Source organism: Ipomoea triloba, chromosome 13 (genome assembly GCF_003576645.1).
Source record: "Ipomoea triloba cultivar NCNSP0323 chromosome 13, ASM357664v1".
Classification (NCBI taxonomy): Eukaryota; Viridiplantae; Streptophyta; class Magnoliopsida; order Solanales; family Convolvulaceae; genus Ipomoea; species Ipomoea triloba.
Genome location: NC_044928.1, coordinates 25,085,145 through 25,214,836, shown reverse-complemented (window position 1 = coordinate 25,214,836; position 129,692 = coordinate 25,085,145). Strand labels below are relative to the sequence as shown.

The 129,692-nt window shown below is 33.1% G+C and overlaps 14 protein-coding genes, 1 long non-coding RNA gene, 1 other non-coding gene and 1 pseudogene across 17 annotated transcripts; 11 read left to right on the top strand and 6 right to left on the bottom strand.

Moving 5' to 3' along the window:
• The window catches only part of LOC116001405, a 9,900-nt pseudogene extending 3,430 nt beyond the window's left edge, over window positions 1–6,470 (top strand).
• Window positions 6,471–8,743: 2,273 nt separating this feature from the next.
• LOC116003025 (1-aminocyclopropane-1-carboxylate oxidase homolog 11-like) lies at window positions 8,744–17,596 on the top strand. The gene is made up of 7 exons (XM_031243208.1): window positions 8,744–9,336; window positions 9,533–9,854; window positions 10,094–10,344; window positions 12,110–12,116; window positions 13,713–14,089; window positions 14,596–14,917; window positions 17,138–17,596. Exons 1-7 carry the CDS (start codon window positions 8,795–8,797, stop codon window positions 17,384–17,386), a joined length of 2,070 nt encoding a protein of 689 aa, XP_031099068.1. The 5' UTR covers window positions 8,744–8,794; the 3' UTR covers window positions 17,387–17,596.
• A 1,026-nt stretch (window positions 17,597–18,622) lies between these two features.
• LOC116001404 (RING-H2 finger protein ATL16-like) lies at window positions 18,623–19,780 on the bottom strand. The gene has a single exon (XM_031241284.1). The coding sequence runs from the start codon at window positions 19,778–19,780 to the stop codon at window positions 18,827–18,829; it is 954 nt and encodes a 317-aa protein (XP_031097144.1). The 3' UTR covers window positions 18,623–18,826.
• Window positions 19,781–22,742: 2,962 nt separating this feature from the next.
• LOC116001835 (RING-H2 finger protein ATL1-like) lies at window positions 22,743–24,228 on the bottom strand. Its single transcript, XM_031241785.1, has one exon. It carries the CDS (start codon window positions 24,099–24,101, stop codon window positions 23,106–23,108), a length of 996 nt encoding a protein of 331 aa, XP_031097645.1. The 5' UTR covers window positions 24,102–24,228; the 3' UTR covers window positions 22,743–23,105.
• A 21,708-nt stretch (window positions 24,229–45,936) lies between these two features.
• Window positions 45,937–46,818, top strand: LOC116002136 (ethylene-response factor C3-like). The gene has a single exon (XM_031242176.1). It carries the CDS (start codon window positions 45,986–45,988, stop codon window positions 46,637–46,639), a length of 654 nt encoding a protein of 217 aa, XP_031098036.1. The 5' UTR covers window positions 45,937–45,985; the 3' UTR covers window positions 46,640–46,818.
• A 9,612-nt stretch (window positions 46,819–56,430) lies between these two features.
• Window positions 56,431–61,108, top strand: LOC116002135 (FHA domain-containing protein DDL). Its single transcript, XM_031242175.1, has 11 exons — window positions 56,431–56,761; window positions 57,389–58,134; window positions 58,673–58,701; window positions 59,042–59,108; window positions 59,303–59,366; window positions 59,551–59,643; window positions 60,083–60,197; window positions 60,277–60,324; window positions 60,424–60,469; window positions 60,579–60,649; window positions 60,753–61,108. The coding sequence occupies exons 2-11, from the start codon at window positions 57,424–57,426 to the stop codon at window positions 60,790–60,792; spliced, it is 1,284 nt and encodes a 427-aa protein (XP_031098035.1). The 5' UTR covers window positions 56,431–56,761; window positions 57,389–57,423; the 3' UTR covers window positions 60,793–61,108.
• A 5,163-nt stretch (window positions 61,109–66,271) lies between these two features.
• Window positions 66,272–67,188, bottom strand: LOC116002578. Its single transcript, XR_004094511.1, has 2 exons — window positions 66,765–67,188; window positions 66,272–66,626 (listed from the first exon to the last, which is right to left on the bottom strand). It is a non-coding gene; the product is annotated as an uncharacterized LOC116002578 (long non-coding RNA).
• A 6,716-nt stretch (window positions 67,189–73,904) lies between these two features.
• On the top strand, window positions 73,905–83,974 carry LOC116001402 (probable inorganic phosphate transporter 1-7). The gene is made up of 3 exons (XM_031241283.1): window positions 73,905–75,468; window positions 83,762–83,847; window positions 83,951–83,974. Exons 1-3 carry the CDS (start codon window positions 73,905–73,907, stop codon window positions 83,972–83,974), a joined length of 1,674 nt encoding a protein of 557 aa, XP_031097143.1.
• Window positions 78,674–79,262, bottom strand: LOC116001652 (protein BUD31 homolog 2-like). The gene is made up of 2 exons (XM_031241552.1): window positions 78,981–79,262; window positions 78,674–78,837 (listed from the first exon to the last, which is right to left on the bottom strand). Exons 1-2 carry the CDS (start codon window positions 79,260–79,262, stop codon window positions 78,682–78,684), a joined length of 438 nt encoding a protein of 145 aa, XP_031097412.1. The 3' UTR covers window positions 78,674–78,681.
• LOC116001651 lies at window positions 80,996–82,077 on the bottom strand. The gene has a single exon (XM_031241551.1). It carries the CDS (start codon window positions 81,918–81,920, stop codon window positions 81,369–81,371), a length of 552 nt encoding a protein of 183 aa, XP_031097411.1. The 5' UTR covers window positions 81,921–82,077; the 3' UTR covers window positions 80,996–81,368.
• Window positions 83,975–86,476: 2,502 nt separating the features above from the next.
• LOC116003067 (60S acidic ribosomal protein P1-like) lies at window positions 86,477–87,299 on the top strand. The gene is made up of 3 exons (XM_031243247.1): window positions 86,477–86,631; window positions 86,720–86,932; window positions 87,048–87,299. The coding sequence occupies exons 1-3, from the start codon at window positions 86,563–86,565 to the stop codon at window positions 87,099–87,101; spliced, it is 336 nt and encodes a 111-aa protein (XP_031099107.1). The 5' UTR covers window positions 86,477–86,562; the 3' UTR covers window positions 87,102–87,299.
• Window positions 87,300–88,763: 1,464 nt separating this feature from the next.
• LOC116003065 (60S acidic ribosomal protein P1-like) lies at window positions 88,764–89,591 on the top strand. The gene is made up of 3 exons (XM_031243246.1): window positions 88,764–88,925; window positions 89,014–89,226; window positions 89,324–89,591. The coding sequence occupies exons 1-3, from the start codon at window positions 88,857–88,859 to the stop codon at window positions 89,375–89,377; spliced, it is 336 nt and encodes a 111-aa protein (XP_031099106.1). The 5' UTR covers window positions 88,764–88,856; the 3' UTR covers window positions 89,378–89,591.
• A 1,778-nt stretch (window positions 89,592–91,369) lies between these two features.
• LOC116002822 (PH, RCC1 and FYVE domains-containing protein 1) lies at window positions 91,370–96,814 on the top strand. Its single transcript, XM_031242988.1, has 9 exons — window positions 91,370–91,696; window positions 92,040–92,126; window positions 92,764–92,853; window positions 93,009–93,095; window positions 93,189–93,293; window positions 93,638–95,689; window positions 95,769–95,915; window positions 96,042–96,412; window positions 96,492–96,814. Exons 1-9 carry the CDS (start codon window positions 91,661–91,663, stop codon window positions 96,646–96,648), a joined length of 3,132 nt encoding a protein of 1,043 aa, XP_031098848.1. The 5' UTR covers window positions 91,370–91,660; the 3' UTR covers window positions 96,649–96,814.
• Window positions 96,815–99,019: 2,205 nt separating this feature from the next.
• Window positions 99,020–104,702, top strand: LOC116002495 (putative E3 ubiquitin-protein ligase XBAT35). Of its 2 annotated transcripts, XM_031242641.1 has the most exons (11): window positions 99,020–99,375; window positions 99,880–99,994; window positions 100,894–100,974; window positions 101,098–101,186; window positions 101,299–101,390; window positions 101,763–101,844; window positions 102,437–102,539; window positions 102,632–102,706; window positions 103,316–103,401; window positions 103,593–104,297; window positions 104,442–104,702. In XM_031242641.1, the coding sequence occupies exons 1-10, from the start codon at window positions 99,274–99,276 to the stop codon at window positions 104,259–104,261; spliced, it is 1,494 nt and encodes a 497-aa protein (XP_031098501.1). In that variant the 5' UTR covers window positions 99,020–99,273; the 3' UTR covers window positions 104,262–104,297; window positions 104,442–104,702. The 2 variants fall into 2 exon arrangements, with proteins under 2 accessions (XP_031098501.1, XP_031098502.1); XM_031242642.1 differs by lacking the exon at window positions 102,632–102,706 and having other exon boundaries at window positions 99,021–99,375.
• Window positions 104,703–107,911: 3,209 nt separating this feature from the next.
• LOC116001760 (AMSH-like ubiquitin thioesterase 3) lies at window positions 107,912–110,022 on the top strand. Its single transcript, XM_031241697.1, has 5 exons — window positions 107,912–108,140; window positions 108,385–108,449; window positions 108,931–109,006; window positions 109,283–109,405; window positions 109,485–110,022. The coding sequence occupies exons 1-5, from the start codon at window positions 108,027–108,029 to the stop codon at window positions 109,845–109,847; spliced, it is 741 nt and encodes a 246-aa protein (XP_031097557.1). The 5' UTR covers window positions 107,912–108,026; the 3' UTR covers window positions 109,848–110,022.
• Window positions 110,023–119,116: 9,094 nt separating this feature from the next.
• Window positions 119,117–119,188, bottom strand: TRNAT-CGU. The gene has a single exon. It is a non-coding gene; the product is annotated as a tRNA-Thr (tRNA).
• A 3,419-nt stretch (window positions 119,189–122,607) lies between these two features.
• On the top strand, window positions 122,608–123,644 carry LOC116001695 (protein LIGHT-DEPENDENT SHORT HYPOCOTYLS 4-like). Its single transcript, XM_031241599.1, has one exon. The coding sequence runs from the start codon at window positions 122,818–122,820 to the stop codon at window positions 123,415–123,417; it is 600 nt and encodes a 199-aa protein (XP_031097459.1). The 5' UTR covers window positions 122,608–122,817; the 3' UTR covers window positions 123,418–123,644.
• The last annotated feature ends 6,048 nt before the right edge of the window (window positions 123,645–129,692 follow it).

Sequence of the window (129,692 nt, the reverse complement as noted above, 5' to 3'; positions counted from 1 at the left end):
TATATATATATATATATATATATATATATATATATATATATATATATATATATATATATATATATATATATATATATGGCCTTGCCCGTGAGCTAACCTACACGAGTTATGAGCCTTAGCGAGTCAGGCTCGTTAGGCTTGCTCTTTCGCGAGCCAATTTTTTTTTTAGCTCTAACCCGCCCCATTGCGAGGCAACCGGGTGCGGGCTAGTCCACGGGCTTCGGCCTACTCTGACAGCCCTACTCTTTCGTGTGACAGTGAGGACGCATCTGAAATGTTTGATGAGTCCAGAACAAAGCGATAAATCAATTTTTTAATGTATATTTTTGTGATATACTAATAAGTGTTGGTTTGTGGTGCACTCCGGACTGGTCTACACCGTGGTGCATTAAGTGTTGGTTCATAGTGCACACGGGAATGCTTGATGGTACACTGGACTTAAAAGCACCATCTAGCATATCTAAATGCACCACAACCCAAGCATATCTGAATGCACCAACATAACATATTACTAAAATGCCATCTAATTTTTTTCACTTTTTTTTATTGATTTCCTACCGTTGATCTAAGCTCATTCAAAGGATAGCCACTATATATATAATTTGTTGGACTTTCAGGGACATCATGATCAAATATGCAGAACATGTGATGGATTTAGGTTATACTATGTTTGAACTGTTATCAGAAGCTCTTGGGCTTGATCCAGATCACTTGAAAGGAATGGGCTGTTCAGAGGGGCTTTACATGATTGGCCATTATTATCCTCCATGCCCTCAACCGGATTTAACTTTAGGCTTTAGCAGCCACACTGATAGTGCCTTCCTCGGTATTGTTTTACAAGATCAACTTGGTGGCCTCCAAGTCCTTCATCAAAATGTGTGGGTTGATGTTCCTTTCTTGCCTGGATCATTCATAGTAAACATTGGAGATATGTTACAGGCAAGGAAAAAGACACAACAACTAAATTAATTCCTATATATTAGTACGTACAAATCACATCATTATTATTTTTATTTTTTTTTGTAAATCCTATTGGAGCATGCAGCAGCACGTGAGGAAGAAGGATAGCTATCTGTTTGTTGTAACCGCTGTTTGCTATTTGTTGTAACCACCCCTTCCCGCCTTTGCTTCCATATATAAACCTCATCTCCTTCTCTATAAACATTCAAGACAGAAATAATATTTCTCACTTCATTCTCTCTCTCTCTATCTGCGTATTCTCTCGCTTATTATGATATCAGAGCCTCGTAGGGGCTCTTATCCCGCCGCCGTCGACGGTGTTGGAGAATCTAGCCAAGGAGCACGCGCCGGATCACCAGCTAGTCGATCGCCGGCACGTACCTCCTCTACGACAGTTCCGCAGAGGAACTCATCTGCACAGCAGTAGAGAAATTACAACACTGAGGAGCTGGAAGATCCTCTGTTCCTCAATTCCACTGACAATCCGAATGCCGTTTTAGTTAATCCTCCGCTTGCAGGAAATTCGAACTACGATTCATGGGCATAGCCTTGGAGATAAAAAAACAAATGGAGTTTTGTCGATGGCAGTACGTCGGCACCAAATCATAATGATACACACTTTGCTGCTTGGAGAAGATGTCACTTGATGATCTGCTCCTGGATCTTCAAGTCAGTTCAACCTGGAATCGCTCAAAGCATTATGCACCTCGACAAGGCCAACGAGGTATGGGAAGATTTACACAGAAGGTTTTCTCAACTTGATGCTCAACGCATCTCAATTCTTCAGAGTCAAATCTATGATCTCAAGCAAGGAGAGTTGAGTGTAAATGATTATTACACAAAGGCTCGGACTATGTGGGAACAGATGAACAGACTCAGACCATTTCCAGTATGTAAATGTGATCCACGCTGTTCGTGTGACGTGATCGATCAAATCAGGAAGGAACGCGACGTCGATAAGGTAATCCGATTCCTTCAAGGCCTAAATGATGATTATAACAACTTGAAATCCAATGTGCTTGTGCTTGATCCATTACCGGAGGTCTATAAAGTGTTCGTAATGGCTGAAAAACTGGAAAGACAGATCAACTTGAACAATCTAAACCTAGGCAATCTGGATTTTAGCCATGCTAATGCAGTTCAAAATGTTAATCATGATGAAAACTTGAATACTGCTGCTGTGAGTGCCTATAATGGCAGATGAGGTAACTATAAGGGAGCGAGATGCACCTACTGTGGAATGAATGGCCACACCATAGACAAATGCTATAAGAAACACGGCTACCCTCCGGGATGGGTGCCGGGCTATAAAGCCAAAGGGAAACAGCAGACCACAGCAGCAGTCATGAACAGTGCAAGCGATCTGGAATATCTTATGAACAGCTGCGTAAGATAATTTCAGTCCTTCAGCCACAATCGGGACAGATTTCTGCTCATAATACCTCTGCTCTCAACACCACAACAGCTGCAGTATCTCTAAGTCCTAGCTTCAATCCAGTTGAGGAAGGCAAGTGCTCCATCCCTCACATTAATTCTATTTCTCTCTGTTCAAATACCTGGATTGTTGACTCAGGAGCTACTAATCACATAGCTTGTTCTTTGGAACTCTTTAATGAATATCGAGTGGCTAAAGACACTGATGTGAATCTCCCTAATGGCCAATGTGTTCCTGTTAGGCACATAGGAGATATTAAGCTTGAAAATGGTATTTGGTTAAGAGAAGTACTGCACATTCCTCTCTTCAAATTCAATATCATATCAGTGAGCAAGTTGTTACAAGAAACCTCTTATAAGCTTCTCTTTATGTCTGATCAGTGTGTGATACAGGAAGCCCATGGACAGACGATTGGTTTAGCTAAGCAAAACCAGGGGTTATACATGCTGTTGGAGTCATCATCTGGGGTGGAGAACAGAAAATATGCTATGCAATGTGTCAATTCTAAGATTTGGCATCAAAGACTAGGCCATTTTCCAATTAGCAAATTTCATTTTTTAAATGACATTGATGTTTCAGCAAATAAAACTTTGGCTTGTGATGTATGCCATTTTGCAAAACAAAAGAGAAATCCATTCCCTTTGAGTACATCTGTGACAAATTCTTGTTTTGATTTGATCCATGTAGATATTTGGGGGCCATTCCCGGTTGGTTCATTAAAGGGGGAACATTACTTCTTAACAATAGTAGATGATCATTCAAGATTTACTTGGCTACACTTAATGAGGAATAAATCTGAGACAAGACAACACCTCAAGAATTTTTATGTTTATGTGTCCACACAGTTTAATACAAAGATTAAGGTCATTCGGAGTGACAATGGATCCGAATTTCTTATGAATGATTTCTACACTGACAGAGGAATAATACATCAGAAATCATGCGTGTACACTCCCCAGCAGAACGCTATTGTAGAACGGAAACATCAACACATATTGAATGTGGCACGAGCTCTCAGATTTCAAGCTCATCTTCCTCTAGAATTTTGGGGGCAGTGCGTTCTACATGCTGTCTACATTATAAACAGACTGCCCTCACCCGTTATTGATTGCTCAAGTCCATATCAGAGGCTGTTTGGTAAATCTCCTAACCTCAATGATCTAAGGGTTTTTGGTTGTTTGTGTTATGCAACCACGCTACCGAGTACTAGGCATAAGATGGCTCCTAGGGGCAGAAAGTGTATATTTCTTGGCATGCCAGCAAACATGAAAGGGTATTTGTTGTATGATTTGATCGATCACAGCACATTTGTATCACCGAATGTTGTCTTCTATGAAAAGCAGTTCCCGCTCTCTCAAACAGAAGAGGTACAATCACCGGAACCAGTATTTTCTAATCCTCCTCTTCCTAATATACCTATTTCTACATCAATACCTTTTGCAGAAGTTGAAAGGCACAATAATTATGAGAGCCCCCTCCCTTCCAGTCACACACAACCAGATGACAGCACACAAACTTCTGATTCCTCTTCCGCTGGTCATGATAGTCAGCAGAATCTTGATCATAATGATAGTGAGGAATTGGAAACCACTGGTCCAGTTAATGGCTCTCCACCTCGACGGTCGAATAGAAGTCGTCGAGTCCCAGTAAACTCCAGGATTATTATTGTGATGCAGCCGTGGGAAAGGCTTCATCTCCACACCCTCTGTCTACTGTTATCTCCTACAGTCATCTTAATATGCCTCAAAGAGTTTTTTCTATGGCAGTGACATCCACTGAAGAGCCAAAATCATACAATGAAGCAATAAAGCACGCCTGTTGGAGGGAGGCAATGGATGCCGAAATCAAAGCATTACAAGAGAATGCCACATGGGAATTAGTTGATCTGCCTCCCGGGAAGTCCCCTATTGGTTGCAAGTGGGTTTACAAAGTCAAGCTCAAAGCGGATGGATCAATTGAAAGATATAAGGCGAGGCTTGTAGCCAAAGGCTACACACAACAACTCGGGATCGATTATATTGAGACGTTCTCGCCCGTGGCTCGGATTACCACTATCCGAACATTCTTGGCAGTGGCAGCTTCTCGAGCTTGGCATATTCATCAATTAGATATCAATAATGCCTTTCTTCATGGTGACCTTGATGAAGAAGTGTACATGGTACTACCTCCCGGTTTCAAAGGACAAAATCCGAAGCAAGTCTGTAAACTCCTACGATCCCTCTACGGTTTGAAGCAGGCTAGTAGGCAGTGGAATGCCAAATTATGCACTGCTCTCTTGCATATGAATTTCAACCAATCCAAGGCAGACCCCTCATTGTTCACTAAGAGAAATGGCTCAGATTTCATAGCTTTACTTGTTTACGTTGATGACATAATTGTCACTAGTCCTGATATGGCTTTGATTCAAGAACTGAAGGCATACCTTGACAATGCTTTCAAAATCAAGGACTTGGGCACGCTGGGTTATTTTTTAGGCATTGAGGCGCACATGAGCAGTTCGGGCCTGAACCTCTGCCAGCGAAAATTCGCGCTGGACATTTTGAATGAGTCGGGCTTCCTTGATTCTAAACCAGTAAGCTCTCCTATGGTTCCAGGACATCAATTTGATAAAGGTGATGGGAAGGTTCTCGATGATGTTGGCAGATATAGGAGACTGATAGGTCGCCTGCTTTACCTTACGGCAACTCGACCTGAAATCTCCTACGCTGTGCAGCAGCTAAGTCAGTTTGTTGGCTCTCCCACCGCTGATCACATGTCTGCTGCTCACAGAGTGCTACGTTATATTAAAGCCGCCCCCGGAAAAGGCATCTTGTATCCAAAAGATGGCCAAATGTAGCTAAACGTTTTTTCTGATTCAGATTGGGCAACTTGTCCAACGACTCGTAGGTCAATAACAAGATTTTGTGTGTTCTTTGGTTCGGCTCTCATCTCTTGGAGATCAAAGAAACAGGCCACTATTTCCCGATCATCGTCCGAGGCGGAATATCGCGCTCTGGCTGCGACAGTATGTGAGGTGCAATGGCTAAATTATCTCCTCAGTGATCTGCAAGTTATGTTAGACAGGCCAGCTGCAGTGTTCTGCAATAATAAATCTGCAGTGGCTATGGCTGAAAATTTTGTGTTTCATGAAAGAACCAAGCATATCGAGATCGATTGCCACATCGTTCGCGAGAAGGTTAATCAAGGATTGATCAAGCTTTTATCAGTACCGTCATCAAGTCAGGTGGCGGATGGTTTCACGAAAGCTCTGTCTGCAACTCCCTTTCACCACTTTGTTTCTAAGCTGGGCGTGCAAGACTTACACACTCCAGCTTACCGGGGGGTATTGGAGCATGCAGCAGCACGTGAGGAAGAAGGGTAGCTATCTGTTTGTTGTAACCGTTGTTTGCTATTTGTTGTAACCACCCCTTCCCGCCTTTGCTTCCATATATAAACCTCATCTCCTTCTCTGTAAACATTCAAGACAGAAATAATATTTCTCACTTCATTCTCTCTCTCTCTATCTGCGTATTCTCTCGCTTATTAAATCCACGGAGTCTTTCTCCCTCCGTTTAATGGTCCGGATCCATCCGTGTTTGCTCCCAGAGGCATGGTAGCTGGCTCTACAGTCTGACCCGACAGAGCATCTGAAAGATATAACTTTTACTTATTGGGCATAAAGAGCCTCTCACTTTGAGAGAGACTTGATCCATGATCTTTCTTTCCAAACTTCACCTTTGTGACTAACTACCCTGCCATGCGGGCCATTATTATTATATTATTGTTTCTATATATTATGGCTATATATATTGGTTTACTTGTTGTTTTGGCAGCTTCTCACAAACGATAAGTTCAAAAGTGTTCATCACAGAGTAGTTGCAAAGCAGATAGGTCCCAGAATCTCGGTGGGAAGTTTTTTCAGAATGCATTTTCATGAAGGCAGCGACTCAAAAACTTATGGTCCAATAAAGGAGTTGTTATCAGAAGAAAAGCCAGCAATCTACCGGGAGACCAACATGACTGAGGTTTTAATGATTCGTACAACAAAGGGCTTCATCAAAGTACTATGCTATCCCATTTCAAGTTGCAAAACTAATGGAATATTTATACTCGATCTGTATGGTTATCTTAAAAGGAGAATAATAATATTTAATCAAATAATCACCCTAGTTTTCACCAGTCAGCATTTTATTTTCATTTGAAAAAGTGTTTATTGTTTGAAAAAACGAAATGTGAAAAAAAAAAAAAAACATTTGTAATATGGGAAAAATTTATTAATTCCTTACTAACTAGGTCCTAAAGTTCTTTTTTTTTTTCTTTTTTTTTTTTGCAACCAAAAAGATTTGAGAGGAAAAAAAATGAAAACTGATGTCCTGCTAATTAATCACAATGATTTTGCATTTTTTATTGACTGTAAAATAATTTAATTTTAGTATTTTATGTAAATTACATTAAAACATGTTTTCAAATGATTTCAAATAATAAAGTTCATATTGATTACGGAGTATTAATTTACTATCGATATTAAAATAATAATATATAATTAATGGAGGAATTGGGTTTGGGTACAAGGTTGATTGGGCTCCAGTAGCAGAGGATTCAAGTGTTAATTGGGTTGAAAGATGATTAGATCGAGGTCATGGACGAGGTTGGTTCGGGAAAATTTATGTCGTGGACCAGGGTGCATAACGCATTGTGCACCCCGTATCTAAACGATGTTGTTTTGATCATTTTAATTAATAGTTTATGTTTTTTGGAAATCATGTATCCCGTTTAGATCGGTTTGTGTACTTGTATTAATATTCTGTGTATTCTTTGAAGACATTTTGTGTATTGTAGACTACGATTTTGTGTATTCATGTTAGGGGTACTTAAACGTAGGTTGTGGCGAGTTTTGTGTATTTGAATGTTAGGAGGATGATTTATGTGTATTTATATCAATATTCTGTGTATTTCCTCAAGTCACTAGACAAGGATTCTGTGTATTCATATATGTTAGTGGTACGTAAATACATGGGTGATGTGTTTGTGTAATTGGTGTTTTCATATTCTTTGTACTGTAGATTACGATTCTGTGTATTCATGTTAGGGGAACATTGGTTGTGACGTGTTTTGTGTATTCGAATGTTAGGAAGATGATTTCTATGTAGCTGTGTCAATATTATGTGTATTCACTTAAATCATTCTGTGTATTCTAGACAAGGATTTTGTGTATTCTAGACAATGAATTACATGAAGTCATTCGCATCGGCGTCCACTAATATCGAAACGACGTCGTTTCGGACCAGGTTGCTATTTCGATTGTTATGTCATGGACCCAGGTCCATATTGCAAGGTGAATACAGATCCATATTTACAATTTTTGAATTCAATGTTTACAAATTTTGAATTCTATATTCATAATTTTTAAACTCTATGTTCACAATTTCAGAACTCTATATTCATATTTTCATAACTCTATATTCAATAGTATAACACAATTTTTGAATCTATATAACAAAATTGTGAATATAGAGTTCAAAAATTGTAACTATTGAGTAATGTAATTTTGTATGTTGAGATTTAAAATTGTGAATATAAAATTCTAAAATTGTGAACATAGAGTTCTAAAATTGTGAATATAGAATTTTTAAATTGTGAATATAGATTTGCCTGGACCCGGGTCCGTAGCATAATTTGCCGGGCTATTTAGATAGGGATGGAAGAAACTTTTGAGGCACAAATTAATAAGGGTAGCAAGAAATATATACTTTTATTTTAAAATTTTAGAAATCACTACTTTTTGTTTTAGAAGGGTAGCGGTTTGTTGTTCATTTATTTACAATTATATCTCCGTTCTTTTTCTTTTTTAACAATACACTACTCTTGTTTGAAGGGTAACCTAAAGCCATATTTATTTATTTCTTTTTTGTACTAGTAAGAAACTGTTAATTGTAAGTACAAAATATGTTACTTGAAAATACATAATTTTTGTATCAGTATTCATAATATGAATCATAGTTCATGGTATAACAATTGCCAGGAACAAATGTGAAAGAAATTGAATAACCATACACCAAAATTGAAAATTGTATTAATCAAGGACCTAATTTAAAAGAGGTACCATATATAGTCAACTAGTCAAGAGACCAAAAAAAAAAAAAAAAGAACAACACTAATTCTATCAGCCACATAATATAAAATCATTTATAATTTGTTGTCATTTATGTCGGTTGGTAACTTGTTTCATTTATGTGATTGATTAGGATATGCATATGCAACCAATTCAAGAAAGAAACTGCCAAAAGTGTTAGTTTCTACACATGTATTAATTGGAGCTTCAATTCAATTCAGAGCTTTGTTTTAGTTTCAATTAATTTTTGTCTCAGCTTTACCCTCTTTTTTCTACAGAGACCACTGTTTCAGTCTTCACATAAGAAAATGGTGTCCACAAGCAATGGAAACCTTGAGGAAGATAGCAAGCAGCAGCCTGAATATGATAGGAGAAGTGAAGTTGAAGCTTTTGAAGATTCAAAAGCCGGTGTAAAGGGCCTCTTTGATGCTGGCCTCACAAAGATTCCACGGATTTTTCATAACAAAAAGGCCATCCTCGAAAACAACTCAGCTGCTGATGCTGCTAACATGATTATTCCAGTCATAGACTTTGAAGGCTTGGGGGGCAGTAGAAGAGTTGAAATTGTTAACATGATTAGGGATGCCTGTGGAAGCTGGGGTTTTTTCCAGGTGATTAACCATGGTATTCCGCAGGATATGATGGACAAAATGCTTCAAAATATACGCCATTTTCATGAGCAAGACTTTGAGGCGAAGAAACCATTCCATTCACGTGATGTGAAGAAGAAGGTCACATACAATAGCAATTTTGATTTGCTGGTGGCACCAACAGCTAATTGGAGGTACAGCCTTTACTGTGTCATGGCTCCCAATCCCCCTCAACCTGAAGAATTCCCTTATATCTGCAGGTTAATTGCCTTCTTCTGCTCTGTTCTTCGGATAGATCCGTGAAACGGGTCAGGTCAAAAGAATTTGAAATATAGTTCAATAATATTATTTTCTCCAAACTATTTATTACAGTTTTGCTATAAGTATTTATTATATCTACAATCATGTCTCACAAGAGTCCATCCCAAAAATTTATTATATTTGTTGGACTTTCAGGGACATCATGATCAAATATGGAGAACATGTGATGAGTTTGGGTTGTACTCTGTTTGAATTGTTATCAGAAGCTCTTGGGCTTGATCCAGATCACTTGAAAGGAATGGGTTGTTCAGAGGGGCTTTACATGATTGGCCATTATTATCCTCCCTGCCCTGAACCGGATTTAACTTTAGGGTTTAGCAGCCACACTGATAGTGGCTTCCTGGGTGTTGTTTTACAAGATCAAATGGGTGGCCTCCAAGTCCTTCATCAAGATGTGTGGGTTGATGTTCCTCTCTTGCCTGGATCACTGATAGTAAACATTGGAGATACGTTACAGGCAAGTAAAGCGACACAGATATTTTTTTTTTTAATACTACTTACTATATTACAATGTAGTATTTGTTCATAACTACTTTTTTTTAACCTATTGAAGCACAAAAAGTCAAATATAAGAGAACAACTTGGTGTTACTGGACCACAAGCGATAGAAATAAATTAATTCATAGTACAAATCATATAATATCATATATCATTGTTTCTATTGTAGTTATATTATTGGTTTACATGTTTCTGCAGCTTCTCACAAATGATAAGTTCAAAAGTGTTCATCACAGAGTGGTAGCAAAGCAGATAGGTCCCAGAATCTCGGTGGCAAGTTTTTTCAGAATGCATTTTCAGGAAGGCAGCGACTCAAAATCACTTGGTCCAATGAAAGAGTTGTTATCGGAAGAAAAGCCGGCAATCTACCGAGAGACCAACATGGATGAGGTTTTAATGGTTCGGTACAACAAAGGGCTTGATGGAAGTTCTTTGCTATCGCATTTCAAGTTGTAAAACTAGTGGATAAATAAAATCCCCAGTAGAATAAGTAGGAAACCTTTCTTGATCTAAGTTTGTGTGCTCGAAGGTTAAATGTTGTAGCATAAATTTTTGATCACTATCTTACTATCGGACCGTAAAGCTAACTGTTACGCAATTATAAGAAAATAAATTAAAATTACATCTTCGCTACTATTTATAAGTTGTGGTGTAGTGATAAACACATTTGATTCTACGGGACTGTTGACATATTTGTGTGAATTTGACAAGAATGAGACAAAAATGTGTAAAATTTAAAAAGTGGACTAAAATATGTAAACTATTGATTACTTTTTTCTCATCAAGACTTTTGAGAGTAAGGTAATCAGGCTAGCTTCTTTAACAAAAAAGAGAAAGTACAAGCAGGGAAAAGACAGAAGAAGGTACTCTAGAGAGAAGCCTTCTCTCCCTCAAATAATTCACTCCTGAATGCCTTATGCTCACATGGGAAAAAGGGAAGAGGTTGTTCCAACTACCTCTTCTCTCTTTATTCACCCCAAATTACCCTCCTTCAAGCATAAATACATGGGGAAGAAGATGAAAAATCTCCCTCCTCCATCATATTATCACTTCTCCCTTGTAGTTCACATCGAAAGCAACCGATAATTGCAGCTACTACCATTGCCAAGATAATCGAGGTACGTACTTCATACGCCTTTGTTTATAATTTTTCGCAATTAATAATAATAATAATACTATTATTATTATTATTATTATTATTATACGTTATTAATATCATGCAATCCATCATATTACAAATGACAATTTAAATTTAAAATTTTAAAATCTTTGTTAATGTGATTATTTTTTTTGAAAATTTTATGTTGTTAATTAATATTTAATAAAATAAAAATTTTAAAAAACAAATTCAAAGTAATAAAAATTGCAAGGGTTGTGTTCTAGTTAAATATAGAATTACAAAAGATGCTTATCAAACTATATCAATTCTTTAATTGCTTTGAAGATCTTACAATCAATCACATATATTAAACAAATTAATGGTGTTTGTATCTCTAATTAATCAATATATAAAGTAGTAAAAAAAGGCAATACTATTTGATTGGGTGGATTCAATCTTTTTGTATGATTTAGCATGTGTTTACTCATACTTTTGTCCGTATAAAAGACCTTGCTTTCAGCAACTAGCATTTATTTTCATTTTAAAAATTGAAAACTGAAAAAAAAAAAAACATTTGGAAAATGGGAAACACTAAATAGGTCCTAAGGGTTTTTGCAACCAAGAAGATTGGAAGAGGAAATCATAATAAATTTCATGAAAATTTTGAAAATAATACTATACATATTGATATTAAAATAATAATATATGATGGAGGCATTAAGTATAGGTTCAAAGTCAATTTGACTTGGGAAGTAGAGGAATAGGTGTTAATTGGATTTAGGGACTGATAAGATTTCATGGGTAAGGTTTAAGTTGGGGGTCTAGAATTGAATGGAAGAAAGTTTGGGGTGTAAATTAGACTGAGAAGTAAAGTTAAGAGGGGTTGGAATACAAAGACTAAACGAATGTGATAAAAAGTGCAAAGGGGCAAGGAATTTAAGGTTTGAAAGGCATAAGAGCACATAATTTCAGGTCACAACGTACAAAGGTGAGGAAGGGGTAGAGAGGATGGCGGGGCAATTTGGCACCATCATTGTATATACATGGGTTTATTCAGGTGAAAATAGTGTCCCGAGTAAAAAGTGAGGATTAATCTAATTCAATCATTTGTGTAGATTAACGGTTGATGGGTTGTTGAAATATAAAAAGAAGATCGAAAAAATGGGGTTAATTTTATAAATATTGTAAACTTAAAATTTTGTAAGAATTATAAAATTGACCTCGTGTTTATTTTACTAAAACATTCAACCATTGGTGAATCTTAATGGATGGCCAAAATCAGTTTTTACATTTAATGATATAATTTTTATATATTAATTTTTTTTGTAAAAAAAAAGAAAAAAATAAATTTAAGCTTATTTTTTGAATATTATTGACTCTGTTACAATGTAGTAACTGTGACCTCTCATTTAGGATGGCCACAGCTATGCCGCTTGACCAGAAGACATTTGGCAAAATAAATTTAAGTTAAAAAATTAGAATTCACTTGCAATGTGTATCGAGGATCATGGTAATGATGGTTTAATAATCCACCTTCACATTGCATTAGGAAACCCATCACGGAATAACTCATTATAAAGTGATATCAACCTTACATAATAAGTACGTCATCCTAATAATCTTAGTATCTTACTTGTCTTAGTAAAATACGATTCTATATACAATGCAGCATTCTAAAGTGAATAACATTTGTGTGACAAAGGAAGAGCGCAATCACTATTTAAAAGTGTGTATTGGATAAATTTTGTCTTATGATTTTAACTAACAACAAAGATTAAAAGAATGTAAACTAATTGTACATAACTAGTGAACTCAAAACAAAAAGGCATGTAAGTCGCTCTCGCTAAGAGTCGAACATGTAATTTTGTTGATGAGACTTGAGCCAACTTGGAAGGATGGCTAGCGTTGTTAGGCGGATGCTTGAAGAGCAAAGTCTAATATTCTATTATCAAATATAATAGTCCTGTTTGATAAATGACTTTTAACTTAATAGAGGTTAGATGATTGGGTTAGAAAGTATGATTAGTTGATAACATTAGCTGATTGTAGAAAGGTCTTTGATAAATTAGCTATTAGCTAATAGCTGCTTGATATAATTTTTTTTCCCAAAAAACTAATTAAAAAAGTTGTTTTGAGTAGCCTTTTGAATTTTAGTATTTTGGATTTACAAAAATCTTATTAACCAAACATTTATATGTTGATTTTTTTAACCATGTCAAATAATTAATAGTGATTAAATAAGTCAAAATTGGTTGATAGGCTAATTATTTACCAAACAAGTTCAATGAGTTTTGGTAACGTGGAAACAATGTAACGTAACCACCTGTCATATCTTTATCATCAAACCCCAATTTGTCAAAGTTTTTGGTCCTTACGGCATCTTAAAAAATTATATATTCATAAAGTCACGTTGTATATTATATTGTCAAGTACATTATCTCTTTCAGATCTATTTTGATTATATTGTCCTATAGTCAAACTTCTAAATTAAAGTTTTCAGATAAGATTTCCAGACAGTGGATTTGGCTCAACTGAACAACAAGAATTGGAACACTTCCAACAATGGAACTGTCCGAATACACAGAATCTCCCGATTACGATCGAGCAAAAGAGTTAGAAGCTTTCGACGATTCAAAAACCGGCGTCAAAGGCCTAATCGACGCCGGAATCCAAAAAATCCCAAAAATATTCGTCCGGCCGGCGGACGAGCTTGTCGAGGAGCTGACCCTGCACTGTCCTTCCGACGATCTCCGACCACCGGTCATAGATCTCGCCGGCGTCGGAGTCGAGGACCAGCGCGTGAAGATCGTCGATCAAGTGAGGGAGGCGTCGCGAGAGTGGGGCATTTTCCTGGTCACGAATCATGGGATCCCGTCCGGCGTCCTGGACGGAATGATCGACGGGATTCGCAGGTTTCACGAACAGGACGGTGAGATTAAGAAAACGTTTTACTCTCGCGAGCAGACCAGACGGGTGAAATACTCGAGCAACATTGACCTGTTTCAGTCACGCGCTGCGAATTGGAGAGACACGTTGACCATTTCCTTGTCGGTTTCACAACATCTTGAACCGGAGGAATTACCGGAAATTTGCAGGTTATGATTAGTTTTTATATAACAATTTTGAGTAGACAAAATTTTGTTTAATTTATTCATGAAAAATTTGCCTTAAATGACTTTCAAAGGGTTCATCTTGTAGTATAATTTTTTTGTAGGACCAATATCAATATGAGTCAAAGTCCTGTTTGGTAAATGGTTGTTAGCTGATAATTGTTAACTGATTGTGTTAGAAGGTATAATTAGTTGATAATATGGACTGATCGTAGAAATGTGTTTGGTAAATTAACTGTTAGCTGATTGTTGGTTGATATAATTTCTTTTCTAAAAAATTAATTTAAAAAGTTATTTTGGACAACTTTTTAAATTTTAGCATTTTAGAGTTACAAAAAACTAAGTAACTAAAACACTTATATTGATTTTTTAATCAAGTTAAACAGTTAATAGTGGTCAAATTAGTTAAAATTGACTGATAAGCTAACTACTTTACCAAATATGGCCAAAGTAAAAGTAGATTTGAAATTTTGTGATTGTAAAATTTTCAGAAATGTATCAATGGAGTACATAACTCAAGTTACAAGGGTAGGAGAAATAGTATTTGAGTTGCTATCGGAAGCTTTGGGCCTGAAACCGAGTTACTTGAACGAGTTGGAGTGTGCGAGAGGGCGCACGTTTGTGTGCCACTACTATCCGCCGTGCCCGCAGCCGGAGCTAACTTTGGGCGCCACCAAGCACACCGACCCTGCTTTTCTAACTATTTTACTACAAGACCAAATCCAGGCTCTCCAGGTCTTGCACGACAACCTTTGGATCAACGTGCAACCCGTTCCAGGAGCCCTCATCATAAACATCGGAGACCTTCTCCAGGTTTGCTTAATTAATGATGTTTTTAGGGAAAAGTAAGATTTTAGTGTGTGTTTGGAAAGCATGAAAATAACTTTCAGAAAATGGTTTGATTTTTAGTTTAAGGTTGAATTTTTAGCACTTTTAGTCCCACGACTATCGTGGTACTTGCAGAATTGGTCCACGACTTTCAAACTTTGTAATTTTGGTCTACGACTATTGTTTTTGTTGCAAAAATGGTCCCTTTTCCCGCCGGAAAATAAATCCGACGGTTTTTCCGGCAATTTTTTGCCAGAAAAAAATATCGGCATATTTTTTGTCAAAAAAAAATTTCCTTTTCAAGTAGAATTAAAATGAGCATTTACATTGTTGGAAAAAATCCCCTTTCAAGCCGGAAAACATTAGTTGTCATGTTTAACACATCATCTATTGCAAAAAAAAAAAAATTAATTCATTTCTGAAATGCATGAGATTGTGTCATTATGGACTCCAAAATTATTTTGATTTTGGTAAACTTAAAGTTAAAACTAATTCATTTCTTAAAAAATATGTAGGCAATTTAATCTTAGTAAAATTAAGTACAAATATAATTCAAAATAATTTTTACTTTTTAGTTTAAATTTAATCTTACCTTTTTAGAATTAACTTTAATTAGTTTACCAAAATCAAAATAATTTTGGAGTCCAGATTGACGCGATCACATGTTTTTTAAAAATGAATTACTTTTTTTCAGTAATAGATGACGTGTTAAATATGACAATCGATGTTTTCCTGCTTGAAATGGAAATTGTTTTCAACAATGTAAATTTTCATTTTAATCCTACTTGAAAGGGGAATTTTTTTAGACGAAAAATTGACAAAAAATATGCCGATATTTTTTTCCCGGTGAAAAGTTACCGGAAAAACCGCCGGATTTATTTTCCGGGGAAAAATGACCATTTTTGCAACAAAAACAATAGTCGTGGACCAAAATTGCAAAGTTTAAAAGTCGTGAACCAATCCTGCAAGTACCATGATAGTCGTGGGACTAAAAGTGCTAAAAATTCTTTTAGGTTGCATTCTGAAAAATTGTCTTTTGTGTGTTTGGTTCATTTTCCGAAAAATGAGTATAAATGTATAATTATATATTTTTATTATTTTATTTAAAATATAAAAATATATAAATTAATAATATTTATTATAAAAAAAAAACTCTGTTGCCCTCTGGTTTCCGCGGAAACCAAAGCAACAGTTTGCTCTGCGCAGATTTGCTTTGGTTTCAGCCGGAAACCAGAGTCGGCGGACTGAGAATCGATGCCATTTTCTGAAAAAATTCATTAATTTTCCGTGGTCAACGGAAAATGTTTTTCGTTGACCACATTTTTTGGAGGTTGTCAAACACCCAAAATCTGAAAAATGATTTCCGGAAATCATTTTTAGGGTTACCAATCACACCCTTATTTTAATCAAATAACTATTAATTAATCTATTAAGGGTGAGTAGATGTTAAGGTTGTAATTTTGATTGTTTTGCTACAAGTTTGACAAAACATTGTTATGGTTGAGAAAACATCACAGTCACAAATTAAAACGGAGAGTTAAACATTAGATACTTTTCCCAAGCCAAGTACCTTGTGGTTTGATGGCATCACTGTTACCATTCCAAATGAAAGGTCTTAGATTCAAGTTCCATCCCAATCAAAGATGTTGGCATTATCATGTTGTTTGAGCAGATACTATGTATAGGTTAGATTGTAGTACTCAAAAAAAGAAGAAGATACTTTTCCCAAGTTTGCTACATCATAGCATTAATGATGTTTTTGTATAGTAAAGTTTGATTTATTTTATTTTTTTTTTTTGAAAAGAAAAAAGTCAAGTTTGCTACATCATAGCATTAATGATGTTTTTGTATAGTAAAGTTTGATTTTTTTTTTTTGAAAAGAAAAAAGTTATTTTAGATAAACCAGGTTAATTGTTATTCATTTTAGTCCATGACTATTATGGATAAATACAACACTTATGTGAATTGTCAGGATTTAAAAAACATGTGCACCACAAGATAAAATAATATTGAACCCATTCTTTCTCAATATAATATAGATGAAATTTCATTTCTTCAAACTAATTAGTAGGAAGTTCATAATAATCAGGAACTAAAACGACTAAATCCTAATAATTGAAGGGTTAAATTTATACTTTTCTCATGTTTTTGTATAAATTATAAGATATTTTGTACTAATGCTATGAAATTTGGTTTGGATTTTAGATTTTATCCAACGACGAGTTTGTGAGTCCTATGCATAGAGTGATTGCTAACAAGGAGGCACCAAGAACTTCAGTGGCATCCTTCTTCACTGGTGCTGTTGAGCCTCCGACAACCTACGGTCCCATCAAAGAGCTCACCTCGGAAGGAGGAACTCCGGCGTTGTACAAGGAATTTACTGTGCGGGAATACTTGAATAAGTTCTTTGGAAGGGCTATTAATGAATCTGGTCTTCAACTTTTTAGGCTGTGACCAAAATCCCATCATGGGTTTGTACCAAGTAACATGAAATTGATGCATCGTTACCGTTGCCTAAACTCAAACTTTAATTAGTATGTGTTAATATTCTTAGAGAACTACACATTTAACCGGCGTGGAGATTCCTATAACATCTAGACTCTCTTGTGTCAAAAGTTGTTAATGTTAAGGCAATACACTTTCACCACTCCATATTTTTACTCATCCAATATTATCATTGTCTCGTGTCGCTTATCAAGGTTGTCACTACATCAGTTCAACACACCCAACTATTCTACAAATTGAATTATAGGAAGCAACGTATAGTAACAATTTTCTTTATAAAATTAAAATAATCTGAATATAATTATCACATATATAACTAATAATCCCTTCCGGAAGCTACATTTATAGCTATTTAAGAAGTAATTTAATTTCATGATCACATCTTATCTATATCCTATCTTCGTAAATCATAAATGCAATATCCTCTTTCTATCCTATCTTTAATTTTTCAGAAAAAAAAAATACTTACAACCCGTTTGGTTCGCTGTAAAATATTTGAAGGAAATGGAATTCAAATTCCATGGAAAACAAATTACCAGGAAAACAGATTCCACTGTTTGGTTACAGCCCGTTTGGTTCGCTGGAAAATATTTGAAGGAAATGGAATTCAAATTCCATGGAAAACAAATTACCAGGAAAACAGATTCCACTGTTTGGTTGGTGGAAAAGAAATTACTGGGAATATGAATTCCATTGATTGGTTGAATTTAGAATGGTAAGGAATTATGAATATAAAGACCAAAATGCCCTTAGTAATAATAGTGATAATATATATACATATGTAATTAATAACTTTTGTTGAGGGTAAAATAGTTCAAGCCTTAATATTTTCTTCCACCTTTCATGGAAAACAAAATACCTACTCTTACCAAAGAATTTATTTTCCTTAACTTTTTGGAAGTGAAATTCCATGGAAACCATTTTCCATCCAACCAAATAAAAGAATAACCTATTTTCCTCAACGTTTTAGAAAACTTTTTCCATGGAATTAGTTTTCCATCCAACCAAACATGTCATTAAGTGATGGAGCTTCATTGGACTAATCATTGGACTAATCATATGTGTGCAGCACTCCATCATATATTAATATCCCTAAAATCATTGCAGAGTTAAATTTTTAATTATTTGAAAGGGAATTCAATTTTTTAATTATTTGGATGGATTCACAAAGAGAGAAGATAGGAATTGAAGATTGTGATATCTTATCCATGTACTGAGACACAGAAAGAAGATTCACGTTCAATGCACAGTGTCAGTGTCCCGTGCGTGTCTTCATGTTTTTTTTCCATTTTGGGAATTGCCAGGAATTATATAATTTGAGTTTCAGAAAACGCAAACGTCAGATCAGAGTACAGAACATAAATGATAATCACTGAAAACTCAAATAAATTATGACGTCAAGGTTCCAAATGAACCTGCACTTTGAACTGAATTTTTGGATCCTCGTCCATACCCGAAAGAAAAAAACGATTTCTTGTTAATTCTGCTACTGCTACTACTTTCGTCGGAGCTTATAATCTCATCCCGGCGTTTATGCTGCTGAACCGCCTTCTGAACCGTCAAATAAACCCGCCGGTCCGCCGCCGAGTCCATCGAGAAAGATCTCCTCATCGGTTGAACCGCAAACCGCTCATCCTTTTCCCTAATGTCAATGCACTCATCTCCAACGCTGAAAACTCGCCTCGATTTTCTCGGATTTTTTCTTGCCGTAGGAGACGGGCTGATCGAGAGACGATATTGATTCGTAACCGTACGATCCTCATCAAGCTCAATAACAACGCAATCGTCTTCATTACTCCCGGCCGTGAAATAGCCAGAACCGCCGGGGTTTGAGAAAATCGCCGACGAGGAAATGCAGTTCCGGCAGAGGGGACAATTGGCGTTGTTAATAAGCCAAACATCAATGCAATCGATGTGGAAGCCATGGCCGCAGTGCGGAATAACTCTCAGCTTCTCCCCTTCCTGAAATTCGTTCAAGCACACAGCGCACTCGCACTCGCACGAAGAATTCCTCTCTCCTGCTCTCTTAAATTCATAAGTCGGAATCGATTCGATCAGCGATCGGTCCAGTCCTCCTCCGTTCACAATTTCCGGCGAGCTGACCACAAAAACCTCATCGGCGCCGCCGCTCCTTCTGGAAAACCGCCGTAAACGGCTGATTCTCTGGCAATTTGTGTAGCACTTGATCACGTAGAGGCTGATTAGAAGCATAGACGTCGCCAGAACTACCACGGTGGCCGTGATAAGGAAGGTGGCGCGGGCGGATTGCGGCGGCGAGATAGAGAATGAAGGAGGAGTTGGGATTGGAGAAAAAAGTTTCCGGCCATGGCTACTGAGATCCATTAGAGGAGCTTATATTATCAACTTTGGCTATACAGTGATATATATAAAAAAAAAAGGAGCATAGGATTGTCCATTAAAATATGTTATTCCCATTATATATAAAGTATACACCGTCGTCTATAATACTAAATACAATCATGTATATCTTAATTAAGTAGTTGTGTTAGTAAGATCAATTAAAAATCTAATGTCTAAAAAAATGATCATTTATAATTTCCGATATCGTTAGATTTACCATTCATTTACTTTGGACAAGAAAATAATTATGTATAATTTAGTCACTCTTTTAAATATTCTTTTCTAAATTTGTGTTTGGTTAAAAAATATTACTTTTCTGGATGGGAGAATTTGACTTTAGAGGAATTTAATTGGTTGATAAAATACACTAATAATGTTAGTCGATCTTTTTAGATCTCCGTTGGCATATACAGAGTATTTGGTATTTACGTCATTAAGGCTTTCTTAATTGGGCTCTGATAAAGCATTTAACTCCGTATATCAATTGATAGGAAAACAATATTTGCATTAAGTTATTTAAATCAAATATTATATCCAATAATGTTACAATTAATATGCACTATTGTTTTTTTTAGGTGTTGTATATTTCTTTTGGATTAATAAGAAATGTAGAAACCCTTCATAGAATTACAACAAAGATAATATTATAGCAAACTACACTATATACAGAGATCATCCAAAAGAATGCGCTGCAGGGAATTGTGGGGTGGATTGCGGGAGGGAGGGGTCGGGGGTGATGACCGCTTTTAAACCTTATTATATAAAGCCGCGTTAAATACTTAAATGGTAAAAGTTTTGGTTAAAGTTTTGTGGGTGATGTAGCGTGCGTTGGCAATTTATATAAGTTTGCTATTTTAGTCACTTAATTTATGATGGATCATCCAATTTATAAGTGCATGATTAATACAATATTTGTGATTTATTGAACATTTGTCATATCCTATGCGTATATGCGTAGCTTGTGAAAATTGCAAAATCTATGACATGATTTTTTGTTTTGTTTATTTTACGTCAAAAATACAAAAGTGGAAAAGAAATACTAACAATTATCTAAAGAGATCAACAAGGTACGTAACTATCTCATTTTATGTTATTCAACTTCAGAAGTAACCAAGCTAAAAGCAAGTGACAAATACTATTCATTTTAAAGACGATCAAAATTCACCAACCACCAACTTATCAATAGTTGCTACCATGGACACATTTATTGTCTTTCGTAAGTGTGTTAAAATCCTTCAAATCGGATCCAATTTTATACGATCTACCAACTACTTCTAATAATACATTAAAAAGAGACCATGAACCGAGACATTTTCCCTGTGAGTTAATTCCAATTTTGGTCCTAGATTTATAGGTGACAATCCACTTTGAGTCCTTTTTTATTAGAACATCCTCATTTGGTCATAGTATTATTGCGGCATGACCATTTTTAGTCCTTCATCAACAAAATCTTTGAAATATCGTCAAATACAAAGACATTTTAATCTTTTTTTTATTTATACAAAGTATGTTGAACCGCAGTATTTTTTATGTTTATTTTTTTGAAAACATCCATAATTGAAAAGCGAAATGCCTTTGTATTTAACGATATTTGAACTGTTTTGTTGATAAAGGACCAAAAATGGTCATGTCACAATAATACTATGACAAAAAATGGATGTTCTAATAAAAATGGACTAAAAGTGGATTGACATCTATAAATCTAGGACAAAAAATGGAATTAACTCTTTCTCTGTTACAGACTGTAGTATCTATTCATAACTCTACTGAGGCTCGAATCCACTCCCATCATCTATGTGGGAGTGCAAACCGGGATACCGGGTGCGGCTAGACTACAAGATCTTTGGCGAGACATCTCCTTATTCCTTATTCAAATAATAAATAAGGATTAAATGTGTACATGTCAATTAATTAGAGGCTAAAATAGCTTTTATGGCATAACTAAAAGACTAAAAAAAGTAAAAAAAAGTAAATATTATTTCCTCTTAAAATTAATAACTACTATTGAAGATTTAAGCATAAAATGAGTGATAAAATAATTGGATTAAATAATAAAAAGCATTTTAAAAAAGTCAAAGAATTTTATTGTGCAATCGTTATATCGTGGACCACGGTGCACATAGCACTGTGCACCCTGGTCTGAAACGACGTCGTTTCGATATTAGTAGACGCGGACGAGAATGACTCCAGGAAATTCATTATCTATAATGCACATAATCATTATCTATAATAAACACGTTTGCCTAAAATACACAGAATGTTTGCCCAAAATACACAGAATATTGACACAAAATACACATAACTCATCCTCCTAACATTCGAATGCACAAACACATCACAACCTGTGTTAATAACATGAATACACAGAATATTGACGCAAAATACACAGAACTCATCCCCCTAAACATTCGAATGCACAAACACATCACAACATGTGTTACTAACATGAATACACAGAACTGTTGTCTAGAGTACACAGAATGATTGCTTGGAATACACAGAATGATTACCTAAAATACACAGAATATTAACATAAATACAGAGACCGGCCGAAACGGAAAATGTGATTTCCAAAAAAAAGGAACGATTAGTTTACAATGCTCAAAACGAAGTCATTTACGTACACATTGCTATTTGCACCGTGGTGCACGGTATAATTGCCTTTATTTGAGTATGGGCCGTAATCATGGGAGGAGTAAACAAGTCTAATTGGATCTCCTTCAAAAAAAAAAAAAGAAGTCTAATTGGATCTGCGGTCCTGCCCCATACACAAATAATCCAAAAACAATGATCACCTATGAACTAAAATAAAATTTTAAATAAATAAATAAATAGATTTTATGCCTTCCATGTACCTTAAAAAATGATTGCCCATTTCTCTTGTCATCTAAAAACAAAGAAAAAGACTATAATATACTATAAATGGGTTTAAAATCTTAATATCTACATAGAAAATTTAACAAAAAAATTAACTATATGCATCAAATAAGAAATTTGAACTCGTAACAATGTTTTTAGGAAGGTAAAAACTTGTATGAGAGACCATCTCAGATGTCTCATCCGTTAGAAATGTGAGATCTTTGATTAATGAGTCAAAGATCTGACTCATTAATCAAAGATTCGATATGTCTCACAGATTGAAACTCGTGAAATCGTCGCACACAAATGTTGCCCTTTTAAAAAAAAACTTATGAGCTCAAATGAGACCAGATCCAAACTCTATTGGATTAGTCTCATCGGGTAGAATAGACCCACTATATAAAAAAATACATATATATTAATTACACTAAAAAGGCAATATAATCCATCAAGGCTCCAAGTGAACTGGTATAACAGAGCTTCTTGATCCCCTTCTATGTCCAAACGAGAAACACAACTTTTTAGGTCTGCCACTGCTACCTTCACTACAACTAACCTCAGGCCGGTTGAGCCTTTGCCGCTGAACGGTTTCTTGGCTCGCTAGCTGCCGGCGGTCCACGGCCGAGCTCATTGACAGAGATCTCCTAATGGGCTCAACTGCAAACCGCTCGTCCTTTTCTCTGCACATATCAATGCACTCATCCCCAAAGCTTTGGCCGTGTAATTTCAACGCTTTTTCTTGAAATTTCGGTATGGGAGAAGGGCTAATAGATAAAGTCGGTGATAGCTCAGCTGGATTACCATTATCCTGGCAAATTTCAATGACAACATAATCCTCATCCCTGCCTGTGAAACGCTCTGAAAAAACTGAATCTTGATGATGATTAAGAAGCTTTGGTGAGGGGGCAGAAATTGGGTTTCTGCAAAGTGGGCAATTTGGGTTGTTTTGAAGCCAAATGTCAATGCAATCAATGTGGAAAGGATGGCCACAGTTTGGTAAAACTCTCACTTTTTCCCCTTCTTCAAACTCATTCAAACAAACGCAGCATTCCCTGTTTTCTGACCCTCCATCTTCTTCGCCTTTCTTGTACTGCAAAACCGGGATCGATCGGATCGTGGATTCGTCGAGCCCTCGCCGGATTTCGCCGGCCAGGGAGTACACCGACGACAAAGGGTCGTCGACTCGCCGCCTTCTGGAATTAATGGAAAATCGCCTCAGAAGGTCGATTCTATGCCAGTTGAGACAGCACTTGATCACGAAGATGTAGTAGCTGAGTAGCAAGAAGCCGGTGGCTATAATTCCGATGATGGCGACGGCCGTGATGGGGAAACTGGCGGCGTGAGAATGCCTTGGAACGCCGGAGAATGGAGTGGGAGGAGGAGGAGGAGGAGGAGGAGGAGTCGCCGGTGAAATGAGTTGTGGTTGTTGGGTAAGATCACCCATGAGATGAACTGAGCCGAGCTTCTATTATTGGGGAGTTATTACAATTGTGCGCAACATTCATTGCAATTTTAAGCAACGTTCAATGATCATTGTTGCGTGGAGTTCATATATACGTGTATGTGATGGGGTTTTAAGTGCGGCTTGAGTGTAAAAGGAAGGAAAGTTTTTATTACATATTTAAGAAATTAAATGGCATTGTACATATCAATGATCTTGTGGTCTAATAGCACCAAGTATCTCTTCAAATGAGAGGTCATGAGTTCGAACAAGAGTTAAAAACATGATTTCTTGACACATATGTAGAACCAAGATTATCAAAGTACAACATCGGGGCTTTACTAAGTGGAACATAGAGCTCACAAAGTAGATTTTGAACACAAATAATTTTGTTGCATTCGCTATCGCTTCCGTGAAAAAAAAAATGGCAAATAGTCCCATGGTGAAGCGATCCTTTCAAGTAACGAAGTAAGCGCTTCACGTACTGCAACCCAATGAGAAGCCTTAGGTGCATGCATGAATTGTGACATCCGATTCACCACAAATGCAATGTCCGACCTAGTCACACCCAAATACTATAGTAAGCCCATTAACTTTCAGTAACATGTGGCATCCTCCACTATAGCAAAACCATTAGCCGTCAAAGGAACAGAGGCCGACATAGGTGTGGTAACATATTTTGCTACATCCACACGAAAACTAGACAAAATATTAGTGATGTACGGACTCTGAGATAGGAGAAATTCACCAGAAACAGAGACAACTTCAACCCCAACAAAATTATGAATCGAACCAAGATCTTTTAATGCAAAACAACGAGACAAAAAATCAACAAATCTATCCAAAAAAACACCACATTATTTCCAGTAAGAACAATGTCATTGACATACACAAGAAAGTAAGCTACTACACGATGCAAGCTGTACACAAATAGAGATGCATCAGAAACTGATTTTTTAATCCAAAATTAATCAAAAAGGAAGACAACACCAAATTAAATACCACGCATGAGGCGCCTGCTTCAACCCATACAACGCTTTTTTTTAATCCAAAATTAACCAAGAAGGAAGACAACTCCAAATAAATCTGGCACCATAACCTAAAGTTATACGTAAATAATGATACTCGACTACTATACAAAAGTACCTACAAGTGCAGGCAATTCAACCCAATTTATAGCTAATTAGTTTGGTAACTATAAGGTTCCAAGTTTAATTTGACTCTCCATGCGGACCTTTCTATTAGTCTTTCTTGATTTGAGTTTGTCAGTTATAGATAACCTTTATTAGTTTACCTCATTGTGGTCCTTTATCGATTAGGACTGATAAGTGAGCTTCATCCATAGCGCACTTTTGAATAATCGACTGCGGACTGAGTGGTTTCTCATAAATTAAATAACATAAAAGTCATGGTATTGTTAAAAAGTTGTGCATACGTGCAAGGATGGGAGATCTGTCGAACAATGGTTTCTTGAATGATTTGTCTGTGTATGTTGGTGACCTAAAAGAATTAAAAGCACCTAACTAAACAAGTGGTTAAATCATAAATGATTTAAATGAGATTGAATTAGGTAGGACTGCAGTGAATTAATTAATTATATATATATATATATATATAATGTGGAATGACACAGTACAACCTGCATGCGGCCACCGAATAACCCAGGAAGCTTCTCTTCCACTCAAGGAAAACAAGAAAATCAAGAAAACGGTTCTTTGGCTTCATCCTAAAGTTTTGCATATCTTTTTTCCTCTCAGCCTAACTTACTACATTATATCCAGTAATAATTTGGCATTGACCTTGGAACAGTGATACCATGAAGCCAAGGACGACTAAGGAATTTAGGATGTACTTTACTGGTGATTTATAATCCCTTTTAAGTAGGAGACTTGGGCTTAAATTCAAAAGAGGTTGTGTCTTTTGTCTTTATCCTCACAAAAACTATTAAAATGTTGGTATTAAAAAAAATCAATAAAACTGTTTAAAGACCAAAAAAGTGAAGGATTAGAAACACAACCCAGTTTTGAAACATGAGAATCATACATATGTATGTAGAACAATCAAGAAGTACAAAAATCAAGAGTGTTGATTTTCAAAAGACAGATTAGGTATATTACAAGAGCTTAGGTGGTTACTCGTTATTAATTATATTGTGAGTCATTAAGTTTTGACAAACTAATCTAATGTATATGATAAGATAAGAATGCTTACGTTTAATTTAGACAACTTAACGTTGTTATTCTATCACAAAGAATCAATATAACTCCACTGAGACTTGAACCGACAACCTCCCATATAAATGAGTAACATAATGTCACTCGACCACAAGGTCCTTACTCCAATTTTATTTATTAAAACTTTAAAAATAGAGTATTTTTTAGTTTTGAACCTACCATAGCATATATTAGGGGTGTAAACAAATCAAATAATTTTGATTCGATTTGTGATTCGAATTCGAATAGTTGAATATTTCGAATACGAATCCGAATTCGAATACACATTTTGATTCGAATGTTATTCAAATCCAAATACAAATCAGGATAGATTCGATTCGAATAGTATTCGAATATATATATATATATATATATATATATATATATATATATATATATATATATATATATATATACTAAACTAGTAAATGCATAAACCCTAAGCTAAAATAAAAGTGAGAGGAGCCGCTTCAGTGCTTCACCCTTCAGTCTTCCCAGTTCGGCAGCCGCAGTTCCCAACTTCGCCTCTTCCACCAACTGCTTCGCCCTCTTCTTGTACGTCCTCCCCTTTCATGGCAGACTACCGTCGTGGCAAGGAAGCACGCCAACAAGGAGAGCAACTCAGCAAGGCAGGGCAGTAACTCTTCACGACCACTATTGTTCGGCGAAGGCAACAATCTTCGCGGCCGCAGCAATTTTTGTTATATTTTAACTTAATTTATTGAAAATTTTAGAAAAAAAATTAAGATAGTCATTTCGAATTCGAATATTCAAATCGAATCGAATATATTTGAATAAATTGGTCGAATCGAATACGAATCAGAATTTAGGATTCGAACACTAAACGAATTCGAATTCGAATACTCATCAAAATAATCGAATTCGAATTGAATACTGAAGTATTTGACTCGATTCGATTCGTTTACACCCCTAGCATATATTAGTGTGCGAGGGGCCAAATGAAATGATTAAGAAATTGAAATCCACACGAAATAGGCAAAGCAGTTTGGGGAGAAATTCAATTGGTAGCCAAACCTAGATATCGCGCGCGCGGCGCATCAAGGTCAGATACGAAACCTACATATCCAATCAATTCAGAATCTCAGTATCATAAATCCAACCTAACTTTTTCAATATACATAGCATTGACAATTTCACAACGTAGAGTGGCAATGAATCTTCTCAAGCTATGATTCAGTTCAAATGCGGCCAATGCTTAACTTAGGGTCAGTGTGAATGCTCTATTAGGTATGTAAAAACGCACCAATAATGTTAGGAAACGCACCACAATAAAATGCATCAATGCACCACAAAATGCACCATTAGGTATGCATAAACGCACCACACAGTGTTCAGAAACGCACCATTAGGTGTGGTGGAGGTATGGTTCTTCTTCTTCTTCTTCATCTTCTTTTTTTTTTTGGTCATAGATTTTTACCATAGAAGAAAAATAAGCATCAATCTCAGCCTTATATTTGACAGATCTGATTAGATTTTAAAAAATACGGTGACATTTTCGTAATTATCATCAATTTCAGTACTAGTTACCTACTACTACGTATTATTATTATTATTATTATTATTATTATTATTATTATTATTATTATTTGTTACAATCTCTAATCCTAACTTACTATTATTTGTTAATACAATTAATATTTAGCCTGTGACTCTCCCACTTTGATGATTTTTTAAAGAACAATTTTTGAATCATTCTCCAAAAATCACAACACAAACAAAGGTCATGATAAACAACTAATATTTATGAGAGAAAAATTATGGAGAGGTACGTAAAACTACTCTAATTAAAAATAAAACCTACAACCTTGCAAAAATAAATCAAGTCATAGCCAAAATGGTCCAGCGGTTTAATTAAATATTTCACTACCAATCAAACTAGAGGTTTCGGATTAAAGTTTGAAAATTCAATTTCCTTAGATCCAACATGAATAAGATAAAAGAATTCAGTCTTATTAAGAATTATTTAAACAACCCAATATCTCTTGATGCAACATTTAATCCTAGCCCACCAAAACATAATTCCAAGCATACTATTGAAATTAATACTTATCCCATTCTTTTGCATGGCCCAGCAAGAAATTTAACGGATTATTCAATTATTTATTACTCCCAGTAATTCACACCGCCCAATAATATTCCTTTCCTTAAGTTATATTAGTTCTGTCCAGCATCTTGTGCTCAGATGGCATGAGATCTAATATAATAGAGTCTATAGTATTAAAAAAAAGGGATCACACTTGTGTGAGACCGTCTCACGAATCCTTATTCGTGAGACAGGTCGGGTCGGGTCAAAGCATCATGCAAATGTCATACTTATATGTGCAAATCTCACACTTATATGCTCAAATATAACACTAATCAAAAATACAATTTTTGTTACTTATAAGAGAAAAAGTAATACATTTTTCATAATAAGTAATGTTGACAAGTGCATCTCACTTATAAGGGCAAATATAATACTTTTGAGGAAAAATGTAATACTTTTAAATCGAAATGTAAAAGTATTGTATTTTTCCCTAAAAGTATTACATTTACCCTAATAAGTAACAAAAATTTTATTCTTGATTAGTATTACATTTGAGCATATAAGTATGGCATTTGTGCATATAAGTGTCACATTTGCATCTTGACCCGACTCGACCGACCCGTCTCATGGTGAGACGGTCTCACACAAGTTTTTGCCAAAAAAAATATTAATTCTAGCACTATTAATATTGTCCGGTACGCTCCCAAAAATTCCATTGTTTGGTTGGATTTAAAATCGTAGGAAATTATGAATACAAAGACCAATATGCCGTTAACAATTAATAGTGATAATAAATTATATTATTTTGATGAGGGTAAAGTTGTCCAATTGCTCAGTACTTTCTTTCCAAACCCATTGGAAAACAAAATACCAACATCAAGCTCAGAATTTGTTTTCCTTCACTTTTGGGAACTCAAGTTTCAATAGAAAACATTCACCATCCAACCAAACAACGGAAAACCACATTTTCCTGCACTTCATGGAAAATCTTTTTGGAAAAGATTTTTCATCCAACTAAACACCCCCTTACTGAAATGGTTATAAAGAAAATGACAAATTATACCGTGAATCATAATTTATATTGTAAGATAAATCGTTGATAAATGTTTATTTTTAATATATTGAACGTTCACTTTCAAGGAACTTTTAAGTAGTATAATAAAAAAAAGCTTTTAGTATACTAATTTTTTTTTAAAAAAAACAAACATTCAATACATTAAAATAAATATATAGTATACTAAAAATAAACATGTACGTGAGTAGTAATGTAGTAGACCAGGTGATTGAAAATGAAAATGATCTTAGGTATATCCTTTGTCAGGCATCTTAATATTTTGTAACTTAGCTATTCTGGGAAATTCGTTGTGTCAAATTTCAATCACTTTAATTTTAAGGAGGATTTGGTGTAAGTTAGCAGGAGATTCAATTTACTAATTAAATTATAGAAAAATATTACTATTATTGTAAAAAAAAAAAATTTTGAAAACTATTATTGTAATAATTTAAAGAAGAGAAAATGTCTTTTTAGTCTCTTTTTTTTTTTTTTTTTTGAAAGCTTTTAGTCTCTCAATTATTCTCTTTTAGTTTTAGTCAATGGTATTTCTGTTACTCTTTATAAGGAATAATTGAGAGTAAAAATATAATTTATCCTTTTTTTTTAAAAGTAAACGTAGCTATTATTCCATTAATTCATAACATAAAACGTTTACATTAATGATCAATGAAATGGTAAACCATTCCTTACAGTCAGACATAGAAACAACTTTTTTAACTATGCTATAGAAAACTTGAATCGCAGACTGTTTCATAACTATGAAACTATGTTCCTTCAGGGAGCTTAAAGCTTCGTCAAAGATCTGGGTCTTCGTCATCACTCTTTTTTGCTCGCCCAGATAAGATCAACACTTGTCGAAACCAAACTAAACGATTTATGCTAATGAAAATGAAAAGCTCGTGAAAGTAACGAGAGGAAAACACAATAATAGAGAAAATAAAAAGTGGGTAAAGTCAAAGTAGGGTTGGGAGTTCAAGACTACCAACACAAACGCCAATACCTACCTACTATTATTTTATTCAAAGGAAGAGAAAACGGAAGAAGAAGATCTGTGGCGGTGGTCGGAGGCGGACGGAGCTGCGACGGTTGTCGGGGCGGAAAAAGAGCGAGAGCAAACATAGAAGGTGACCAAAACCGCCGGCTCAAAGCTCTATTAGAGCTCCAGCCGGAGGCCGGCAGTGGAAGCCGGAGTTGAGCAGCAGAGAAAAGCGTTTGGTTTTAGAGAGAAAAAAGAGGCAGCATTAGGGTTTTCTTGATGGTATAATTTATCCTTTAAAGAATGTAGCAATAAGTATTTTTTTTGCTAGATCACTATGTGTACTGAGTAGATCCTAACTATATATGAGGCACATTTAAGCCCATACCATATTCAAACTATTTCTCGGGATGAAAGTGTACGACCACTCACGCTAACCAAATTGGTTAAAAATATAGCAATTAGTTGATAATAACAATATGAAATAATCAATTTTGTAAATTCTTTAATTAATAATTTATTGTAATTGTATCCTTCTAGCTCATAGCGTTCCCTAGTGAAATAGATTACAGTATGGCAAATGAGAGATACCAATAGCAAAAAGGAAAAAAAAAAAAAGAGAAAAAAAAAACGAGACAAAGTGTATATTATAATAGCAGAGATCTTATTCCAACATCAACATCAGTATATTACAAGGCATATATAAAATTACAATCATAACCAAAAGAAATAATGACATACATAAATACAAATGTTACATAATCAACTCATAATGTCCACACTTAATCATATGTATAGGCGTATAGCATAAGCAAAATTATTGAAATTACTTTTCAGACAATCATAACTTATCAAAGCCAACCGAGCTTATGATCATATCCAATATAATTGAAACTTTTCAATCAACTAGGATTGTTTAAAAAGATTTCAATTATTAAGTGAAAATTGACAAAATGAATCTTTACACAATACACTCCTAATTTTATTTAAGTGTCAGGGTGTGTATAAATTAAAATGTGACTCACACTTTCTCCAATTGAAAGACTGCTCATTTTCAAGATTTAATGCGATGTTGGACTTTCAAATGACAAATAATGCTACACTATTCTAGTCAAATATCTTACCAACACCCACTACACTCAAAACAACATTATTCTGTTCAAATAGTTTTTATTTATCTATTTTTTTTTTTTTTTGAGAATTCTGTTCAAATGGTTTAAGACAATACGCTAGAACTTTCTATGCTTTTTTCTTTTTTTCTTTTTTTTTTTCCCCCCTTTTAAATTTACCCCACTCTTGTTAAATCTACCATAATTGATTGAAGTGATGAATCTCTAACTTATTCTTAAAACTTAAAAGTCAAAAAGTTTATGCCTGCCTGGCTCATATTTTGATTGTTAATGATTCATTCATACAAATATATCGTTTTAAAATATAATATATGATGTATCAAGAAATCAATATCTCACAATTATGTAAGTGCCAAACTTTTATTTTTCATCTACGTTTATGTTAATTTTTTTACTCTATATATCTTTAACTTTCATGCATGGGTGTCTAATTAATCCAAATAAAACATCATTTCATACTATTTAAAGATTCAAATGCACTGAACCTTTGCAATGCAAGTTGGCATGTTATATGTACAGACATTAATTACTTTCATTATATAATTACCTGTCTAATCATACATTATTAGTTAAATTATGTCAGTGCATTCATGCATGAACTAAGGCATGGTGGTAAAATATAATTAAATAGTTAAATACATATAATGCACAGTGTATGTACACAAGAATGACAAGATGGGGTTTTGTAAGAAAATATATTTAGAGAAAATAACACTTTTGATCTCTGATCGAATTAAATGCTTATAGTACTTTTTCCCTATGAGTTATTAATGTATTTACATTTGTCTCTTTAATTATTTTAAAAGTGACATTTTTTTCCCTTTGTTGCTACATGAACATTTTACCGTCTCTAACAAAGTATATTACTTATATGTATGGATGATCATGGTTCGATTTGAACCGAACTGAACACTATAGCAATCGAACTGAAATAGTAGGGGCGGTTCATGGTAAGATTCGGAACTGAAAGAAAATTAATTGTTGAATTTAAACTCTTTTAAAATAGAAAATAGAATTTACAAAAAAAATATATATAAATAAATATATAAAATTCGAATTGGTGGATCAAACTGAAACTAGAATCAGAATAAATGCAAATCGGAACCAAACAGATTTATCATTTATAAACTGTGTTTACAAATCTATTCGATTCCAGTTCACATTTATTATTATTCCAGTTTCGGTTTGAACCGACGGTACAAAATTTATTTATTTCTTTATTTTTGTAATTTTATTTTCTATTTTTGAAATAGTTTAAATTTAACATTTATTTTATTTTATTTCCGATTCTTAATAGTAACAAGAACCATCCCTATTATTTAAGTTCAGTTGCTATAGTATCCGATTCGGTTCAAATCAAATCGAAACCATCCCTAAATACGTAATAATTTGTTAGAGAATAAAAATTAATTGAAATAATTATTTTAAGGGTAAAGATGACCATTTAACATCAAAAATAGAAAAATTATCACTTTTAAAAAATTAAGGGACAAAAGTAAATACATAAATAACTGGATAAAGTGTTATTTTCCCCATATATTTAACATAGTTTTATATATAGGTCAATGGACTAATGAAAGCCTATATATCTAGAGGTTGCGTGTGGTATATATCCAATTACCTGTGATGGATTAGATATTAAATTTCGAGCATAAAAGATTTATGCGTTTACTTTAATTTTTGAGTAATTTCATTTTTATCCTAAATTTATAGATGATATTTTACTTTTAGTCATTTCTTTCAAGAACATCTTCATTTAGTCTTAGTATTATTGTAACATGATCATTTTTTGTCATCTGTCAACAAAATTGTTAAAATGTCGATAAATACATAGACATTTCGATCTTTTTTTTTTTGTATGAATTGGATTGATATGTTATATTTATATATTTTTTTGTAAAAATTTTATAATTGAAGACTTAAATGCTCTTATATTTTACAGAATTTAAATTGTTTTGTTTGAGGATAAAAAATGATTATGTCACAATAATAGTAGGACCAAAGGAGATCTTAATAATGAAAAAAAAGGGACTTTAAAACTGAATTGTCATTTATCACCTATAAATTTATGATTACAAAAGGAATTAACTCTTAATTTTTTATTTCATTTTTGTGTTCTCTATAATTTATTTTATGTTTTTAAATTTATAAGTATGTGTGTTTTTTAGTTTTTATTTTAAAAAATAGATTGTTTTTCCAATTAGTAAAAACACGAAACTAATGACTAAATTAATTTTTTTTAAAAATTAAAACACGGTGTTATAATTTTAAGATTTTTATTACTTGAATAAGGCTGGTCAAGCTAAGTTGCCGGTTATGATCACTCAAATTATGTTGAAATGACGTAGCTACGTGCATTTAATCATATATATAGGCTATACGTCGTGATAGAACAATATCATAGAAGAGAAATAAAAATCAATCTTAATCTAATATTTTTATAAAAATTTGACAGATCAAATTTGATAGGATTTTAAAAAAAATGCAGGGTGTTTTCATAATTATAATCAACTTCACTATACAAATTTTAACATTTAAATATGCAATCTTTAACAACTAAATATGCAAACCTAATAAATTTTATAAAATTAACGGAAAAAAGAAAACAAAATTTTATATCCAAACCATAAATGCTAGACTTTAAATAGTAAACAATGAACCGCTAAACCAAATATAAAAAAAACTCAATAATAAACTCTAAAATATAAACCATAAGTGCAATGCACTTACACATTTTTGCAAGTGCAATCTTATAATACCAAATATGCAAAATGTTAATACGAAATGTGCAAACTTGGAAAAAGTCTGAGAATTGCAGATTGTAATGTTTAAGTTTGCATAGTAAAATTGGTGATAAATACAAAAATACTATTGTATTTTTTAAAAAATTGATTTGATCTGTCCGATTTTTCAAGATGTAAGACTGAGATTGGAGAGGTTCTTATCTCTCCTAAAGACTTGTTCTCCTAAATATGCAAAATGTTAGTACTATAGGGTCAATTTTTTGCGCGAACATGCTTCCCGTGTGACCATGTGGTCGCTTACACTGGTACATTTCATTGTGGTGCGTTTTTAACACTATATATATATATATATATATATATAATTTGGGAGGCGGATTGGAGGTTTGTGAGGGTGCATGAGTGTGACCATTGTGAGTGTAATAAAGTTTGGAAAATGAAGAAAGCAACAACACCAATAAATAAGAAGGCGTTGGAAAAGGAAAGAAATGGGGTGGGTGCGGGCAATTCAGAGAGGGAGCACCTACCATGCATGAATCTGTCTAATTCTAAAGTCAGCACTTTCTTGACTTTCTACCTCCTTGGGAAATTCCTTTTGTGGAAACTTCTATAAACATTTTCTAATTAATTGGACTGCCATAATTAATTGGTTGTAACATCTTACTATTTCTCCTCCCTTAAACACTATTTATAGTGGGTTAATCTTTCTTCATGAAATACTATGTATAGTCAATTCATACTCAAACATATGAAACCTTGTAGGAAGGTTTTGGTTCCGATTTGAACCTTTTTTTTTGGTTCTGCTTTGTTTTTTTTTTTTTTTGTTTTGTTTTTTTTTGTTTTTGTTTTTGTTTTTTTGTTTTTGTTTGTTTTTGTTTTGTAATTTCTAGTTTTTAATTTTAAAATAATAAATATTCAACAATTAATTTTATTTTGAATTTTTATTCTAAAATTTTTAAAAAATGATTATATCAAGTATTTAAACTTTGAAGTTAAACTAAAAAATAAAAATATTTTTAATGGTGTTCGCAGCATTTTCAACCTTTTCTAATGTTTTTTTTTTGTTTGGTTTGGAGCAAGAATCGACGGTCCCAATTTTCGATTTTATCAAACCGGTTCGGTTTCAATGGTGTCTTTCAGTTTGAACTACATTGTTCGAATCCAACCGTGGTAATCTCTAATGTATATGTAATTTGATGATAAATTTATATTGTTTTTATATAATAAACTTAAATTAGAATTCTATCAATCACATATTCGTTAGGTATGTCAAAAAAATATACTTTTTGTATAATTAAATTATTGATATTGTATTTTTGTTGTAAATTTTTAAAATTGTATTTATCATGACAATCAAAACTTACAGTAACTTTTCAAAGGCATGCACGTCATAACCTCACTCATATGTAATAATGTGTAAATCACATAGGAGTAGAGAAAAAAAATTACTCCCACCAAAAAAAAAGTTTACATTATTGGTATGACTAAATTAATGATATTGTTGTTTCAAAAGAAAAAAATAATAATGATATTGTATTTTTGTTGGGAATTTTTAATTGCATTTTTCTTTTTTCTTTTTGTTTGTACTCTTCGCTTATCGTTATATGGCGGCCTTAAATTATTCTTATTAAATACTTTCTTTATCTTTTTTGTGATTTTCATGGGACCGGCCGCTAACGTTTTGTTGTGGGCATGCGTCTGCGTGGGGCTAGATTTTTATAAATGGTTATAATGGTTTAATACATCATTAGTTTTAGCCTTTAGGGAAAATGTTTCATACCCTTATAAATATTATATAATTTCGATTATTATATTAAGGAGTAAGTTGGTATGGGCAAATTATTGCATGGACCATAGTTCACACATAAAAGTACATTTTGATTATATTAAAAGTACATTATTTTTGTACTGAATGAACATTATTTAATAGTATATATAAAATAATATACTTTCAGTACTTAAATAATGTACTCTAAAATAATGCACTTTATGTACAAAAATAATGTATTTTTAGTATATTAAAAATGTACTTTTTATTTATAGTCTATCATGGTCCATGCAATAATGATTTGTTTGTATGAGTGATAAATATAAAGTAGTATAGCAAAGCTCTAATATAAAATATTTTAAGAAAATTTAAATAATTAAATAATATATTTTTATTCTTATAATTACACAATGTGTAATCTTTAAATAATATATTACATACAGAATTACAAGGCCAGCCCTAGGTAAGGGCAGACCATGCATGAATAGCAGAAAGTGTTTTTTGTGTAGATTCACCGTTAGGTATGCATAAATGTGCCACACAGTGTTCAATAACGCATCACAATGAAATGCACTAATGCACCACAAAACGCACCACACACAAAAAATGCACCACACCTAATGGTGCATTTATCAACACTTTGTGGTACATTTATGCGTACCTAATGGTGAGTGATTGCATGGTCGTATGGAAAACACTGTCCGCACGGGAACTTGACCCTGTGTATGTATGTATAATTCGATAATATACATATAATTTAAATAAAATAATTTAGTTGGTAAGACACGTGATTTTTCATTTAAGAGGTAAATTACAATTTTAATAAATTCCTCCTTACATTCAAGAAAATAAGTTTTGATTTGTGAAATTTATTTGTAATTTTAATTGTGTAATTTTGAAATCTATTTATAACTGAGTAATTTAATACTTATATTTATAACATGTGTTATTTTCTGAGCTTATATAATGAGTTATGAATTATAAAAATTAATTAACTTGATTAATTCATTTATATGAAATATATTTTGTGATTCAATTAGGAAAAAAATTAAAAGATAATTTACTTTTCTTATGAACCATCTAATCAATGTAATCTATAAGTTTCTATTATATGTCAACGTATTCAAATTATTCTAGAAAAACTTGAAATTAATCTAGTTAAAAGAAAAAATATTTATAAATATCATATCAATATAGAATATGTGTGATTTATAATGTGCATTCTATTCGAACTATTTTATCTAATTAATTATGTTTCATAGTTTATTATAAATATTTCTATCGCGTTTTGAATTATTTTAATTTCTCATCCCAGTTAGAAGATTTTTTAGCTCTGTTTATAAGTTTTGTTTTATAAATTTTTATTAATAAATAATTTATTATGATAACAATATTATTGTTTGTAAACTTATATGACTTTAAATTGTATAATTATTTTTATAAATTATAATTATTTATTTATGAAGGTACTGGTGCGATTATTGATTATTTTGAATTTCTCTCATAATTATTATTGTGTATTTAAAATTAATAAAAAAAAATTGCAAATCTTATTTCAAGTTATTTGACATTGGTATTTTTTTCCTTATTTAATTTAAATTTTAAGAATGAAATTAAAATATATGTTAACTTAAGGTAGGAGTCTTTTCTTTTAATTTACATGTCTTGGACTTATAAAATGAGAAGACCGAGCCTGTTGAATTAGTATGACAATGAATGGTACTTTGGGCACAAAAAAAATGAACTTCTTCGCTCTATAACCTCTACATCCCGACCTGACTGAATTTGTGAAAATAAATGGAACCTTAACCAGTACGTAGAATGAGTCAAGATGGCAATGAATATTGTTTAAGTATTTTCTCTTTCATTCTAATCTAGCAAAATAATATTGGTTACAATGATTTTTTAAACGCTATTATATTTAATTACTCTTATAGTAACACATTACAATAATTTTATAAATAATTAAATTTAAATTGTTAAGATTTTATAACGTGCCAAAATAGATTCACGGACCTAAGTTTTTCTCTCCCGAAGGTTTTAGGGTTTTATGTACTGTATATGCAGAAAGGCTTCGTACTGATTCTCCACCGGGTATTCGACAATTTGCTTGCTCTGTATTGATTCTACGCAAAGCTCTTGATTGTTCGTTTGTTTGTGCTGAGGCTTCACTGACAGAGGATATTATTCCTAATGTAACTGATAGGGTAAACAATAACTCCAATATGAGACACTCTATATTTATTCTTTCCATATATTTTCTCTATATTTTTATAGTATTATATAGTTATTAAATATATATTGGTTTATTGGGTAAAATAATTTTTACAAGTAAATAAATGTACTCTGGTAACTTAAAAGTTCACTAGCTATTTTAAGTGTTTTTACCCCACTTCTCTATTTACCCAACACTAATTGTTAAAATAAATTACTTAGTCAAACCACTAAAGTTACACAAATCTGTCACCAAATAATTTTTTTTATCTACACATGGTGTGTGAAAAGTGGATCCTCTTTGTTTAAAATAATATATTTAATATAATGATCAAGTGATATATTTATTTGTACACATGATAATGTATTGTAAATTTAAAAATAAAAGATATTTTTTTAATTGAGTACTATATATATAAATAATAAATATTAATATTTCAAATTCTTATTGAAAGGACAATTTGAGTAATATAATAATGGTGTTATATTTATAAAGAATGATTTTTTAAAATATTTGAATATAATAAAGGTGACAATTTTATAAAAATGTGGTGGGAGTAATATTCACTTAAATGGATGAGGATAAATGTTTTGCCCTACTAAATCTCTTTGTGATGTGGCATTATATATGAAAACATTTTTAGTTTAATGTGCTACTCATAAATTAATAGAGGATTTCATGTAATAATTAAAAATTAAAAAATATAATAAAATAACACGTGGATATTAATGAGTATTATTTTAATAGAGAAATATATAGCATGACTTATGATTAAAAGATAAAGGTTTGCAGTTTGTTGGTGCAAAAGTTAAAAAATATATCAAACCTTTATGTTGATAATTATATCTAATTCTTTAAATTTTGACAATTTAATATAAATTTTTATATATTATATGTCAAAATTTAACGATTTAGATATAATTGTTGTTTATTTGGTAACAACAAGATTACAAATTTGACTCTTAACGGGAGTGGCCTATTGGTCTTTTTGGTTTGAGTCGGTTAATTATATGCAACTTAAGTTGATTTATCTTCATGTGGTCCTTTGCCAACTAAGATCTCAAGACGGGGTTTATTGGTACATACCCTCAGTTAGTGACTGCAGGTTTCACTCATCACAATATATATATATATATATATATATATATATATATATATATATATATATATATATATATATATGGAGAGATTTTTTTTAGCAATAAGCCAAATATAAATCATCTGGTTGTGGCCACTAATTACTACACAAATATGTTTTGCGTTTTTCCCATGAAGAGCACAATCTTCATTATAATATAAAGCACCTGATTAACATGCATATTTACACCACTACTAATACTTATCTTATTATCATGCCATCTCCTTTTTTATGGGAGAAAAACAAAATTAATAAAGGGGAAAAAAAAAGGAGAAAAAGACAATTGAGTTCGGCGCATCATTTGTACCATAATCGGCACATCCTATTAAGACAATTAAAATAGGTTGCTCGATATCGACTTAAATATATTTTAATTTGTACCATAATTTTAAAAGTTGTCATTGTTTGAGCCTCTATCACTAAAGTAAGTCGCAATTAAATAATGGACCACCAATTATGCATTGTTATCTATCATCATTCATTTCTTTATACTCTAATTCAATTCGTTGCTTTATTAAAATAAAAAAAGAAAAAAAGAAGCAAGTAATGATAATTAAGAGATTGTACTTTAGAATTGGGGATAAGCACAAGGCACGAGTAAACGAGTATGTATGAGTTGTGTTAATTTTTAATTTTTAATTATATAAAATATATATTTTGAATCGATAGATTACATTTTTTTTAAAAAGAAAATGATGTTATGTTGTAATTTTTATATAATTGTTGTGTCAACTCAAGAAAACTAGGTAAATGTAAATTTACCTTAACAATTGAAAATTGTTACTGTTACAAAATGTAAACGTAGTCAATATAATTTTAAATTTTGTAATATATGTATAATTGGGTATAATTATTAAAAAATACAAGAAAATGAGTTTTTTTTTCTTCAAAAATTAGATATAATTATAACGATGCATAAAAGTTTGAGTTGTTTAGCCAATATGCTAAGCCTTCTTCTCATCTTTTTTATAATCTCTTTCATTTAAATTTCAGTGTTATTAATAAAGGAGTACGCAATTGAATGATGAAGGGTGACTACTATAGCTGAAGAAGTTAAAGCATAGCCAAGATAATATACCCATCAATCCATATAATCAACAATCCAAAAGAAAAAAAAAAAAACAAAAAACAGTTCCATTTGAATTCATGTTAATGTTGCTGTTTACCCAGGTAATGACACGGCTTTTGTTTCGGTTATTGCCCATATGGGGAATGGTGACTTCTTGGTTGCTCGTAATGGAATGGTGCGTTGCTTAGTTGATTCGCATCTTGCTGAGGCGATTCTGATCAAAGAGGCCCTCTCTTGGGCTATGAAGCAGTGGTGGTATACAGAGTGCCAAAGGCTAAAAGCCTAAAACAACACTTTGATTTTGTGTCGTTTTGTTTTATTAATAAATCAGAGAACAAGTTGGCTCATGTATTAGCCAGGGCAGCAAGTTCGTTGGTCCTTTTTGTTGATTGTATTCTTAGTCTTCCTGTATTCGTTATTTAATTTCTGATTCTTAATATAAGTTTCGCCTTTATTTCAAAAAAAAAAAAAAAAAAGGTTCAATGTGCGCACCAAAATAATTTTTTCTTTTTCTTTCTTTTTGTTCTCTCTCGTTCTCACTCTCACCCTGGTTTCACAAAGTGACAAAACACCCAATTCTCTACTAACCAACCACAAAGGTAAATTAGACTTTTAAAACGAAAATCCAACAAGCTGATACCAATAAGCTACTCAATTTTTGTTTCTTTTTTAGCTTATCGGAGACAAAAATGGAGGTAACCAATCACTCATATTAGTTATTTGACTAGTCAAACAAGTTAGATTTTGACTTAAAGGTTATTTTCCAAACACCTAGTGAAGAAAAAAATCATATTTATTAAAAAAAAAAAAAAAAAAAAAAAGGAGCTATTGAGGTTCTCTAATATAATGACAATACAATAAAGCATGCATGTATAGTTTCTTTTTCTTTTTTTGTTTTTCCACACTATCTAGCATCTGTTTTACAGATTCCCTACTAATTAAACTCTCCAAAATTATTATCAGGTTTTGGTGTATATAACATCCTAGCTTATTCCGGTGACTAGTTGGAAAATTTTCTTATCTTGGGGATCTGTATCTGGACCTTTCAAAATCCATCATTTTCATTAGAAAAAAAAGTTTTTGCTATGCTTAACTCTTCTTAGTTTTTAAGGTTAAGTTTAGTGGAAAATCTTTTCTTAAGATTTTCATCCTTCCATATCAACTGTCCTTTTCTCTGAGAACTAAATAGTCTTAATACTTTGTGGAAGAGAGAGAGGTGAACTCAGAGCTAATCTTTATCACAGGAATAATGCTATATTCCTTATTTATAAAAATCAATTTTAATATTATTTATTTTTAACTTTTTTTTATCTTATTGAAATTAGAGAAAATGACACTTTTTCCCTTTAGTTATATGTATATAGCACTTTTTCTCTCCCATTAAAGTGGCATTTTTTCCCATGTGATGTTAAATTGATATTTTTGCTCTTAAAATAACTATTTTATTTATTTTTTCTTCTCTAACAAATTATTGCTTATATGTATGGATGACCGCGATTCGGTTTGACCCTAACCGAACACTGTAGCAATCATACCGAAATAGTATAGACGATTCTGGTTACTATTCAGAACCGAAAAAATAAATAAAATAAAATATTTGTTGAACCGTGAACTGGAACTGAACCATAGTCATATATAGTGAAAATGATCAAACACTTATTTTGATAAATCAATTCGGTTCGGTTTCAATTTTGATTTTTAACCGCCAATTCAAAATTTATTTATTTATTTATTTTTATAAATTCTATTTTTTATTTTTAAAATAGTCTAAATTCAACAATTATTTTATTTTATTTTTTCCAGTTGTGAATTGTAACCATAACCGTCCATACTATTTAGGTTCAATTGCTACAGTGCCCGATTAGGTTCAAACCGAACCGTGGCCTTACATACATATAAGTAATAATTTGTTGGAAAAGAAAAATAAATGAAATAGTTGTTTTTATGGGCAAAAATGTCAATTTAACATTACAGTGGGAAAACCGCCACTTTTAAAATAACTGAGGGAAAAATCGTCACTTTAATAACTCAGGAAAAAAAAAATGCTATATGCACATAACTCAAGGAAAAAAAATGTCTTTTCCTCCCTTGAAATTATTTTTATATTTAATTATACATGCACGTTGTATTAATTAGAGTTGGGGTCAATCCATTCATGAGTAACCAATAAAAATAATAAGTTTTTCTTTTGCAAAGACTTATAAATAATGTCACATAAAAAAAGTATGCACTAAATAGTTACTTTAGTAGGAAAAAAAATATGTCATGACCTATTTAGTTTTGAGATTTTAGGCATAAAAAGTTTTATATTTTGAAATAGTCGTAATATACCTATTACACCCATACAAATTTAAACAACTTTTTACATTCACTTTTAGTTATACTTTGTGTAATTACCATTAGTGTTGACAAGGACCTTGGAATTCCCTACACATGATCAAATTCACAATGAAAAGAAGTTTCCCTTTGAGAAATGAGAATCAATTTCGTCCATCCATCTTAAAACAGTGGACGAATGAAATCTATACTTAATTTTTTTTTTAAATATACAATAATCGTATTTTTATAAACATGTAGAGTAAAATTAATTATTAATAAATATTGTAATACTTATAATTGAAATTTTATTGTAATACGTACACATTCAGTTGTTTAGCTACAGTCCAACGGACAATGATCTGTGAGATAATTTTACACAAATTTTTGTTATTTTATAATAATTATGACTAAAAATAAAATTTGCTTATTAGAATTATTATAACTTTCGGTTTATTTTTTAGTGAAGGACTAGATTTATAATTCGTGAACAATTGATAACTAAAGATTACGATCTTTGCCTATTTTGAACAACATTTTCAACATCATTACTACCTAAGAATCTAAAGATACACGATGTATGGGCAGTGAAAAACAGTGCTTATAATTCACTTCGCGGGTGTTATAATAAGTTGTTTCGAAAATATTGTCATAAATGATGTGACTTGTTAATAAGATTTGGGAACTAATACACGAAATTAAATAATTTAATATGTTTCAAATTTCAAAGTAATATTGTGCCGAACTTGATATTGACTTTTGGTTCATGGATAATTGGATTGGCTTTGCAAAGTGAGATAATACACGCAACTTAACACCATTATTCAGACTGAGTACGAAGCAATAATACAATATAATGGTATAATTTCACTTGGACACCCTATGGCTTTATTAGCATTATTTGAACCCTAATATTTTGTAAATTAAACTACATCCAAAATCTTGATAGTTTTCTTTATATGACTATTTAAAAAAAAATAATGCACACCCAAAAATCAAATTTAACTCTCATTAATTTGTTAATTTGCACATAGGGATGCAATCATGTGATCTACCCTGTTTAAGTCAATTTTTACCATGATACTAAATAGTGAGTTAGAATTAAGTGTAAAAGATTTCACTCATCACATAGTGAAGGATGAGTTCTTTCTCTATAACTATCACTCAATTCTATTGTTCGTAGCTGATCGACTTAAACTAAAAAGGCCAATTCAATAAGCAGGTCTTATGGAGAGTCAAACTTGAAACTTTGTGATTTCTACATCAATTACCCGATTAACTTGGTTGGAGTTGCTCCCGTCAAGATTGATATTGATCCTATAAAATAAAGAGTTTGTAATTTTAATTGCACATAATTAGAAGTTTGAAATTTTATATTTATTTTTGTTTGTTGAGGTACCAATTGTATGTTTACTAGCAGTAGAAGACCATTTCAACTATTTTCCCTAAAATGGAACTAATTAAAAAGTACACTAAACTTTACTTTATTTATTTAATTTTTTTTTTTGCAAAAAAAAATATTGGTTTATATATTAAAATTAGTATATTATTCATAAATTACTTTTTAAACTTTCCAAGAGCACTAATATGTGTTCATGAACACGGTCTAAGAAACTATAGCAAAGTCTTGCATTAATACAAAAGTAATCATAAAATTAGTATAGTTCTTACGGTATTTAAGTAATATTTTATATTATCTTTAATAAATTTATCATTGGACATTTTATTTAATTTATTATGTTTAAAATTAATAATTAATATTCATATTAAAATAAATCTTGTGTGAAACAGTATCACATGAGACATGTAATATTTTTTAGTTAAAATTTAACAATTTTATGAGTACATAAAAAATATTACGGAGTATATTTTAGCTAAAAAATACGGGGTATTATGTCTCAAGTGAGGACCATATTACACAAGGCCTAGCCTTTATATTAATACATATAGTGAGTGCGCACTTATCCTGTAACGGTTACTAAAACTTCTCACTATAATGTGTTGAGAAATTTTGTATAAGACAATCTCACGTACGATGTTTAATATTTTTTAATTGAAATATATTATTTTTCTATAGAACAATAAAAAAATATTATATGCCTTATGTGAGAGAATAGAGAATCTCACATAAGACAAACTCTATGTATTTTACTTAATTCACTTTTATATTATACCATAGTGATTTTCTATGTTTGCACCTAATAGTATACAATAAATTATGACATATACATAGTGTTAGTAATCAACATGAACGCTTGACTAAGAAAGGTTTGACATTCTTGTTGAATCGATAAAATTAATATGTTAAAGTGTAGTAAAAAAGAATTATAAATTTTCTTAGTCTTATCTGTATAGAAATAAATATTAGAAGTTAAAGACTAATTTATTAGAAAAGATCACGAGTTCAATTTTGTAAAAGTATTCCCAATAGAGAATTTTACATAGTTTTTGAAGCTTTAAGATCCAGGTAGAACAGAGAGAAGGTTTGAGAGAGAGAGTGTTCAGCTCCTCCTACAAAATAACAAAATCTAAGTTTTTTGTGGGTCCTGCAGGAGAGAGAGATAGCATAAGACTACTGCCTTTATGGGCGTAAGGCACACATCTAGCGCCTAGTCGGGCGTGTACATTGCATGCGCCAAACTGGGCGCATTTATTTGCATTTTTCTTCTTCTTTTTTTTTTTAATTTTACTTTCTAGCTTTTGTTTTTGTTTTTTGTTTTTTACTTTTTCCCCTCCCTCCCATCTTTTTCTTGTAGTTACACTTGTAAAAACTTCTCAAAAACTACAACAATTCGAGATGCTCTAACGAAACCTGTTGTGTAAAAAAAATTGAATGAAAAAGGAAGGGATGAGGTCAAAAACCTTAGTCAATCAATGATGATGTCATTCAAGAATTATCTGACCTGGCCGCCTAATTCATTTGACCCACGTGCTAAATTTCCAGCATTAGCAACTTGCCTAAAAGATTATTCACAGAAAACACATTTAATCCCTAAACATCTTCCTTCCTCACATTTCTTCCTTCTTTCCCTTTTCGCTTTCATTCTTATTATTTTTTTCCTATTTAGTTAAACATTTAAAAATTAATTTTCTTTTGTCTAATTATCTGTATGGACCCCACTCTTTTGATATATATAGAGGGCCATGCCTCTTCATGTTCTCCCTATAGTGGACCATTTAACTGGGAAAAAAAAACCCAGAAAAACAGAGCACTCTGGAAATGGATTCTTGCTCTTCATTCTACCCATTGAATTCAGGATTCTCCTCCGATTCATCGCCGGTATCTTTCCCGAATTTCGACAGCTACCTCCCTTTCAACCTTAATGACTCCGAAGAAATGCTCCTCTTCGGGGTTTTGGCTCAGGCGGCGCGAGAGAACTCCGAGACCAATTCCTCGGATTACAGCGTGAAGGAAGAGGAGGTGACCTCGGAGACTCCGAAGAAGGCGTACCGCGGCGTGAGGCGGCGGCCGTGGGGGAAGTTCGCGGCGGAGATAAGGGATTCGACGAGGAACGGGATAAGGGTTTGGCTGGGAACATTCGACAAAGCAGAGGAGGCGGCTCTGGCCTACGACCAAGCGGCGTTCTCGATGCGTGGGCCCATGGCGGTCTTGAACTTCCCGGTGGAGATAGTCCGGGAATCTCTCCGGGAAATGAGGTGCCCCGTCGAGGAGGGCGGCTCGCCGGTGGTGGCGCTAAAACGGAGACACTCCATGCGGCAGCGGGGGTTGAACCGGCGGAGCGGCAAACGGCGGGAGGTGAAGGTGGAGAATGTGGTGGTGTTTGAGGACTTGGGTGTTGATTACTTGGAACAACTTTTGAGTTCAAGTGGGACTACAACATCATCATCAATTACTCCTAATCCTTTGGTTTAATCAAAAGATTAGCCAAACCACTTTTTTTTTTGGATTAAAATTTTCATTTCCATGTTTTTTTGTTGTTTAATTTGGTTTGGTGTAGTTTTGTAAAATGTAAATATTTATGTTCTTAGTTGGTGGGGTGAAATATAACAATGAAAATTTTACAATATCTTAATATCATTATTACTATAAAACTTTTATTCGTCCTGCATTAGTATATGCATCATGCGGGATGAGACTAATCCAGTCAATCTTCAATTCGACCCTATTGGAGAGCCATAATTCTTCCAATGGTGTTGTTGCATATATACACTTATATTTTACTATATACATATTTTATTAATAAGATTTTTTAATGTTTTATAACTACATTAGATTTTGAAAATCATGCAAAACATGCTTTTATTGATTTTTTTAGTGGTTTAGTTCAATGAGTGTGTAATAATATATAAATCAATAACAAACTTTACCTCAATATAATCAACTATAAGCAAATTCAATTCATCGAAACATGTAAACAAGTATGAAATGTAATCACATATTAGATGCCATAACACATACAAGAGATATGAAAGGTGACAAGGTGTCTTGCTTTCATCTCACGTGCCACATTGACAAGTTTGTCTTCTCGAACCAACCATGTTGAATTATGTACATGCAATCAAGATTGTGATGTGATTGGTATGCTTGAACAAATTGTTTTATTGTTGAATTTCATTTGTTATCTTTTAAGTTGTGTATGACTTAGATTTCTAATTATTCGCTAAGTTGTGTATGACTAGTTGTAATTTCTAATTATTAGTTTTTATAAATATAAATTTGAATTGTGACATAATATTATAACTTTTAATCCTCATGTTCTGTACTTGTGTTTCTAATCATGTGTGCTAATGTTTCATGTCTTTCATCATCATCATCATCTTCTTCTTCTTCTTCTTTTTTTTTCTGAGTACTACTGATTCAAAGAGTCAATACCGTCCTCATTAGGGATGACTTCTCATTTGGGAGATTCAGCTACTAAACTACGTCAACCATTCTTTAAATTAGTTTATATTGAATATACTTTATAATTTTTTTATGAAATATATATATATATATATATATGTATGTATGTATGTATGTATGTATGTATGTATGTATGTATGTATATACACACAGTCCGTATTATTATTTAAGCATTTTGTGATGCAAAATTAACTAGATTATTGTAGAATTTGGTCAAAATAAGTAACTACACCACTTTCAATTGAATTTCAACATAGCTAATGGCATATAAGCTTTAAAGTATATCAATCCTACTACATCATCTAGTTCTACATATCGGAAATTTAGTGGTATAAATATGCATAATGTAGCATTGTAATAAAATTAAGAGTATTATATTTACATATTAGACATCAAAAGATTAAAACAACTCCCTATACACACTACCCCCCAAAAAAGTTTCCCACTTACTAATAGTACAAATTAATTTTTATAATCTAAATTTAGCATAGAAAAGACACATGCAGATAATTAATATATTGTAAGTCAAAATAGCATGCCGATTAAATTTTTGACATAATGGTCAAATAAAATCATCTATTACTCACAAGGGTTCAATTAACCCTTGGTCTAAAATAAGAGCTAATTTTTTATGCATAAAATTCTTAAAATTCTTGCATTTATCATTTTTTTTTTCAGGTTTCATATGGTTTTGATGACATGGCATCCAGTTAAGCTGATGTGGCTGTCAAAATAATTTTTTTTGACATGGCGTCTAACAAAATAATATTTTTCTTGACATGGCTTCAATCCACCGAAAAGTGAATTTTTCACTTTTCGATAGCTCCAATTCCACGGGAAGGTGGAATTATAGGTGAAATTGCTTCAATAATATACCAAAAAGTCGATTTTTCACTTTTTGGTGGTGTGGTATCACACCAATTCTATTTGAGGTGACTAAAACAAAAACTTCTTTACAAATGCATCATTCCCATTTTGTTCTTCAAGTAGATAAAATTTGATCTTTTCAAACAAAAAAAAAATTGCACATGTTCCCCTCCTGAAAAGATTTCAAATACATTTACTAAACGGGTCATTCCAAAAATTACACCAATATAAAAATAATATACATATTCGCACATTCCATCTTTGACAATAAAAAAATGTCCTCCCAGAATCGCGAGTTGGACAAATTGGAGCTTTCAATCCACAACGACAATACATCGCAAGCTCAGACTCCAAGTTGTTTCGCGCACCTGATGAAGGCGAAGATGAAGACATTTCAAACTAAAAAGATGAGCGAAGCTGAAGAAACAAGTCGAAGATGAAGAACATGTTGATAGGGTTTGCTTGGCTTTAACTTATAACATTAATAAATTCCATCATGTCAACAACTTTTTTTTTTTAAATTAAATTTCCATGTCAGCTTAATATAGACGGGCAACCTGATAGAACCGGAAAAAATGATAAATGCAAGCATTTTAATAAGTTTATATATCAAATTAGCGTTTATTTTAGACCAACGGTTAGTTGAGCGTTGTAAATAGTAGATTAGTCTATTTGACAATTTTGTCTAAACTTTTTGTTTCTAGAATACGTTTCTATGTAACCCTAATTCCAATTTAATCACATGGCGGATTGTGTGCAAACTACGTTGCGCATTGAGCAAGGTTTTTGACTGGACATCACCAACATCAAATTCCACGAAGCTTCGATGTGTTATAGGTTTTGAATTGGCTTCTTCTTCGAATATGAATTCACAGTTACTATTTCTGGTCCATCGTCAAACAAAGTAGAATCTTCTTTACTTTTCCCTGTCTAGTATCTAGTAGTCGTAGAGGGTTAGGTATACGTTGAGCCAAAATCAATAGGCCAATTGAGTGAGTCCTGAATACATTTACATGGACGGTCCAGATGCACCTATCTCATGCCTCTGTGGGGCCCATGCCCAAAAAAATAATTTATCTATATCTATACTTTATTAAAGTATGTCTAATCCTAGTAATTAGAGTATAGGATTGGGGGCCTTGCCAGTTGCCAGTTTCCTAAGCATATACATCATTTTCATTTGGTGGTCTTGATTACCTCAACACCTCAGCACATATGTAAGACTTGAGAAAAGACAAAGGACAAAGATAATTTGGATTGTAATTGGGATATATTAAGTATTACATAAACTAGATGGATTTAGTCAGTCAAGTATTGTGCTCACATGACATGTAGTAGCTCTCTCACGTCTCGCGATTAAATAGGAATTAAAAACATCTGTTGCATATTAGACATTATGATGTGTGTATATTAAACATGTTCTTAGTCTAATTTGCACACAGCATACGCGTATTTTTAATCACTTCAATTAACCTCATCCATAGATCTATATTTTTAATAGATAAAATTAATTTTCATAGACATGAAAATATTAGTTCTCATATGATTAGAATCTTGTCGGTCTAAAACTCAAATGTTTCAGCTAGCAACACTGCACCCACCAACAAATTAAATCCTATAGTTAGCCCCCATCTCTCGGCAAACTAAAGAAACTCATCTTTTTGATCAAGCATTAATTTAGTAAATGAAAAATCTCACTTAAAATTTATTTTTAACGGTAAAGTAAAATTTGATTCATACCATAAACATTAAGAGTTTGGGTTGAACTCTTTGTACAGAAAAATATATAATCTAATCATGTTTTTTTTTTTTTTGAGAAAATAATCTAATCATGTTAAATCCTGAAACCATATTAACTCGATTTACTATCTCATGAGCTTTGAATGAATTCACGAAGTTTAGAATAACTATTACAAAAGCAGAAAAACTTGTCAAAAAACGAAACTCATCTTTCTTAGGAGACAACCCCATCTATCCAGACCTTTGAAGAATCACCCAAAAGTAAGTAAACTCAAGTTATTTATGAATTACTTTTGACTAAATAAATAATTAAATGCCAAAGATCTTGTGATGACACCTGACTTACATTCTCACATAGAAGGGAGTAGGTTCGAGCCTTACATTGTAACAGAGTCAGTAGTACTCAAAAAAATCATAAGATTTTTTTTATTTTTATATTGAAAATATTTAGCAAATAACTGGTAGCTGTTAACTGATTGATTTAGTTGGTTGTTAAATTTGTTTGGTAAAATTAGCTGTTAATTAGTTGATAGTTGATTACATGTAAAATAACATATAAGAACATAAATATATTATGACATTTACTTAACTCTTAAAATATTTTTACGATTTATTGTCATCTTTGTGTTATTATTAATTATATTTTACATGTAAAATAACATATAAGAGCATAAATATTTTATTAGTAATAATGTTATGATTATAAAGAAATACTCCTTAGTTAATAAAATTTTAATATTAAAAATATAATTTCAAATAAAAATATACTATATAATAAACCTAAGTTGTTAATAATAATTATGTCATAAGTATATTGTGCTATTTACTTAACTCTTACAATACTTTTACAATTTATTGTCATCATTGTGTTATTATTAATTATATTTTAATTACTATTGGTTGTTTTATTAGTAATGTTATAATTATAAAGAAATACTCATTACTTAATAATAATTCAATATTAAAAATATAATTTCTATATGTCAGACTTTATACGGGTCTGGTGATATTAAAAATGTAAATTTTTTGAATAAAAATTGAATAAATATAAACACTACAATAACCAACAAATATTAAAGGTAAATTGGACTTTTAACTCAAAAATGCAATAAATCGATATCAATAAAATATTCGAAGTAGTTTTTTCATTTTTAGCCTATTGGCACCAATTCAATAAGCTAAGCAATTTTTTTTTACCAATCACTCATACAACTAAAATTGGTCAAACAAACAGTACCTTGGCTCATAAGCCATTTTCCAAACACCACCATTATATATGTATTTGTTTGTCAATTTATCCTAGTTTGATATAATTTTTAAAAAAATCTCACTAAATTCAAAACTTAATTAATGTTCACTTCTTAATATGAAACTTTTTTGTTTTCACTGGTCAACCATACCATTGGCTAACAACTATTTAAAAAAAAAAACAAAAAATACAATACTCAAAATATAATTGTAAGGGATATAACATTATATTACTGTAACTCAAAAAAGTCTTCTGTGAATAGTTTTTGGTTCCAAGATAAAGTATTGTGTCACAAGTATACAGACAAATTGTCATAAAAAAGCAAGTTTCATATTTATTGTTAATTTATAATAGGTACAATTATTGTTTTTTTTAAGCTGGTACAATTATTGTTAATATATAATAGGTACAATTTAATCATATGGTACAATTAATGTAAACTTTATATTGTTTAAAAAAAAATGTAAAGTTTATATTATTATGATTTGAAGGGACAGATTTGTAGTATATGGTTGGGAGAAGGGGATGTAATATTTATTGAATTATTTTGATGAAAGAAAATGGTGTTGTCAAATCGCAATCTTCCTCACCCCACTCAGTGGTTAAGTGAATTTGGTCACCTTTGTTGGAGCACAATTTTGGAACTTTCTTCCTTTTCCATTCATGTATTCCATTTCTAGTCTTTCACTACAAAAAGCAAGCATGTCCTCCTCAAATCTTATTATTATTATTATTATTATGGCAAAAACTTGTGTGAGACCGTCTCACCATGAGACGGGTCAGATCAAAATGAAAATGTAACACTTATATGCACAAATATCATACTTATATGTTCAAATGTAATACTAATCAAGAATAGAAATTTTGTTACTTATAATGGTAAATGTAATACTTTTAAGGAAAATACAATACTTTTACATTTCGATTTAAAAGTATTACATTTTTTCTCAAAAATATTATATTTTCCCTTATAAGTAAGGGGCACTTATCAACATTACTTATTATGGAAAATGTAATATTTTTTCTCGTATAAGTAACAAAAATTGTATTCTTGATTAGTATTATATTTGAGCATATAAGTATGACATTTGCATGTTATTTCGACCCGACCCGACCCGTCTCACGAATAAGGATCCGTAAGACAGTCTCACACAAGTGTGACCCTCTTATTATTATTATTATTATTATTATTATTATTATTTTATTTCCTAGCAACAAAATTAAATGACAAAAATAATCACTTTATAGACAAGTGATGAATGAAAAGTAGCCATGAAAATACTATAGGGACAAAAATGTCATTTTTAATAATTCGAGGACAAAAATTGTCATTTTCTCTTTTTTTTTTTTTTTTGGAGTACTTCTCTATTTACTTATATTATAAAATATTATTAAAGGAAAATGAAACTTTTTATCATTGCATTATAGGAAAATAATAGTATATTGGACATTTGGATGCGGTCCAAAAAGACAAGCCTAGGAAACCGAGTCTAAGAAGACAAGTCCAAGAAGCGAAGCCCAAGAGAGTAAACATAGAGTGGATGATGACCAAGGGTTCGACTAAAGGCCCAACCTCGAGGTTGCCTCAACCAAGGTCAAACCTTAGGGTTAGTTCAATCGATGTCATACTCAAAGGATATAATTATATAAACTATAAAGGAACGTAACACCGACCGTTACAAGTGTTGGCTTCACTTGGAGGAGCATTCAAATCACACGGGGTATTACCAAAAGAACTATTAAGATCCATCTTGTATAATATAATTAAATACTCATTTCTTGTGTCAATTACCATGTAGTGTGATGATATCTTGATTATCATTTTAAATATGTGGTTATAAGTTCGAACCCCGGTAGTGAGAGTTGAAAAACTTTTTAAAAAGTATAGAACATATACGTAAGAATCATGAGTATTTACACGCCCAAAAAGAAAAAAAAAAACCATTTCTTGTCTTGTTTAGACACCTTTTTGTCTTATTCTAACCCTTCATATTGTAACACACAACCAATCAATAACAAGAAAACATGATTCCATTGTCTTTCGATCACTTTAATTACTTGTCTTTGCATTTCAATTGTTCTTAGTCTTCTATATATGGGATAATTACTCTGGACTCTCAGGCTATTTTCTATTTTTCTTTATCACGTACTTTTATTATGACATGACATCCATTCAACCTATAAACCAAAAATCGAATTTGTAATTCTTTTTACTTAAATATAGAGCTTAAATGTTAATTAGTTCGATCACACAAATATTAACAAATGAAATGTCGTAAAGTTTAAAAAATTTAAACTCAATTTGATAATAACTATTAACAGGATTAAAAATCTAATACATAAGACTGAGATTAGCATGGGCTAAATGTTTGTTTATTTTAAAGCTACAAGGGATTAAATGCTACTGCACTACCTGCCACTTATTTTGTTCTTTTGTTCATCAATATATTAAATAGAAAGGAAACAATGCAAGTCACAAGACAAACATGGAAAAGGTAGTTCCTATCATCCTAGGTATGATTTGGTGTATATATATTTTTTTTAATAAAATAGTTGGCTAGTAGTCATTTTCAGAATCATTTTAAGCATGATCTATTAGTAATTTTAATCAAATATGTGTGGATTTAGATTTTCTTAAGTAAGATAATGAATATGAATTTTAGTTTTAATTTCTATGTCACGGGCATTGCTAGTTCTTAAAATTCACACATACTCTCCATCCATATATTCAATTGTTATACCACGGACCAAGGTTGGTTCATATTGCATTGTGAACCCTGATACAAAAATTATGTGCCTTCAGTTAACACATTTTGTACCTACTGTTAACAGTTTATGTACATGTAAACAAATAATTTGATAATTGCTGACACATAATATGCTATCTCAGGGCCGTATCTGAGCATGTCTAACATGTGCGACCGCACAGGGCCCCCAATTTTTGGGGGCCCCATATTTAAAAAAAAATTATATGTATATATGGTTTATAAAAAATTAGGCTAAATATATGAAGCTGTATGTTGTCAATTTTTGGAGGCCCCAGTTTCTAATCATATATAAATTTCCTAATATAAATCTCAATTAGCAGAATATTGCCGATTCCAATATGTATATATATTTCCTAATCTAAATTTCAATTAATAAAGCTGCAAAGACATTGTCAATTCCAACATATATATATATTTCCTAATCAAAAAACATTGCCAACCCTATAAATATTAAATACGGCATACTGTAATAGAATTCAACCCTTCGATAATTCCCAATTCACAATTCGGTAATTTCATAGATCGCAGACCGCAAATCAACTGGTTCTTCAATTCTTCTTGATCACATAAACTTTCAAGTTTCAAGTTCTTCAATTCTCTTAACAGGTAATTAAAATTACGTATTTTCATAATTTTTGTTTATTGTTTTAAGAATTTGTTTCTTGATTAATTATTTATTCATAGAGTTTCTAAATAATTTTTTTCCTTAGGATTTTATAATTATGTCTTCTAGAAAATATACATCTGGGTCTGAAAAGCATAAAAAGAAAAGAAGAATTGAGCAACTAACTCAATCTAAAAAAGGAGCTCTTGAAAAATTCATTACAAAAAGGAGCTCTTGAAGAATTGCGTCTAATTGTGCACGACGCATGTCACTTTTTAAATAAAATTTTATATGTATTTTTTATACAATATTTATATTTTGATATATACAACTTTTTAAACAATTACTATTTATATATAAAAATTACTCGAAAAAAGGGCTCAAATTAAAATATGGCACAGGGCCCCAAATTTTATTGGAACGGCCCTGTGCTATCTATAGGTATAGAAACGGTCAATTGCAGGTACAGAATGTGTTACAAAATCTGAATGTTATTTTTGAACCATAGTCTACAATGCAAGGTAGAACCTGGTCATGGTATAATTTCCCACCACCCATATATTGGCCTCACTTTTATTTTTGATTTGAAAACTAGAGCATTTACGAAATTTAAGACAAATTGATCACTTTAAAAATAATTAAAAATGATATTTGTAACATTATAGAATTGAGAGGTTTAATTTATAATTTTTACTATTTTATGGACTAAAAGAGCTTTTAGGCTTGTAATTACAATCTACTCAAGTAGTCAAGTTGAACAAGTTGAATATATGGTTTAAGACTTTCTTGGCCCAAATGTGGGCTAGCTGGAGTGGACCGTTGGAATTAAATTGGGCTTTTTTTAGCTTTGAGATCTAAAAGCAGAAATGCAGTCCGGATGAAGATTCAAAACGGTTGCAATAACCTAATGGGGTAGCTTTTAAGTGGCAAGTGAGCTCTTTTTGTGAGAAAAAAATTTAGAAGAATTTGAGTTCGATTCTCGTCCTTTCGGAGCAAACCTTATCCAAAAAAAGAAAAACGATTGCAATTGTTATACCATGGACATGGAACAAGGTTTTTTAAAAATTACGTATGTGTATATAAATAAATTAAAAACACATAATATGTTAACGATTGACCGTTAATATATGATCAATGAATGCGGACAATCGAACCATATGAGACTTTTAACCTGGTCGTATTGTACCTTTCACCTAATACTTTGAGTCATTTTGTATTACGTCTATGTGCTGCTTTAGTTGAATTGCATGAGTTTGTGTTTTGTATTTTTTTTTTGAGTTTGATGGTCTAGTTGCAATTTTGTGATCTATTTAATCCTTACTTATGTTTTATATTATTCTCAAAATTTTCTACTTAAAAAATTAATGTCTCACCATCGGGATTCGATCATGTTACCACCTATTTGGAGTTGAATCCTTTCTTTGAGATCTTTTTTTTTTTTTTTTGGTCAGAGCATAAAATGTTCTGAACAGATTCTATGCCAGTATTATACTGAGACTAATCTCCATTCATACTGAACTAATTCAATAAAGAGGCAAAATGGCAGACCAGATTGATTTTCCCTCCTAGAAGATGGGTTATAGGCATCAATCTATGTGCCTTAAATTTGAGGATACAGCGGTAATTTCATCGCTGTAGCGAACGAACTCTTCCGCCACAAAGGGCTAGAGCTAGAAGACGTTGGCTTATACTGTCAAACCCTAGAGTCGATCGATCCCCCATTTGCAAAATGCTGTCAAAATTCTCTCCCAGAAGAGTTAATCTCCTTTCGCTTTGCCGCCAACGTCGCTCCTAAATTGGTCTCTGGAGCTGCTGCATCGCCGCGTCATCGTTGCAATTGTCTCTTCAAACCTCGTCGTCTCTCTTTCGTCCAGCCAGCGACTCTATTTGGGGCTTGCAGAGAGGTAATGCCTTTTGTTTTTCTCTCATCGCAGTTAATTTCTGCAATATATAAGGCCTTTTCAGGATTTATGTTTCAATACTTTCTAGGAATTTGGATTTCATGGCTTGTATTTGTTGATACCCTTCCTTATTTTCCATAGAGATATCATTTGATTTTGTAGTTTAGACAGAGTTGAGTGATAGTACAATTTGCTTGTGAGTATGTTGTTTCATTGTTTAACTGGGAAAATCATAGTGCATGCACCTTCAAGGGAGAGTGGTTTCTTTAAGTTGAATGTGAGCTCTTTCTCCATCTTTCCCAAGCCTTTCGACTGTGGATCCCAGTCTTGGTTATATTCATTCATTTCCTGGCTCCTCAGCGAGGTTGTAAGCTCTTGGGTGCTAGTTCTGGTTACAACGGAATTGGGTTTCTTCCAACAAAACAAATTCCTTCCAACAAAACATATAAGCAAATTGATTCTCATTACTGGTGTAATCAACCTCTGTTTCTGTGTCTAAAGTGATAAATACAATTGGGAATGAGAAAGAAAGAGAAATAATAGCCACAATTTCTGAGTATTAAATTTATGTTTTGTTTTGTTTTTTTGTTTGTTTGTTTTTTTTTTTAAATCTTCTCTTCTCTCATTCAGACAAATCACTGTTCAACTGCAATCAAATTGCTCCAATGGGTCGTAATGACTCCAAGTCTCCTCCTGCTAGACGCCGTGGGTCTCCCAGTAGGAGGAATTCATCTCACAGAGAAAGGTCTCCTGTTCGGCAGAGAAGTTCGCATGGTGCAGACAAGCCTTCAAGCCGCAACAGATCCCCAAAACGTGTGAGGTCAAGATCTCCTGCATCTCATTCACCAGTTAGAGAGAAGCCTTCAAGCCGCAGCAGATCCCCAAAACGTGTGAGGTCAAGATCTCCTGCATCTCATTCACCAGTTAGAGAGAAGCCTTCAACTCGCAATAGGTCTCCAAAACGCAGAAAATCAGTCTCACCTCTACCTCATTCACCAACCAGAGACAAAACCTCAGGCCACAGGAAATCCCCCAAACGTCTAAGGTCAACATCTCCTGAGTCATCACCAAAGATGGAAAAATCTCGCTCTCCTTCACCCCGGACTAGAAGATTAATGAGAGTTCAAGCTGAAAAAGAGGCTGGAAGGGAGTATGATAAAAATCATGGGAAGGGGGGTGACAGGACTAGGCACCTTGAAAAGGATTCCGACAGACATGAACCAATTGAGAGAAGAGAACGAAGATCAGGACGGGATAGTTATAATAATGGGTCTTCTAAGTCAAGGCATGAAAGATCGGCTTCTCCTGATCATTCCCATAGGCGACAACATAGATCTCGATCGCCTGCTGTCACAAATAGGAGAGAACGTGATGAGGTATCTGGTGATATTATGATATCTGCTCACATTAGTAGTTTACATATTATGTGTTTCTTTTCATGTCTCCAGTTATCTTGGATATACCTGATATGAATATTGCTGCAAACAATTTCTTGAAGAAGTTATATAGTTAACTTGTTATAGTTCTGCTTCCAAAATTAATTGAAGTATTAAAGGTACTAATATAGGTTTTGTGCTGCAAGTATTGCTGCTGAGCAGACAGTGGTGGTTAAAATATTAACCATGTGAAGAATATCTGCTATATTTATTGACATGCATTAATACAGAATTTGTTTTATTTCATATTTTACTTGCTTATTGAATAGCTATTTTTATTTTTCCATATGATGTATCAGCTCTCTCTCTCTCTCTCTCTCTCTCTCTCTCTCTATGTATGTGTCTTGATAAGTATGTCTTTTCTATTCTTATCTGAATCTATGTCATTGATGATTGAATTTCTGTTCATATAACATTTTGTAGTACTTCTTGTTGAAGATAGTGGCTAGGGCATCTTATTATATTGTTATATATACAGGGGACACACACCAGAGGAGATGATCACAGGTTAGATTCTTCTGTTCTGCATGATTTCATTTCATTACTATCTGTAGCAGATTTAACCTATAAGGTTGTACCCCTAATCCATAATAATGTGGAATGCTCTCTATAATTTCATAGAGCTCCAATAATAGAACAAGAAAGCCATTGGGAGCTTTAAGATGATTTAGATATTATTGTTTCTCAATGCAACTTGTAAAAGGATATTGTTTATCATAGCAGTTTGAGCACTCATGTTTAGTTTTTCACAACTATGCAGTTAAAGATCTTTCAATGTTGCTCAAATTCTATATATTCCTTTTACAGTCTCTGGATATATGTATATGTTCTTCTCTTGCTTGAGCAGGAATAATGACAATGATTCACTAACTAAGATGAAGGCAGCTGAGGAGGCCCTGCAAGCTAAGGAAAAGGTAATGGTTCTCGCTTACTTGTTTTATTAAACTTTCTTGTTTCTGTTGCACTCTGTTTCATGTAAAAAGATTGTTAAGCTTGTCCTTGATTCTTTTGGCTGATTACTGATATTTTAATGTTAGATTTCAGTAACTGCTTCAGAAAGTCATCGGAGTGCATAATTATTCAGCCTTTTTTTTTTGTTGCTATTTAGGTGCAGGAGAAACCTTCATTTGAGCTGTCTGGGAAGCTGGCTGCAGAGACTAATAGAGTTAGAGGTGATGATTAAATTCACTTGAACATCTAGGCAAATTTTAATGGAATTCTTGTATCTTGTCTTCATAAAAGAGGTCCCTGTTATACATTATATATTTATATTTATTTTACAATCTTTTATTTGTGCAAGAGTTTAGTGCATTTGGGATTCCTGTTGGCTGATCAAGTATCGTATTTTTATTTCAGGCATAACACTTCTTTTCAATGAGCCACCAGATGCTAGAAAACCAGATGTGAGGTGGAGGTTATATGTCCTTAAGAATGGTGAAGTGTTTAATGGTATAGCTGCCATCTCCTTGGTGTATGTATTTAGATATTGTTTCGGTAGTTGACAATTGGTCCAGCAGTCTGAAAAAAGTACTACCTGGACTTTTATGGGTTTAGAATAAGCATGGTTAGTCTATTACTCTATTATATATTAGTTTTTTGCAGTTTGTGTTATCTTTAGTGCTATAACTTCATGTTAGGGTTGACAAAGGCAATGGAATTAAGTCTATCCATTTTTATTTCGATATAACAACTTGCAGCTCAATTACTTGTTTTGGGTGAAGCTGTCTTAATTCATGCGGATTTCTCTAAAAATGATTATTTTTAACTCTTTGCCTTCTTGCCCACGAGATCCATGCTTTTTGTTATTTCTCAGTTCTTTAATGTTTTCCAATGGGCATTGGGAATTATTGCTTTGAATGATTTGTTAATACATGTCTTTAATAAACAGAGCCCCTGTATGTGCATCGACAAAGCTGTTATCTGTTTGGGAGAGAACGCAGGGTTGCAGACATTCCTACAGATCATCCATCCTGCAGCAAGCAACAAGCTGTTCTTCAGTACAGGTATAGCACCATTTAAGAGTATTCATCATATTGATGTTAGGATATTTCATTTGTTTGATCGTTTGTTCTTGGCTCACAGGCAAGTTGAGAAGGAGAACCCTGATGGTACTTTATCTAAGCAAGTAAGGTAAGTTGTATTCCAATTCTTAATTGCTCGACTTTCATAAGCCAGTGAAATGTTCGCTACTGGGTATCCAACTGAAAGTTATTGATTTGGTGATATTAGGCCTTACATAATGGATCTTGGGAGCACAAATGGAACTTTCATTAATGTGAGTTGTAAACTAGCAGTCCTTTATGTCGGCTTTATCATCTCCCAACTTCACTGTTATCACAGAACTTTGCTCTAACTCGACTAGATCTGCATTTGCTTTTATACAGGACAATCGAATTGAAGCTCAGCGATACTATGAACTTTTGGAGAAAGACACAATAAAATTTGGTAATAGCAGGTATGTGTTGCATAAAGGAATTGTGTCTGTGCTTCCCAATAACACAAACCTAATCTGCATTTCCCGTTATTTCCATTTGTTTATATTCTTTGTAATTTTACAGCCGTGAGTATGTATTGCTTCATGAGAATTCGGCTGGATGATGATTTTGTTGATTTTGACCGCCCGGAGGGTGCTATTGGTGACAATCAATATTTTGCAGGAAAGGGAAGACTAGCGTGCTGGTTATTGTACTATTCATTTTCTTATGAGAGAGAGGGAACACCATGTTTTTTTTTTTTTTTTTCATAAGAATTACAACTATTTAATTTTGGTGTAAACCTTTTAACTTCTGAAAGTATCTTATCAAAATTATTTCTCTGTTAGTTTGTCTTTACTTAGTTTGAGGTTAACTATAATGTGCATTCGATAATGTAATAGACATGAATTTAAAATGAAAAGTTTCTACGAGTCTCGGGGTATTGAGTATTAAACATCTTGTGTGGAATCTTCATATCAGAATGGTGCAATAGTTATACCACGGATTGTGTTCACCTTGTAAGGTGAATTTATCACAATTTACATATTAAATGATGTTCATAATTCAAACTGTGAATATTCAATATGTAAATTGTGAACATTTAATTGTGAATATTCAGTATATAAATTGTGAATATTTAATATGTAAATTGTGTATTTTAGATTCTACGATCTACGGAATAATTTGCTGAGAACGGTGTGGTGTGGTTGAGTGCAACTATTACATCATTTAAAAGTAACTAGGGCCTTAAAACTTCAAGCCCACATGCTAAAGGTTTCTTGGAGAAATTGTGCAATCATTATACCATGGAATGTGATTTATCTTACAACTTCGATTATGGACTGCGGTAATCAAATGGAAACCAATGTGACAATATCATAATAATTGATGGCTAATATTAAAATTTTCTCTTCAATTTTTTCATTTAAAAAGTAATTTTCTAAAAAAAGTTATGTAAATAACCATTTATATTTTTAAATTTTTTTTATTCTTAACAATGATAATTACAACTCGACTTTGCAGGCATGCATCTTATCATTGTTCATAAATTCATCCAATTATATGATTAAACTATCAAATTATGAATATAATTTTTTTAATAATAATTATGAATATCATTAAATACAATAAATAATTAAACACCAAATCAAAATGATACTAAAACTTACATATAATAATATTAATAAAGGATTGCCACAAAATTAAATTGAAGTAATATTACACTCTGATCCTAAATTTATTGCATGATATTACACTATTCAAATATTAAGTATATTCCTTTACACTATTCTAATATTAAGTATATTCCTTTTGCTAACATGTAATGAACTCGGTCAATTCATAAACAACAAATGAAAACGAATCAATGTGAATAACTTCAAATTTAGAACCTCAAATACTATACTGCGTATACAATGAATGGTATTAATAAAATCGATCTTCAAATCATCAGAAAATTAAATGATTATTTTATTAATTAATTTCATACTCAATATCATCAACTCTTACATTGACACATGCATACTCCTTGGAAACAATCTTTTGGTACACATTTATCTTTTGCAGAAATAGGTTTTCAATCGTCTATCGAGAGACATAACTCGTGCTTTTTTCTAAACATTTGCAAGTTCCCTTATCACATATTACTGAGCCACTAATGCATTTTAGTTTTGAACAATCTTTCTTTGTTGTGCACTTTGTCTCTTCTAAATAGTTTTCACTTTTGTCTAAACATCTGCAAATTCCCTTGTCACATATTGTTGAGCCACTGATGCATTTTAGTCGTTCAGCACAATCTGTCTTTGTTGTGCACTTTGTCTCTTCTAAATAGTTTGCACTTTTGTCTAAACATCTGCAATTTCCCTTATCACATATTACCGAGCCACTAATGCATTTTAGTTTTGAACAATTTTTCTTTGTTGTGCACTTTGTTGCTTCTAAATAATTTGCACTTTTGTCTAAACATATGCAAATTCCCTTGTCACAAATTGCTGAGCCACTGATGCATTTTAGTCGTCCAACACAATCTGCCTTTGTTGTGCACTTTGTCTCTTCTAAATGGTTTGCACTTTTGTCTAAACATTTGCAAATCCCCTCATCACATATTACTGAGCCACTAACACATTTTAGTTTTGCACAGTCTGTCTTTGTTTTGCACTTTGTCTCTTCGAAATCGTTTGTGTGCGCAACAACGTTCAAAAATTTTGGACCTACAAGAAAAATTTGTTAAACATATATTTTGATATTCAATAAAATGAATAGAACAATTTTTTATAATGTCGATAAGTCATTGTATGTACTGTAAGTGAAAATAAAAAATTTCTATATGAAAGTTCATAGTGCATGTAACATAAAAAAAATGTTGTGTGAATGTAAAGATTGATGGTGTAGAGGAGGAAGAGAGTATGACCTAATACGAAGATGCAAAACATTACAGAAAGAACAAAGTGAGATGACGTCTTCTCCATCTTGTATACGTTTATCTTACTAGTCTATATTCTGTCAATTACAACTTACCTGACAATATATATATATGTATGGTGAACCGAAGAAGGTATTTATGATTCGAAATATATAAATGGTATAAAATCATAATTAAGAAAATGTATTTATGATTGGAATGATATAAAATATATATAATCATAATCTAAAATGGTATTTATGATTTGAACCATATAATATAAAAAGAGTATTTAATAGTTTTTCTATATAAGCATAATTGCCTACCAATTAAGCAATACTAATTATGACACCTAAAATTATTGTTACCAACTTACATTCGATTAGCATGTATTGCCATTCCATCTAAAAATTTATTTATGATTTGAATGGTATAAAATGTATATTTAACAGAGTAATTTTTTTCTTCTATATAAGCATAATTTCCTACCAATTAAGCAATATTAATCATGACACCTAATTATTGTTACCAACTTACATACGATTCGTATGTATTGCCACCTCATCTAAAAATGTACTTTATGATTTGAATGTATAAATGTATATTTAATTTTTTTTTTCTATTTAAGCATAATTCTCTACCAATTAAGCAATACTAATCGTGACACCTAATTATTCTTACCAACTTACTTACAATTAGATGTACTCTCACCCCATTCTACATCAATACTTATACCGTAGACCAAGATCCATATAAATATATTAAAATTTATTTTTCTCCTTTGTTTCTTTACAAATAAAATTAATATATACAAATATATATATCATTAAAAATCTATTTGAGATTTTTTAAATGCATCAATTTATTGATATAAATAGAAACAATTAAACTCAATTCATATATTATTAAAGTAACTAATTAGAGCCAAAGGCCCTGTGGTCAAGTGGTATCCAGTGTCCCGATTAACACTCTCACGTGAATGATGGGAGTGGGTTCGTGCCTCAGTGGAGGCAACTGTTGGTTCGTACAGATACTGCATTGTAACAGAGTCAGTAGTTTTTTAAAAAAAAGTAATTGATGGAATTGTGTTTGCATTGCGAATTTGCATAATAATTATTGACAAATGCTTATCTATTTATTAAAAATGGTTAATATCACAAATAACTCTCTCACTATCAGGCTAGTACTCGTTGAAAGAATGTGTCATTTTGTAAATTTTGTGAAATTAAAGTGGCGTAATCTCAACTTTCTATATATTATGATCGGATGGGCAATGGCATAAAATAAGAGAACAATGCAGTAATATTTTTATAATTATTATTAACTTTATTTATACATGCACTCATTTTATATATTGAGTTCATGGCTAGTTATCAGCCGATGTGCTCTTAAGCTTTTTCAATACGTTCACTACCAAAGTTCATAATAATTAAAAAAATATTATTATTTTCTTTTATTTTCTTCTTATTTTTAAGTCGTTGATCAACCTAAATAGACGAATGTAATTATTCCACATGTTTTTTTGTTTTATATATACACACACTTCGTATTTAGTATGTATCCTTACCAACTTTACTATTTAAAAAATAGCTTTTATTCTTAGGGGCATAAAAAATATTCCAGTCACTCATTTACGTTAAAAAGGCGGTGTTTCACTACACTTATAATGATCACTAATTTTCTTGAAATTTTTGAGTTACGAAATCATACGCAATAAAAACAACGACAACAATAATTAGCAAAGACAATAATAATAATAATAATATGAAGCAAAGCAAACATATGTATATTTAATAATTTCTTTTCTTCTATATAAGCATAATTGCCTACCAATTAAGCAATACTAATCATGACACTTAAATATTGTTACCAACTTACATACTATTAGTATGTACTCTCCCCCATCCTACATATATCAATACTTATATTGTAAACCATGGTCCGTATAGCAATATGAGCCTAAGTTAGAATCAAAATTTATTTTCTCTCTCTTTTCTTTTTTTACAGTTAAAATTAATCTATAAAAAATATATCATTACTAAACTATATTTGAGATTTTTTAAATGAATCAATTTATTTAGAATTGAAATGGAAAACGACAAATGAGGAAATTAAATGACAATTTCAAAAAACCATCTACCTGAAATTGGCCTTCAATCTTCATGTGGAGGTGAAGAATGGCCATTGTTGGGTAGGTGTTATGATTCAATGGCTTGTGTGAACAACGAATATGAGTTCATCAATGGCTCATTGCATTGTGATATGAAGTATGAACACAGACAGATATCTCTATGCACGAATCATCATTGCCTTCACAAATCTACCAAGCTCTTTAAGCTTGTGCATGCTGCAGATAAATGAGTACTGTATAGTGTATAATACGTACTACATCTTTGTATGGTCATTGGTTTTATTGTGAAAAAAGTTAATTCCATTTTTAATTTTAGATTTATAAGTGACAAATCATTTTTAGTCTTTTTTCTTTTTTTAGAATATTCTCTTTTGGTCTTACTATTATTGTAGCATGACTATTTTTTATCCGTCGTTAACAAAATCTTTGAAATGTCGTTAAATAATACAAGCAGGACAGAGAATAAATAAAATCAAAATATGTTGCACAACCTACGCCACGAGTTGCACAGTCCACAATAATGAGTTACACACCACACCATACCACAATGGGTTGCACAACCAACACAACGAGCACAGGTTCCCAAGCGGGCTCAACAAACTCGTGATCCTTCAACCACTGGTTGCACAATCCACTACAGCGGATTGCACACCACATCAATATTGAGTTGTACAAACAACACAACCGAATGCACAACCATATTATCCAGAATGCGTATATGTACACACTAGTACAAAAAGACACATCCGCTACACCTGTAAAAGTGTTTTCGCTACACTACGCTGAAAGTATATGCTTTCCGCGACACCTATTACGGGTGTAGCGGAAAGCATATGAATTATTTTTATTTTTTTTAAATAACCAATTTCCGCGGCACCCGCGTTGGCACGGGTGCCGCGGAAACTATTTTTCTTTCTTTTTGAACATGGCTTTCCGCGGCACCCACCTTTTTGTTGGGGTCGCGGAAGCCTTTTTCTTTTCTTTTTATTTTTTATTTTTTTTATTTTTTAATTAAAGCTTTCCTCAAATGGGTAAATAACAAAAATAAAAGCTTTTATATACATTAGCGTACAAATACAATACAAAAGTATATTTCAATATCAAAGAAGAAATATTTCAATGCATTCATTCATATTACATTACAGATTTACAGGAGAAAAGGCCAAAAAACAAAAAAACAAAAAACAAAATATGGCTACCATCTGTGTCTAAGAATACTAAAACCAAATAAGTATATTTCAAAGAACTAAAATCATTCTTTCAACAACTAAAATATATCAAACTAATACCCCTTGAATTCATTCTGGATTTCCTTGAGTCTGACAGAGAGTCTGTTGAGTTTTGCATCCCTGTTGTGAGAACTGGGTTATAGCTTTGTTCTGGGGCTAATACCCCTCCCTTTTTCCCCCAAAAAAAATATATCAAACTAAAATCATAAAAAATAAACAGAAATTAAAGAAAAATAATAAAATACAGTACAAACTAAAATCAAACAAAATCAATACAACTTATATTTCAAAGAACAAAAGAAAACAAAAAAAAAATCAACCGTGAAACAAATTACCGGATATGAAAATTTCTTCTGTGCATCAGAAATGGAAGAGAACTCGGCGACACTATCTTCCACCGGATCTGACTTTGGAGCTTAGTGGCGAGTCTCTGGTTTTCCTTCACAGCTTATCGGATCTGAAATCTCTTCTGCCTCCATAAACACTCTTGTCACCATCTTTGAGCTCTAAAGCCGTAGATCTTGGTGGACGCTGCTGTCTTCATGGACTGCCTCGCCTCAGATCAACTTCCACAGTTAGAGTTCGTAACCTGCTAAGATCCGAGAAGATTGGCATGATTCTTTCAAAAATCAGCACTATAGTTACGGATCTATGAACTTCTAGACAAAAATCATAGATTAAACACAAAGAGCGAAGTAAAATCTTGAAAGAAGTTGGTGTGTAATCGTCGGACGAATTGAGAGATGCAGACTTTGAGAAATGACGCTGCTGAACTCTCTAGAAGGTGGTGTGTTTATATATATTTTTTGTTTGTTTTTATATTTCATTTTGTTATTATTCAATTATTATTATTATTATTATTATTATTATTATTAAATTATAACATTCTATTAGTAATTTAAATTGTTAGTAGTATTAATATTATTTTAATACTAATATTATTAGTAGTTTGGTAGTTGCTGTTAGTAATAATATTAATATATGTTTTTATTTTTTTCTTAGTATTAGCATGTATAGGATTACTAATATTAATAAAATTATATCTAATTATATGTAATAGCTAAGTTTTAAATAGATTATAAAAAATAAACATAACTTAAACATAACTACTATAACTACTATAATATTATAAAAACGGATATAATTTTTAAATATTATAATGAATTATTTTTTAGATTGTAATATTTTTTACTACTATCCTATAAATATTTTTGGTTATTATTAGTGAGGAGAAATTGTTTATTCTTTTGGTAAATAAATTGCATGTGTTGAAAAATGCATCTCAATAGTTTAAGAAAATTGTAGTAATCAATAATATTAGCAAACATACATGAATTAATAATAATAATAATAATAATAATAATAATATTAATATTATTATTATTATTATTATTATTAATTCTTTAAATTTATTGACTTTCCGCTACACCTCCACGTGATAGGTGTAGCGGAAAGTATTTTCAATAAAATAATTATTGCCTTTCAACTACACCTCCACGTGGCAGGTGTAGCGGAAAGTAGACACGTTTTTTTCTATTCAGAATCCACTACACCTTTTAAACAAAGGTGTAGTGTATTCTTCTGTATTTATTACGATATTGCCATTGCATTCATCTTTTCAACTATCCACTACACCTTTAATCAAGAGGTGTAGTGGAAAGTCATATTTATATGTTCACTTTTGTAGTAGTGACATTAACATCCAAATATCGACAATGTTATACTAAAAAAACAAGCGGAAAACCCTGGCCTAAAAAATACTGGTAACTTTCTATGGCGAACACTCAATTGATGATGAAGAAATCGAGGCTCAAATTCGCAGCAGTGATGAATGATGATCCAAGAAAATAGGAAACAAAACCATGAAAATCTTTTTAAAAAAAAAACTACTACTCCCAATTAAAAACAAAGATCAATCCGTGTGATAATCTTATGAAATCAAATCTTGGCCATCCAAAAAAAATTGAACGAACAAGATTAGGCCACAGTTCTCACATAAGGAGTAGTTCTCAATTGATCCTAATTATATATACATACACATACATACACACTTGAGATCAAATGTGGTTCGTTATTCTCCGAGGTGAAAAATGGGGTTGAATCTCAAATGTCTACCCAATGGTCATCGAAGCATCTCAGCCGTTGATTAGAAATTTTAAGCGGCGATTGATTTTGTTCGAATTCGCGCACTATGGAGTAAAAAAGTACCCAAAAAAAAAAAAACTCCAAAATCTACACAATCGTCTTCATAAGCCATATTCTCCATTGCTACATGCTGTCTTTTCATCTTCAAACCATCTCCAATCACTCACAGGCGAGAAGAATATTAATATATGCACCTTAAGGAAGTTCTAAAGTTTTGCACCTTACAGCTAACAAAAATGGTTATTGCTATTATGGAAAGTACAAAAAAAACCCTAATTAGCATTATAGTTTAAAAGACGCGCTCATCTCTAATCCCTTCGATCAACACTAATCTACGGTTCAGATTTCACCTCATTTTTCAACTAGGAAATCTGTCGCACCATAACTATCCCATATATATTGCAAAGTAAACAATTCTCCGGAAACGACGCCAAAACTTTAAATATGTCCTCGCAAGTTCACGAATCATTGTAGTTTAGCATGCAAAGCAATGGTCGAACCCATAAGGAATTGATACTATGCAATTGAGTTAATTATATATATATATATATAGCAAAGTAAACAATTCTCCGGAAACGACGCCAAAACTTTAAATATGTCATCGCAAGTTCACGAATCATTGTAGTTTAGCATGCAAAGCAAGGGTCGAACCCATAGGGAATTGATAATATGCAATTGAGTTAATTCAATTTTTAGTCCTAGATTTATATGTGACAATCCACTTTTAGTCCCTTTTTATTCAAAGCATTCCCTTTTGGTTCTAGTATTATTGTGGCATGACCATTTTTGGTCATCCATCAACAAAATTGTTTAACTTTCGTAAAATACAAGCACATTTAGATCTTCAATTATGACTTTTTTCAAAAATAAAAAAATAATAATAATAGTATATCGGGTCAACCCACTTTGTATAAAAAAAACAATCAAAATGTCCTTGTATTTTACGACATTTCAACGATTTTGTTGACAGAGGACCAAAAATGGTCATGCCATAATAATATTAAGACCAAAAAGGAGTGTTTTGAAAAATAATGACTAAAAGTGGATTACCTCCTATAAATCTAGGACCAAAAATGAAATTAACTCCTATATGCAATTTATAAATTTACAATTTAATAACTCAACAATTCAAAGTACTAAAAACAAATATCAATAATAAAGATCAACTCAAGAACAAAACAATTAAAATTTAGGAAGCTAAACAAATGAATCACTAGGAACCAGAAAGCCAAATCAAATAGTCAAAAAATGGAAAGCCTAGTAGCATGAATCAATTAGCACTACTAGTTCTGCATTTTAAGCCTAACATTGTCAATCAATTAAGGGTTCTTTTTCTTCTAAAATATGACAACTTCGTATGGCGTTCAAAGTTAATCACGTGCCATAAATGTTCATATATGTTGTTGAAAAGAATGCAAAATATATAACAAATACGCTCAGAATCTTGCACTTGAAGGCCAAAATTATGCACTTGACCGCAAATAGATCAGATGTGCAATTGATGCAATTTATGATACTAAAAATGAAAGTTATTCAACTAAAGTGTTATTGAAGTAATTACACTTACAAATCGTTTGTAAATTTCAATTTTTGCACTCAAAGGCATAAAGATGTAGACTCAAAGGAGAACTATGTATTGAAATTTGAAACAAAACAGATGCACTTGAAGGCATATCGAAATGTAACTGTAGTTGTGTTGAAATGTAACTGCAGTGTATATGAACTGATACTGAATAACAGTTTCACATTTGTGTTTTATATTATCGAATGAAACTGCAGTTATATCGAAATGTAACTGTAGTTGTGTTGAAATGTAACTGCAGTGTATATGAACTGATACTGAATAACAGTTTCACATTTGTGTTTTTATATTATTGAATGAAACTGTAGTTATATCAAAATGTAACTGTAGTTGTGTTGAAATGTAACTGCAGTGTATATGAACTGATACTGAATAACAGTTTCACATTTGTGTTTTTATATTAACTGATACTGAATAACAGTTTCACATTTGTGTTTTTATATTATCTGATACTGAATAACAGTTTCACATTTGTGTTTTTATATTATTGAATGAAACTGTAGTTATATCAAAATGTAACTGTAGTTGTGTTGAAATGTAACCGACGTTGTGTTGAAATGTAACTGCACTATATATAAACTGAAAGTGAGTGGCGCGAATTCATCTGTCTGTTTTCATTAATCAAAGTAACGTCGTTTTGATGCGCGGTCCACAATGCATTGTGGACCACGGTCCATGATATAATTTGCGATCTTTTATTAGGCAGCACAATAATGGAAAGAAGCTGCAAATCTTCACTGAAAGCACATGATCGATCTTATTGATTTAATTGCCTACTGTTACTATCAACTTTGTCTCATTATATTCATTCTTTCAAAAATCAAATCATGCAATGCAACAAATTTCCATAAAGATTCAAACTCAAAATCCCAAATCAAAAATCCATTTTTCACTGGACCACACTGTGTAATTTCCATTCTTATCCCAATAACTGCCTTTGATTGTAGGGATTTTCTCTGCATGAACTTCTTGCTCTCCATCTCCAAATCATCGTTGAAAAAATTTTGAGAGGTGTTTAAGGTAAAGTACTACGGCGGAGTCGTGCTTTAAGGAGATGAGCGATTTTTTTTTTTTTTTTTTGACAAAAACTTGTGTGAGACCGTCTCATATATCATTGTCCGTGAGACGGGTTGAATCAAGATGAAAATGTAATACTTATACTGAAAAATGTATAATACTAATAAGAATGTAATGTTTATTACTGAGAAAGTATAACACTTGTAATGAAAAATATAATACTTTTACATTTTAATTTAAAAGTATTAATTTTTTTCTCAAAAATATTATATTTTTCTTTATAAGTAAAAAACACTTGTCCAACGGAAAAGTGTAATACTTTTTGATAAAATTATAATACTTTTACATCAAATATAAAAGTATTACATTTTTTCCTCAAAAGTATTATTACACTTTTAATTTTCTATAATAAGTAACAAACATTTTATTCTTAATTAGTATAGAGTATTACATTTTTTTAATATAAGTATTACATTTTCATATTGATCCGACGCGTCTCACACAAGTGTGACTTTTTGAATTATAAAGAGAACCTATATTAACTTGGTAGACCTATAGTACACTTATTTTCCAATAAATACAAGAGCAAGCTATCAAGGTGAAGGTAAATTATACTATGGACTAGGGTCTATTTTGCATTACAACCCTTGGTTCAAAATAACATGATTATGTGTTTGCATTATGCGGCTAATAGTTGATGTGTCTATAAATAAATAGATATAATATTTACCACAGACAACGGTATAACTAGCCTCTCCATAGACCTGCCTATATTTTTTTTTTTTGTTCAAAGAGCCAATATCACCTCTACTAAGGCTCGAACCCACCCCTCCCATGTGGGGTGCAACCGGGTGCCACTAGATCATAAGGTCTTTGGCACAAACCTGCCTATTTAATTATATATTAGTATACAAACCTCATGTTCTAAACATTTCATATACATAACCATCCATCTCAACTATAGTATATTAGCTGTAGATCCAAATTAAAGAAAAGGAATATGCCCAACTTAGATTCTCTCCCTTCTACTTAAATACCCACCAGTGCAGCTCTCCTCTCCCAGTCTCCCTCCATAACACCATCAACTTCTTCTCTTTCGGTGGCTCGCTACATAGTTGCCCTTTTCACATCCACATATCATCACCTGGTTAGCTTCTTTTTCATTTAGATTCTTTTACATTAATTATTTTTGTGTTAATAATGTAGAGATCCAACTTATATATATATATATTTTGGTTCAGGTGCGGCCGTGCTCTCTCGTGCGGCCGTGCGGTCACACACCACTCGATGTTACGAAATACACCACTCAATGTTACGAAACACACCACAATGAAACACACCACACCACAATGTTAAGAAACACACCACAGTGCATATTTGTGTAGTGTGTTTCTTAACATTGAGTGATGTGAACCGCACGGCCGCACGGGAGAGCACGGCCACACCTGAACATGACCCTATATATATATATATATATATATATATATATGTATGGGTGGGTTTTGATTTCTTCGTCATGTTTTCATACATCTCCCAAAATTTTTCAGTGCCTTCTACTAAAATGGCTTTTATCAAAAATAAAAAAGACAAAAAAATGATCATATCACTTTTTTTTAAGTACGATCGCATCACATTATTAAATTAATAAAACCATGTCTAGAAAATAACAAATATATATCATTGAAAAGTTTTCCATTTTAATTTCTTCAAGTGTAATTTTTTTTTTTTTTTTAAATTAGGGTTGAGGGTTAGGAGTTAGGACTGGGAAGTATAAAGATTATAATAATTCGGGAAGTATAAAGATTATAATAATTCTAAAGAATATTGTATAGGGTTATCTCATATTTTAATTTTAAATAATATTTTACTGTAATACAACAAGAAAGAATATACTTAAAAATACTAAACTTTTATTCAATAACTAATAATTACAATCTCATTTAATAACGGTTATCATTTTAACAGGTTAAACAAAAATTCCTATGTTTTAAATTGTTCTTTGCCTTGCCAGCAGGAATTGAACATTGTACATTATATTCTTCATATCTCCTTTATTTGTATTTAATGTAATTCAATAAAAATAAATATTCTCTATTAAATTTTAAGATACTGTTGGAGAAAACATATGGAGTATTTTTTCCATTCAGTTATAAAAAGTACTCCATTCTTGATTTCATTAAAAAGGATTTGTTGAAGATTAATATAGAAAATTGTAATTATTTATAGTAATAGGCAATAGCCAATAGCCAATTGGCAAGATTTTAGGGATGGCATATATATAGCTGGAAATACCAAAAGAGCTCTACAATAGTTGTTATACCATATTACCATGGACCGGGTAAGTCTTGCGAGGTAGATTCGTCACAATTTACCTTCTGAATGTTCGCAATTCAGTAAGTAAATTGTGTATTTTGGACTGAGTCCACATTGTAAAGTGTACCCGCGTCCACAGAATAATTTGTCAGAGTTCTTATGGGGAACCCCAAATTCTACTCCATCATCTTGTGGTAAGCATGGATAAGACATTTTCATATTATGGGTCCAGAAAAAGTTATTTCACATCCAAGATGTGTAAGAGGCAATAAAAGTTTGTTAGTAGAATTTAAGAGTACAAGTGGTATTTTCCATACCAGAATTTCATTCTTGGAAAGTGGCTTAATTATCTTCTTGTTTGATTTGATGATTTTCTTTAATTTTTGCAGGATTTTAGTAGCAGAGTGGAGTGGTGTGAATGGCAGGGGATGAATTGCAAGTGCTGAATGCACTTGATGTTGCTAAAGCACAATGGTATCATTTCACAGCCATTGTGATTGCTGGGATGGGGTTTTTCACGGACGCCTATGATCTCTTCTGCATTTCTCTAGTCACCAAATTACTGGGCCGGATTTACTACCACGTGGACGGTGCGCCCAAGCCAGGGACGCTGCCGCCCAACGTCTCCGCCGCCGTCAACGGCGTCGCCCTCTGCGGGACTCTCGCCGGCCAGCTGTTTTTCGGGTGGTTAGGGGACAAGATGGGGAGGAAGAAGGTTTACGGGATCACGCTTATGATAATGGTTATTTGTTCTCTGGCCTCGGGGCTATCCTGCGGCCATACCCCGAAGGCCGTGATGGCCACTCTCTGTTTCTTCCGCTTCTGGCTCGGCTTCGGCATCGGCGGCGACTACCCGCTCTCCGCCACCATCATGTCGGAGTACGCAAACAAGAAGACGCGCGGCGCGTTCATCGCCGCGGTTTTCGCAATGCAGGGGTTCGGGATTTTGGCCGGCGGGGTGGTCGCAATCGTCTTCTCCGCCGCCTTCAAGTCCGCGTTTCCGGCGCCGACATACCACGAAAACGCCTCTTTATCAACCGTCCCGCAGGCGGATTTCTTGTGGCGTATAGTTCTCATGTTCGGCGCGTTGCCGGCGGCGCTTACGTATTACTCGCGCATGAAGATGCCGGAAACCGCCCGCTACACCGCCCTGGTCGCCAAGAACGCGAAACGCGCGGCTTCGGATATGTCTAAAGTGTTACAAGTGGAAATAGAAGCGGAACCGGAGAAAATCGGGAATCCCGGGAACGAATTTGGTCTTTTTTCCATGGAATTTCTCCGGCGCCATGGATTTCACTTGCTGGGAACAACAAGCACGTGGTTCTTGCTAGACATTGCTTTCTACAGCCAAAATCTGTTCCAGAAAGACATTTTCAGCGCGATTGGATGGATCCCACCTGCGCAAACAATGAACGCGATTGAAGAGGTTTACAGAATTTCCAGGGCGCAAACATTAATCGCCCTCTGTAGTACCGTGCCAGGGTACTGGTTCACGGTGGCTCTAATCGACAAAATCGGGCGATTCGCCATCCAACTCATGGGGTTCTTCTTCATGACTGTTTTCATGTTCGCCTTAGCCATTCCCTACAATCACTGGACTCAAAAAGAGCACAGAATAGGTGGGTTTGTAGCCATGTACTCTCTAACTTTCTTCTTCGCCAATTTCGGCCCAAACGCCACAACTTTCATCGTCCCTGCTGAGATCTTCCCCGCCAGGCTGCGCTCCACCTGCCACGGCATATCCGCGGCCGCCGGCAAGGCCGGAGCGATAGTCGGAGCATTCGGATTCTTGTACGGAGCTCAGTCCACGAACCCCAAGAAGACGGAGGCAGGGTACCCGCCCGGGATCGGAGTGAAGAATTCTCTCATCGTGCTGGGTTGCATCAACTTCTTGGGCATGCTGTTCACACTACTGGTGCCGGAGTCCAAAGGAAAATCGCTGGAAGAGTTGTCCAAGGAGAACCTGGGAGAAGAAAGAGATTCAACAGAGAAATGAAGTTTAATTAATTTATATAGCTTTGCATCGTAAGATAAGAAAGATGAATAAACTCTTCTGCATTAATGTCCTATTATATTGTTAGCACTATAGACTTATTGTAGTATTGGCCAGAATTGAGCATTGTTGAAAGATGGAAAATAAGACAGATGTCTGGTAAACTTTTCACTTTGCAGTGTTTTCAACTATGGGACTCACAAATTTTAACCCCATCAATTATACTCCTTGATCTGACAAGCAAATATAAGACATTTTCATCTTGTGAGTTCAGAAAAAGTTGTTTACATCCAAGTTTAGTGAGAGGGAATAGAATTTAGGAGTGCAAGTAGTATTTTTCTAATGGGACATTTGCAATATATTTACAATGTAGTTGAATAATTTTATTTTATTGCGGCTTAGCCTACTTGATTCGTAGCTTGACTTCAAGGTGGTAATGTGGGGATTGAAACTCTTGCGGTGACAATTTAGAGATAGAGATTTTGTGAGCTTAAGATTGAAAGATCTTAGTTCGTAGCTGGGATGACCTAAGTTTTTTTTTTTGTGTGTTTTTTTTTTAAACAAAGAATAATTTTTTTTAATGGGCTGAATTCCATCACCGTTATAGGCAAGTTTTCTGCCTGACCAATTGTCCAATTTGTCAATCCTACTAAAATATTTTACACAATTTTCCACACAAGACTCATTAAGCATTATGCTTTTCAGCCATATATTTCAATCGCTGCGCTTGATTGCATATATATTTCATCTGGTGCTAATTCTAGCTTATATATTATGGGTGTAGACATATATTTTCCTTATCTCTCCTCAATATGGATTACTCAGCTGCTTCAAATCTTTCCGGTATATAATTCTCTGATCTGTCAAACTAAATAATTTTTAGTCTTGCTCCACAACCTCTTCATCATTCCAAACAAAACATGCTTTCCAGTATCTTTGCAAACTATTAAACACTTTTTAAACATGGTTAAATAAACGAGTTTTTTCCCAAAATGGTCCCTCGACTATTTTTCATTCTCAATTTTGCATTTCGACTTTCAATTGCACCTAATGTGGTCCCTCGACTTTCAAAAACTCACCTAATTTGGTCCTCCGTTACATATTCCGTCAAATCAGTGTTAAAATGGAGGGCGTTTTCGTCCATTTATCTATTGTTAGCCTAATAAACCTTGAGAAATAGTTGAGGGACCATTTTGAGAATAGTCAAGGGACCATTTTGGGAAAAGCTATTTTATTTATTTCATTTTTGTTTATTTTCATTTTTTAGACTCTATAAAATTAAAATGTATAGAAATTCTAAATTATAGAGTCTAAAAAATGGAAATAAACAAAAATGAAATAAATAAAATAGTTTTTCCCAAAATGGTCCCTTGACTATTCTCAAAATGGTCCCTCAACTATTTTCAATGTTTATTAGGCTAACAATAGGTAAATGGACGAAAATACCCTCCATTTTAACACTGATTTGACGGAATATGTAACGAAAGACCAAATTGGGTTAGTTTTTGAAAGTCGAGGGTGCAATTGAAAGTCAAAATACAAAATTGAGAATGAGCAATAGTCGATGGACCATTTTGAAAAAAAACTCTTAAATAAACATTAAAATCAATAATCATAATTATATACCTTCATCCAAAATTTTTAATTTTTAAGTTTTATTTAGTTATTCAAACTCCTTAACTTATCTTGTTATCAATTAGCAAAATTATACTTCATTTCAAATTTTCCCTAATTAGAAAACTTATAATTTATATAATTTCATTCGAGTCCAACATATCCAATTGTTTATATATATATATTTAATTTAAAAAAAGAACATATACCATTTTAAATATCCAAAATGAAATTTACTATTGTACCTTAATTTTTGTATGTCTTCCAATTGGAACCCTTCCTGCCATGAGAATTTTATGAAAATATAATATGAATAATTAAGATTTTTCATATGAACTTTCTAACAAATCTTTTTAAAAAAAAATCATGTAACGGAATTACTTTTATAGATGTACAAATCTTTCTCCAATAATATCCTTAAGAAGAAATAAAGAATATAATGTACAAGGTAATAATTGGCAGTCAAATAACAATAAAATACCCTTCCTAGCCGTTCATTCTTCTTTCTTCCTTCCCTAGCATTTTGTGCCTATAAATAGTGCACTATTCCATTTTGCTGAGACTTAATTCCTCCAGTCTCTCCCTTTCTCTGATCTACACCTGCATTTGCTTCTCTCTGTCTCTTCTATTTCAACACTCTTCTACAATTGTTTCTCCTTCTTCTTCATTCATTTCTTGCATTTTTGTATGTGTATAAATGCAATATATTTCCAATGTAGTTGAATAATTTTCTTTCTCGGTGTGGCTTAGCCTAGTTGGTTCGTAGCTTGACTTAAAAGGTGACAATGTGAGGGATTGAATTCTTTATGCCCACATAAAAATTAGGATCACCCGTGGACTAATCGCGAACTGGCTATTTATCACCCTAGTAACTCTAGGGGTCAGATCGTGGAAACTACTTAAGATTAAAAGATCGAAGCTTAGATCACATAATAATAATAATAATAATAATAATAATAATAATAATAATTTTCTTTAATGGGCTGAATTCCATCACCGTTAGGCAAGTTTTCTGACCAATTGTCCAATTTGTCAATCCTATTAAAATATTTTACACAATTTTCCACATAAGACTCATTAAGCAATATGTTTTTCAGCCATATATTTCAATCACTGCGCTTGATTGCATATATATTTCATCTGGTTATCAACGCTAATTTTAGCTTATATATTATGGAGTTCAACATATATACTTCAATTCATTTCGACTCTTCCTTAATTACAAAACTTAAAATCCAAATAATTTCACTGGATTCCAACATATCCAAATTATTATTTGTTTCCATGTTCGATTTCAAAATGAAATTTATTATTGAACTTTAATTTTTTTTATTTCATGTTTCTATGAGAACATTCCAGTAATATGAGAATTATATGAAAATATAATATAAATAGTTAGGATTTTTTTTAGAAGCTTGGTGTACGGTTTTAATAAGAGAAGAATTAATAAAGAGGTTTGGAATCAGAAATAGTGTAAACTAGTTACAGAGAGTTTCAACATTGGCTTGACCTTGACTGAAGAAAGTCATAGTCAAGTGGTAGCTAATAAAGAAGCAATAATTTAGTGCATTCGTTCTAGCATAAACACTCAATCTCCGCTAACACAACCTTTGCAACCGCAATGCACACATTCTATAACCTTCTCTTCCCTTAGATGCTTAGGCACTCGGCAAACACATGTGGTTTGGAAGTTGTGATCCCGAGGTTGCATGCACCTCAAACAACAGAGCCGCTCATAACCAGGCTGCAATGCAAACAAAAAAACCACCAGTTAGAATTGGTCATCCCTCCCCTGAAGAATTAAGGGCAAAATTTTAGCATATATATCTTTATATAAATGCTGTTAACTACAAATATTCATACAACGAGGTAAATGCAGTATGAAACCTTTTTCCACTTCACGATTAAATTACGGTCTGCATAACCCTGATCCAAGCAGAACTCATATAATTCCTTGGAGATCTCCTTCCTCCTATGGTAAAGGTCAAAAATGTAGCGGCTCTTCTGATGACAAATTTTAAAGATAGGCCACAAATCCTCATACTTTCTTTTCCCGTCATGCGGGTCATTCTCCGCTTCTCTCATCTTGGCTTGTAGTTCATTTAGAGTGGGCTCAATCAATTCCCATCCCTTTGGATACCTGACACGGTTTGTCTTCACCTTCGGCATCGTTTTAGGTAATCCCGTTAATGAGAATATACCAAAAGATGTTGGAAAATATACGAAGAGACTATATGTATTATATGGTTTAAAATTGCCTTTGGTTCTTATGTATGGAGGGTTTATTTATACATATTTTGAGTCTAGATCCTACAAGCTAAGGAATAAGAATCCTGAATTGTTTCATATTAGGAGTCATTCTTAGCTTTAAGATTAAAAGATGGATAACCTAAGTTTAGAAAAAGAAAAAAAAAATTCTTTAATGGGCTGAATTCCATCATCGTTATAAGCAAGTTTTCTGCGTGAACTGTCCAATTTGTCAATCCTACTAAAATATTTTACACAATTTTCCCATAAGACTCATTAAGCAATTCAATATGCTTTTCAGCCATATATTTCAATTACTGCGCTTGATTTCATATATATTTCATCTGGTTATTAACACTAATTTGAGCTTATATATTATGGGTGTATGTGGACATATGTTTTCTCTATCCCCTCAATATGGGTTACTCAGCTGCTGCCCCATACATAGTAACTAAATAAATCTTCCCCATCAAAACATTTAATAAGACCCTTAAATTTAAAGCGGAAAAAAGTATAATTAGTCTAAGGCCTTGTTTGCTTTCAAAAAAAAAAGTCTAATGCCTTGTTTGATAAAATATTTAGCCTATCACTCAATTTGGTTTATTTGACCATTATTAGTTATTTGACTTGGTTAAAAAATCTATATAAGTGTTTGGTTAATCAACTTTTTGTAACTTCAAAATGCTAAAATTCAAAAAGTTTTAAACAACTTTTTAAATTAGATTTTTGAGAAAAGAAATTATACCAAACAACAATTAGCTAATTTACCAAACACTTTTTTATAATCAGTTAATGTTTATCAATATTATCAATTTTTTTTATTACAATCAGTTTGTTTATGTTCGATTCATTAACAACCCTATTACTAACCACCATGACAGCTTTGAGAAGAACACATGTCTTTCTTTCAATTAGATTTTTAATTATTTTATTTTTATAAAAAACGATTTCATGGTAGCTCTAGGAAGATCAAAGAGCACCCGTTATCTTCAAGATCTAGAAGAAGCTAGAGAATGCATTCTTCTTTCAATTTGGAAGAGGATTGTGCTGCCATGGCAGCTATAGATTATATGACCGAAGAAATGAAAAATATAATAAATTATGGGTCACACGTGTGTGAGACCGTCTCACAGATCTTTATTCGTGAGACGGGTCGAGTCGGGTCGGATCAAAGCACCATGCAAATGTCATACTTATATGTACAAATCTCACACTTATATGCTCAAATATAACACTAATCAAAAATACAATTTTTGTTACTTATAAGAGAAAAATTAATACATTTTTCATAATAAGTAATGTTGACAAGTGTCTCTCACTTATAAGGGCAAATATAATATTTTTGATGAAAAATGTAATACTTTAAATCGAAATGTAAAAGTATTGTATTTTTCCTTAAAAGTATTACATTTACCCTAATAAGTAACAAAATTTTTATTCCTGATTAGTATTACATTTGAGCATATAAGTATGGTATTTGTGCATATAAGTGTTACATTTGCATCTTGACCCGACCCGTCTAATGGTGAGACGGCCTCATACAAGTTTTTGCCTTGCACTATTTGTTTTGAGTGTGAAGGTCTAATAATTAAAACTTTTTAAATTCATATAATTAATTAAAATTTCACAAATAGTTAAATATTTCACTCCAATAATAGTAAAAAGGCTAAAAACCCAATACTAAAGTCATGGACTCATTGACACATATTCAATTCGCAACTCACCCATTACAGGAGGAAAGAATAACTTCTTTCTTTGTACACATGCATAGAATGTATTTAAAAAAAAAAATTGCAAATTTATCAATCCCACACAACCCCAATTCCTACACAACTTAACTTTTGAACCACCACCTCACCAATATTGAAGAAAAAAAATCATTATATCATATTCTTTATTAGAAAAATGTTGCGTGTCATAAATTTTTAAAAGATAATTTTATAAATTGTTTTACCTCTCATCTCCTGTAAAAACTTGAGGAAATTAAATCAAAAAAAACTTTTTGAAAGAAGATTAATATTTTAATTTCTAAGTCCCTCTTGCCAGCATCTCCTGGAAATCAAGAATGGATTGCTCTCTTTCAAGCTTCATATCTTGACGAAATTTAGAAATGAAGTCCTCGGCCCTCTCATCCACTCCTCTGAAATGCGGCGGCAAAGATGGAACTCTCCATCCACCGCCGCCGCCGCCATTGCTACTGCTACTCTCTCCAACCGTGCTGGGCCCCACCTTTGGTTGTTCTTCGCCGTGGCGCTTTGGCGGCGGAGCTGAGATCAGAGGCTCAGGGAAAAGCTCGTCCACGTAGATGGCCGGAAAGTTGAGCGTGTTGTGGTGGCGGCGTTGCAGAGGGCGTTTAGAGGAACTACAACTACTACTACTGTGTCGTCTAATCATCAAAGAGTAAAACTTTCGGGAGAGAAGAGGGCGGATGTAGTTGAAAGCCAAGACGCAGCGTTTCTTGGCTCGTTTGATGGCTTTTCGGAGCTTCAGCTTCTGGAGCTTTGATTGGAATGTGGCACTGAAGCTCTTCCACGCTTTCTTAGCGGGTACAAGCTTCTTTCCTAGGTTGAAACTGGACATTCAGTGTTTTTTTTATTTGTTTAAGGTGAAGATCGAGGAGCAGGCAGGGTTTGAGGTATGAGAGTAGAGAGAGATATATTATTGCAGATTTGCAGGCGGGGGAATGGATTATGGCTGAAGGTCTACCTTGATGAATGTATTGATGGGTTTTGGATTGGATACTTTGGTCAATATGTCTCATTATTCTTTACTTAATTAGGTAAAATATATATTTAAAAAAAAAAAAAACAAATGGGTTTTTAATAGTTTGGCTCCTATCTTTCAAAAAAAAAAATGTTTGGCTCCTATAACTTTCGGTTGGGTTTTAGGGGTTGTGGGTCCATAGAATTCAAAGATCTTGGGTCCTAAGTTTGTTACAAATTTGAATAAAGCACCTTTAATTTGGAACTTTGTAATGGATTTCCTTGTTGGCAAAGCTCACAATAATGGACTACTTTTTTCTTTCTTATCTTTTTTTTTTTAAAAAATCTTTTTTTATTATTACAACTATCAACATACAAGAACGCCCAATCACCATTCACCTATAAGAGGTCCCTACTCCCTAGTTAGGAAAAAGGTCTTTTTTTTTTGAAATAGGAAAAAGGTCTATTTAGCCTAGTAGGTTTAAGAGATGTTGTACACTACTTGTAATGGGCAAACATGGGAAAAAAATTTATCAGTGCCACATCAATAAACGAATAAAATTGAGAGAGTAAGAATTAAGAGTATATATATACAATAGAATTCTATACAATAAGTCTTTGGGAGAATTCTATAGGTTAGGCCTATTAAAGAACTAGACAATGATATTAGTTTCCGCAACTACATTGTAAATTGAATGTGATGTTATTTTTTTTGAATACTAAAAAGTTACATTTCTTTAAAAGGGGACAAGTCTATGAAATAACTATATACTCACCAAGTCACCATAGTTGTGGAATTGCACTTCTCATATCTTCCACTACACAGCAAAAGCATTAAACATGCACTTTAAGTGAATGGAAAAGTGATCAAATTAAAAGATAAACAGAATTTTAATCTAAGTTTCCCCTACATTTCATCGAAGTTTCTTCTCAATAATACATTTAACCGCAATAATTCTCATTAATTAAAACGCAAATTCCCCTACCTTAATTTTACCTAAGTTGGCCAGCCTACAGTGCCAGTCTGCCATGATATGTATGGACAAAAACGTCCTGCTCCATCCAAGTTTTAAAGCATAGATATTTTATAAAAAAAGAAATGATGAACAGATGCCTTTCTTAGCTCTCTTTACAGCTCAAACCATAGAGGCTTTACACCCTAAATATTTAACAATTTGTTTAATCCATATCATAATACAAAATGAGAAACAGACCGTCGTGTGTGCGCGTGTGTGCGCGTGTGCGCGCTCATCGATCTAATCATTATAAAATGGTGAAAACAGCTAGGAGGTGGTTATGTCAACTTTCCACAGGCGCTGCACAGGTGCTACACGAGTGTGCGTTGTCTGTGCGAAAAAAGATAATTTTCTAGAATTAGTAGACATTTTGTATTATCTGCACCTGCCTGTGTGACAAAAAATGTCTTAAAATTGGGAGGCATTTTGTATTATTTGCACGGGCATAAACTACCTGTGCGGATAAAAGAATGTCATTGAATTGGGAGGCATTTTGTATCATCATAATGCAGCCATGCAGGTGGTAGCTTTTATATGTATTGGTGTTGCATGCATATCTAACTGCGTTAGCAAGGTGATGAGCACTACCGCGGCGCCGATTATTGAGAAGATCACCATCCACCGCGGTGGGTGCGTTGGCGGCAGCGGCGATGGCGAGGTCGACGCATCCATCTCCTTGGAAGCAAGCTAAAGCACTCGATCGACGGCAATGAATGCTCACAAGGAGAGAATGCCCCTACTCTAGAAGTTCCTTCTCTATCTTCTTCCTGGAAAAGAGCTGATGATGAAGTGCCACTAATTAGATATATATATATATTCAAAGGAAAAATACTTGGTATACTCCCATTTTATACTCCTAATTTGTACTCCCTCTTACATGCTTTTGATGTAGACACTTTTCTGTGAGCACACATGATGAAAATAACCAATGTCTGTTCAACACCTTAAGGAGTAGGAGTAAAGGAGTAGAATTTGGGAACAATCGTTACACCATGGTCCAAAACGACGTCGTTTTGATGTTAGTGGATACAAACGCGAATGACTCTAGGGAATTCATTATCTATAATACACATAATCATTATCTAGAATACACAGAACATTTGCCTAGAATACACATAATGTTTCCCCAGAATACACAGAATCTTGACACAAAATACACAGAACTCATCCTCCTAACATTCGAATGCACAAACACATCACAACCTGTGTTAATAACATGAATACACAGAATATTGACACAAAATACACAGAACTCATCCTCCTAAACTTTCAAATACACAAACACATCACAACATGTGTTACTAACATGAATATACAGAACAGTTGCCTAGAATACACAGAATGATTGCCTAAAATACACAAAATGATTACCTAAAATACACATAATATTAACATAAATACACAGATAGGCCAAAATTTTATTCCCCTAAATTAAATTTGGTACGGCTTCATCACGGTCAGCACCAACTCCAAGGTGTCCGAAATGAATTTTGTCCCAAATTTATTTATGGCATGTTTGGTTGGATGTAGTTTGGGAGGAATTGCAATTCATTGAATAGCAATTCAGTGAATTCCCAAACTACAGCGTTTGGTTGGAGGGATTTGAATGATTATTATTATTATTATTATTATTATTATTATTATTATTATTATTATTATTACTACTACTACTACTACTACTACAACATCCACCACAACATAAGGACAACATAAGGGCATTTTAGTCATTTTGTCACTTCTTACCTTTCAATTCCTTGTACTACTATTTCTGCATACCAAACACTGTAATTTCAATTCCTACTTTATTCTTTCTGCATACCAAACACTGTAATTTCAATTCATACTTTATTCTTTCTGCATACCAAACACTGTAATTTCAATTCCTACTTTATTCATTGAATTGCAATTCCACCGAATTACAATTCTTTTCCACCCTAATTCCCTCCTCCCAACCAAACGCCCTGTTAAATATTAAATGTATGAGGCTTATTGTTTTGGAACACAGTAAACATAATGTTTGGAGTTAAACGCAACATCAACTCCTAACACTCTTTAAGAAAAGAAGAACAACTAAAACATAATGTGAAATCTGTGCCGTGTTATAATAAAACTGCCTTAAAAGCGTTATTTGCCCGGTAACGGTGTAGTAAAGGATCCTGACACGCTTCCGACAGGTTACACAGACTAGCTGAGCTAAGTTTACATCAACTATAACCCAGACGAACCTCATTCTGCTCAGACAATGATAAAATAATTAAGAAAGGAGGGAAAAAGCTTTTGTCTTTGGTGTGTTTCTGAACAATCAAGAACACTGAATTTATAATCATGCAACTTTAATTATAAACACACATATTAACCCAAAAAGAGGAGTTTATATCTTGAATATTTCCATTCCAAAACTCACATATAAATATGTGGACGTGAATCATTTTAACCCAACAAATTAGGGAAAGAGTAAATAATTTTGGCCTACTAGTTTGAACGGATTTTTCAACACATAACCTTTTATTCAGAGATTTCAACACAACATTACATGAAGCATTCACACATTATCCCTCACTTCTTGCTAAAATGCATGGTGCATTTGCTAGCTTCCGAACTGGTTCTGGTAGGAGAGAATCTGCTGGATTGAGTTGAAATATCGGAGTTGTCTGGCGGAAAATATAATTGCTATATAGGAGCTGTAATTTTAGAACTTTATATATTTTCCGCAAAACAACTCCGATGCAAGTATATACTTCCACTCTTTGTAATTTTAGAATATGTAAGTATATATTTTCACTCCGCATGGACACTCAACTGGTCAAAGATGTGAAGTTTGGAAGAAGCTAGAGACCAAATTATCATGATTTACATCTCTTAGATGTTTTGTTGGCGCGTAGAGGCCTTTGTAGTTGGAAATTCAACCTTTTGGGAGAAGAACTTTATATTCACAGTTTTAGATCTCAGTATACAAAATTACATTACTAAATATTCACAATTTTTGAACTCTATATTCACAATTTTGTTATATAGATTCAAAAATTGTGTTATACTATTGAATATAGAGTTATGGAATTGTTAATATAGATTTCTTAGATTTCTGAAATTGTGAACATAGAGTTTTGTAATTGTGAATATATAGTTCAAAAATTATGAATATAAAGTTCAAAAATAGAATTCAAAATTTGTAAACATAGAATTTTTACAATTATGAACATAAAATTTTTACAATTATGAACATAGGACCTGGGTCGACCCGAGTTCACGGCATAACAACCGTATTTATAAACATGTTTTTAAATGTGGTATTATGCCTACTTTAATTGGGTTTGCATAATGAATGCCCTTTTTATATTTCAACCCATAAATGCTAACATGAACTAAGGCCCAAGCCCATTTTATCCGACCCCTGTAAGTATATAGTTTCACTGTTTCAGAAAACCCTAACATCACTTCACGCTAGCAGCAAGAAATCTCTAGTAGCATTGCCGCATTGGTATACCTGTTGATTGAAGATCGAAAATGTCGATTGGAGAACTAGCGTGTACCTATGCTGCATTGATCCTCCACGACGATGGAATCCCCGTTACTGTAATCAATCTATTACTCTCAACGAATTTGTTATGAAATTTGCAAAAGTTTAAATTTCTGATGTTTTTGCGACGTTCGGGATTTGCAGGCGGAGAAGATTGCTGCACTTGTGAAGTCGGCTAATGTCACCGTGGAGTCGTACTGGCCTAGCCTCTTCGCCAAGCTCTGTGAGAAGAGGAACATTGAGGATCTCATCATGAACGTCGGCGCCGGTGGTGGAGGCGGCGCTGTTGCCGTTGCTGCTCCTGCCGCCGGTGGTGCTGCCCCTGCCGCAGCCGCACCAGCTGCTGAGGAAAAGAAGGTATGTATTTGTTAGTGATATGTGTTTATATCACTATAATTTACTGACTATAATTCAATGGATATATGTTAGTGATATATGTTTATATGTGATTCCAATTGATTTGTATTTCCAGGAAGAACCTAAGGAAGAGAGTGATGATGACATGGGATTCAGCTTGTTCGATTAGGAGGTGCACTAGTATTGTTACAAGGATAATAGTGGATACTAGTTTCTTGTTTATGCTTAAACATTTCTGAGTTATACTATCAAAACTGGTTTTGTTTTTATCGATTGCTGTTTCTATCTCCTCTTTGCAACTCAATCAAAATTGATTGATTTCTGCTAATGAGTTCTTGGCCAATCTTGAATTGTTCCTTTTGTTTCATGTTTTCGTAGATTGTGTTTGTCAATGTTTGGTTTTCTGAAATTTGGTGTTTATTGTTACTATATCCAGCATGCCTACTATCATTGCTTATCTTCCTTCATCTCACACTTGACACTTTCTCATTAGTGTTTGATAATCTTTCGAATAATTGTTAGGCATTGGAACTCTGTTTAGGTTTAAACTTAATATTCTATGAGTTTTCATCAACTGAACGTCTGAACCTAACAGCTTGAATCTTCAACACAACTTTAGGTCGTGTTGATTTGAGCCATGCGCACACACCAAGAGATTGCACTCCCAGTTCTCTATAGTTCTGGTATTCCCTTCCCCCAAGCCCAATTCTCTATCTCTATCCCTGTCCCCATCCCCTTCCCCACATTCGGGGTATATATATCAGTGCAGGCAGGGTGTTCCCTGCCCCCATTCCCCTGGTCAGGGTGGGGAAATTGGGTAGCTTGTCGAGTCCTAATACAATGGCCATCTGAACAACCATCTGGTGGTCTCCTTGATTCTATTGGGGAAAGGAGATGCAAGAACAGAGCATATGAAATTATAAACAGCTGCTTTGTTCTATGCTTTTTTTTTTCAAGCAGACATTGTCTACTAGTACTATAAGGTCTTTATATGATGAAAGAATATGTAATATAAAGCTTGCAACATTTAACCACCTGTTTAGTAAAGGATTTTTCTTACATTTATTCATTTCTTTTTGGTTAGTGATTGGGGTTGGAATAGAAGGCCATGGCACTGTCTGGTTATTGAGAAAGACACCATAACATATTGCCAGTCTTTTTGAAAAACATATTGCCAGTTTTATGCACGCAAATTATACAATGCACCATCTTCACAAAAGACAACATAAATGACTGCTATGGAGGAAGGGGATGTGATAAAAACAACTAGCTGCTAGCTCCATTAACATATAACTTTAACAGTTAGTAAAATATTCACCAAAATTTATTAACCCCGTAAGTTGCAATGAGTACAAAAACAAATAGGAATAAATGGTTATCAAATATAATGACATCCAAAGCATAATATGAAAAATAAAAATCAAAATAATATGAAAAATAAAAATCAAAACAAAAATTTAAATTGGACAAAAGGAAGTTGGAGCAACCACAAAAACTTGTGTGAGCTTGTTCAGCATGAGGTGTGTAATACTTTTTAATGAATTCATAATGTGACTTTCGTTCATTAGGTGCATGAATTGGTTCCGCTACAAATTGAAAATAAAATTTATTTACCAATTAGATATTGCTGCATCATAAGAAATAAATTAGATCAAAAAAGAAATTAGAGACCTATAGCATTACTCTATAATTTTTTTTTTTTTGGTGGGGATTACTCTATAATAATTTATGCAAATAAGTTATTAAAGATGCTATTATAGCTATATTCACATGAACTAATAAGGCCCAAAACGGCCCATTATATCCAACCCTTGTAAATATATAGTTTCACTCTTTCAGAAAACCCTAGCACCGTATCACGCTAGCAGAGTAGCAGCAAGAAATCCATAGTAGCATTGGTATACCTGTAGATTGAAGATCGAAAATGTCGATCGGAGAACTCGCCTGTACCTATGCTGCTTTGATTCTCCACGACGATGGAATCCCCGTTACTGTAATCTATTGATCTTAACAAATTTGTTATGAAATTTGCAAATTTTTTAGTCCCTCCCTGATGTTTTTGCAACGTTTGGGATTTGCAGGCGGAGAAGATTGCTGCACTTGTGAAGTCAGCTAATGTCACCGTGGAGTCGTACTGGCCTAGCCTCTTCGCCAAGCTCTGTGAGAAGAGGAACATTGAGGATCTCATCATGAACGTCGGCGCCGGTGGTGGTGGTGGCGCTGTTGCCGTTGCTGCTCCTGCTGCCGGTGGTGCTGCCCCTGCCGCAGCTGCTCCAGCTGCTGAGGAAAAGAAGGTATGTATACTTAAACTGACTATAATTCAATGGATATATGCTAGTGATATATGTTAAGAAATATTTATATGTGATTCCAATTGATTTGTAATTCCAGGAAGAACCTAAGGAAGAGAGTGACGATGACATGGGATTCAGCTTGTTCGATTAGGAGGTGCATTAGTATTGTTACAAGGATAATAGTTTCTTGTTTATGCTTTAAGACATTTCTCAGTTGTATACCTATTTTCTGGACCTCTATTACCTAACAAGTTTTGTTTTTATTGATTGCTGTTTCTTTCTTTTTGCAACTCTGTCGAATTTGATTGTATTCTGCTATGACTTCTTGGCCAACCTTGAATGAGATGAAATTGCTTCCTTGGTAATTGGTGTTTTTATTTAGGAACCAGGCCAATCCGAAAACTGGCAACTGGTGGTTCATATATTTTATAAATTCTTGAGAATAATTTGCAATCATGTGTACATCCTTCATTAGGAAATTATTTGGCATGGTGTTATGGTACTGGTTCTTTTGAATTCTGATGCAATGAAGTGCTGCCATATTTTGTAAATGGATTATAGCATATTTGTTATGCAAGAATTGCAGCTAATTTACTGATTTGAACTTCTTTTGCATTCTTTGGAGTGTGATATTATGTCATTTTGAGGACAATAACATGGCAACAATAGTATTTGATGATAATGGTGTTTTGGATTGGATTTCCTTTTCTTTTTTTCCTCCCTCTCAGCCTATTCTGTATTTTCTTTGGGTGCTATGAAATTGGTAGTTGAGATAAAATATAGAAAGCCCATTGTTGGGGTTTATCCACCAAGCTTTTGACAATGTGATTTCTGAATTCTGAAGAACTGTTTGTCTGACTCTGAAGTTGATCACCACTTTTTAGTACATGAAGAAACCATTGCCATTTGTTTCTTTTTCCTCCAAATTCTTTGAGCATTAACTATGGATAATTTATTTAAAAGTTTTATATTGCTTTTGTTGTTATCACTGGCATGCAATCAAAGCCTGCTTTCTACTAGTTGAAAAGCTTTAATTTTAATAAAATCCATATCTGGCTTTTTGGCTAACTACTAAATCAACCAGATTACATATACTATACTGAAACTATTGAGCAACAGCAATTATATGTGTATATGTTATACATTAATATAAAGTTAACTAAATCACTATGTATTGCAACAAAGCCCAATTTTCATTGAGTTAGTAGAGTTGTAGAGGATCAAAACATGTGCTCATTTATCATACATCTCATCACCTCACAATCTAACTTGGGTAAAGAAGTTTCAAAGATTGTCATTTGTGTGTTCAAGTCATAAGGGGGAGATAATTCTTTTCCCTGGTTCTTTCCTTGACAACTTTCTATGATTTTTCATCTTTTGTAGTTCTTCCTCTAATGATTTTTCATGATATTCTCTCTTTTGGGCTCTAATGTTATATTAACTTTCAAAAGAGGAAATCATTTGATTCATTTCCTCATCCCATCAATTAAAAAAAACAACCACATCTAAATTAATTAGATTGTTAGTCTAATAATCATAATGTTCCATGTTTAACTTCTAATAGGACATATGCTATATAAACTATATATTTACTTATGAAGTGACTCTTTTGTGAGACTATTTCATGGATCCCTTATCCAATACATGAGATAGGTCAGATCAATATGAGAATGGGAAAATGTAATATTTTTAAGAAAAAATATAATATTTTTAAATTATAATGTTAAATATTACATCATTCCAACATTATATTTTTCCTCAAAATATTGTTCTTTCCTTTATAAATAACAAACATTTTATTCTTTAATATTTTTCAGTATACGTATTATATTATCATATGGATTGGAAGAAAAAGTTGTTACACAAACTTTTGCGAAGGAAAATATAATAAGAGCTCGTAATTTTGGTTCAATAGTAATTAGTTTGTAATAGTGAAATGGAATGAGTAATTAATTACAAGGTGATTAAGATGGCCAAATAAGCGCGCCAAAGTCGGCCCCCTTTGTATTGAGCTGCAAACGTTCTCCTAAACTCATGTCTCACTTTCTCTCTCCTCTGTTCTCTCTCTCTCTCTGCAATCTGCATGCGCATGCGTTTCTGATCTGTTCCAATCACACGATTACCCATTTCCGATCACGCCCAATCCAACATGAATTCGCACGAAATCTCCAAAATTTCTTCACATTTTCGGTGATTTAGAGAATGGGTCATTATCAGCTGAATCAGGAAAAACTTTAAACCACAATTATGCTCTTTGCGATCCTATGGGTCGAAAATTGGAGCTGAAGTTTTCCTGAAGAAGAAGAAGAAGTGTAGTCCAGGGAAGTTGATGGTAGGCCGAGGAAGATTGTATTTGTATCTATGATGACTAAGCGAATGGTTGGGTCAAATAGGCTTCTCCGGTGGTGGCTAACCAATAATTGTTTCAGATGGAATGGCAGATCCTGTTAGTATTGGCAGCAATGACCAGGTTTGTCACTCCCCAGCCCATAACTGTGGAATAAGAAACACTTATTTGCCTCAATTTCATGCACGGGTAGCGCAGTTTGTTCCGGTGTATTAAGCCCGGCAGTTGTGAGAGTTAAACTCAATGTGTGGTGAATTCTTTCTTTGATGAACACTCTGGCCTAATGGACCGCTGAGTTACTGTGAATTATAACCTCCACAAATCCTGACGAGCCAGGATATGGAGGCGGGGGCGAGATTTCGCCTTTTGTGAGCTTGTTTGATGCATATCACAGTGCACTGCATTTTTTAATTTTTATGAATTGTTGGTTAATATATGTGATAATTTTTGGTATGTTCCTCTGAAGGGACTTCTTGCTTTGAAGAAAGGCACTCAACTGGTAAAGTATAGTAGGAAGGGGAAGCCAAAGTTGTGTACTTTCAGACTTTCTTCGGTAATGATTGTTCTGTTTTGAGTTTGAGTATAGGAATAATATAATATTCCAAGAAAACTTCTTGGAGCAATGTGATCATTGATATTTGCATTTCATCTCACTGCCTTGTTAGCTGCTCATCTCATTTCCAAAATCACAAAGTTGTTGCCACTTTTAGGAAGTACTTTCAGCTCAAGAACAAAAGTCATTGATAAAATACATATTGGGGGTGTTTGGTAAATAGCTGTTAGCTGATTGGGTTAGTCGGTTTTATTAGTTGATAGCATTAGCTGATTGTAGAAAGATGTTTGGTAAATAGCTGTTAGCTGATTACATGCAAACTACTATTTCAAACATTATTGAATTCACTAATAATTAGAATGTTGACCAGGATATAATTATGTGGCTAGGTGTAGTTTATGATTCTTTATGAAATTAGTTGCAAAAGATAGAAGCTTGTCATATGCCAATGTCAAAATGCAAAATTTCAATGTTCCTCAATGATATATGAATCAATAATCTCAAGTGTAATTAAGTTCCAGAAGATAGAAGTGTTTTATATGCTGAAATCAAAATATGAAATGAAATTTTGTTATTCTTAGTGATACATGAATCTATACTCTTTATTGTAAGATTGCCTATTTGATGATATTTTCAGGATGAAAAGACCCTGATCTGGTACTCTCGTGGTTCAGAGAGGAATCTAAATTTAACTAAAGTTTCAAAAATTATTCCTGGGCAGAGAACAGTGAGTTAGCATATCAAATCTCTTTTGGGGGAATTGATGATTATATACTTATATTTTCTTTTAGCTTGCTTTATCTGTTTGACGATATCTAGAATGTTTCCAACTATCTGCAAGATAGAATATTGAACTTTTAGTTTGTGACTATGTTTATGCAGCCTGTATTCAAAAGATTTCTTCGTCCAGAAAAGGATTACTTATCTTTTTCTCTTATATACAACAATGGTGACAGATCTCTTGATCTGGTAAGTTTATATTCAAAGTTCATATTTTGAACCAAAAATTGATTACAACAAAATTTAGCATGATGGAAGCATAAAACTGTTACCATTTTGCAGATTTGCAAGGACAACGAGGAAGCAGAGGTTTGGATTGCTGGACTGACAGCCTTAATTCCAAATCACCAAACTCGCAATAGACGCACTCATAGTGAAATTTCAGATGTACAGAATTCTCACCATTGCTTTTAAATATGAAGTCATGAACAATTATTGTTTTGATAATACTAGTTCGAACTCCTGTCTTTCCCAAATCATCATTTGGATTCCAGACGTTCACAGTCCCGCCACTAGATTTCAAACTATTTAAACCTATAATTGATCATCTTTGTGGGTTGAGGAGAATTTGAACTTGCTAGTAGAAAACTTGCCCATCAAAAACTAATACGAACTTCATTACAGTTGCTTGCTTATGTGTTGGGGGTACTAAATTATGATATGATTTTATATGCCACTGAATTATGGATGAGATCTTTCAAACATGTAACCTGTTGATGCTTTATTTGCAGTTCCATGATGGTGGGCGCCCATTTGGTGGAACATTAGACTGCACTTCTACCGTTAATCGAGATCGGATCTCAATTGACATTTCTCGTGAAACTAACCTGAATTTTCCAAGTTCAGATGTGGGATCAGAACGACCAAGTATGCAAGTAAGAGGAGATGGTTTCCGTGTTAGTGTTTCGAGTACTCCGAGTTGTTCAAGTGGAGGTTCTGGGGTGGATGACATAGAATCTTTAGGAGATGTTTATCTTTGGGGGGAAGTTTGGTGTGATGGCACATCGAAAGATGCATCTGGCAATCCAATTCCAATAAAACAGGATGTGCTTTCACCTAAACCATTGGAGTCTAATGTGGTCCTTGATGTTCACCAAATTGCGTGTGGTGTTCGACATATTGCTCTTGTCACGAGGCAAGGCGAGGTTTTTACGTGGGGAGAGGAATCGGGAGGCAGGCTTGGCCATGGAGTTGAAAAGGACTTTAGCCGTCCTCGCCTAGTTGAATTCCTGGCAGTTACTAGTGTTGATTTTGTTGCATCCGGTGAGCATCATACTTGCGCTGTGTCTCAATCTGGCGATTTGTATACCTGGGGTAACGGTGCTCATAATGCTGGAATTCTTGGCCGAGGAAATGACGTTAGCCACTGGATACCTAAGAGACTTTCGGGTGCACTAGAAGGCCTTCAAGTTCTATCCGTCGCCTGTGGCACATGGCATTCAGCTTTGTCTACTATCAGCGGCAAAGTATTTACTTTCGGTGATGGAACTTTCGGGGTCCTAGGTCATGGCAATCGCCAAACCGTTCCATTTCCAAGGGAAGTTCAGTCATTGAATGGGCTCAAAACTATAAAAGTTGCATGTGGTGTATGGCACACTGCAGCAATTGTAGAAGTCAGCAGCCCGTCTGGTTCAACTTCAAATGTCTCGTCTAGAAAATTATTCACCTGGGGCGATGGAGATAAGAACCGATTAGGCCATGGAAACAAGAACGCTTATCTAGTCCCGACTTGTGTTTCTGCTCTTATAGACTATAATATCCACCAGATAGCGTGTGGACATAACAATACCGTTGCACTCACAACATCCGGCCATGTCTTCACAATGGGAAGTAATGCATATGGTCAGCTGGGAAATCCACAGGCCGATGGGAAATTACCTGGTGTCGTGCAAGATAAATTGGTCGGTGAATTCGCTGAGGATATAGCATCCGGGGATTTCCATGTTGCTGTCCTGACTTCAAGAAGCGAAGTTTTCACGTGGGGGAGAGGTGCAAATGGAAGATTAGGCCACGGGGATGCAGAAGACCGTAACATTCCTACATTCGTTGAAGGTTTGAAAGATAGGCATGTGAAGAACATTGCTTGTGGCTCGAATTATACAGCAAGTATTTGCATTCATAAGGTTTCTGGAGCAGATCAATCAATCTGCACCGGTTGCAGGCAAGCATTTGGTTTTACTCGAAAGAGGCATAACTGTTATAACTGCGGCCTCGTTCATTGCCATGCTTGCAGTTCCAAAAAGGCGCTGAGAGCCGCGTTGGCCCCAACACCAGGGAAACCACACCGCGTTTGTGACTGTTGTTATTTGAAGCTTAAAAACAAGGCTGCTGAAGGGCAATCCTTGCCTTACACCAAAGTGGCTACCCCTTCCAGGCAATTAGATGGCTGTAGATCAGATAGGCCCGAGGTGAGGAGATCAAGTATTCTTCTGTCCACCAAGGTGGAGCCTGTGAAATACCTCGAGGTCAGGTCTACAAATCCCGGAACTAAACTAGCCTCTTATAATATCGTGAGAGCTTCTCAAGTTCCTTCGCATTTGCAACTGAAAGACATTGCTTTCCCGAGTTCATTCAGTGTTCTTCAGAATGCTTCGAAGCCTGTTAGGAGAAAAACACCATCACAGCCGTCTCCATCCAACTCGAGACCCGCTTTACCATACTCCTCGAGAAGACCAACCCCTCCACGCTTACCTCCTCCTCCTGTGTTTTCGAGAGGCATGGCTGACAGCTTTAAGAAGACAAATGAGGTTTTGAACCAAGAAGTTAATAAGCTTCAATTCCAGGTATGATTTGTAAGAATTAGCTTGTTTTTCATTACTTATTTACTGGTTGCTATGTGCTATTTATGTTTTCTTATTGCAGGTAAAAAATGTAAAGCAGAAAAGTGATCTTAAGGATACAGAAATCCAGAAATTGAAAAGAAAAGCCCAAGAAACCGCTGCATTGGCAACAGAGAGATTAACCAAGTGCAGTGCTGCAATTGAAACCGTGAAATCCATCAGTGCTCAAGTAATTCTCGTATCCACCTTACAATTACTATCCCGAATAATATAGGCTCTATCATCTCTCTTAAGTCTTGTGCTGACCCGCAAACGACCAAGAAGCGTGCCACTAAATTTTCCTTTTGTTGATCAGTTGAAAGAGGTGACAGAAAAGCTGCCCTCCGATATTGCTGAAACAGTTTCCATTAGCTCCATCCAAGATCAAGTTGAATCGTTTCTGAATACCATTGAGGCTCAGGCCTCCGAGGAAAAAATTGTTTCGACTAGTGAGTCTGCTGTAGGATTCTCGGAGACTCCAAATAGTGTATATGGAACTCCACAGGAAAACAATCAATCATCCAATCAGGAAACGAGAGGTGCAAATCAATCAAGTGTAGAAGGGAGCACGGGTTCACCCAAAGTTAAAGGACAAAATGAAGTTATTGAACAATTCGAATCAGGTGTTTATGTAACGCTCCTTCAACTTACAAATGGTACCAAGATCTTCAAGCGAGTTAGATTCAGGTAACTTCTAAATCAATTTCAAACGACCTGCTAGAACGTTACTCCAGTTAACTGATTAAAAGTTAAAACGTTTCTACAGTAAACGAAGGTTTGCAGAGCAGCAGGCAGAAGAATGGTGGAAAGAAAACAAAGACAGGCTGCTGAAAAGGTACCTCCCGTCTAGGACAAACAACGCAACCACAGAATCATCCTCCAGTACTCCCCCAGCATCCGAGGAAAGTAAAGAAACAACTTAACTTTTGGTAGAAACAGAACTTTTTCTCGTCTTCTTTTTTTTTGTCCAGTTAATTTAGAACTCATCATAGAACTAGATTTTTAACTTAGCTACAAGAAGTTGGGATGCAAGGTGCTAGGATAGCACAGCCATATGACTGCACGGTTTATAGATACCGACTTCGATCTGTTTCTTAAATATACTGACATCTATTGGAATAGAGCAGCCTGGATTTTCGTTTTCAAGAATAAGAAAGAGAAGCAAAGATGATTATGCATTGGTTGAGGAGAGGGATTGAGAGAGAAAAGTTTTGATATTTAAGCAGTGCAGTCTCTTAGTTGTACAAGAGAAGATGAGAAATGTAAGGCAGGCTATATAATATGATGATTGTTGTCATTTGTTTGCAGGAAAAGAATTTCTGTGTTGAATCACTGTATTTATAGTCATTTTTGTAGTTTTTAAGAAATCAAACAATGAACATTGTCAATTTGCAATTTGTGCTGCTACTAAAATATTTTAGTTGAGTTATATTAGGTATGCCAATAAGTTTTATACTATTTTTAATACTTTACTAATTGATATGGGTGTTAAGTGATCCTCTTTCTTAGGGGTGTCAAGGTGGGTCGAAGTCCGCGGGCCAACCCTAAGTTATCCAGCAGTGGGGCGGGTTAGGGCCTAGAAATGTTTGCCTGCAAAAATGCGGGGCTCGTGGGCTTGGCGAGCTTGGCGGGGCCCGCTGGCTTTTCTAAAATAAAATAAAATTATATATATATATGTGTGTGTGTGTGTTACTCAGCAAGGCAGAACGCTGAAATTATTATTATTATTATTATTATTTTGAGAGTTAGTTGAAATTGTACAAATGTAGATAAGATAGTAGTGAACTGTAAATATGTTGACATGACACTAGATTCAACTTTTAAAAGTGATAGGGATATTGATAGCTGTAGGAAAATCCATTTTGTTTTACTTTTTTTTTTTTTTTTTCAATGAATCATAATTAGAATGAAAATAGAGTAAAGTTTGTTACGATCTGAAGCATCTTTTATTCAATTATGTAGTTGTGGGTATTGAATATCACATCGTAATTAATTAATATTTGTTTGGCTGTTATTGTCAACAATTATTTCTTTTAAAGAGACTCATTAATCTTTTTAAAAAAAAAAAAAAAAAGACAAGTCACCAAAAAAAAACACATTTTCTATTCTGTTTTATGTTTATTTTAGAAAATAAAATTCTTTTACAGAAAATCAGAAATGCACTTAAAAACTTCTCTATCTACAATTCTACATCACACAATGAACACAAGTTCTACATTTAAAGGTACCTCATTTTAACACTTAAGTGCGTGATTTTACCACTTAAAGTGCGCCTTTGTAACACTTAAGGTGCGTGATTTTACCATTTAAGGTGCGTCTTTGTAACACTTAAGGTACGTCATTTTTGACACTAAAAGTGCGCCATTTTAACACTTAAGGTGCGTCATTTTAACATTTATGATTTGTGATGGTCTCACATCAATTTCTTTGCAGATACTATAATCGCAAGTCGCACGAGCAACCTTTTATTAGTCATTCCCTCACTTTACTAATCTCACAACTATCTTTCTAGATATTATAATTGCGAGTCGCACAAGTGATCTTTTAGTCATTTTCCCATTTTAGTGTGCGCACAAAGAGTCCAACCTACACCTTGCTTCAACTTGGAGAGCCCAACTTCTACCTCGGGAAATCAACTCCAAGTAGGGGAGTCCAACTCCAATGATGTTTGAGGTAGCGAGATAAAGTTGAAACCTCTACCTTGCTGCCTCCAGCTATGATTTTAAGTTAGATAAACAACCACTTGTAATTCCTTGTAGAAAAATGTTTGTACAGTCAAATTAATACAAAGAGTATGTTTGGTTCAAACACTGAAATTCGAATGATAATGAGAATCAAATACTTAGTCATGGTAATAGATTTAAATAGAAAGATACTATTTAGTTGGTAGTAAATAGGAATTGAAATAAAAACTAATAAGTAAATAATTAATTAAAATAAAAATAAGTAAATATATAAAGTGTATATTATATAAATATACACACACCCACACGGCCACTTGTGTGTTAAAGTTTCATATTTAATGCATTGACAATAAAATTTTTTCCTTCCTCAATTTTTGTTTCATTATTTAAAAGTATGACAAAAACAACTATAATAAATTTTATAATTATTATTTTTGAATACTGCTGACCCTATTACAATGTAGTAGATTTACGTCTCATTTTCATTTGAGAGAGTTACAAAAGTGTTAAGTAATTTACCAAAATATGCAAGCAAACATTATAATATGTATCAAAATCTCATAATAAAGTAAAAAATTATCCAGTCAAAAACACCCAAAATGTCAATAGCTTAGCGGCTTTGATAATGTCGCCTAGTACGTGTTTCTTCTTCACGAAGGTAAGGCAAGGTCTTCCATAGTTCCCTTTCCCAGTATTTAGAGCTCTGACCCCACAATTTTCTCAACGACCACTACAAAGCCCGAAAGCTTTTTGTTCGCTTCATCTTTCCACACAGTTCAGGTTACTTGTAACCAGCGGCCAGAGGCCCTTTCTTCTTTTGTCGATTTCTTCCCTAAACATTTTCAGAAAAAAGAGAGATAAAAGATGGGGCAACAGCAATCAAAGGACGAACTTCTGTATCAGCAAGTGAATTATGGTAATATCGAAGGTATCAAAGCTCTTCGCAGCGATGGCGCTGGCCTTGAGGTATATTATATACACTTGTATCTGTATGTCTGGTTTTGCTTTTCTTGTGTTGTTTTGATGATTTTGTCTGAAATGGTTCAATAGGTATGCACTGAATTTGATGAGAGTCAATTGCTGTAGCGAGAATGATGTTTTACTTGCTGAATTTGATGATTTTGGGAAGAGAGAATGATGTTTTACTTACTGAATTGTTAGAAGAAAAAGTGACGTTAGTTAAATTGATTAATTAAAACTTCGTAATTTTAACTTCAAATTAGCCTCTTTTTTTTTTTTTTTTTTTCTGAAATTGATTATTAGGAATTATATGTTTTTATGATAACTACGGAGTATATGTTTGCAGAATTATTTGAGCCTCTTAGTGTAAATCAGTAAATGCCTCTCGGTTCTACTGAAAAAATAAAAGAAAAAAGAAAAAAGAAAAAAAAAAAGAAGATCATCTTTGCTTATATTGGTTGCCAATTTAGAAAAATTGGGGTAGATACTAATGGCAGTTTTGGTTTTCAGTGGATGGATAGTGAGGGAAAGACTCCACTGATAGTGGCTTGCATGAATCCCCAGCTTATTAATGTTGCAAAGACATTGATCGAGTTGGGTGCGAATGTGAATGCTTATCGTCCAGGTAATGTGCTCTGGCATCTTTCACGGGGTTTCTAATTTTTATCATTTTCTTTGTCTGTCTGTAATGTTTATGTGAGGGTACATATTAAAAAAAAAGTTCATACGAGGATTGCAAAAGAGAAAGAATGGGGAGAATATGAATCCTGTGGATGGTCACACAATATGAGGATTTCACATTTATTTTCCTCATTGCATACACCAGCTCTTTTGCATTTAACCACATATGAAGTCATTTTGATCCTGGCTTGTGTTACTATATAAACTTTGAAGCGTGGTGATGGATGCTCTAGTACCAAATATTAGTAAAAATTACATCTGGATAAGTGAAATCAAGTTGGGTATGTAATGGAAATATGAAATATCAATATAAATGATCAGATTCTATTTTAAGAATAATGTAAATAAAGAGTGGCTTATTTCTTCCCTGGTTTTGATTCTCCCCTGCTAATATAGTAGATTTTAAGAAAGCATGAAATGAATGGCAATTTGACACATTTTCTTTTAGCTGGTTCGTTGGTTGATGGCTCTACTATTTTAACACAACTTATGGCTAAAAAATAAGCATGGTTCATAAGAGCTCATAAGATCTAAGCTAGTTCATTATGTTTACAACTTATCCTTAAGCAACTAATAGCTAATTATTAAGTTTGTAATTACAGTCATTCAGTCACTTAGAATAATAATCTTTTGTATTAACTATTAAGTAAAAGTTAATAATCTCAAGGTCTTTCAAACAGCCTGATGATATAGACCCTAATGCATGATATGGACTTATAATATTTTGAAGTTGGTTTCTTGCTAAAACCCCTTTCCCAACACATAGGTCATATTCAATAACCAGTTTTGGCAGCTTCAGTTTAAATTACTTTTAGTTGCCTTAATTTTCTGCTATTCTTCTAGGTCGCCATGCTGGTACTCCCTTACATCATGCTGCAAAAAGAGGCCTTGATCAGACTGTCAAGTTACTTCTTTCACATGGAGGTGTGTAGTAAGAACTGAATGTGCTTCTGCAGAAAATGAAATATCAACGCTGAAATATTTCCTCTTCTGTAAGTATTTAGGGAAAAACAATTTTTTGACAACTCATATTTATATGAATTTTAGCAAATGCTTTGGTGATGAATGATGACTGTCAAACTCCACTGGATGTTGCAAGAATCAAGGGGTTCAGCAATGTTGTCCGGGCAATTGAGGTACCTTTTTGCATCTCATGGTTTAGGCTGTTAATTTGTGCTATATTACGATTGTCTTTTGCTTTTTGTATACTAATGCACTACTTCAATTATCTGTTTAATGCCTCTGTAGAGCCACATCTGTTTATTCTCTGGTTGGCTAAGGGAGCTTTATGGGCCAGGATTTCTTGATCTGCTTGCACCACAGTTGCTTTCGAGAAAAGTGTGGGTACAATACCTAAGTGTTCTTTTATTGTATGATGCCTATGCAATGTCTTGGTTTGATGTGTTCCTTCTCTTGCATCCTTGCATTCTGGCTTCAAAGTCTGTCAGTAACATTGATTTCTCAAAAAACATGCATTCCTTCATACTCGAGCCTTGCCCCTAAAAGCTAGCTTATGATAACAAAATGGAGTGACCCAATTATTCAAGATGGTATACTAAGGCCTCTCTTGCTTGGTTTATCATCCTTTTTATTATATGTCTACTTAAAACACAGACAAATGGTTGCTTTATCTTACATTGTTTTGCTTAGAATATGATTAATTTTGTATTTATCAGGAAGACCTGACATGTTTGTTCTAATAACTTTTCCAGTTGGGTGGTTGTTTTACCATGTGGTTCCCGAAATCTCAGGAAGCCCTTCAAGTTGGAGCTTGCTATGTATGCAAGTGCACAGGTATGCAAAATTTTAATGTGTCATGTTGTGGAAAGTTAGGGATGCACTGTTTTTGTGAAAACAATCTGCCTATTTGCTATTTTCTGGTCATCTTGTGACTATCTTTGAATTCTTTCATTGATTGTTTGGTCAGCTTTATTTTTGAACTTGCTCCAAAAAGCAGAAGTTGGGCTAAAATGAAGCTTTTCTGAAAACCATCTTTTTGACAAATCCATCAGCTAGGCTAAATAAGTACTAAAAACAAACATGGATTTCAAAATGAGGGTGCTAACCTTGTTTGGAACCTTTTGGATATATGTTGAATCTACTTCATGTCCTTTATATCTTGTTTTTATTTTGTTTTATGTTTTTAAAATTGTGAAATGCATTTTATCAAACCAAAGCTATTTTTCATGTAAGAATATAGTGTATATCCTTTTGTAGTCTGGTAGGAAGTTGTGCCCAGATTAAATTCAGTGTGTGTTTCTATTTTATCAAAATGCAGGTCTTTTATACCAATTATAGCATTGTGTTTTGCTTCTTAAAACTAATATAATTATCACTTTTCTTCTTATTTTTTTTCCTTAAACTTCTGTGACATTTCTTTGACTAGGATGCTCAACCCCGCACAATTGTTGCACTGTGGAAGGCCAATTTGGAGGAACCCAATTTTAGTCAGTCTGATCCAATAGTGATTATATCAGATGTTTCCAACAGTAATTCTCTATCTTTGGCCATAATCAAGTTAATCTTCATTTTTCTAAATGCCAATCTAGGTAGATAATTGCTTCCCCTATTTCATGCATAGTCCCAAGGCGCTGGAGGCGAAGGAGAGGTATCATGGCCTCCCAACTTCCGGGGCATGGACCTCGAGGAGCTAGGCGTAAGTACAATTAATTGTGAAGTAGCTAAAACCCTATTATAGAAAGGTGCTAGAGGAGCGTCCAAGAAATTCTGAAGGTCGTTAGAGAAGTTCTGGCTTCAGTCATATCTATAAAAGATTTGTCCAAACCAGTACTGGAAGGCCACAACTCTAGGTGCATATTAGTTGTTGTCTCCTTGGATTAAAGAAATTCGCTTCTGTTCCTTCCATTCCTTGGTAACAATTTTAAGTTTCTCACCCAGTGCTTCCAATTCCTATGTCTTCTGATTAAGTCATTAAGTTTATCCTTGATGTTAGATAATATATTGAGCTTATTATAGGCATTTTGGGTTCACAAATATACAAATGCAAATTATTAAGGTGGACCGTGCCTTTGAATAATTTGATCTTCCGAAAATTTGATCCATCTTGGAAATTTACACGTTCTGCCATGCTTAGAAACTTTCTACAGCTTCCGGATTGTGTTTTTGTTCTGCTGGACCACCAAAGGATAGTTGGAGCCAGGAGAGAGCACCAATTTTTATATTCTTGATAATTTTGCTTCACGACTAGGCAGTCAAAATCTGGAGTACTTAATTTTACTGACTGTAATTTAAACATTCATTGCAGAACTACGGGTTAAACTTGGAGCTGTACAAGAAAGTGAAAAACAACAGTTGCAGTTGTTTTGCAATGCTTGCAAAGGAATTCCACAGGTGAAAGCCCAATCTTCTCTCAAGCAACTCTCCAAACGTATAAAAATTCCCAGAGACTACTTATGATAGGTTCATTTAAATCCCTTACCAGGGATTCAACATTCTGGAAATTTTACTGTCATGAATCATATTGCATCCTAAGCATTGTGCTATGCGGGTTTTGGAATCTCTAATTAGTGGTTTTAATCCAGGTCACTCACTCGGCATTTCCCTTCAATCCCCAAGTCCCTGTTCTTCCAGCAACGGCCCCTCCTGCCTTAGAGGACATGGAGTTGGCTATGGCTCTCAGCGCCTCCATGCAGCCTGCTACGCATGAAAGACCGCCTCTCCTAAATACGCACACAGGATCTGGAGCAGTTGCCTCCACAAGTCAGACCAACCCCGTGGTACTTACCGCTCAAACGAATATCATGGTGACTTCTACTCCCCAAAAGGGAAACGGTGATAGCTGTGAATTCGAAAAAGCTGGTCCATCCAGCAATGAGATTCAGCATAGCCAGACTTCCGTCATCCAAACAATGGTCGAGAGCCCTGTTCCCGCACCCATCCCCTCAGCTCCTACGATTACAGATGAGGAAATGGACAACGGTCCTATCCATTATCCTTCAATTGATGATAGCCCTGTTGATCTTTCTTCACAACCCGTCGAGAATGTAGCTGCTAAACCACATGAAGACAAAGATCAATCCGATGCTTCTTCGTGTGTTGTATGCTTGGATGCTCCAGCAGAGGGCGCTTGCATCCCATGTGGCCATATGGCTGGGTGCATGTCTTGTCTGGCTGAGATTAAGGCAAAGAAGTGGGGTTGCCCCGTCTGTCGTGCCAAGATCGATCAAGTGATAAGGGTATATGCTGTTTAACTGTTTCAAGAGGAAGCAATGGAACAAGTATATGTGGTAAGATTTACAGCTTTACTGGGGACATAGATTTTACTGTGCTATCCTGCATTAAGATTTGATTTAGTACCTTACTAGCAACTATGTTCTTCATACCAAGATAGATGTCTGATTCTTTACTTACCATTGATCCTTTTTTTACAGGAACAGCTACGATTGTGAGTTATCTTTGGTCTAAGAAGTATACTTTCACGGGGTAAAATTTATATTATTGCAATGTAATATCATACTAGAACTGCAGCAAATTGTCATTCAATGTGATTGTGGTATTGCTTCTATTTTGAAGGGGAAAAAGAATGTAAATAAATAAGAAAGAGAAATGAAAGATTGTAAATTTTTTGTGTAAAGTCACTAGACTATCATTGTTAAAAGTGATCATCCAATTAAGAAAAAGGGTTTGAAATGTGCTTGGTCTATAAATATTTTCATTTTGGAATGCTAATTGTTGTTTTTTTTTTTTTTTTTTTGGGAATTAAGTCCACTCTTGATCTTACAAGCAACCGGACAATTTTTATATTATTTCCATGATTTTTAATTTGATAAAATGGGATTCAAGTTTTGAAGATTAGTAATTTATAATGTTTTTTTTTTTTTTATAAGTTCGTTTCAGTATAGTGTTAATTTTTTTTTTTAAAAATAATAATGAACACTAATTTTTTGATATTTTTTATTTTTTACTTTTTATTCCTTTTAACCTTTTTAGTTGATTTTGATTCCATTCTTTTTAGAGGGATAAATTTGAAAAGAAAATTATGTCTTGTTTGTTTTTATGGAAGTTGTTTAAAATACAATTATTCTTTAGATGAAGTATTTGTATCATGTTGAATTCGAGAAATTGAAAGGCTTAACGGGTAGTAGAAGTAAAATATGTGAGGTAGTAGAAGTAAAATATGTGAGAAAGTCTCAGTTAATTAAATTAGATATATATAAAATGAAATGGAGGATTCAACATTCTCTTTCAAGTTAGAACATCTTAAAATTTTAAATTTGGATTAAAACAAAAATACTTTACTCAGATTATAAATAAAGATTAACTCGGTCTGCAACTAGGAGTAATAGTGTTGGATATATACCTTAAGTAGAGATGGTGCTATGCACGAGTTACGGCCGGGATATAATCCATAGAAAAGGTCAGCTACAAAGTCAACGGCAAATTTATTTATTACTTTTTTTTTTTTTGCAGTGATTTATTTATTACTTAATCAGTTTCTGACGCTGACAAGTTTTCTTCAATAACACGTCTGCGGGCCCACACCGAAATTACGTTCGATTTTTTATTTTTATTTTTATTTTTTGAAATCAAGGGAAACTGCATTAATTCAAATCTGAAAGAAGAGTGTTACAAATGATAAGAGGAGGGTTTGTGAACCACTTCGAGCGCCTAGCTAACAAGTAGGCAGTTTGATTCGCAAGTTTGTAATATCTGCCAAAGTGAGATGAAAGGAGTCAGTCTCAATAATAACACTACCTTGAGTGTGGGATTTGAGCCAGTTTAATCTGCCAAAGTGAGATGAAAGGAGTCAGTCTCAATAATAACACTACCTTGAATGTGAGATTTGAGCCAGTTTAGTGAATTGCGAATTGCCAACGTTTCTGCCTCTCTAGAACTAAAGACGCCTCTCCAATTTGCACCTCTAGCTGCCACAAAAAGCCCTTGGTCGTCATCCCTCAGTACACAACCTATTCCCATGCAGCCACCATCCATATTTTGATAGTTGCATCCATATTTAATTTCAAGGAGCCTTGTCGTTGCCAACCATGATGAGTAAAAAGATTTGGACTTGAAAATTAGACCATCAACCGATTCAATAGCGTGATTGTTCCAGACCATCATGTTGTTCCTGAGGTTCCAAATATTCCCGCAGATAGTAGCGAGAATGCAAAACTGATCCTTGGTGAGAACATCCAATGCGTTGCACAACCATGATTGGAAGTCATTCACGGCATTATGGGTAAAATGAAAACGTAGACGGTTCCAGCAAGCCTTGGCATAGTCACACTCCGCAAGATCAAGGTGTGAGATTGATTCGGTACCTGTATTGCAGAGGTTACGAGTTTCTATGCAATTAATATGCTTTGTCTCAGTCTGTCCTTTGTGGGAATGCAAGAGTTACAAGCCTGCCACAAAAGCCTCCACTTCTTAGTAGACTCCTCACTCATAACACCACAAATGGCCTTGTAACTTTTGATTGAGAACATACCATTTTCCTTTATGCCCCATATGATTTTGTCATGCACCTTCTGGATTGGAAGTGGAATCTTCATAATAAGGACAACATCTCTAATTGTGAAGATTTCTCAGATGGTGGATTCATCCCAGCAAAGAGTGGTGGGGTTAATAAGATCTTCCACCTTAGAGTTCTCCATGAAAGGGAATGGAAAGGACATCACCTTTGGATTGTTGATATCTAGCAACCAGTTGTCACCCCAAATGGAAGTTTGCAAGCCATCCCCTACCCTCCATATTGAGTGTTTGAGGATAATGTCTTGAGTTGCCATCATGCTACGCCAAATAAAGGACAAATCTGCACCTATCTTAGCATCTAGAAAGGAAGAGTTAGGAAAGTATCTTGCTTTGAAGACTTTTGAGACCATGGAATTAAGATCGGTGGCTAATCGTCATGCTTGTTTGCTGAGTAAGGCCATATTGAAACTATGAAGATCCCGGAGTCCGAGTCCTCCCCACCTCTTTGGCAAGCACAACAAATTCCAATTTTTTCAATTTATGCCTTTCTTGTCACTGGTCGCCTCCTTTCCACCAATAAGAATTCATGGTGGTCTCGATATCTTTGATAAGCCCCTTAGGTAGTAGGAACACTCCCATGGTGTAGGTTGGGAGTACAGACTTCAAGAAAATCTCTCTTCCTGCTCTAGAGATGAATATGTGATTCCACCCATAAATACAGTTAACAATGCGATGTTTGATGAAGTTTAAAATTTCAGTCCTATTCTGGTTGATCATCATAGAAAGACCCAAATAGTTTCCATTGTAGCCGCTGTGTTGAATGCCCGGAATATTACTCAAACTATCTCTCACGGGGCCTGGGGTATTCCGGCTAAAAACCAAAGTTGATTTGGTTAGATTAATGCATTGGACTGATGCCTTCTCGTAATCCTTAAGAGAAGATTCAGGTTGCGTGGTTCCCCTCCTTGGCTTTGAAGAAAATAAAAATGTCATCAGGCAAAGAAAAGGCGACTGATAGATGGAGCGTTTCTGGCCACAGTAAAACCACGGATTCTGCCTCTTCTCTCGTAGTCCTTGATCATTGCACTAAAGCCTTATGCCACCAAAATGAAAAGATATGGAGATAAAGGATCTCCTTATTTCAAACCCCGTTATGAAAGAATAGGACCTGTCAATCGGGGATTATGTAAAATAGACTCTTTAAAAACATTAGAAACTTTCTTCAAAAAAAAAAAACATTAGAAACTTCTTTTAAAAAAAAAAAAAAAGAAAAAAAAAACACTAGAAACTTCTTGCAGCAGGATTCAAATTATTATTTCTCAAGTATATATAAGTCAATCCGAATTGGTAGACCCACTAATTGCGTGTCAAAATTTTCTATTTAAAAAATATTTTAAATCAATGATTACGCGTTCTAACAGAAAGACTTCATGATCTGATCGAGAAATTTCGTAACTAATTTAAGCAGAACGAGAAACCCCGCAATATAACTACAGCTACCTGAGGTTGACTTTTGCGGCGGCGGCGGCGGAGGGTCAGACACGATGAGCACGGCGGGGAAGCCGATCAACATACCGGAAGCAACTCGAAAACTCGAGGTTGACAATCGAGTGTCTCTCCGCTATTATTATCGGATCGCCGATAACCTTCTCCAAGAGGTACCATCCTCTGCTCCCTCCTAGCTCCTACACATTGAAATTATATCTTGTTTTAATATAATATATACGCATGAAATCATGATATTCTGTACTGCTCATGCAACTCTACTGTATAATTAATCGAAACCAGAAATTGTTTTTAGAGACCAGTACTGTTAATTTGGTTGTCTGATTGAAAGTCGATTTAGGGATTGCAGATATATTATGCTCACATTGTTAATTAAACCATGGGGTGTCTTGTCAGGCAAATATACATCGGGACATGAAGAATGTGGTAGATCTTTATATTGTGCTTCTTAAATTTTCAAGGTATGTAACATAATAATATACAATCATACCACTACTAATGCACCGAATTCTATCAGAATTGCGAAACTAAACATGCTTAGGCGAGAGTAGTATTAGGATGAGGGATCATCTGGGAAGTCTTTGTGTTACATTCCAACCCTCTTTTTTGCGGCAACCTCAACCAAGTTAGTAAGATTGTTGATGGATAGTCACAAGTTTAGGAGTTCGACTTCTATTGATTTTCTTGGTTTGAGCATATAAGTTATGGACAACCTAGGCTGATTTACTTACTGTGATTACTAGAATCATAAGACAGGATTTATCTAATAGTATAGACACCCTTGAGTAGTGACGGCAAGTTTCCATGGGCGGGTGGTAACCGGCCAAAAAATTATAATAATATAATGCTTTGCTTTCCACTACCAAAATGCTTCTGTATATATATTAAGCATAAGCATTTGCACTAATGGGATATTCTCGGTTTTCTTGAATTCAATTGCAGTCTTCTATCAGAAACTATACCCTGCCATAAAGATTTCACACGCTCAAATAAACCAGAAAAAGATTACTACAAGAAGGTTAGTTCAACTCGACTTAGGGGAAAAAAGTTTAGTCATATAATAACTTGAGGTTGTGTAAAAATCCACCATTAGATATGCAAAAATGCATTACACAGTGTTCGGAAATGTACCACAATGAAATGCACAAATTTACCACACCTAATGGTGTATTTCCGAACACTTTGTGGTGCATTTATGCGTACCTAAATGGTGAGTGATTGCACTGCCGCACGGAACTTGAACTTATATATATAAGGTTGACAGGGGACTTATTTGAATATGGTTTTGGTGCAGAAATTGTTGCTAGCATTAAATGAGTTGGAGACTTTGAGACTGGAAGTGGAACCAAAAATTTCTCGACTGAACAAAGCATATGCTTCGAATGAACCTGTTCCAGGCCTCACAGATGATCAGCAGGTATGGCTAATTTAACTTGATTGAATGATTTGTGCACCTTTCGAGTTAATTACTAATTTTATTGGCTATACATTCTCAGGCAACGCAGGGAAGATTATCAGCGGTTACGGTGAATGTTCCCCAGACTAGCAGGCAACAAACATGCTCCAGTAACATGAAGGGGGAAAGGTGGGTGGGTTCTTCTTTGGTAATTGATTCATTTTCGCCGAAAACAGAAAAGGTTTCGAGCAGAGAAGATGGAAGGGGGAGTACTAGTAGTTCTTCTTCATCATCATCAGCATGCTGTGTGGTGTGCTTTGAGGGAGGAATAGAGGGAGCTTGTGTGCCGTGTGGGCATATGGCTGGATGCATGGCATGTTTGAATGAGATCAAAGCCCAGAACTGGGGTTGCCCTGTCTGTCGCACTCCAATCCAGCAGGTTTTGCGTTTGTATGCTGTTTGATCTCCCAATTATCTCAACAATATTATTTCATTCCCAGCTTATTTATTCCAGGTGATCGTTATTCCATGGATCATGGTTCACATTGTAAGTTAAACTATTGACATAAAGTTCAATTTTTGTATACCGAAAGTTCATTTTTAAAGCATTGAATTTGAATCTTCATTTTACTTTTGAATACTATTGACTCTATTACTATTTAAATGCATGCATTGTGCTGAAAAGGCAGCAGTGGTACTCCGAAATGAAATCAACAAAAAAAAAACACACACAAAAGTACTACATTCATTCATACTAATTCCAAAAATATGAACTTCAAAATAAATATGTGCAAAATGGATATAGAAACTGTTGATGAAACTAGGCATATTGCAGCTAGCATCAGTACTCAAACTACCTGCTAAGTTATTATTGTTACTATCAAGTAAACAAGTTATGAAACTAGAACAAAATGTACTCCTCATGAACATTTTACAAATATAATAAATATGAATAGTTTGCTCAATACTTTCATATGAGAATGTATGACACACATCTCACAGCAATTGAAATATATAGGGAAAAAAAACTACCACTGCGAAATATCAACGGGCGCTTGCAAGATCAAGATTTCATAGTACAACTAAGAACTCAGTCATATATACAAACACAACGAGAGAAATCCACAACTTCCTATATCATAATCTCATTGCATGACGTTGTCCTCTATACTACTACAATAACTCAATTGCACATGACACATTACCAAATATCAATAAATAAATTAAAAATAAAAGTATTGAAGATAAAGACACTGACAATGCTACTCGAAAGAGAATTAAAAAGGCTCAAAGAAGTTCAAACGAAAAAGTAATATTTATTTATACTATCATTTTTAGACTAAGTATTTAGATTAACGTTTTTACAAAATTGCAAACATTTATTTTAGTGACAATTATAATTAATCCCTCATATATTATCTTGCATTCATAAATTTTGAATTACCGATTTAAATAAACAAATTCGATCAACATTCAATTACATATACATGAACATCTCTTATTTAATATTGTGATATACTTTAAAGTACTTATTTAAAAATAAACATTGGACATTATCTCATTCGCGTAATGCGCGTGAAAAACTAGTATGTATATAGTTGTGTTTAAAAAAATTTGGCTACTCCTCCCCGGTAATTTGACCAGAGGGGTTGAAATTGAAAAAAATTATTATTATTTTTTTTTGAAGAAAAAATTGAAAAAAATTATTGAATAGTTACAATACTAAATTGATAATTTTCGAATTTGTTGACTGCAATTAATAACATCTCAATAATCATATGACAGAGTGGGGAAGGGCCGGTATCCTCGTCCTTATCAAGATTGGGGAGAAATTTCCATTCCTATCATAGGTAAAATCACTCTTTTAAGGTAGTGTGTGCAATACGACATAGCTTTTAATTTTCTGTTTATGTTCTAAAAATCGACATTCGTTTCTTTTTATTTGTAGTATAATTTCCTCCCACACACCACCGCTTCCTTCCGCCATTGCACACACATTACACATATAAAATCAAGTTTAGACATTATAACTAACTAATAGTCAACTCTGCAATATAGTTGAATTAATTAAGTTAGACTTTTAAAGAGTCAGATAGTATAATTAGATATAATTATCATTATTATACACAAAAGTTTGATATTAAATTAACAAATTTAAAAATTTAGTTATAATTATCACAAAATAAAAATACAAAATGCCCAAAAAGTATTTTACGCTTAACATTTTTTTTTTGACAATTAACATATCTATGTAAAATAATGATTAAAAACAACATTTTCCTTTTCAATATTCAATTTGCTTCACTAAAGTGAAGACATAAGTGGAAATTCAAGGTGGAAATTGCTCCTTGTCTGCTACCTAGCTACCTAAGTACCTATTCCGTTTCCTTCATTTTTCGTTCGAGATAAGCTTCTCACTTTAGACACTAAATACGTTCTTTCACTTCATCATCTGCACTTTAATTAAAGTCTAATCTTAATTATTCCATCTGCTTCTACTTTTAATTACTAATCGAATAATTGGTAGGCACCATTAACTCATTAAGTACCCAACATTATGAGTTTATTACCAAAATGGTCCCTCGACTATTGCGAAATTATCAATTTGGTTTTCGATAATTTTTCGTGCTCAATTAAGTCCATCGACTTAAAAAATTTTAACCAATTTGATCCTCCGTTTATTTTACCGTTAAACATCTGTTAAATTGGGACCAAATTGGTAATTTTTCTGTAGTCAGGGGACCAAATTGGTAATTAATTTTTCACTGAAATGCTCAAATGGTCCCTTGACTATAGAAAAATTACCAATTTGGTCCCAATTTAACGGCAAAATAAACGGAGGACCAAATTGCTTAAATTTTTCAAAATCGAATGACTTAATTGGGCACGAAAAATTGTCGAGGACCAAATTAGTAATTTCGCAATAGTCAAAGGACCATTTCGGTAATAAACTCCAACATTATTATTGCATTTATAATTACATACAATTTAAACTCCAACATTATTATTGCATTTATAATTACATACAATTTCTTTAATTACATTATTATTGCATTTATAATTACATACAATTTCTTTAATTAATTGTCGAGGACCAAATTAGTAATTTCGCAATAGTCAAAGGACCATTTCGGTAATAAACTCCAACATTATTATTGCATTTATAATTACATACAATTTAAACTCCAACATTATTATTGCATTTATAATTACATACAATTTCTTTAATTACATTATTATTGCATTTATAATTACATACAATTTCTTTAATTTTTTTTAATAATATGTTGATGATGTAATTAAAGTGCTCTAGCTCCACTCTCAATCTCATATACAGTGGCCAGTTTTTATTTTACTCTCCCTAGTACAATAGCTTCTAGAATGGGTCAATGCTACTATAAGTTTTTGGTGAAGCTTTGGGTTATATACCATAAGTTTTTCTAGTGTTGGGGTAGGGATTATCGGTTGGTGAAATTTGAGAGTCACTTCCTAGTGATCATTGAATTGAAAAGATAGTTAAAGGTGAAAACTTGCACATTTTAAGAGCTATTCGACAGTTAGTGATCTCTTCCATCCCACCCTGGACCAAGGTCCACAATATAACTGTAATTTGAACAACAACAAAAACAGTAACGAAGAAGCACAAAAAAAAAAAAAAACACACAAGTTCATCAGATCACAAAAACACACACGACAAAATGTGAATATTTAAACAACATTGTGAAATTTGAAAAACATGAAACATAAGAGATAATACTTGGACTTATATTCTGTGTATCTTAACATTCGAATGCACAAACACATCACAACCTGCGTTACTAACATGAATGCACAGAACGGTACGGTTGTCTAGAATACACAGAATGTCTTCATAGAATACACAAAATATTGACACAAAATATACAGAACTCATCCTCCTAACATTCGAATGCACAAACACATCACAACATGTGTTACTAACATGAATACACAGAACGATTGCCTAGAATACACAGAATGTCTTCATAGAATACACAGAATATTGACACAAAATACACAGAACTCATCCTCCATCCTAACATTCGAATGCGCAAACACATCACAACTTGTGTTACTAACATGAATACACATAACGATTATTTAGAATACACATAATGTCTTCATGGAATACACAAAATATGCATAACTCATCATCCTAACATTCGAAAGGAAGAATTCACTCTTCAGGTTTATTGATTCGTAATCAGGATTAGAATATAGGATAGGTAAAATAAAGAGTTATCCGCAACTTTTGTTGCTTTCTGCAATTAGATCTTCTGTTCCCAAAGAAACTCTCTTTTTTCCTTTGATTTCGAGAAAATCACTCCTTCTTTCTTTGTTCTTTGCTACAAATCAAATCCTGTGTTACTAACATGAATACACAGAACGGTTGTCTAGAATACACAGAATGTCTTCATAGAATATACAGAATATTGGCACAAAATAGAATACACAGAATATTGACACAAAATAGAATACACAGAATATTGACACAAAATACACAGAAGTCATCCTCCTAACATTTTGGTACGGGGTGCACAATGCATTATGCACCCTGGTCCACAATATAAATTGCGGTCAACATATATATCCAACTATAAAGTTATGATATATCAACTCTGATCTATTTATTTGTTTCTTGTAATTTTATTTTAATTTTCTACTTGGATGATAAATTTGCACATCAGTTTCAACTTTCAACACAAGTATATTACATACATAATATATTTTAAAAATTTTATTAACTTAACACTATTGTTTTAGTACTACTACTATGTTACAATGTAGTATCTGTTCATAAATAATAATTTTATTAAAACACTTCTAATTTCAATTGCCTATTTCAAAAGTTTTAACCTATACGGAATAATAGATAGTTTTACTATTTTTAATTAACTTTTAAAGTGAGTGTGACAAATAGAACCATAATATTATCCTTGTTACGTTAGGTTAATAACATGCATCGTTAGAATATAATGGTGATGTACTTGGACCTCAGATCAAATAAAAAATTAAAAACTCTAAAAATAATAATGGAAATGGTTGTTAGCCAAACTAAATATGATTACACCATAAAACAAGCCTGCAAGTACGCTGCGCTACTTCTCGAGCCAACAACTGTCTTCAAAACCCTCTTTCTATGCAATTCACTGTTTTGCCAAACTCAAGATTTTTTTTAAACGTTTATGATTATTTACAATGTAATATTTATTCTATATATGCTTTCTCAAATTTTTTCAGTCTAAAAAATCAATGATCAACCTCTAGACATATTCGCCCTTTTGAGATTAAAAAAATGCATTTTCTTTTAATAAAGACAAAATATATTGCAATCTTAATGAACAAAACCTAGAAAGCGGGAGACAAATAATTGAACTTTAATTTAAAAAGCATTAACAATAAGATTTTTCTTTACCCTTCTTCTTTCCTTGATGAAACATAAAATAAGACTTATAACAATTTAGAGAAGATACTTTCATCCGCTTTTCAACGATATTTTACATATCAATTTTAATCCTTACATTTCAAACTTTTAGCTATTTTCTAAATTTCATTTAGCTTTTCAAAAGCCTTAATTAGATTTTTATTTTTTTCCCTATCTTTGTAAACCCTAGTATGCATTTATTTTTATTTTTTATTTTTTTTAAAAAAACTTCTATTTTGACTACGGAGTAATAATTAAAAAGAATATTTAAAAAATAAATACATATAGATATATATACAATTCCCAATCATCCATCACAAGTGGAAACAAGACAATATATCATATCGCACAATGCAAGAGGTAAACAGTGTGCAGAGTAATTATCAATCAGACATGACTTATGAACTGAGCTTACTGATCAAAGTTCAACGTGGATATATGTATATGTGAAGAAGTCTCATACCATACCCAATTAACGAGAATCTTCCAATCAGACAGACAGACAATAATGTCCTAGTGGGACCAAAGACTAACCTTCAGGAATAATAGTATTTTGTCAAGACTTTTATATATCAACTTTTTAAATGATCCTAAATTGTAAATATATATTTTTTATAAACTTTATTAAGATTTTTGTAAATTAAATTTGTGTGAGTTTATAAAAAATTTACATCATAAACATTTGTAAACGGTTTTTTTTATTATTTTATTTTTAAAAGTCAACAAAATGCATTAAAATTCCAAATTAAATACAGTTTTACAAACATTTATTGACTTATATTGCAAAGTGAATCCTTTGTTGTAGCCTAATTGCAAACTTTAGAAGGCAGTAATTTTAGTTGCACTGAGAAAGGTTTTCAGTGCAGGTAGAATCTTTAGTAAGGGCGTGTTTTTTCTAGTTGCAGTGAAAATATTTTCCTGCAACTTCCAAATTCGCTCCAAATCATATGTTTTACATAAATATGCAATTGGTCTATGAGTTAAAGGTAATAGTAGATTTTAAAATGAAAATTCTTAAGCATGTAAAGATTATATTAAAATTAAGATGTTATAACATGTATAATAACTAATTCTTAAAATACTAGCAAATGCCTCACTACTGCAAGCAGAAACCAACCATGTTTTGACAAACCTTCAGGCAATCTAATAGCCTTGTTGGAGAACGATCGATAGGGAGTCCCTAGCATTAGACGCCCCGCTAGGGGCGTCCAGTTCCCAGTTTAGTCCCCGGGTTGCCCCGGCCCCCTCCATAAGATGTAAAAAAAAAATGCATATAAGATAATAAAGAATTAAGATGTAATTATTTATATTTCACCATCACCTAATACTATATATACTCCGTGTGTGTTAGCAAGTGAAAATAATGCTTTCTGTAAAAAAAAAATGTTGAATAATCTTATATATCTATATATGGGGTAATCAACTGCGGGAAAATAATGAAAAAAAAATGTATGAGCAATTTTATAAATATTACAATCTTTTCAAAGCTTGTAATAATTATGAAAATGACACTTCATTTTTTTAAACTTTAAAAAGTTTGTAATATTTATAAAATTGCTCATGCATTTTTTACAATTATTTTCTAGTTGTTGATCAATTCATATGAACGAATGAGATTAATTCACATTTTTTATAGGAAACATTCTTCTTATATGATCCTAATTCTACACACACTCCAATTATATTTTCCTTTTGTTAGTATTAAAAGTGTAATTATTTGTGAGATGTGTTCTTAATTCTAATTGTGTTTATGCATGATTATTTATGGCTGTGAACCTTATTTGTAATTTTTTTCATGTCAGTTGTGAAATGTATAATGTAGGTTAAATTATGAATGATATCAAAATTTTTATTTGAGTAATTTAGTAATTATATTTATGTGTATTAATTAATGAGGTTTATAATGTGTAATGGGTGTGCATGGTAATAAATATTCAAATTATTTTTAATTGGTATGAATTATATTTTAAGGTCAAGTTATAGAAAAAATACTTTAAAATGAAATTTATTTAAAAATAATTGTTTAGCTAAGGTAGTCCCAAAATTTCAAGTGTGTACTTATATTCAAATCAATTTAGAAAAACATAAAATTGATCAAGTTAAAAAAAAAAGGTATTTATGAATATTTTATATCAATGGTTGAAATGTTATGAGAAAACAGGAAAACATTTAAATTAGATGTTGGTATATTTGCTTCTAAAGTGTGTTTTGATCTTATTTCATAATGGATACAATCTTAGTGCATTTATGAATATGAAATATAATTTGTTCAATGATTGCTAGTGACATATTTTTAAAAATAAATATATTATTGTTTTTTGAATGAAACAATTTGTTAGGAACAATTGTATAGATAAATTTTGATGATATACTTAGTATTTTGTGTACATAAATTAGTATAGCAAGCTAAAAGTATTTGTAATTTTTTGTTTCTTAAAAAATGTAAAGGCCAAAATAGGAGCAAGTAAGGTTAACCATAGAATTACAAAATGACATAGGTGAAAAATGAAAAACCTCATTTTAGAGCACAAAATTGTAAAGCAACTAAGATGTATGTAACGTTATAGCTTATTAGAAGAGTATGTAACGACATAGCTCTCAAAACGGATAAATCTATTCATATTGGAATACCTAGTCTTCGGTAAAGTCTAGACACTTAGCAGAACTCAAGAACCAGTAGACACTACATTAGAAGAGCTAGTCGAAGTTAAATTAATAGAGCTTAATGAAAACTTTTGAAGACTTAGATCTTCAGTAGACCTAGCTCTCGGTAAAATTCAAAGTAACAATAGATATGTAAAGACTTGGTGAATCTAAAAAAAAAAAATAGCAGAGCTAAGGCTTTGACAGGGAAGGATGATTAGAAGACTTGCTCATGAGTTGTAGTCTACCTAAAGAGCCATATATGTGGAGTAAGTAATGTCTACCATAAGAAACTTAGCAAAGCAAGTCCAGTCAAGAACAATAGACCCCAAAGTTCGCTACAACATATTTAGAATGGAGAAATACCTTAACAAACTATCATAAGAGTTGAAACACACGAATGTTAGAGAATGTCTACTGATAACAGAGTTGAAACACACGAATGTTAGAGAATGTCTACTGATAACAACCTCAAATTTACTGAAAAAGGAGTTATATATTGTGATAACAACCTCAAATTTACTGAAAAAGGAGTTATATATTGATCTCAAATATCAAGAACGGTCTAAAACATCGCGTTAACAAGACAAAAAAAAAATTCAAAAAGTAAAACACATTTGCCTACAAAAAAGAGAGGCTTGCATGCAAAAAGAACTTTGCAATGGATTTTAAGGCACAACTACTTATCGCATAGCTTCTAATATGTGGAGTAAGTAATGTCTACCATAAGAAACTTAGCAAAGCAAGTCCAGTCAAGAACAATAGACCTCAAAGTTCGCTACAACATATTTAGAATGGAGAAATACCTTAACAAACTATCATAAGAGTTGAAACACACGAATGTTAGAGAATGTCTACTGATAACAGAGTTGAAACACACGAATGTTAGAGAATGTCTACTGATAACAACCTCAAATTTACTGAAAAAGGAGTTATATATTGTGATAACAACCTCAAATTTACTGAAAAAGGAGTTATATATTGGTCTCAAATATCAAGAACGGTCTAAAACATCGCGTTAACAAGACCAAAAAAAAAAGTCAAAAAGTAAAACACATTTGCCTACAAAAAAAGAGACTTGCATGCAAAAAGAACTTTGCAATGGATTTTAAGGCACAACTACTTATCGCATAGCGATAGTGAGGATATATTGGTCTCAAATATCAAGAACGGTCTAAAACATCGCGTTAACAAGACCAAAAAAAAAAGTCAAAAAGTAAAACACATTTGCCTACAAAAAAAGAGACTTGCATGCAAAAAGAACTTTGCAATGGATTTTAAGGCACAACTACTTATCGCATAGCGATAGTGAGGATATATTGGTCTCAAATATCAAGAACGGTCTAAAACATCGCGTTAACAAGACCAAAAAAAAAAGTCAAAAAGTAAAACACATTTGCCTACAAAAAAAGAGACTTGCATGCAAAAAGAACTTTGCAATGGATTTTAAGGCACAACTACTTATCGCATAGCGATAGTGAGGAGACCTTTCGCTTACTAAGCGAACACACTACCACTATGCTATAGAAGCAATTATTAATAATGTAAACTCTTCTGATGCTTCACTCCACTTGTCATCAAACTTTTACTCTACTTCATATAGCATTCTTATGTTAACTCTGCTATATTTAAATTATTCATCACATAGCTTCTAGTGAGGATTGAACTCACGACCTTTCACTTACGAAGCGAACGCACTACCACTATGCTATAGAAGCAATTATTAATATGTCCTATTTGTCTCTTCTAATGTTTCACTCCACTAGACATCAAACTTTTTCTTTGGATCTCGACTTTTAAACTCTTGTAATGTTTTAACTCTTTTGTTTAATAGCATACTCTACTTCGTATAGTCTTTTTATAAAAACATCTCTTTTGTTTGTTTAACTCTTCTGCTTAGAATCTTTATTGCTTTGTAAAGTCTTCTATTAAAATATCTCTTTTGTTTAATTTTATGTTTGATCATATCTATTGTTGATTTAACTCTTATGAGTATCTCTATCTTCTATTGAAAGTCTCTTTCGTTTAATGAAGTGTTATGCATGATGTTATACTTAAACCTTTTTATGAAGTAAAACATTTTTTGCAAAATAAACTCTTGAAGGGAAAATCTCTTCTAATTAAGAATCTCTTTCGAGAGTGAACTTTTGATTAAAAACATCTTCTAAGAGTGAACATCTTCATATTAAAAATCTTCTCCTAGAGTAAACCTTTTTATAGCATGAATATCTTCTGATTGTTGTCACAAGTTTGACTTTTCTACTAAGATGAATCTTCTTATTTCTTTTTGTGCAAGATTTTTTGTATAAGCTAAGCTATATGTTTGTGCTAGCAGTTCTTCCGTTTGGTTAAATTTCAGCCAAAACATCTCTTCCGAGTTAACTCTTCTTTACTGTTAAGTTTTCTGTCAAAATTAGCCTTCCATTTTGACAAACTCTATTGCTTGTATACATGTATCTTTTGATTTATTGGTTTACTATATATGTGAAATTTGTTTTGATTTTAATCTAGTTTGGCCTTTACAATTTTTCTAAAAACAATTAACATTGTATATTAACTTAGCATCGTATCAATTAACATTGTGACACAATTATTTTTACCATGTTTCGAAATTGTTTAAACTTTTGCTCCCATTCATTGATATTTCAGTACCCATGATTGTTTACACAAGTTGTAATTCTTCCATTTTTATAGATATAGTAAAATTTCACCATCCTAATTCTCAATACATACTATATATACACACACATATACCAATGTTAGGCTGCATTATATTTGGATGGGTGAAAATTAGGAGAAATGAAAATGTTATTTACATGAGAGGAAAGAAAACGAGTTATGAAAGATACTATTAGAGACAATTTAAATCAAACGAAAGTATATCACATTTTGTTAGTAACCTTAATTTTACTATTTTAGGGACAACCTAAATCAACACTACTCAAAAAAGTAAAGTAATATGGACTATGGAGTATGTTTGAAATGGAAGGATGCGTTTCCAATCAGCCTAAAGGTGGATTTGCGAGGACACAAAATCATAATTATTCGCGCTGTTTTTTTTAATATAAAAAATTATTTTCCCTTTAGATTACGTAATTGAATTTAGATAGGCAAAACTTTTTTGGTGTCTCCATCTATCTACCTATCGTATCCATATCTATCGCTATCCGGAATACGTACTCTGCTGACTTCTTTCAATTTTCACAAAAACACTATTATATCATAATACTAAAATTAATTTTATAGTATGGACTTCCATTTTTTACTCTCTTAAATTTACTCCCTGACGTGACAAGATATAATAGGTTATATTCATCATGTGGGTCCTAAGAAAACTGTCAACATCAAACTTTTGTGTGAATCAGTAAAAGTAAGGAGTAGAACTTGAAAGTCCAAGTAGTATTTTTCATTTTATATTTCCTCGATCGAATCCTCCATCACACACAAGACCTTTATAGTGAGATTTGCGTCCATTATGTTATTTGTGGACTATTATACAAGAGTGGGGTTTATATATTAAACATCTTAAAATAATGACCATAAATTTTTCATGTCCCAAAAAAAAATTATATCTCTTCATATAATAATCAAATCTTATATTTTGTTAAAGAAAAATATTAAAATTTTTATTACTAAATATAATTTATTTATAAATATATCAATTAGAGCACGTCACTTAAGAAAAATAAAATAAAATAAAAAATACATACAATATCAATCTTTTATATATATAACTAGCTCAGAATTACATATTTGCATGTTTCCCTTTATTGGGGAAAATACTCCAACTCCATCAATATGGTTGCATGAAACATATAATTATATTAAATTTAAATTATTTATAATTTAAATTTTTACTATATATATATTTTTACGTATAATATTTGATATCTCTACCATTGTGAGTAATCCAATTTCAATGAGTGTGGTTCTTATTTTGAGAAGAAATAATTCATAACTTTTTAACATTGTACAAATAAACAATAATATAATTGATCGATACTTTGACCTTGCAGTTGCATTAGTAGCTCACTTATTATCAACTATTTCAACCTGTTAAATTATATATTTAATTTAATGTTTGTAAATATAATTATATATTTAAAACTATATTAACATTCTATTAAATAACAAAAGTTGAATATAAACATTATAAAATAAAAATTATTAAAGAACAAAATAAGAAAAATTCAACCAATAAATAGTATATGTAATAAACAAATTAGAAAATAGAGAGTATTATCTTGTACGGAGTATTATTTTTTGCATGTATAGTAAATAACACAAATAAGTTAGACAAAAAAAAAAGTATATTTCTTTCGTCTTATTTTATTTATCAAATACGGAGTACAATTTATAAAGATTTATTCAAATTGTTTATATTTAATTATTTTAATTAATATAAATTACTTTTCTTCTCCCAAATATAAATTACTTTAGTATTACCGAATGAACTCCATCTATTTAATTTTTTTTAGTACTACATACTCACTCTTTTATAATGTAGTATCTGTTTATAGCTGTTTTCTCAACCTACTGAAGTACAAAAAGTCAATATCGTCCTCATTGATGCTCGAACTCCTACCGAAATGCAAAGAGTCAATAATACTACCCCGATTGAGACTCGAACCACTTTCTCAACCTACTGAAGCACAAAGAGTCAATACAGTCCCTATTGAAGCTGAAACCCAACCTACTGAAGCCCTAAGAGTCAATACCGCAGCTCAAACCCAACCTACTAAAGCCCTAAGAGTCAATACCGCCCTGCCCCCATTGAGACTCAAACTTACTTTATCAACTTATTGAAGCACAAAGAGTAAATATCGTCTCGTTGAGGCTCGAACCCAATCTATTGAAGCCTTAAGAGTCAATACCGTTTCCATTGAGTTTCGAATCCATGATCCCGTATGGGAGAGCCACTTCGTATTAATAGCTAGACATTTTGTATATAAAACTAAATATAAATTTAAAAAAAAAATGTACCTAGGAGAATTGTTTTTTGTTTTGTTTTGTTTTGTTTTGTTTTTTTGTCACTCTGAAATACGGAATAATAAAATTACCTAAAAGCCATCCAACCAAACAAGGCAAACATCATGAAACCCCTTTCAAGGTTTTCTAGGATTGATCAAACACTCTCTTTAAGCTATGAAAGGTAGAAGTACCTAAGCCTTGACCCTCTCTCTCTACCTCTCTCTCAGTCTCTCCATACCTTGTATGTGTATCTTTTCATCTTCCCCAAACAAACCTTAATCATGAACTCCACTCTTCTTCACTAGCGTGTTTCTTTTCTTTCTTAGCTAAAACTAAGAACCCAAGAACTGAAACAGGTGCAAAAAGGACATTATTGATGGATTCAGCAAACGTTGTTCCCTTCATCGGCACAAACTCAACGATGATGATGATGATTCCCTCCTCCGCCACGTCATCCGCTTCTTCACTCTGCTCCCCGGCTCAAGCTACGGCTCCGCCCGCTGCGGCGGCGGCTTCAACGTTAAGCCGATACGAGAACCAGAAGCGGCGTGACTGGAACACGTTCGGGCAGTACCTCCGCAACCACCGGCCGCCGCTCTCTCTCTCTCGCTGCAGTGGAGCCCACGTCCTAGAATTCCTCCGCTACCTCGACCAGTTCGGAAAAACTAAGGTTCACACCATCCTATGCCCCTTCTTCGGCCACCCGAACCCGCCGGCTCCCTGCCCCTGCCCGCTCCGCCAAGCCTGGGGCAGCCTCGACGCCCTCATCGGCCGGCTCCGCGCTGCTTACGAGGAAAATGGAGGGAAGCCGGAAGCCAACCCCTTCGGCTCCCGAGCCGTTCGCCTTTACCTCCGCGAAATCCGGGACTCCCAGTCCAAGGCTCGGGGGATAAGCTACGAGAAGAAAAAGCGAAAGAAGCCGCCGCCACCTCAGCAGCCGGCGCCGCCGCAAACACCACCACCAGATCTAAGGTAGAATTTCATCACTATATATAAGCTGTGCGATTATATTTGAAGTTGTCTATTTAGTAGTAGGAGTTGTAGTAGTAGATCAGAGTAATGAATTAAATGCAATCATGTGGTTATGGTCGGTATGTTTTTTTCTTTCCACTAATAGTTAATGTGACATTTTCGAATTCTGTAATTCTAAATTATCATATCATTTTGGCTACAAACCCTACCTGCTGGTAGATTTGCAGATCAGCTTTCATGTCTTTTTGCTCATTTTTTAAATATATATATATAATGTTTAATTAATTTGGTGATGAATAATGAAAAAGTGTGGGTGACTTTGTATAGATCACCTTCTGCCTTGTCTACCACTATACTATACTATACTCTGAGAGTCTGTGATCAAATCTATCTTTTGTTACAGTACCACATGCTTCTGTGTAACTGTGTACATATGTGTGTATAATTATATTCCTTAATTATATATTCCATCCGTCCCATTTTATGTGTATGGTTCTTGATTTGGCAAGACGAGTGCGGGGCAAGATACATTAGAAGAGCTCTCGTCTCAAAAGATAGGAAGAGTTACTTCGTGTTACTAGATTACAATGTTATTGGCAGGTCTCAATTTTTTAATTGTTATGGATACGGTATATCATTATTTGGCAAATTAAAGAGAGAGTGCATTTTAAAAAAAATTTATTGAAATATTAAATACTCCGTAATTAGAAGTCTTTATCTCGTCAAACATTACATCAATATGTCACCTCTAATCTTAAATTTTTCCCAAATAGGGGAGGGCAATAAATTAGTCCCAGTAGTGGCAGGCTCTCTAGTTGGAGTGAATTAACTCGTTAAAGTTCATTCAGTTTAATTACTGTTCACCCATATTTGGGAAACAGGACAAACCTTTTCGCCAACCATCAAATATATTATATTTAAAAAAAAAACAAAATAATAATAATATTTTTTTAAAAAAAATTCATAAAAAGAAGTATTAAATTTCCACTAACACGTCTTATATAATTAAGATGAGGATTTCATACAAATTTGTGTTATATTTAGTTAGGTTTGTGCAGTGTACGTAAGATTGGTTTAAGTAATTAAAGCATTTAACACTTTTAAGAAATATATAAATTTTTATGAACTCATAAAAGTATTACATTTTTATTAAAATGTATTACATGTCTTAGATGAGAAAGTCTCACAATATAAATTTTTGTTTTACATTAAGTTAGTCTTGTATGAAACTGTCTCACATAAAATGTGAAATATTTTTAAGTAAAAACGTAATACTTTTATATGGACCTATAGAAAATTATTATATTATCATTAAACAATGAAACTATTAAGAAATTCCATAGTTAATTAACATTACATATTTTAGTTACAATGACACTACATCATGCATATATTCAACAATTCTTGAGATCGTGCATGTTCTATGTGAAACTTAGTGGCACTTAAAAGTTTGACCAATATTAAGTTACATTGATGTTCTTATCAAGCGAGCTAAAGTAGGGATGCAGTCAAAATTTAATTTTAGTGTGGGTAAAAAATTACACACATAAATGTGTTAAATATAGTTATGAAAGTTGATTCTACGCTTGAAATTTAGGATGTGTTTATCTTATATTATTATGAAATAAATTTATTTTACTGTCGGTGTTGGACATAAATATATACTTGCTTGTTGACAACATAGGCACATACTTTGCTACAATTGTTGCTAACTTTGGTAAAGGTATTAATACTGGCATATGGTGAACTGATAGCTAAGTATATTGTCGACTCTTGAGAAGTTTAGAGAACTCTGAGCTAGCTTCGATATAGTGTGAAGAGTAGTTACATTGAAATAAGAATGCATGATTAAATAGCTTATATATAGTGATAAAACTCTTATTATTATTATTATTATTATTATTATTATTATTATTATTTATATTTATATATTAAAAAAAGATTGTGGGTGTTTTGTAAATAGTTGTTAACTAATTGGATTAGTAAGTTTGACTAGTTGATAAAATTAAGTGATTGTAGAAAGATGTTTGGTAAACTAGTTGTTAGTTGATAGCTGATTACATACAAAATGACTTTCAATCTGTCACATTCCATCTCAATCATATGAATTTTACCCTTCAATTTGTGGATCTCAAGAAAAACATCTATATAAAAAATTTAAGTGAGAAAGTAAAAATTTAGACTAAAATTAAGGATTCCAAGTAATATTTTCCCAGTTATATAGCTAGTTCGGACTCATGAAGAGTCTCACGGTTATAAGTTCATGGAGGCCACTCATGTTCTAATTTTTTTATTCTCTTTTTTATTTATTTATTTTTTTTTATCTTCCTCTATATATATATATATATATATATATAGCGAATGTGATGTATATATAGACCCTATATGGCTATATATAGTGCTCTATCAATTCATTTTGTCTTATAGTGGATAGCTTGATATGTTGTTTACCAGATAGCGTTTAGCATGCCGTCATGGTTTCTGTAGATCAGACATGTCTTGTTATTGGATATTTTCTTCCAATACTTAAATAAAAATTTTGATTCGGATTTGGGACGAAAAATGATAGATGTTTTTACATGGAGTATAACTTCTGTCACATGTATAAATTTTATTGAGTAAAGAAAATTGAATGAATAAAAACTGAGTCAATGACCTATTTTATTTTAAATCAATCAAAGCATGACACTTTATCATGAAGTAAAAAGTAAAAGTGGATGTAGTACTACTCATTGGGGACACTCATCAATCTAGGAAAGAAAAATGAGAAAAGAGAGAGAAAAAAATAATTTTAAAAGAAAAATATTAAGTGGACTCCTATGGAGCAGTCTTAAATCTCTAGGGCTCTAGGCCAGCTGTCCCATCCAATAGAAGTGCCTACAATCCAGCGAGAAGGGTTAGTCACTGTATCCGATGGTGGAAACCTTAGGCTACAGCTATAAAATTAAGTGTCCTCTCATTTTCTACTCCCAAGGGATGCAAATTATTCTGTGGACCCAAGTCCACCTTGCAAGGTGGAGCTGAGCCCAAAATACACCATTTACATACTGAATGTTCACAATTTATATATTGAATATTGAATGTTCACAATTTACATAATGAATATTCAATATCTAAATTGTGACGAGTCTACCTTGTATGGTGAACTCGAGTCCATGGTATAACTGTACTATTGCAACTTTAATTCTACTCCCACAACTTAAATTTGTGATCCAAACACTTTTATTGAGATCCACATGAAAAAAATAATTTATCAATGTCTGCCATATAAAAAGTAAAATTGGAAAAGTAAAAATTGGGCGGGAGTAGATGTTGTAAAACTCATTTTAAAAATATAGAAAACAAAATGTGGGGTAAATCCGTAAAACAGTTGACTGAGTTATTGGACCTTGGCCTAAAAATATGGCTATTACATTACATGACTTTTTTTTTTGAGAAAATTACATTACATGACTTAAATAACAATTGTTATACCAGTTTTCAAAAAAAACAATTGTTATACCATGGACCAAGGTCCACCACATATTGTGGACCTTAGTGCAGTGGTCTAAAATGACGTTCAAATTATATAGATTTTGTTAAAGTATTATATACATTTAGTTAATAAATTATGTAATTATTATAATTAAAATATTATGTACATACAGTTAATAAATTATGTACATATTACAATTATTACAATTAACATATTATGTATCTATAGTTAATAAATTATATACTTGCGGTTAATATATTATGTACCTTCAATTTATTTATGAAAAAGGTTGAAATTAGTCGACAAACTACACCTGAAAATGCAATTGGGCCATCCAACTCAAAAATTGTAATTGGGTCCCTAAACCATCCAAAACTATGCAATTTGACAAAAATGGACCAACTCATATGGTTATCGTTGACGTGGCTGTCATCTTATTAAATTATTATTTTTTTTATTTTAAATAAAATAAAATAAAAAGAAAACTCACCCCCTCCCCTCTTCATCTCTGCCTGAAGACGAAGAAAACGTCTTCGTCTCAGGCCAGATACGAAGAGGGGTGGGAGTGGGTTTTTAAAATTTTATTTTATTTAAAATTATTAAAATAATTTTTTAACAAATAATTTTTTAATATGATGACCGTCATATTAGTGATAACAAGATGAATAGGTCAATTTTGATCGAATTGTATAATTTTGGATTGTTTAAGGACCTAAATGTAATTTTTTTAGTTGAATGACTCAATTGCATTTTCAAGTGTTGTTCAATGGTTAATTTAGTCTTTAACCTTTAATTCCCGTGCATGCTCATTTCTATCTCCGAGATAGTATATGTGATTTTTTTTTTCGGTGTTAGGTAGTTGGTTATCTTTTAGCCCATGCTAAGTAGCCATCAAGTAATATTTCGAACCCATGTTAGGTTCCTTTTTAGCCCATCATCCTACGTACTTTACTTCTAGACCTTACAGTAACTCATGTGATTTTCAAATACTCTAAACCACCTCACCTCTTTAAAATGCGGGACGTCTTAACTTCGCTCCTTAGAGCGACACCATTAGTGAATTTTTCTTTATTTTTCCTATGGCATGGAGGAGAACGGGGATGATGTAGACGTAAGAGGAGAGAAGAGAGAGATGATAATCCATTTGTAGTAAAAGTTTTTTTTAAAAAACATCTTACTTTACGTGCGTTAAGGCAGTTAAGTGCACCATGCGCCCCCAGATGGCTCGTGCAGTACACGCGTCATTGATAAGTGTCAAAGACACTCATATCTAAGGGTCTTTATGGGGTCATTCTATGCTCAAATGCTGCCCTTTTTGGTTGATTTATGGTCATAATTGCTTAGATGTGCTAATGTGTTGCAAAGTTCTATGGGAGGAGGTAGCTTCACCATATTGCACTCTTTAGCGTAGTCCTATACCTCACTCGGTGGTGTTGTCAAAGGTGTTAATGGTATTTGCAAGATTAACCTTGGGGAGCTATTGGGGTTAAGGGACTTAGCCCCTCAGGCTCTCTACTCCAGTCTTGAAGTCGATTCAAGCTTTTCTTGTTTGCTTTTGAAGGTTTCTCTATTCGAGGTTTTGTTTGTTAACGTAACTTATATCTTCTTCTTGATTTTTAGCTCGGTTTACCTATTTCAATTTGGCATACTAATTGGCTTTGGCCTTCCTTTTCACATACTTGTTAGAGTCTTCCTTATGAGGCTCTTGTATTAGTCTCTAGCTCTTAGAACCTCTATAAACAATGTGATTAATGATATTTGCTCCATTCCCTCGATTTCTGCTACCTATGCATGCCACTAACTTGGCTAGGAATTCGTCACGCCTATTTTTATTTCTAGTTATAATATGCGCATTGCGCAACTAAATTTATAATGTCTAAGGTGAAAAATTAAAATAAGTAGATAATTAATATAATTTTTAGATATATAAGTTATTAATGTAAAATAGAATTGATTGTTAGTTTTTAATATGATCGAATGAGTATTTTTAACTTGTATTATAGATAGTTATGATTGAAAAATTCCATGTACTAATAATTTCATAATAAAATAAATTAAATATTCTTAATATGATTTTGACCATGAGTCGATAAAGTTAACTTATTTTTTCTTGAAAGTGATAAGTCTATTATGAGTTTACTAATCTTGACGAAAAGTAATTAAAGAATTATGCAATGAAGTTAAAAAATATATTAATTTATAGATATTCCTTATATACATAATTGAGACATCAATTATGGTTATTTGTGAACTATTCCTTTTGCATCCTAATAATGAAAATTTTGCATTTGAATTCTCAAAGAAGAGAAAAATTTTGTCCAGACATAACAGATCAAATTGTGATAAAATGTACTCCGTATACTCTAACTAAAGTAATATTTTGAAATAGAAAATTAGAATGGGTAGTTGATACTACAACAAACAATGATTAGTTTAAGCAAAGAAAAGAGTGTATTTTTAAAATAATTATAGTATGACATCTATAATTTCTAGTCTGATGATTCTAAACATAATATATTTCACCTTATTTTTTTTACTGAAGAAGAAAATCAATTAAGTAAATATTATTATATTTTAATTATTATCACAAATGAGAAAACAATTATAAAAAAATATAAAAAGTAAAAAAAAATGTTAAAAAGAAACTTCATGAGTTCCTTTTACATACACTAATTTGATTGTTATAATAATAATAATAAAATAATAATGTAAAATGCCCATTATTATTATTATTATTATTATTATTATTATTATTATTAAAAAGTTGACCTTTTTTTTTTTTTTTTTTTTTTTTTTTAATAAGT

Excerpts from the sequence above, each read along its gene's own strand:
- LOC116003025 (XM_031243208.1), top strand. The coding sequence starts at position 8,795 with ATGGTGTCCACAAGCAATGGAAACCTTGAGGAAGATAGCAAGCAGCAG. Across the intron at positions 14,090-14,595 it reads GAATTACCGGAAATTTGCAG|AAATGTATCAATGGAGTACA; the intron begins GTTATGATTAGT and ends TAAAATTTTCAG. Across the intron at positions 14,918-17,137 it reads ACATCGGAGACCTTCTCCAG|ATTTTATCCAACGACGAGTT; the intron begins GTTTGCTTAATT and ends TTTGGATTTTAG.
- LOC116001404 (XM_031241284.1), bottom strand. The coding sequence starts at position 19,780 with ATGGATCTCAGTAGCCATGGCCGGAAACTTTTTTCTCCAATCCCAACT.
- LOC116001835 (XM_031241785.1), bottom strand. The coding sequence starts at position 24,101 with ATGGGTGATCTTACCCAACAACCACAACTCATTTCACCGGCGACTCCT.
- LOC116002136 (XM_031242176.1), top strand. The coding sequence starts at position 45,986 with ATGGATTCTTGCTCTTCATTCTACCCATTGAATTCAGGATTCTCCTCC.
- LOC116002135 (XM_031242175.1), top strand. The coding sequence starts at position 57,424 with ATGGGTCGTAATGACTCCAAGTCTCCTCCTGCTAGACGCCGTGGGTCT. Across the intron at positions 58,135-58,672 it reads ATAGGAGAGAACGTGATGAG|GGGACACACACCAGAGGAGA; the intron begins GTATCTGGTGAT and ends TTATATATACAG. Across the intron at positions 60,650-60,752 it reads ATAAAATTTGGTAATAGCAG|CCGTGAGTATGTATTGCTTC; the intron begins GTATGTGTTGCA and ends GTAATTTTACAG.
- LOC116001402 (XM_031241283.1), top strand. The coding sequence starts at position 73,905 with ATGGCAGGGGATGAATTGCAAGTGCTGAATGCACTTGATGTTGCTAAA. Across the intron at positions 75,469-83,761 it reads CCTGGGAGAAGAAAGAGATT|ACGGCAATGAATGCTCACAA; the intron begins CAACAGAGAAAT and ends AGCACTCGATCG. Across the intron at positions 83,848-83,950 it reads GGAAAAGAGCTGATGATGAA|ACACTTTTCTGTGAGCACAC; the intron begins GTGCCACTAATT and ends CTTTTGATGTAG.
- LOC116001652 (XM_031241552.1), bottom strand. The coding sequence starts at position 79,262 with ATGCCGAAGGTGAAGACAAACCGTGTCAGGTATCCAAAGGGATGGGAA. Across the intron at positions 78,838-78,980 it reads TAATCGTGAAGTGGAAAAAG|CCTGGTTATGAGCGGCTCTG; the intron begins GTTTCATACTGC and ends TTTGCATTGCAG.
- LOC116001651 (XM_031241551.1), bottom strand. The coding sequence starts at position 81,920 with ATGTCCAGTTTCAACCTAGGAAAGAAGCTTGTACCCGCTAAGAAAGCG.
- LOC116003067 (XM_031243247.1), top strand. The coding sequence starts at position 86,563 with ATGTCGATTGGAGAACTAGCGTGTACCTATGCTGCATTGATCCTCCAC. Across the intron at positions 86,632-86,719 it reads ACGATGGAATCCCCGTTACT|GCGGAGAAGATTGCTGCACT; the intron begins GTAATCAATCTA and ends CGGGATTTGCAG. Across the intron at positions 86,933-87,047 it reads CAGCTGCTGAGGAAAAGAAG|GAAGAACCTAAGGAAGAGAG; the intron begins GTATGTATTTGT and ends TTGTATTTCCAG.
- LOC116003065 (XM_031243246.1), top strand. The coding sequence starts at position 88,857 with ATGTCGATCGGAGAACTCGCCTGTACCTATGCTGCTTTGATTCTCCAC. Across the intron at positions 88,926-89,013 it reads ACGATGGAATCCCCGTTACT|GCGGAGAAGATTGCTGCACT; the intron begins GTAATCTATTGA and ends TGGGATTTGCAG. Across the intron at positions 89,227-89,323 it reads CAGCTGCTGAGGAAAAGAAG|GAAGAACCTAAGGAAGAGAG; the intron begins GTATGTATACTT and ends TTGTAATTCCAG.
- LOC116002822 (XM_031242988.1), top strand. The coding sequence starts at position 91,661 with ATGGCAGATCCTGTTAGTATTGGCAGCAATGACCAG. Across the intron at positions 92,854-93,008 it reads TTATTCCTGGGCAGAGAACA|CCTGTATTCAAAAGATTTCT; the intron begins GTGAGTTAGCAT and ends ATGTTTATGCAG. Across the intron at positions 93,294-93,637 it reads CTCATAGTGAAATTTCAGAT|TTCCATGATGGTGGGCGCCC; the intron begins GTACAGAATTCT and ends CTTTATTTGCAG.
- LOC116002495 (XM_031242641.1), top strand. The coding sequence starts at position 99,274 with ATGGGGCAACAGCAATCAAAGGACGAACTTCTGTATCAGCAAGTGAAT. Across the intron at positions 100,975-101,097 it reads GTTACTTCTTTCACATGGAG|CAAATGCTTTGGTGATGAAT; the intron begins GTGTGTAGTAAG and ends TATGAATTTTAG. Across the intron at positions 102,707-103,315 it reads TGGACCTCGAGGAGCTAGGC|AACTACGGGTTAAACTTGGA; the intron begins GTAAGTACAATT and ends CATTCATTGCAG.
- LOC116001760 (XM_031241697.1), top strand. The coding sequence starts at position 108,027 with ATGAGCACGGCGGGGAAGCCGATCAACATACCGGAAGCAACTCGAAAA. Across the intron at positions 108,450-108,930 it reads GTGCTTCTTAAATTTTCAAG|TCTTCTATCAGAAACTATAC; the intron begins GTATGTAACATA and ends ATTCAATTGCAG. Across the intron at positions 109,406-109,484 it reads GCCTCACAGATGATCAGCAG|GCAACGCAGGGAAGATTATC; the intron begins GTATGGCTAATT and ends ATACATTCTCAG.
- LOC116001695 (XM_031241599.1), top strand. The coding sequence starts at position 122,818 with ATGGATTCAGCAAACGTTGTTCCCTTCATCGGCACAAACTCAACGATG.